The sequence below is a fragment of the Xiphophorus couchianus genome, chromosome 11, assembly GCF_001444195.1.
Source record: "Xiphophorus couchianus chromosome 11, X_couchianus-1.0, whole genome shotgun sequence".
Taxonomy (NCBI): domain Eukaryota; kingdom Metazoa; phylum Chordata; class Actinopteri; order Cyprinodontiformes; family Poeciliidae; genus Xiphophorus; species Xiphophorus couchianus.
In genome coordinates, this window is record NC_040238.1 from 9,805,121 (window position 1) to 9,949,299 (window position 144,179).

The window sequence follows — 144,179 nt, forward strand, 5'->3', positions numbered from 1 at the left end:
CAACCAGCAAATCAAAATACTGCATTAACTGGAAGAAATGGCAAAACAAGGCACTTGTCCAGGGAAAACTCCAGATGAACATAATAATATCAACACTTGAGTTTTATTCATTAAGATTATGGGGTAAAGCATTCAAATATGCTTCATTTGCATTTTTGCATTTTATCAATCAATCAATCAAATTTTATTTGTATAGCACATTTCAGCAGCAAGACATTTCAAAGTGCTTTACATCATTACAAACACAGAAACACAATGCAATATAGAATCAATAATCAAAACAAAGCATTAAGTCAAGTTCCATAATTGATTACATTTCAAATACAATTCTAAACAGGTGGGTTTTTAGTTGAGATTTAAAAGAAGTCAGTGTTTCAGCTGTTTTACAGTTTTCTGGAAGTTTGTTCCAAATTTGTGGTGCATAGATGCTGAAAGCTGCTTCTCCTCGTTTGGTTCTGATTCTGGGGATGCAGAGCAGAACCAGAACCGGAAGACCTGAGAGGTCTAGAGGGTTGATACAACAACATCTTTAATGTATTGTGGTGCTGAGCCGTTCAGTGATTTATAAACTAACAACAGTATTTTAAAGTCTATTCTTTGAGCTACAGGGAGCCAGTGTAGGGACTTTAAAACTGGTGTTATGTGCTCTATCTTCCTGGTTTTAGTGAGAACGCGAGCAGCAGCATTCTGGATCAGCTGCAGCTGTTTGATTGATTTGTTGGACAGACCTGTGAAGACGCTGTTGCAATAATCAATACGACTGAAGATGAATGCATGGATGAGCTTCTCTAGATCTGGCTGAGACATTAGTCCTTTAATCCTGGAAATGTTCTTCAGGTGATAGAAGGCCGACTTTGTAACTGTCTTTATGTGGCTCTGGAGGTTCAGGTCAGAGTCCATCACTACTCCCAGGTTTCGGGCCTGATAGCTGGTTTTCAGTTGTAATAACTGAAGCTGTGCATTGACTCTAGATCGTTCCTCTTTAGGTCCAAAAATAATAACTTCAGTTTTGTTTCTGTTCAACTGGAGAAAGTTTTGGCACATCCACACATTTATCTGTTCTAAGCATCTGTTCAGTGATTGGATGGGCTCTGAGTCACCTGGTGACATCGTAATGTAGAGCTGTGTGTCATCTGCATAGTTATGGTAGCTAATATTATTTCCTGTTATAACCTGAGCTAGTGGGAGCATATAAATATTGAATAAAAGGGGTCCTAGGATTGAACCTTGGGGTACCCCACATGTGACCTTTGACCTCTTTGATGAAAAGTTTTCAATTGAAACAAAGAAATCCCTGTTCTTTATGTAGGATTTAAACCAGTTAAGCACTGGACCGGAGAGTCCGACCCAACTCTCCAGTCGATTCAGTAATATATCATGATCAACAGTGTCAAAAGCTGCACTGAGGTCCAACAGAACCAGCACTGTGGTTCTGCCACAGTCCGTATTTATATGGATGTCATTGAACACTTTTACGAGGGCGGTCTCTGTGCTGTGGTAACCATGGAAACCAGACTGGAAGGAGTCAAAGAGGTTGGTTATAGTTAGGAAGCTAGTTAATTGTTTACACACAGCTTTTTCAATAACTTTGCTGATGAATGGGAGGTTGGAGATCGGCCTGTAATTCTGCATTAGTGATTTGTCCAGATTGTTCTTTTTTATAAGTGGTTTGATTACTGCTGTTTTCAGAGCCTGGGGGAAAACGCCTGATGAGAGTGATGAGTTTACTATTTGGATCAGATCAGCAGCAATAACAGGCAGGACTTTCTTAAAGAAATGTGAGGGTAAAACATCCAGGCAGCAGGAACTGGAGCTTAGTTGACTTATAATTTCCTCTAAGGTTTTAAAATTAAGTAGTTGAAATTGGGTCATTTTTCCTGTATTTGTTTTGTTTGGGCACAGCATTGGTACTGACTTTATAGTGGATGTACAGATTAATCCTCTGATTTTTTGAATTTTCTCTGAAAAGAAGCTGGAAAACTGGTTGCAGGCGGCAATACATTGGAATTCAGGCGGTAACATCACAGGAGGGTTTGTGATTCTGTCAACTGTTGCAAATAGAGCTCGAGCATTGTTAATGTTTTTGTTTATGACATCTGCAAAGAAAGCCTCTCTTGCATGTTTTAGTGTTAAATGATAGTTACGTAGTCTTTCCTTATATATGTCACAATGAACGTGGAGTTGAGTTTTACGCCATTTTCGTTCTGCCCTACGGCAGAGTTGTCTTGCAGATCTAACTGTTTGTGCATTTCTCCATGGAGATTTCTTTTTACCAGACACAACCTTCATTTTAACTGGGGCAATGGAATCAATAATATCTGAAACTTTAGACTGAAAATCATTTACCAACTTATCTACATCATTACAACTTAAGGGTGAGGAAGAAGAGTAGATTTGATTAAAAGTTTCTGCTGTGTTTTCAGTGAGAGAACGTTTTGTGATGGTTGCTGTTTGTCCAAGTGGGTTAAAAGATAAAGAACTTTCAAAAATAACAGCGAAGTGATCCGACAGGGCGACATCAGTTACAGAGACATTGGAAATATTCACACCCTTACTGATAACCAGGTCCAGTGTGTGTCCTTGTGTGTGTGTTGCTTGTTTGATTTTATGTAGTATTTAGAAGTTTCTCAAGCCTCACTTTTGAAAAGCTTCCTATGTTACTGCTCTCTTAGGTCCATAACTTACATGGTAGCATTTATGGAGTCTTTTTTTAGCACCCTGCAGTCTGCTTTCACCGTGAGACCTGGTCATGTTGGCAGTTTTGTTGAAGGTCCTCAACTTTGAATATTAGATCATTTGCCACAACTTGGAATTGCTTATTTCAAATCATTTTGAGAACTCCTCAAATCTCTTATCAGACTCACAACATTGAACATCCATATGTCAACGTCTGTTAGGCTTTTTTACCACACTCCACCATGAACTATTGCACTACTATACTGAGAAGGAAGGTTCTCGACTGTCCTGATGGACTTTATCTTCATTTGCAAATTAGAAATCATATCAGCAGAATAAATGATAAATCCCTCCTTCTTTTAGTGCCTTAGAGGGCCCAAGAAAGCAGAAAAAACTAAATCCCTCATGCACTTCATTATTTCCATCCTGTAAGGCACTTGTCCAAGATCATCTAATATATAATCCGCTCCGTTAATGTATTCCTTGTCCTGAGAGATGCTGTGACACGTTGAGCATTATAGCATCCTATAAGGCCGAAGAAAATGGGCCATGCAGCAGAAACGTTATTGCTCTTGTTTCAACGAGACCACTAAAAGCTGCAGTCGGCCACAGCTTATTGCATATCGAGGGACCTGCTCACAGGATTTGTCTGAAACCGTGAGAAGGATGACAACCACAGACAACAAAGAGTGACAAGGAAAGGAGTTTGCTGCAAAAGGAATTATTAAACAAAGACAAAAATAATGGAGAGAAACAAGAATAACATTTGTTCTGTTAGAAGAATTTTTGTAGCAGTTGCATTCCAGCATTACTACAGTGAGTCGTTCAGCAAAGGTTTGTGAAGAAAACTATTCAGCCTTCCTGATAGTCTACTGATGTTCCTTTGGGTGACTAGAAATTCATTGGTTCTGCTCTGCATCACCAGATCCAGAACCAAACATGGAGAAGCAGCATTCAGCTTCTATGCTCCACTAACCTGGAACAAACCTCCAGAAAACTGTAAACTAACCGAAACAATGAGTTCCTTTATATCAAGGCCAAAACTCACCTGTTGCCTTTGGTTCATAATGGCTGGAAAATGAATCAAGATTTTTGATGTGCATTTGCTTGGTGATTTTAATGAAAACATTTGACAAAATGGAAAATGTTTATTGCTGGTACAAAATATATTTACTGTATCAGGTTTTTATGATGTACTTTGAACTGCTCTGTTGATGATATGTTCTATACAAAAAAGCTAGACTCTCACTGATTATTGTTCAGGTAATGTGTTACCATAGAGATGGGCTGAGCTGACCATCTATATTTCTACTGGTTACTGTGCGAAACTGTGTGCCAACTTGAAAATATGGAAACAGTTCAGTTTATATTGATTTTGACTCAGTTGAATATGTTGAAAAAAATCTATGAAATTAAAATATTATTCACTACTTTGAGCAGCTAAGCCCTCAAAACTGCTTAATGCAACTACTGCAAAGTTCCTGGTGACACAGTTATTAAGGGAGGAGGGTGAGTTGATTCAAAATACAACACCTACCTAATTGCAGCCAGATTTGTCACATTTGTTATGTCTACATTTTGGTTGTAAGCAGTCGGTGCTTCAGGTGCTGACAGAGTTCAAGGCTCTGTAGTCCTGGGCAGGGTGCTGACCAGTTTGATCTCCATAGACATTTATCCTGTCTTCCCAAAAATGACCAGTTATTAAAAACCTCCCTTAAAAGTTTGATTTTATGATAACATCAGCATGTTTTGAAGTCATTTTAAAGGGCTCGTGCATCAGTACTGGAAGGTGAATATTTCATATTAACCAAAAGGTTCTAACTGTCACAGTTTTGTTTTTCTGCAGATCAAATTGTCACAAGAAGACAAACAACCAGGAGTTTGTTGAGCTTTTCTGGCAGTGTGGATCAATGTCTGTTAATGTTTTAACAACAGCTAATGGGACATATCTGGGTACCGCAGGCGAAACTGAAAAATCCTCCACAAACTCTTTACCTGCATATCAAGTCTTCTTCTTGGAGTGTGTAAATACACACAAAATATGCAACAACATTTTGATCAGCTGTGATTACAACATGGGTCCCGGTTCTCCTGCTGAAAAATCATCATGTTTCAAAGCAAGATGCCTGACCGTCAGAGGACCTTTGACAGTCTTCAATTTTATCTGGACACAAAGTGTTTGAAGAAGAATCATCCCAGCAGGGAAATTATTTCGCAGTTACAGCAAGAATTTTTTTATACACACACGACAGGAGCTGCGTCTGCAGGCGCCATTTTTGAAGGAGGACATGCGGCAAAGGTCGTCAGGACCAGGAGTCGAACCCGCGACGTCTGCGGGTCTAAGGCCTGCTAACCCGTGCTAACCCCCTGCACCACCACAGCACGCCCCACTAGTAGTAATAGTTGTTACCGGGTCTCACATGTATATGCAAGGTTAAGCATATACATGTGAGATTTGAACACAGGAGAGATCTGGAGAGTTTTGCACGCAAGATGAAAACTGTTAGTTTAACATTTCAGTGAGCGTGCTTCACAACGCTGCCCTACTAATGAGGGTACATCCATTCCTAAATTAATCTGTCACTGATTTTTTTTTCATTCATTTACAGCTTAAGATAAACTTGATCTAAAACTAGATAAGTATGGTCTAATTTAACTTCAGACTGAGAAAAGATATTCATGTATATTTTTATCCTGTGTATATAAACTTTTACATGTCATCTCTATTTTTTTATTTGAGTGCACAGACAAATTGTTCACTTTTTTCCTCACTTTCTCCCTCCCACTGCAGAGATCAACATCTGAGATAAAACAAACAGTAAAGTTGGATAACAGCAACTAATGCAAATTGTAGAGTAGTAGATCGAGAAAGTGAGGAGAGTGGACAGTTTGTCTACGCACTCAAATAAAATAAAGAGAAATGACATTTATACACAGAAAATACAAATATACATGAACAGTTGTCTACCTCAGACGTCTGAGATACTTTCACACTGGCTGTTTGGTTAACAGTGCATGTTATTTCAGACATGTCTCACAATTGCACATTGGACTCCAATGTGGCTAAATCAGCCGTTTGTTGTTTGACTTTTACTTGCACAGTCCAAAGATCAGAACATATCTGAAAAAATAGGTAAATCCTTCACAAGTTCAGGACAGTGTTGCTTGTACTGCAGCAGGTGAAGTTTGCCTAAAGCAAAGATGAGGTCCTTCTTTTTTCTTGGGGCATTGTTGGTTTGCGGTCTGGTTGGATCCCAGGATACCATACAAAACCAAATCCAGCAGGTCATGGCCAGACTGGAGAAAATTGAGAGGGAGAACGAAGAGAGAGGTTAGTTAGCTGAATTCCTCATCTCTTTCAGTCATGTTTATGTAGTGAGTCCAAGCTTGAGGTCGTTAGTGGAAATTATTTGTGCTTCCAAAGCTAACAGGGCTCAAGTGGCATTCTCTGCTGCACTCGTCGAATCGAAGAATTGGACCTCCATAGGGCCTTTTGATCGTTGTCACACACTGGAGTTCAAGAAAGTGATAACGAACATTGGCAATGCGTATAATCCAGAGACAGGTACCTTCAACTATTACTACTAGTGATGATTTTACCTTGTATTGCATTGGTCTGCAATTAAAGATGTTAAACATTGGACAACAATGGGAGTTTGGAAGTTGTCGGTCATTGTACATTGTCCAGGTGTCGGCATCTCTGTCTCTAACACTGATGAGATGTTTGGACCTCGTTCTTTGTTCCTATCTGCCTGCAGGAATTTTCACAGCCCCAGTGAAAGGACTCTACTACTTCCGGTTCACCGGAATAGTTGGAGAGACAGGGAAACTGAACGCAGGACTGAAGAAAAACGGTGAGAACATTGTCGCAATCTACCACAAAGCAGGGAGACAAGCCAGCGCTTCCAACGGAGTGGCGCTGGAGCTGGAGGAGGGGAACCAGGTCTACGTCCAGCTCTTCGAGAACGAACTGACCATTGCAGATCAAAACCGGCTCAGCACCTTCAGCGGGTTCCTTGTCTTCCCTCTTTGAGGGAAACCTCTGACCACCAAAACGCAAAATGCATGATGTCATTTCTTGAATGTTTTGTGTAACTGAGCTGAAAACTACAAACATAACTAAATAAAAACATAACACTCTAACAAGAGGTGCTGTAATTTTTTTCTTCATTTAGTAGTTGCTTTAGTAGTAGCCCTATAACCTCATTATTGCACTTATAAGTTGTTTCTAAGGAGGTTATATACTGTATATATGTATATATATATATATATATATATATATATATATATATATATATATATATATATATATATACTGTATATATAAAACATAACAGATTCACTGTCAAATCCTAAACTATGCCAACCAGTTCCCTATGACTTTTTTCAAATATTGTATGAAGATCTTCTGATTTCCTGCAGTTTTTTAACAGCTAGATGTGGAGATTACTTTCCTAAGCACTCTCCTCCCAATATGTTGTGGAAAGACAGATAAAGCTCCTCATCCAGCATAGAGGTCAATAGTTGGAAGCAATGAGTTTGTGTGTCCTGTCATATTTATAATCCAGGGCAATAGAATTAACCAATTAGCTAAATATACAGACCCATTCAATAAATTACAATATGAGAATACATTGAGAAGTGCAATTATTTCAGTAAACCAATTCACTAATTGAAATGCATTATATTGATTAATTACACAAAGAGTGATGTTTTCAAGCCTTTATTTCGGTTAATTATGATCATTTCCACTTACAGATAATGAAGACACAACTTTTAAGATTAGAATATTACATCAGATCAATAAAATCAATTAAGTTTATTTGTATAGCACATTTTGGCAACGCGTCAGTTACTGTATTAATAAAACATTTTTAATACAGAAATGTGGGCCTAATGAAAAGCGTGGTTAATACCTGCTCAAAGATTATTTACAGAAGGTATTTTTAATCTGACAAATGAGCGTCATCTGAACCCATGTTCTAACTGTAAATAATAATAATAAAAAATATTCAGCTCCACTTTTTAGGAGATCGTTAGGGGTTCTACTAATAATATTAACACCAATGATTTTGTTGGGTAAATATTATAAATCTCAATTCTTCTCCATTTTCACTCATCATCTCATGTATTTATTTAATTCTTTCTGAAGTTTACTTTACTTTATTTGCTGTATGTTTATATGAATTTTGATTTTAAATAATAATAAAAAAACATTTAAAAACGTTTCTTAAAGGGCCATATTTGCAAGATGTAGTGGCATCTGGTGGCTAAGAGATAAAAGTACATATAAAAGAGAAAAAAATAACTTGGAGCACTATTTCTCAAGACTACTTAAATAAATACAACCTGAATGTTCTGCTGCTTTAAAACAAAATTAACAAGAATAAACGCTATTTCAGAACATTTGCCCAGAACAAACATCTTTATTTAGTCACACTGAAAGTTAAAAAGTTTTCACACTTTCCTTTAGCGCTCACCAAGTTCCTGTGAAGTCAGCAGAGATTACTGATTCCCTTGCAGTCATGTTGCAGCTTCCAGGAACATGCTTGACATGCTGAGTCAGTGAGGAGCTTTGCATTTTACTGCACTGCAGCTGTCAGTCATGAGGTTATCATTGATTGGTTCCTCAGCAAGACAAAATCATGCTCCACATGAGGGGATTAAAATAAAACTGTGTTCGGTCACCCGTGCAGCACAGAGCACAACCTCCACGTGTCAGATGTGTGTTTTACATGCATCAGTGTTTATATGGGTTTCGATTGGCAAGCAAGTCCACACACACACACGCACACACACCCCAACACAATATCTACAAACACAACGTGCAAGCCTTCAGAGAGAGCTGAAGGAATTTAATAGGATTAAAAGCAGATGACTGGGAATTTTATAGACACATGTTAGTTGGAGAGCTCAATAAGACTGGATTAAATCAGATTTTTTGGGAATCCTCTTTTTTTTCTATTGTGATTTGTTTATTTTAAAGTAAAACAAAATCAGGTTCCACCTTCACATGTTCTGTCTCAGGTAGCTCATATGGACCTTAGAAGATAAGCAGATACTTACCTCCATACAACTTATCAGACATATGATTGACAAGGTAGCAGCCAAGATCTCTTCAACTTCCTCCTCCAGCTGTGAGATATTTTTCTAATGAGGCCCGTGTCTCTCCTAAAGCATCCTCCAAAGTGGATGGATCCAAACTCCCTCCGTTGGAATGCCACGAGAATGCACCGAAGTGTATGAAGATATAACAGCGTTCAAAATATTTTTCAAGCCTTCCTGGTGGTCATGAATTATTTATGTTAGGAGAGTTGATGTAATGCTGCATGTGTGAGAAAACAATCATTGAAGAACAGGGATGTTCTTCAGCAGCGTGCGTCAGCGGTTGCTACGGTGAGCGCAGCTGGCATAACCTAAATCCACAGTACCTGACTGCATATCCTAGAGATTAAATCCTCTCCTGGCACCGAGATTCCTTAAAGGTTGTCAACATTTAAAAAGCGCGTTTCAAAACTGTGTCAAAAGTATTGAAAAGTATTCCATTTTCTTTTGCCATTGTCAATGATTGGAAAGAGAAGAAATAAAATTATATATGGAAATAAAGTCTCCCAAAAATGTATTTGTGCCTAATAAATAAATAAATTTATTTATTTATTTATTAAATAAAAAGCGGCAGTTTTGACATTATACACTGCAAAGACACAAAATTATACCACGTATAAGTATAGTTTCTAGTTCGAATTTCACTTGAAATAAAAACTACCTTAAAAATAACTTTTCAGCAAGATAAAGGAGCTTGTTTTAAGTCAATAATTTCTTACAATTTTTTTTATTATTTCAAGTCTATTAAGATATTTAGACTAAAAACCAAAAATACTCTGTAAAATTCTGTGTTTTGCAGTGTATTCAAATTGATTTGCAACATCAAATCCTTTTTATATTCTGGATGGCTTTCATTTCAGGTTTGAAATCCTTATCAAAGCACTAAAATTGAGATTTTGTTGAATTTTTGAAAACAGACTAGAGGCACCGATGTTCAAAAACTGTGCTGTAAAGAAATGCTCATTTTTGGTACTCCTGTCCTTACCGTTTACGTGCTAGAAGCCAACATTGGGAGGTTTTCTAATCCTGCTCTTGTTTTGAAGTGAGTGAAGACTGTTTACCCTGAGTGTGTTTTATTTAACTCTAATCTTAGAACGACTAAACCAAAGATATTGACCTCTCTAACTATAGGCACTCAGGTGAGGGTTGCTGAGGTGAAAGACTAAAACCCTGAACAAACTAAGTTGATGTCAGGATGTAGAAATCTTTGGTTTCTTGGTTCCTGGTCAGCACTCAGACTCAGTCCTGTTCATTTCTTCCGTCTGTATCAGCCTGAGTTGTGACAAGTCAATCTATTCCGCGTCTTTCAACATGAATTATGGATGAACCCTAAACTTCAGAGTGTGCAGGGGATTTATGTTGATTGAGTAGCATCCCATTTTAAAACTTCTCCTGTTCGTATCACAGGTTTAGTGTGGATTTGAAAGAGGTTGCACAAAAAAGGGGTAAAATATCCGTATAATTTGCAGGGCATCCAAATGGAGCATCCTGTTAGCATGCTGGTATTCCCTCAGTGGCAGACCGATGATTATCTGTCGAGCTGAAACCTATTACCGGCATTCACTGTGGCATTGAGCTCCCTCTGATGAGCAATTAGTTAGCATCAGTCCATTCTGGCAGACAATGTCTTGACGGTCCCACACAAATCAGATAAACAAAAGCCACTGATTTGTGAAAAACAGGCTCATTTACTAGCTGTGCTAATACATTTCTAAAGGTTATGAGTCTGGAAAGTGTTGTTTATAAAGCCACAAATGGAAGGTAAAGCAAGTTTATATTCCATTTTACAAACAGCTGTACTGCTCTACAACAGAAAATATTTGTGCAGAAAAATCGTGTAACCACTTAATTTGGTGATCTTTATATTTTTCTGTTTGCAAGAACAGCGTGTAATTTTAACAGTTAGGGAGAATTGTTATAAAGAACAAGGTTGACTCCCATCAGTTGTAAAATCGTTAGATGCGTTTCCATTACATATGTGAGCAAATTGTTGCCGATATACTGATGTTGAAAAAACACCATTTTGCAATTATAGTTTTTCCATTAAATAAGAAATTAAATTAAATCACACCAGAATAAGGTTGTTCACAGATAAGTCATTAAAAATTATGGCAGCTTCAGATATGAACAGTTACATGAGAAATATTCATATTTCAGCCATGGTAGAGCTCATCGTCAGCCATCAGTGGAGATCTTGGCGTTGGCAAGACAAGCCCCTTGTAATTGGGAGCAGTTATGTGTGTCTATCATTTTGGGGAAATTGTAGTTGGTGATGCTGTGAGAGCTGTGGTGGAATCAGCTGCACATTGTCAAAAAAAAAAGTCATCCTCCTACTACTTGGGGTAGTCGGCTTCGGTTGCGGATCATGTGATTCGTTTGATGCGAAAGAGATGTATTTTGCAAAATACATCTATTTCAATACGGCTAAAAAAATCACCTCAGCCCAGCACATAAACTTTAAACAAAAAAACATCCGTTTTTTTCAAAATTGCTGTCTTTCCGTTAAGCAATTTGATTTTTGTCATTTCTAGTTTGTGCAATTTTGTGCGTTTCCATCCACCATAAAATTGCACAAAATTTTGTCCAATTTTGTGCAATGACAGAGCAAAGTAGAGCTCACTGCAGTAATGAGTGTAAGAATGAAACTTTTCTCTTCCAACATTTATAAAAAGGGTCTGTAAGTGTAGGAAGTCAAACGGAATGTATGTTGGTTACAAAATGAGCCCTTTGCTTATTACCTGCGGTGGCTTTGTTTCAGTTCAGTATTCATGGATTATTCTGTGGAACATAAATAGAAATTATTCCTGCAAAGTTTGCTTATTGGTAGATTCTTTTGTTGAGCAATTATATTATATAAGAAAGATGGCCTTACACCCGGTCATTGTCCCAACAACCTTGTATTCTCCAGTTTTCAAAGAGATGCTCACTCTCTAATTTACATTTTACTCTAGTTGTGACCTTAATTTAACGCGACAGGTAGCCACAAACACTAAAAGGAAAACTAAACGGGGAAAAAAGTCTAAATCTTGGACTCCATGATGGATGTACGGCCTCACAGTCTAGCACACACAACACAGGCTGACGCAACCACGATTCTCAGAAGGCAGACAAAAGCAGTAAAATGAATCAATAGGTCTGATAACAACAGCAGCCGCAGCTAAAAGATTGAATGTTTAAACGCTTGCAGAAGCAGCAACATTTAGTCTTTTTATGTCCACTGAAACAGCAGCTGTGTGTGTAATAGACAGTTATTTAAATCACCATTAGGAAAGAGATGTAATAAACACACTTGTGATGGCGGCACATCATTTATTTCCTTTGAATAGTTCAGATGAAGCCCAAAAGCTCCCACTGATGAGAAGATGGTGGATTTGATTTGATTTTCATCCTTCACTCAGATACAAGAGTTCTAAGACGTTTAAATACCATTCCAAAATTCCATTATTTTCCATATTTAGTTTTTCAGAGTCCACAGTCTTAAATTTCAATTTTACATTAAATAACGATGCTAAATTTCTGAATTTAGGGCATTAGGAAGGATAGGACGAATGGAAAGAAGGACAGGAAATGGAGAAGGAATGATGGAAAGACTCAAAGTTTATAACAAAGAATGAAAACAAAGAATAGACACTAACGAGAATGTTTGGATAGTTGTGTGGGACTAACCTCTCCCTTACTCATCTTCTTTTATCATGCCAATTTAGATTCATAAAATATGGAAATAAAATTTCATGTTTTCCAGACTTTTCCAAAATGTGTAGGGATACTGACACAAGCTCAAGGTAAAAATATTTCTTGTGTCTTCAGAAAACTTCTGCAAGAAATGTTCATTTTCCCCATTTTTGATTCCCTATTTATTTGATGGAAGATTGTTCTTTGGATCAACAAAACTGTCTGGTTATAGGATAACTTGTCTCCACATTCTGTTGGTTGATGACTAGCTGTATTTAGCAAAGTTTCTTCTTTAGTTTCTTCCACTTGCCTTGGTTTGTTTGCTCATATTTCACAATGTCTCAATGTTTCGAGGCATTAAGAACTCAGCATAATATCATAGATTACAAGATGGCATTAGCCAAATCCTTGTTTGAGTTTGGTGTTTGGTTATCTCAGTTGTACTTTATTTCTGCAATGCAGTTTTTGGGGGATTTATGTGAATGAACATCCAGCCTAAAAAAAGCTAAAAGTCTTTTAAAGTTTTTAGGCTATTTAATAAACACAGATAAAGCCACAATAAGAACCTTGTGAGTAATACAGGATGCAGCACTCTATTATTCAAAAGTTTTTGAGTTTTTTTCAGAAATAACTCTCAATAGCCATCTCATGTCTGACTTTATGTCTCACAAATTCATGGAGAAATTTTGGCCCACTCTTCTTAAATCATTTTGTGGTGTTTTCCTGAAATTCATTAAGCAAAGTCCAACAGCAAACTGAATTTTTAAGAGTATAGTACAAGCATCCATGATCTTTTTTTTAATTTCCTTTACTTAACCAGTTAAAACCCCTTTGAGATCCAGATCTTATTTTCAAGATGGACCTAGGCAGAGATCTGAAACACACAAAAGTAAAACAAATTAAAGCATAAGCAAAATTTTATACAAATTGTAAAAAACAGTTTAAAAGCAACGCACTGGTTGATTGAATTGAGTTGCATGTTTTTAAGAACCTCTCGGGGGGAAAAAAAGTCCAATGAAATAAGAACCGACATCTTTAGTTCAGACTAGAGCTGATTCCATGTTATAGGAGCCATCACACTGCACGCTTGCTTCCCTTTTTCTGTTCGAACACGTGGAACATGCGAGAGAAAAATGTTGCTGGAACGTAAAACCTGAGGCTCTGGAGCTGCGAGTGGCACAAAGTCTTTTAATAATTTTGGCTAAAAATGATAAAGAATCAACAAATGGTTTTAAATGTAGATGCAATAACAAATGCAGGAGTTATCTTTTTTTTAATTGAATAATTGCTTTGAGCTAAACACCAAAACTGAATTTGAACACTAATTTTTCCATAGAGCTATTTTACTTTCCATTAGATCAGAAACAATTGGAAGTGAAAATAGAAATGGCCAGCAATTTCGTATAGAGGTACTCTGGAGTTTTAATTAGGCAGATTGACGGGAAAAGTGACTCTGGATTGTAGACATTAAAGATCTACTGCAAAACCTTATTATTATTTTTTGTTTGTTTTTCACCCTTTCTGTGGTAGTTTTGCTATTGTTTATGGGATCATTATTTGATGACCAGTGTTTGGAAAAAGTTCGGCTGCCATATGATGACCTCACATTTTATTCTAGAATGCTTTAATTAATATACAGAGGTTGCTCAGTGGCTGAAGTTTTTCTAAACAAGCTAAAGTCACAAAACCCCTCCTCTATGTTGAAGGTTTCTTTGAAAGGTCTGGGTTGATATACCATATTAGGGAAGATTAAATGTTTCCCACTTTTAAATAATCATACTCTTAGGAAAACGATGGACTTCACATAGTTTGGAAATGGCCTTATTGTCTTTTTCTGTTTGAAGGGTAGAAATTGCTACCCTTCAAAGGTCCTTGGCTATTTCTTTAGACCCTGGCATTGTGTTAACACACATAGTCATATTCAATAAATTAGAATGTATGTTCCAATTAGGCTCATTTGTCAGATTAAAATTATTTTTGGAAAACGAGAAACCTTTAAACACATATTAAAAACACTTTTCATTGAGGTCACATTTCTGTATTTAAAATGCTTTTTTTTAGTTCTTATTTTAATCTTAAATGTTTTACTTTCTTTAGCAGTATGTGGAAAATCATCATAGCTAACAGAAGTTAACACTTTCAAACATCCACTTGTGTAATTTGTATAATGTGTTTCACTAAAAGTTCCAAAATATAGGATTGTTCAAGAATATTCTACTTTATTGAATGGGCCTGAAGATATCAAAATGTTCAGAAATGCAAATTTTAATAAGTCTTAAACAAATTCACAAATGGAAAAAAAATGGAATCAAATAATTGTATGCTAAAATCCACATTTAATTCAAACAGGATAATTAATTGTGACTATAAAACTGAAAGGAGGTGACTGCTGATGTATTTCCATCTTGGCACTGGGCTAAAACACAATAAACCAGAGCAGTAAACGACATAATCTCTTGATTTTATAGCGGTGGTCACTTGCTGGTGATCAGTTAATACAAAGCATTGGATAAAACAGCATCACACTGGCTTCATTTTAGTTTAATAGACAATGGCAGGGTGGAATCTATAGTGCATTCTTGTACTAAAAAAGTTGGATTGAAATGATTAAACCTGGTAAATGATCAATTTTATTACGCTCATATTTACAGCTGCTGTGAAGATAGATATAGAAAATAAAATTTCCAAATGTAAATTGGTTTGCTATTGTGATTATAATTGCGTAACATAAAGTTTTCCCAATCAAGTTCCAGAACAACCTTAAGTAAACATTAGTCGTATTCGGTTTTTGCTTCCTCCTCCCAGTTTTGCTTCAAAAAGCTGAGCGCCCCCTGCCGGCGGAGTTCTGAGATTCAACAGCGTCACACAAGCCGGTGTCCGTTCCAACACTCGGAGTAAAACTTGTCTGCGCTTCGGGAAAAGAAGCGAGGTTTTGGGGGCTCGTCGCTTCAGACGCTTGTTGTTTTTTTCCTTCTCCCAGAAGAGACATGAGGCGAAAGGAAAAGAGGCTGCTGCAGTTCTCCGGGCTGCTCATAGCGGCTCTCTTATTCCTCCCTAACGTCGGTCTATGGTCGCTGTACAGGGACCGAGTGTTCGACAACTCGCCCGACACAGTGGACGGTCCGGGCGGCATCCCTGCGATTCAGGTACGGCACCGTTCGGCTTCGGCTGCCTACTGTTCTCTCGCCCGTTTGTGTAAAGGCGTGAACGGTTGACCGTTTTAACACTTCAGATGTGTGAGTTTGGCTGCACTCCTTCAGTGTGGAGGCAGAGGTTCAGCGCAACACAATCCCCCCTGGTACTCCTTCCCTTGCTGCTGTTAGCGGTCTGAACTGCAGGAACTTTTACTTCATTCCTCCACTGTGACTATTGTTTTGTTAAAGAAAAACACGAAGCGTGTTTTTATCCGTGTTTAAACGTCAGTTTTACGTCCAGGGTTAAGCAGCGGAGCCACGTAGTTCACACGGAGCCAGACGTCACAGAAGTTACAATAACAGTGACTTCAGGAAGTTGTCAAAAACGTAAACCAGTATGGTGCGTTTACAGGTTATAGGAAATAGCATACTTTCATTCACCGAAGAACTGTAAGAAAGATGTAAAAACATAACCGTTGAATATTAAAATTAATTATCCTCTATCAGGTGCAGTGGGAGTATATGCAACAGGCATATACTTGGAATTCATGGCACTTAGAAAATGATAACCAATAATTGTTGAATTCTAAGAAGTCCTTTGGGATATTAATATTGCACATAGTGATATTGTAATGAATTGGTCTCTCTAAATTGTCCTTAGGTGTGTGTGTGCTCCAGTGACGTGCGGTGAGGTTCATAGCTGGTGAGGCACTGACGTCATCAGAATCAGATTTGCAAATAGATGGATAGATTGACAGCAGTTTACAGGTTATGTTTCACTTCTGCATCCTTACACATACATTCTATTGGACAAGCCGGAAAATACAGTGGATGTCTCCAAATGTCTAGCTAGTCTGTCATCTTTCTCAGCAAGGACATGCAAGAGTTCAACATAGTTGCCACAATTAGCAGAGCCCATGCTCTCATCATTTCCACGAAATGCTAGCTGCTGTCTAGCGAGAAAGCAGGTCGCATTGATGAGATCTTTTAAAATCTCTCGGTTCTCCTTTACCTTAGCATTGTGGATGCTGATGTTGAGTCTCTGCTGTTCATCCAAAGCCAAATCTATCCTGGACAGGCCGAAGGTTTTTAGCGCAATTTGGCTTTGAATATGAGTGGTGGACCGCTCATGTTTGGTGAGGGATCTTTGCAAGTTCTTCAAGTCACCAAATCCCATCTGAGTCCACACAGTGCCACAAGTTGAAAAAAGAAGCAGAAAAGGCGGTTTCGAGCAGGACATCCACAAAGCCAGTCTTTTCGTGAATACCACTCGGTTTGAAAAGAGCGGTTAACCTTCTGTCCCGTAGTCTGAAACAAACCTTTCAGCTCCGGCATTGGTCTTCCTTTGGTTATTATCTCCTGCTTCGATTGAAAGTCCACTTGAGAAAACCTTTTTAGTGTTGTAATGTAGTCATCCATGTCGAAAGTCGGGATAAGCGAGAGGAAAAAAATCACTATCTCTATTATAATCTATTGCTGCACTTGACTTGCTTCCCGAATCGTTTAGCCTAGCTCGCTGTCACTTACTCGGCAGTTGAGGAGTGAACAAGACGAACGTCTGGGATCTTGAGCACCCCCTGCCATGAGGCAAGAGAACTGCCTGCCCCACCTCGAACCTGTTCTCTGCCGTTTATAATCGCTCATTACACGAAACACGTTACACAAACACAGTTGGTGACAAAAAGCACTGTACATTATATACATAAGCTAAGTTATTGGAAATAAGTTCACATATTAAATTTGTTTAAACCATTTTATTGACGCCGTACAGCAACATGCTCTCTCCGCTTAGCAGCCAGTGCAGAGCCAAGGTGAGGCAGAGCTCGCTGCTGCCTCACCGGCATCGCTTCCAAGCATTTGAATGGGAAAATAAGAAAATTCAGCGATTTTGAACAAATAAAAATCGAAATTGGTGAAGCTACATGAAAAATAAATATTTTTTAGTACAAACCACCGGATGAATATAACAATTTAAATTACTTTATGATTATATATTTTCTTTCTTTCCATGATGGCAGGTGAGGCACTGCCTCACCTGCCTCCCCTGACCGCACGTCACTGGTGTGTTCATGGATGTCGGTGCTGGGTCTCTATGCTGGCCTGTGATGGACAAGGAGTACAGAGGATGGGTGGATAACAGTTGAAAGGCAACATGCTTTCGAACAAAAGTTAAGATCTTTACCCTTACAGAGTTGCTAAGAGGAGAGGCTCATGGACTTTTACTTGACTGATCCATGTGTTTTGTGTGGATCTAGAGACAGCTGATGATCACATCTGAGATATTTGTGGAAGTGGTGGAATGCTGGGAATACTCTTAAGGAGCATTCAGTCATTGTAAGGTCTGTTCTCCCCATTCTGCTTTGCAAAAGGAAGAGTTGACATATTCAGATTATTATATCCAGCCACACATGTTACTCTGATAGGTCTTTTATTTTCTACACACAATCCGTAAGGACACTTGAACTGGAGTACTTCAGAAAGAAGTCCTAAATTTCTGCCCTCCACAAGCCTCAACCAAACCTGAATGTTCTGCTTTAGTGTTATGAATGTGACTGAACCGTTGACTTGTGTCTGAATCTCTTGTTTCCAAATTGTCGTTTGCTGGAAAGGATCTGAACAGAATCAAAATTCTGAGATTTTTTTGTCACTCTATACTGTATGTTTCACATACAAAACTCAACAGGGATGATTACTGTCATATGAAGCTCTGATGTATAAAGCTGCAGGTCATTCATCATAATGGGCACTGACTGTTTAGTGGCTCAGTTTTTTTTAATATTTTATATCATAAATGTTATGGTGCAGGGTGTGATTGCGTTAATGTCCTTCAGGGTGACAGTTGCTGCCCAACAAGCCAGTAGTCAAATGTTTATAACCTTATCAGACTTAAGTTAAAATGAAATGTTTCCAAATTCTTCACAAAAACCTGATGTATGGCACTCATTTGCATCTAGCCACCCTGAATCAAAACTTTGTGGGATAATCTTTCACTACAAGTCTTTTGAAGTAAGTCTTTACCAACTTTGAACAGTTGGAAACTATTTTTTTTTTTTTTTGCCATTTGTTCTTTGTGAAAATAGTTGAAGCTCAGTTAGACTGGATCAAAAGCATCTGTGAGCATAAGCCTTAGGGCAGATTCTGAATTGGATTTAGGTCTGGACTTTGACTGGGCCAGTTTCACACGGGCATTTTCTTGTAGCTCTGGCTGCATGGCTGAGCTGTTCTCCTTTTCAACAGTTGACCTCCTGCCTTGTCTCAGGTCTTTTGTAGCATCTACAAGAATTTAAAAAAAATTTCAGAGGACTTCCTGTTTCTATGGCTGTACAATGCTGACTGAGCATGTAATGCCAATATAATTATTAAATGTATAACATTTTTCTCTCTGCTCTTTTTCAAGTATTTGCACATTTTAGCTATTTGCAGGCAGCCATGGTCTCTAATTCCTGTGAATACTGTATTATTTTCTGGGCACCTTTCTTTCTTTGCCATTATTCACTGGCCCCCACAACAGCATCTCTGCTACTGAATATATTCTTTGTGGGCACTGATCCAAATGGCCAAATATATCATCAATGTGCAGTTTAAATGCCTAGTACTTGAAATATAATACCTACCAAATATTCCATCCAAAACTATCCTTTACGATTACATTGCACTCAATGATATTGTGAGGAAAATTCCAAATCAATATATTGAGGAGCTCTGCTTGCTATATTACGAGCCACAAACATTTCTCTCTAAGCAGTACTTTTGCTTGATTAATGTTGCATATATTGATGTTGTGATAATGACTTATTTGTGATATTGTGCAGCCCTACCTTAGCTCCATCTTCTTTCCCTGTCTTTGCAAAGAAAAATGTCTCCTCACATTTTCTCCTTTACGTTTTCGATCTTGGTTTTTGTTCTTGACTTGAACGTAATTTATTAAAAGTTTTCAACAGCGGAAAAATATTATGAGACAATGTTGGTTAGTTGTTACTCTAAACTATAAAAATCTTGTTTTTCCCTTTCCTTTTTTGGTGAGGGGGAGGGTTGTTTGGGAGTTAGAGCTCCCAAATAAACAGAAGCCCTTTGGCAGAGAAGAACAGCTTCTCCAATTCAAATGAGGCTAAATGTGCTGAATGGAGGCTTTCATGAATGGTATGTGTGTCTAATTTAGTTCTGCAACAAATTCAGCAACTTCAGTGACCTGAGAACTGGAGTAAAAGTGACCCAATTCGGATTAGAGTTCAGTTTTTGTGTTTAAACCTGTTTAGGTAGAGTAACTGTGAAACTGACCTTCTGTAAATACTAACATTCATTATCAGCACATTTCAGACCTGAAAAACACTTTCTACTGAAATTCCAAAATGGTTTCTTTGATGTCTTATCAGCAGATAAAAAGCAATTGTGGGGATAAGACAACCAGCTGACCCAGCAAAACGTTCCTACCTGGTTACGTTATTCTCGCTTCATACTTGACATCTTAAATGACAGCAGGATGCCATAAATAGAGATTAAAAAAAACTTTGCTGCAGCAGGAAAGCCTAGTACATATTAGCAAGCGGAGAGATAACTGCTGTCAGCCTCCAGAACCATTTGATAAGGGAGCGATGGGCTGATATGTGAAAAATAAAATAGAATGAGGGCAATTGTTGCCAGCAGCACAGAAGAATTTAAAGATTTAATGAATTCAACAAAACTTGTTTCAGACATCAGAAATGACTATGCAGCTATTTGGTCAAAGTCTCCTGATGCAAAAGCTTAGATGCAGACAATGTGTCACATCAAATCAGTTGTAGAAATAATAAGTTATGCATTTCATTTATGCATTGTAAAGCTTGTAAAACTCTAAAGGTCACTGTTTGGTAAAGTTATGTCCAAATAGCTGGCAGCGTATGTTTAAAAGTGAATAGCTTTTATTTTCTCACTTGCAAATGCATTCCTATGACTAGTCGAAGCATAATTTTTTTTTTTTATTTGGTGTACATGCAAGCATTTTTGCTACTCTATTAACAGTGGTACTTTTCAAAAGAATAAATTTTTTTTCTACCAACCCACACACAAAGTTTGACTTCCCTTTGAGTCAGGTATTGCTGCTTCTGCATGGAGTTCACCAACTTTTGGCAATACAATTTTTGATACATTTTGACAACAAAGTTCTTGCAATCATTGGGTGTTTCGGATTATCATCATACTGAGGTGACGAGGACAGGGTTAATGGACCTTACCAGAGGGGCGGCTTTTCATTGGCTGATGCCCATTCTACGTGGTCACGTTCGTGGCCGTCTCACAAACACACGCTTCCCGTTAGCTAAGTACAGCATAAAGGCAGAACTGATACAACTATTACACCTTGGAGCCTGTCTGCTACACAGTCTTACGTTAGCTAAACAGATCAATATGCAATGTGTCTGTATCTGATATACACTAAAGATTTTATTTTAGCAGAAAAGGCTTTGGACTAAACTGTTACTCGTGTTAGCCACGCTAGCACCAAGTACAGATAGTCAATCAACCATCGCTGTGTTCAGGGAAGCGCTGATTAATAATCGAGAAATAAATATCAAGCCTGGAAACTTGATATCGTAACGGACTGAATGTTATGTTTTTAACATAATCTTTGCTTGTCTTGCGGGGCACAGGTGGTTGCCACGGTAACAGGTGTGCTTAAACTACAGAGAGAGAGAGAGAGAGAGTAAAAAGGTAGGAGTGGTTTAGAGTTGATCACCTGTTCGGGTTATTTTACCTTTGTTTACCTTTGCTGTGGCGCGTAGTTTCTAAACGTTGGACTAATTACCTCGTTCGTTTGTGAGTTTACGTCATTCACAACAAACATCAAATAGAACAAATACATTTCATAAAATTTTAACAAACAAATGGCTTCTACCGTGGTAATTATGTGAAATTAAATTAATTATATCCCAGCTTCAGAAGATTTGCCTTTACCTTTACAGAGCTCTTTGGTTCCTATCAGTCTGTAGCTTCTCATATTGAGGTCATCAAGCCAAATTTCAGATCTACCATAACTGACTGACACCTGCTGGCCTCAGGTTTGCAACCAGCTTGTGACTGAGAAACCAGTAACCTCCTCCCAGATGATGACATGAACTTGTTAGTTCCTCTGTCCATTGTAGTAGCTGATATATTGTGAAAATCCATTAGAAATGATGCACTAATGGAGTCATGTTTACATAGAAACAACGGGCTGCGAGGCTTTGGTTGTGAGACTTGCGGTCACGTGGGTCGGTTGTGGGCGGAGCTTGGTAAGGTCCATAAGCTTGTGCCTAGATGGTTAGCTTGCTACCATATGACTCAACAATTGTCATCTCTTGAGCCACAGCCAAGGGTTGAGGTCCTCTCTGCTGCTTTGGTGATACTGTGGATGGTTAAACCCTTATGCCTAAAGTCTTCAAGGCCCTGGTCAAGAAACGGGCTTGCCCACTAAAGTCCCTTGCCGGTGTCTTCAGTGATGGTCTTAAGGTGTTGGTCATGGCTCCACTGACATCGTCCTTCTCCAAGTGCAGGTAATTCAGTGATTCCCTGTGTGCAAGGTATCTGAACTTGGATGCACATCATAATCACCTGGATGAGGAATTTAATGTTGTGTGGCTCGGCATTCTAAATCTTAGTTCTGGTCTTTCAGTTCAACCATGTTTTCCCATCTTGTCATCCTGTTTCCTCATTCCCACTGCCTTGCATGATCTCCTCCACAATTGCTTTCATGTCTGCTTGGACAAGGAATTCAGGTAGTCCAGCCAAGGACGTGACTGGACTACATTTCTCAATTCCCCTTCTTTGTTTTGTTTCAGAAACGGCATGCATGGATTCACCCCATAGGTTTTCTATCGCTTTAGTGTCAGAGGATTTGACTGGCAGCAATAATCTTGTTGGTCTGGAACCAAGATGCTGCTCACTTTTTGGTGTGTTTGAGGTCATTGTTTAGACACTCATTTCAACAGCTTTCTCTTCAGCAGTATTGTTATATATAACAGAAAATATGCCTATTATTTTCTGTACAGTAATTTTTACAATGCTTACAGAGACTGTAGAAACTTCTTTGATTGAAGATGGTCATTGGCTGATTTTTTTTTATTTTATTTTTAATTTTACTTTTTTTGATTATTCCATTGAAATGGGAAGTTTTGTCTTCTTCCATGTCTGTCTGGTTTGGGTTTTTATTTTAAAGCAATTAAGATCATTTCAGGTGAACAGCGTATCATTTTATCCACTTTGTACACTTCCCTATAAACTTTTTAATCAAAGAACGCTGTTCTCCTGAGCAACGTTCGGAACAGCTGACTTTATTCAGATTTTTGGAGGAATGCACTATAACAGCATGTGCAACATTTGCTGCCTTCATCCTTAAATAAGGGCCCCTTGCTTGACACATTTTCACAAAATAAATGGCTTCACTGATTGAACTCCACACAGCTATTATTTTTGAAAAGGCTCTTTTCTATTGATGATTAATTTCCTCAGAATCATTAGCCTGCATGTTATGACCGCTAGGGTTGTTGGTTTTATGCTACTCTGCTTCATCTATTAAATTATTTGTCTTGTAGAAATATAATTTCCATTAAAAATGGTGTTGGAGCTCTATTATTTTGAACACAACTGTATGGTGTGGAATAAAAAATAGGCATAAACATTGAAGGAAGGTCAATGATAGAAAAAGTTGGCGAAACATGCAATGCATAAATAGATGGATTTGTAGATAGGATTTGAAAATGATCCAGTGACAAAAGTAGAGTTCCAAAAGTTGGGGACAGAGTAACATATGGCTCTAAACTCCATGGTCTAACACAGCAAGTCAGTGTAAAAGAAAGATATAGCGGTTTGAAAGGACAATTAGAAGAATTAGGAGTTCCTCTAATTGTTGAGGGTTTTAGTTGTTTTTTTTTTGTCACTGTAAAATTGAAAGAAATTGTCTTCAAAAACATCACTTTAGCTGGAAATTGCTGCAGTCCTTGATTGTTGTGTGCTGTAATTTGTGGCCATACCTTCAGTTGTATTATTATATACAAGAATGATAATCTAGCTACACAGTGGAGCTGTTGGTAGCATTGTTGCCTAGCAGTAAGAAGATCTTTGATTCCTGGCCTGCGTGGAGTTTGCAGGACCTCTGCTAAATTGTAAATATTCCTACCTTGTATTCAGATTTTCTAGTCTTTTTTCATTTCCAAATTCTTTATGCTGCATCGGTATATTTTTCCTTATTGTAGCCACTTCAGGTGAAGTTTCGCTTCTCTAAATGTTTGCGCACTTCATCTGTGTTCTCCTTTGCAACACAAAACACAGTTGATGCCAAGGAGCCACATACTTATTCTGCAGACAGGAAACTGTTAATGATGGAAGACTTACTTAAAAAGACCTCGCTGTGTTTAATTTGATTTGAACCAGCCAAAATAATGCAATTATACAAATTTATTATTTAAAGTCCAATGTGAAAATGATCAAGATATGATGTGTCATCATGGAAAATAATTTTGAAGTTATGAAAAATGGCCATGCCTTGTGATGGTACTGACGACCTGTCCAGGGTGTAGCCCGCCTCTCGTCCGTTGACCGCTGGAGATAGGCACCAGCACCCGTCCTGACCCCACTGGCGATAAGGATATATGGATGGGTGAAAAATGGCAGGAGATGGATGATAAATACTTCAGAGGCCTGGGACAGAACCTTTGGGAGCACCTTAAGTAATGAGCATAAACAGGGTTTGAAGGATCTCAGTTAAAATGAAGTGAACTGTTGCTCAGGAGGATGTTTAGTGATCAACAGCCAGGCTCAACTCTAGAGGACTGAGGATAATTAACCAGTCCAGAATAAGGAATACTGGATGCCAGATTATTCTTCAGAGATTGTTTTCAAGATGAACATGGACAATGCATGCAACTATTTTTAAATGGATTTTTTTAAGTGAAATTAAATGTTCAAGATGGCATGAGTTGTTGCAGTTGTTGGCCTCTGTCCTGTAGGATGTAAAAACCTAAATGCTATATCTCAAACCCAAAGTCAATGTAAACTGGTTGAAATTCTCTCATGCATATGGTTGTTGAGCGAGTGCTCCATGGTGCTCCGGGAAACAAGACCTGTCTCAAAGCATCCCCGCTGTGACAGTGACGGAAAGGTCATTTGCACATTCCATTGTCTCCCTCATTATGAGGCAGGCCGTGGAAGCGGAGGAGGCTTGGCTTCAGCCTCGTCCTGACTGCTCCACACGCTCGGGTTAAGTGCAGGTTTGAAAAGATGAGAGCAGAGAGTAGAAGTGAAAGGAGGCTGCCTGTTTTGACCTGCTACCTGCTGTGATGCTCAGCTAGCTGTCTGATTGACTCAACAAGCTTTTCCCATCCTGCAGGTGGAGAGAGTCTGAAAATTTCAGGTAGTCCAAGAGTGTTCTTAATAAATCCTTCGCTGCATGACATGCTTAAGAAAAATACCTCAGTAATAAAATATAAATGTCAAATTGTTAAAAAATTAAATGGCATTTATTTAGAAAAAATGAGTGTGTAGTCTCTGCTGCTGTTGAAATATTACCAGAAATTATTTGCATTCATTACAGTAGCCAGTGATAATTATTTTTGGGTCATTTGCACAGGGAGTGAGAGAACAGGAGTGAGTTTGTCGACTCTGACTTTCTTTAAAATCAGTACCCATTTTTGTTGGTATGAACAGGGCCTTGAAGCGCCACAACATCTCCTGTGTCAGTGTGAGTTAATCTGTATTTACAGTTCTCACAAGAAACGCTCAATACAATCGATTACAAAAGCGGTTTGGAAGAACATTAAACTGAATTCCAGAGAGAGCTCATCCCTGATTCCTCCTGGAAAGTTCTGGCTTTGGCCCTTGGCACTGTCAAGCTGGCAAGATAGAATCAATCACAACCAATTTGTCCTCATTTCCCATGGAATTGGATTGGATCATATTTTTACATTTGATCCTTTTTACAGTTCATCTCCAGACAAATGTTTTAAGTATTTTGTAGAGATTTTGTGTGTCAGACTAGTGTGGAAACGTGGAAGAAGTTGTACTGGTTAAACTTTGAATCTACTTGCTAAAATGCTCTGTGTAACGTGTTTTAATAATTGTAAAACATTTCAGTCTTTAGATGTGCAAAACTGATAAAGGCATGCCTGAAATGGATAAAAAAATATTGACTCAGTGGAGGTGAAAACACACAAAACAGTTTTCAGATTTGGATTAGTAAAAAATGTAAAACATTGTTGTTTTTTTTCCCAGATTGCTACCTTATGTTTGTTCATATAAAATTCAAATAAAATACACTTCAGATTTTTGGTTGTAATAAAATATATGTATAAAAAGCTATAAAAATAAAGTTTCATAGCTTGAGTTACTGAACCAATTTTAGCTGCTGCTGTTTAAAGGGAATTAAATTACAGGAAACCGATTAAAAACAAAAAAAGAGAAGAAATAAAAATGATTAAATTTAACTCCATGCATTTTCTGAGCTCTAGGGGAGCTCGCAACATGTTGGTCCATCTTGCTGGAGGATGTTCTTCTTGAGCAGATGTGATCAGCCCTGACAAAAGCCCACAAGATAAAGCGTACTCTTGAGAAACAAATTGGCTGAGATTCAGAGGCCAGTCGTGGAGACGTAGGAATCCTACCAGCTTCAGTTCATGGGAGGCTGCAGTTATGAGCAACACACAAACACTAAGATTACTGTTCATTTATCACTGCAGGACACACACATTAAAATCTTGGACTCATGCACTGAGATGCATGTCTGCATGTTGTAGAAGGTCAGCCAGTGGCAACTTTGGTCTTATTAATGAGCAAACCCTCGGGAGGTTTATGTGCAGCAAACATTAGGAAAAGGGAAACTCCTAATGCAGTGGATTTGTAATACTAACCATTATGGAATCCCGCTGCATAAAATGTAAGATTTTTTAGCCACTTCGTTTTATTCAGGGTTTTTTTTTAGCCGTAGTGGTATCAACCAGCCTTAGTTGGAAATGTCAAATATTGTTTGTTTGCATCAGTTATTTTATTTTATTGAGAAATATTTCTCTGGTTTGATTAAGTGAGCATTTTCATTTGCTAAAGTGGTTGAAGTTTTTTCATGACTTCAACCACTCTCATGCTGTTAGAGGAGTCGAGTCTTACCTGTACTAAGTTGCACATGCCCTCCAACTTAATAGGTAAAGCTTCCAGTGTGTTGAGTTTTAAATATACTTTTCAGTGAGTCCCAGACTTGGATTTAACAGAATGGTCTTTATGGACTATTGTTGCTGTTACAGTTAAACCTAGCTAACTACAAGACAGTTTGACAGAGGCGACATTATGACTGCACAATAAATCGCAAATCTTCATCAGTATGTGCAGGACTGTTTGGAGTGCAATAATTGTTGGCTAAAGTACTCCAAGTGTTATGAACTTGCCTTTTTCATGCTAATGTAATATTTAACCAGGTGGACAGAGGCTTGTGGCAGGAGATGACATCGGTCATAGATGACGTCAGATTTGCATGAGGTCGGGTGGTCTTGTAGTGCAGGGGCAGCACAAACAACATTAGCTACTGGGGTTGGAACCCCTTTGCAAACTAACAGAAAATGCTATAAAATGTTACTTTTAGAACAGTTATTCTCTATTTTATCTGCTATTCATTATATTTGTTTACCGTAAATTATATTTATTGCTCTATAGCAAACAAGCAAAGACAACACATCAAGGCAGATGTTCAGGAGGTGGTTGTTAAATGTAGCACTGGGGTTAAATATCTCAGTTGGATGATAGGGACATGAAAAAACATCTTCCTTTCCTATTATCCTGTCAGTTCAACTTCAATCTAAAAGTTATAAATGAGAATGGTACAATAAGCCGATGAGCTAAAACATCCTCTAATGTCTGTCGTCTTCTGACTGACTCACTATCTCTGACATTAAAACAGATTTACAATGTCAAGGCCTGCTGTGGATTGCCAGCAGACTAATCATTGAGCTCATAAGGTCCTGATACAGTTATTTGTCTAACACAGCAGAATAACTTAATAGGTTAAAAACCTTTTTTCACTGAACACTTGAAATTCCAAGTGATTACTTTATACACAGACTATTAGAAGGGTTAGGAGAGTTTCATATATTATGGAAATCTTTCCTCATGCATTTCTTCATGAAGTTGGTCAGCAACATTTCATTAAAACCAAATCAGGATTCTGAGTATTGTGACTTTTACCTCAGGATAGGGTTGATTTTATGCGTTTTCTCTTGTAATTATTCAACCATGGGGCCAGAACTTGTTGTTTGAGTGAGTGGGTTTGTAGAGTAGAAGTTGAATCAATAAGAAATGTGTGAAACAGGAGGTGATATTTTTCACATCTCTACAGCTAAACTCCAGGAACTGGGCCAACTCAACATAGTCATCTGAATGTCCTAGATACTGACGACTTGGTACAACTGCCTTAAAAAGCGCTCTCTGCTTTTCCTCAGCAGTGTCAGAGCATTTGACCTGCAGCTAACTGTTTCCTGTCTGTTGCTATTCTGATAAACATTAAAGTTGAATAAGATTTTAGCCTGGAGTCCTCTGAAAAATCTCTCCTTTCCGCTCTATTGACATCATATAGCAGAAAGTGAGTGATATTTCAAGCAAATAGCAAGCGGTGATTTCAGAACACCGAGGGACCTCGAGGCTGCGCCTACAGGAAATATGAATCCAAATTGAAATTGAATGGATTCAGGCTGCCCTAGCAAAATGCTTCTTGCGGATTGCACCACACATGTGCTCTACAAAATTGGTGTCCTTAAGGCACATTGTGGAATTGGTTGCAGTTTCAACCTGCTATGAATTTCTTCATATGGCAGCAAACAACTGTGGGGAAAGGGAGGATGTCTGCAATTAAGGAAAGCACATCGGCACTTTATATCCTGAGGGTTTAAGAGCAATTAGGGCTGCCGAGACAGGAGGATTAAGACAGTTTAACCATGGTTTACGAGAACTGTTGCAGGAGTTCATTACACAACACATGACTGCATATGATTTCCTAGTAAAATGATCATTTATTTGTGCTTTAGCAGTGTGCACAAGCCAATTGTGATCTTGAATGTGGCAACATAGTGATTTCTTTTCTTTAATTCTCACATGAGGATTGGTTTTCAACATATAAAAGCAGGTATAATTTTAATTTTTAAGTAAGGATAATTCTTTCACAAGAAAGTCAATGGTTCAATAATTTATTGATTTATGGTATGTATTCCTAATATTAGTCTTTAGTCCTCTTTATTGAGCACATCATGCAGATTTGTGCATTCTGTTCAAATGAGTAAATGTTGGGTATGTGCCATCTTAAAAGCTGAACTTGAACGTAGTTACATTTGCTCTTGCCCCAGAATGGAACCATTTACAACAATGGACTATAAAATAGAGCAGACTCAAGAAAAACATTATCACATAGACTTTTGGCCAGGCAGTTCCTAGAGCATCTGACAGTTTTCCAAACTGCCAAAGTGATTTATGAACTATAATTTAAGCCAGTAAAGGTCACCCGTTGGGAATATTGCGAAATTTTACGACATGAGATCTTGCCATCTTAAAATGCCACCATATTTCTCATCAAATTGAAGTTCATCTGGTGATGCTATTATGATAAGCCTGGAATATGAAGATGAATATTTTACACTTTGAAAAACCTCCAGCACTTTTGAATAATTCATGGGTCATCATTTCAGCAGGAAAAGGAAACATTGATAGAGCAACAGCAATGATTCTTCAACAATTTGAGGAGACGTTGGCTAGATACAAAGTTGGCATCTTTTAAGCAGCTTCTGATTGACTTTTTAGATGTTGGAAATTTCTACACTGAAAACAGGTTTATCTTTATTATTTTTATAAAAACAGAAAACATTTTTTGCAATTAGAACGACCTGGGTCAAGCAAAACAAACATCACAACATAAACTAGTCAAACCTTGAGTAGATTTATTACTGAACTGATTCTTTAAAACTAGAAAGTTTAGAATTCCTAAAAATTTTGTTCCATTTGTGAAAACAACAAATAGAAAATATTCTTTATTTAACCCCTGAAATATTTTTTTTTTCAAATATTGCTTTGTCTCATTCTCTAAAACTCAATTATTTCTCATTTTAATGTGCTGGATATTTAGCTCCACCTTAAGTCACCAGATAGAGGAAGCCTTGCAGATGATTTAGACATTATAACCAGCACATAATATTGCTGTCTGAAGCTGTACAGAATACAACATTTACATAAGTTACTGGACTTTTTATAGTAAACAATGTGTACATGAGGGCACCAGCACATAAGTTGTATCTAGATGACAGTTGCAATATGGCATTATGTCATTATGTTCTGCAAGGTTTTTTAAATTTTTTTTGGATCCATCTGTCCATTGCCCCATTGTGTTTTCAGTTTTGCGTAATCTTCACAACAGAGTGTGGACATCCTCAGATATCTATTAATTCTTCTTGAATCCAGACATAATTATTTCTTCAGTACACCCTAAGCACGTGCCTTACCTTTACTGTGTTTGCCAGAGATGGTGAAACATGAAGATTTTGAGAGAAAGACGCAAAAGACATCAGGTTAACGTGCTCCTATGTGGTTTTGTTTGAGCACCAAGGCATTTCAGGATATCTTTAAAGTCTGAAAAATAATTTCTCAGACTACAGAGCAGCTTAAACCTAAACCCTGTACCTCCCAGTCATAGTAGTTTGAGTCATTGCACCATTGTCTGCTTGCTAATAAAGCCTCTGCCTTTCTCAATACTTCTCACAAAGCTTGATTTGCTCTTTCACACACCTAGCCAGAAGCTTCAGAAGCTCAATACCCTCCCTGTAATCATTGTGAAAAAACTCCCATTCAGTTATCTTGCGGCTCTCGCCGAAGGCCGCCTCAGATTGCTGCATAGCATTGTCGGTCTGTTCTCTTACATCAAAATGCGAATACATCATGTGAATGACGGAATTGTCATTATTAGCTGATGATCTGATGTTTGTGTTCTTGGTTCTTAAATCCTGGCATCAGATTGTTTCAAGGTTGGGTTGAGAAACAAGTGATAAGCATATGCCTTGCAGTCTGAAATCCTAAGTACATAAAGGAGACAAAAATTTACAGAGTTTAGTGTGAGATTTTGTTAGATTTGTCAGAGGCAATAATCAGCACAGCTTCAGGAATTTGTGAGCAGGAGAAAAGCTGTTAATGTCAGCACCTGATGCAGCCTCACTAAGCGAAGAGCCAGTGATGCTGCTAGACTAGGAAATGAGATTTTATCTTTAATGCGTTAAGCCTCTGGAAACGAGGGAGGCTGAGGGGTGAAAGTCATTTGCAAAGACAAGTGGAGTTACTCGCTGCAGACTTGAGTCGTTGAGTTTTATCACTCAGAGCGACTGAATAAAAGGAGGAAGGGAGCACCTCTGGAGGAGCAGGCAGCTAGAGAGGGTAAAAGAGGTGTTTGTTCCTGGGTTGACTTTGTTAGAGAGTGTTTCCTCCCCAGGTTCCCCATACAAGGCGCACGTTGACTTGCTGCTGGCTGCGGCTCAGGCTGAGCGTGTGCAGAAGCTGTTCTGTATGCCTGTCAGGGATCTGCTGCCCCAGATCAGCGCGAGGAGCCAAATGAGGGACAGGTGCAGCAGACAGCCTGAGGATACAGAGCGAGAAGTCAGGCTTTTAATTACAGCCACATGGGTTATGAGGATCCTTCTTTTTTTAAATAATTTTTTATGATTAAGCTTATCCCAGGATCTTAATTTAAGGCCGACTCTGTTTTTCACTGTGCTAAGGCTCCCAGAAAAGACACAAGGCAGACTTCATCATTTTATTCTAAAAATTGCTTTTATATTTGAATAAAGTGGTTTGAACAGTCTTTTTAAACACCATCTTTCAAATCTTCTGTGGTGTGCCTCATAATACAAATGATCTTTATTAGTTTCTCAAATTCTTTTCATCTAACCTCACCTGTACATTACTCAACAGATTCCACACTGTTGGTGTTTGTTGAACACAAACAAATTTGTTGGGATGCACTGATCCACTTTTTTCACTTCCAATACCAATATAGATATCTGAGGCTTAGTATCGGCTAGTTTGATCTGATACAGAAAAACAGTGCTGAGTTGACTTAAAGTGTTTCTTTAAACAGAGACGTACATATACTGAATTACAAATTTATGTGTTACCAATAGTTACACAAGCTTGGTCAAACATGTTAAAACAACACAATTTGTTTAGTCAGTTCAACAAGGAGTGTAACAGCCAATGAAAAATAACTGCACTGAAACTGACATAACCAATAGGTTGATTATCTTGGTCAAACATGTAAATATAAACTGCAAGAAATCTTCTTTCAAATGGTTCAGAAAGTGAAATTGGGAATTCCAAATATAACGTAAAATAAAGCGTGACATCACACAGAGTACATAGCATAGACTTGGACTGAATAGATCTTCCCTTATGGATCAGGCTCATTGTCCCCGATACCCAAACTAGAATTTTTTCAATATCAGGACTGATACATATATAAATATTGGGTCAATGCATCTCTAATTATTTGCTGCTTCCATTGAATTTAAGAAGGAAAGTATCAGCTCAGAGCTTCAAATCAAAATGGATTAACTGATCTTAAAACATCTAAATTGTGGTGCATTGGAGTTGGATAACTTCAGGGATATATGTATGTATATATATATATATATATATATATATATATATATATATATATATATACAGATAATATGTTATTGATTTTCAGAGTATAGGACGTCAAGAACTAATCATAGCTCCAATCTCATGCTTACCTTCAAGTGGTGTTTCTGTGCGTGGTGCTTTGTTTTGTCCTTAAATTTGTTGCTCTTTGTGATTTAATCATCCATAATTGGTCCAGGTATTAAGCTGTAATAGTCCTCTTTTTTCAATGCTGTGATTTGAACTGTCACTCCACCATTAACAGTCCTCATTTTCAGGTTTTGAGGAATTGTAACGTTAGCTGCTGTACCCATTATAGTTACTGCAGTATGCTACTGATGAACTCTCTGCATCAAGACTCTTATTAGCTGCTGGATGGTGAATTGACCCCAGCTTTTTTTCACATCGACTTCTCTTTGTCGCAGCAGGTTATCGTATACAGGCAGGAGGAGAGTTTTACCTCAGGCACTTGACCACCTGACCTGTGATGAGTTTACCTTCCACAAGGGAAATGCACCAGCTCTTTTTTTCTGGATATTTTTTCCCCCTTCTCCTCCAGCGATCTGCTCTTGATATGAGAAACTCAAGTCTTTTTTTTTGGCATTTTTGTCTCTGAGTCTGTGGCTTTTGAATACAATCTGCTGTGGGCTTGGCACATGTGAGATAAAAGCTCTTTCTGTGTGTATGAGGGACAACACTGTAGCTTTTCCACATCAACCGCCTGGCTGCACAGCAGTAAAGATCAGTTGATAAGCCAAACGACAGGGTTGGCAGTTAAATCAGCCGAGCATCATGGGAAAGGAGAATAAGTGTCCATCGCAGATGAACCATTTTACCCGAGGCAGGTTGATACTGCAGTATGCTCCCCTTACTCTGCTGTGTCATTAACAACTGAGCAGCAACATGAGCAGTGCAGGGAGTTTCTACATTCGTTTACTAAATGGCGAGCTTGTTCTTCATTTATTTAATGCTGAATTTAAGGTTTACTAGGTTCATAAACATTTTACTCATCTGCATTTTACCCATCTAAATCCCAGACGAAATCCAAAGATCTGAAAAAAAAAATACCCTGCAGTTTATGGAGAGAGGCAATATTTTCAGTGCAAATTCTTTGTATTATTTTTATGAACTATTACACTCAGTGGCACCCTATTAGTTACAACTATTATCTCTAATAGTTACTATAGTTATATAAACATCCTGTGAAGTGTATGTAGTAGTTAAGACTATATAATTATAGCCATGTAGTTATGGATACAGTTGTAACTATGTAGTTAAGACTATAGTTAGCTGTATAGTTATAGTTAAGTCTATATATACTATATTAACCTACTTGAGTTTAAATTGTTTTTCAACTGATGCTAGCGGATATTTCATGCAAGTTCTGTTTCAGTCCAAATGTTCACAGTCCTTTGTAGAATTAGTTTCTATTTTTCACCATTCTACCACTCCCATTCTGTTTCCTGTGGGGAACGGTGACTTTCTTTTAATTTCCTGCAGATTGCTGCTTGTGTTTTTGAGGTTTAGATGTCTTCACAGGAAAGGTGTGAAAGGGATTTTGTGGAGAAAGGCCACAGACCCATTAGTGATGCTGAGCAGCTGTTTGAAGACGGACGCTCTGCCTCTTGAAGAAATTGCTGGATTTTTTGCTCTGCTAGGCCGTGTCTTTGCTTCTTGAGGGACTTCCATAAACAGCAGGTGGTATTAATGTCAGAATTTATGAGGCTTGAATTTGTTTTTCTGCTCTTGTTAAATATTTTCATTGACATTGATGAGAGGTACAAAATGATTCATGAAAACACAAGCTGTGAGGAGCTGAAAGAAGAAGAAAGAAATACCTGAAAACCAAATTAGGGACGGATTATATGGAATTAAAAACACATGACTATTTTGCGGTATTTATTGTGGAAGTGTTCTAAAAAGTATTCAAAAATCTATTGAAGCATTTTTTTTGGCTTTCTGCAGTCAAAACATTGACACTGTTCTTAAAAAAAAAGCTAAACTAAATTTCTCTGGGGCAACTTGTCGACTGCACTGGAAATAGCCACAAAATAAATGGTTGATAAAAATCATTCCTATGTACCAACAGTAACAACTTTCTGTGTAGCTCAAATTAAAATTTGTTTCCACATCTAGTGGGAATATCCTGACCCTGTCTCAATCACAAGATTAGGATATTAGTCCAGGGAATTTTAACCAATCAGTGTTGGAGATGTTGACTACTTCTGAACTTTGTGGCCTACTGTTTTAGGTTTTACATCAATTCTACTGTATTACAGTTTTGTGGAAAGATCTGAAACTTGTATGATGTAGTTAACAGATTAGTTAGCAGACCTTTGCCTTTTTTATGCCTCAACATGCATATGGATATTTGTACCTAAACATCAGCACATATAGCTTTTTGTGGATTTCTTGATTAAAATTTTTACTTGAGATAAAAACTGCATTACAAAACACCCCCCCCCAAAACAAAACCCTCTGATTTTGATGCTTTGGAAGAAATTGATTTTGAATCTGGCTGTCCATTGGAAACTTTCAGGATGTTATTTATCTTTGTAACTATGTACCAAAGTCAATAATTAGATATTTTGCAAAAATAATCAGTTGAATTTTTTTTCAAGAGAAGTTATGAAAGAGCTGACCAGCATCATTTCCAACTGTTTCCAACTTCTTGTTTTGTTTAGGAGTTTCCTGTTTGTCATTAATCTCCATACCCCTCGCTGATGTGTGCACATGGCCTGAACAAAATGGTAGGAAATCTATCAATCTATAGACTGATAGATTTTTCTGTATCTGTATTTTTCTGTTATGAAGCAGCCAATGAACAGAGTCCTTTCCAATGGTTTGTGAACTGATCTGTTTCACATTCTGCACCCATATTGGGCTGTTGTCTGTTCAGTTATGATCTGGTTGTTCACATATTGAAAAATGATGGTAATTGTCTTCAAGGGCAGCTGTAAAGTTGTTCCCATCAAGTCCATTGGTTCAGTCATTACAGCCAGTGTTGGGAAGAAGCAGCAAGCCTTGGGCCATTTGGTTCAGCACAATGTGGCAAAACTTGGCGCAGTGAGACGAGGCCGCCGTGGGGAGATGTGTGGAGCAATGCTTGCAGGATTAGGGCCACTGAGATAAGTGATTTGCTGATCATTTATGTAAGCCACATCTGTCCTCTGTCCCCTCAGTGGCACCCGGCCTCCCACGCTGAGCGGGATGCAGTTCTGAGTTCTGCTTACAAAAGGGAAAATCAGGGGATGGCGTGAGGGTGGTGGGAGTAGAACATATTCTTGGCTGCTGGTACCAGAAACATGAATATGGTGATGCTGGTAAACAAAAAAAATAAATAAAAGAACAAAAAAACATGGCTGAGAGACTGACAAGCCAAATGCTTTTAAATCCAGCACAAAAGACTACAGAAAAATACAGTTAATCTCATTTGTTTTGGCCCCACAGCTTCAAGACAATTGTTTCCTGCAGGGATTAGTCTAGAATTGTCATGAATTAGTCACACATGTGTGTCAGAGTTTTCTCAGAATCCAAGGCTTGACTTTGAAAATTAGTCTGATTGGCATATTTGGCAACACAGCTTGACATAACACTCATATAAGTATGTTTTATGCTATGCAGAACATAGTACATGTACTTTTTCACTTTATTTTTCTTTCCTCATTAGTTTGAAAGGTTGATAACATAAAGAAAACCTTCCCTTTGATCATAAAATCTGCCCTTTGCAGAATTAGTTCTGACATGAAGTTAGATATATTTAACACCGGAACACTAAATTCATCAAGGTCAGTGGTTCAGTACTATCTGTGAATACCAAGTTTTCAAAGTTTAATACCACCATCTTCAGACAGCGTTTAGGAGTATTTTAAAACAGGGCATGGACTTCTGCAGTTAGCTGTGTCTTGTGATTAAAAATATAATTTTTTACTATGCACTCTGACTGGTTGGTTGAAGGTTGCAGTCCTTTGAACCTTTACTGGAAGAAGCTGGAATTTTGCATGGGAAAACTGGAGTAAGCGTACTCTCAAATAAAAACAAGTTCCTTATAGATTGTGAATGCAAATGGTGTAGATTTGTTTTCCTGCTATGCAAAAACACCCTGACTATTAACAGTCTGCATATTGTGGATGTGTGGTAGGCTAAATGCCCTGACCTCAATATCTTGTATATTTACCTTAAAACACAGTTACTGCCACAGCAAGAGGTCTTTTTTAAACTTCCGATGAGTTTGTTCATATTAACGTTGCCAAATAAAATTCTAAATATCTCTGCATGCCACTCTGCATGTGGAAATGACTTTTTTCAATTGAGGTGGCAAAAAAAATAACATTCTACATTTCAAATGAACAATATGTGGGAGCTCCCACATATTCGAGCATACTGAGCAGACTCCATACACTCCAACTGGATGGTTGGAATTAGTCAAACATACCAAATGCATAGATTTTTCATAATGATTTTACTTCATTTCCCACTGTCTGAATGGATGCTACCTAGTTTTATGTCCTACCTACACCAGAGTAGCCATCGCACAGCTGTCAGCACAGCACAAAGTGGCAGTCAGCCTACTGTGCGCCCTTACAACTATTTACGCCGACTCTCTCCTCGGTGTTGTATACTAAACATTTCTTTGTGAACGCTGCTTCACACTCAGCACTTTACTGTACGACACAGAGACATGGATCGTAAATATGTACCGTCCGGTGGATGTCCGCATTGGGTCGGTTTTGAGCATGCGAGGACCTGAGTATGTTGGAGCCTTAAGTACCAAACACACTCACTTCAGCAAGTCTCAGTGTAATAACTATGTCCACTTCAAATTTCTGACCAACTACAAAAAGTTCTGCCCAGATGATGTGTGAACAACAAGGTGCAAGATCAGAATGATAATGTTTTGCTGATCGGTTCTGGGAGAGAGAACTAATTTCCTGTTCCTGTGGAGCATGTATAGACGTTAAAGGCAGCCCAAGTACCACCAGTGACACTTTCATCACAGTTTGAGATCTATGGTAAACCAAACTGTGTCAGATAAATGATTCCCATCATGATAGATACTACATCAGTGCAACAGTATAATTTGATGTTCAGTGGCCTGAAGGAAAGCCAGCTCCATTGGTATTTGCCTCAGCAATGAAAGTACATCAACACTGCACAAACCATCTAGTTGTCATACTGTTTGATAAGCAGTATTTCCCTTCTTCCTGCCCCAATGTGAATGAAACTTTTTCTCAGAAGGGTTTGGAAACATGTCATCATGACCACGCTTAAGCCTCTAAAACATCCATCACAGTGCTGCATCTCTTAATATTCTGCTTCATCCTGAGTGGCATGAGGTAATCTCTCTTGCGTAATGCTGGCTGCGTTGCCAGCATTGGAACATATGTTCTGTCGGTCACATTTTACTGAGTTCTGGGTCTGATAGTGTTACTCTTCCCACGAGATCCTCAGGATTTTTTTTTTTTTTTTGGTTTACACTCACTCAGTTTTCCCGCACACCTTCTGCAATGAGTCCAAAAGAATTCAAGTAATTTTTTGTACCTCTTCATCTTTAATCTAATAATTTAGCATTTTGCAAAAGGCAGAAAAGCATCTACTGTTCCTGCCCTTTGTCCAATCCTATTCTTGGCATTTCTGGGTGTAGCAGAGCTGTGGATAATGACTCCTGTTGGGAGACGAGAGATACTTTGTGGCAAAAGTTGCAGGGGTCTCTCTTCCAGGGAGGTCTCAGTGACTTGATCTCTGCTCAGAGAGCATCATTGCTCTTTGGAAAAGCAGCAACAAGCAATGGAGCTTGAATGAGAGTAGAGAGTTGAAGAGAGCAAGACTGAAAACTCCCGAGCAACTTTTCAGTGTCCTTTCTTTTTATGATGAGAAACTTCAAGTAACAACGGCAGTAAAATTACTGGCAGTACAAGGAATCTTTATTGTCTTAAATTTTTAATGTGTACATTTATTTCTTGTTTCTCAATTAATTCAACTTTAAAAAGTACACCAACATTTTCATCATACCTGAAGACAAGCGATTCCTATTGACCTTTTCCGATTGTAGTATTGAGGACAAGGAAAGATAAAATTATGTAATCTTCCTGTGCAAAGGCAGTCCTTGCAAAAAAGCAAATAGCCAACCTCAGCATGGCAGAAATAAGTAAAATCAATGCTATATTATTTACATATTAAAAAAACAATAAAAGCCTAAAGGTGATTTCAGTCATGACTGCAAACAAAGGGAAAACACTTTATTTTATATATTTTGCTTAAAATGCAATAATGGCTATAATATTCATATATTGGTTGCATTAACACTGCTATCTATGAGGTTGTGTAGTTTAAATGTTGTTCATTCAGATCATTATACTATTTATACAGGTTATTGAACTTAAAGGCAGAAGCAAAACAGATATGGTTTGCTTGGTTACATCTTCAAAAATACACACTTGACACAGAGTTAATCAATCAGCCAAGAGCCCAAATTCTTTTAACATTTCCTCAAACACGCATTCAATGGCAAGAGTAGCTGACTGTATCTTAACAGAGTGCATTTTGAAACTAAAATAATGTTGAATAACATAAAACCATTCCCTCTTATTTTTGCAGATTTGTCTGACATTCATGCATCACAGTTCACTTGTTCGTCAAATCAATAAACCTTGAAAAGCCTCCAAACCCCTGTTTATTGCCTCCTAGCTTGAAATATATCTATACTGGAGATTCCCTTGGTGTTCAAAAACCAAACTAAGATAAGTAAGTAAAATAATAACCTAGCAAATCTGTTATTGAAGCAGGTTCCTTATTCAGTATGATTGTTTTCAAAATATGTTTTGGACAGAACTGACCAACCACTGGCTTCATACTCTATTTATATGCTCAGCGACCCAGCAGCCCATGCACACACACAGGGCACAGGACTTAAAAAGTTCAAGACATGAAATGATAATTTCATAAAAAATGATGCGTAGACTAAAGGTATTGGTGTGGATAGAATACTATGACCAACATTATTGATTAGTCACATCATTCCTACTCTTTATAAAATATGTCTTTGTATCAAAATTTAATTAAGATACACTATATAGCTACACTATGTTGGGAAGTTTATTGGGTCACCCCTTCTAGTCATAAAACAAACTTGTGCTTGTTCAGAAAGCGGTAGGCTGAGCAAAATCACAAATGGGACTCAACTGAGGATGAGGCAGAGAGGTTGGCAGTTTTCTCCAGGATCAGCAGCAACAGACCACAAGCTTCAAGTGACCTTCAGGTTTGGACAAGAAGAGTGTGCAAGAGATTCATGGAATGGGTTTCCATGGCAGCTGGTTCCAAGATGTACATCACATAGTGCAGTACAAAGTGTTGGATGCAGTGATGTAAAGAACACTGCACTGTTCTTTACACAACAGCAATTTCTAGAACAAATGAGACTTTACCAGACTTTGTTCTATGGAAGAACTTGATTGGCTGGCACATAGTCCTAACTTCAACCTAATAGAACATCTTTGTTACATAATAGAGCATAGACTTAAAAATCAAACCTTTTTGTCCAACATCAGTCTCTCACCTCACAAATGAGCATCTGGGGAACCGATCAGAAAGTCTCATTAACACATTCATAAACTTTGTAGACATCCTTTTTAGAATAATGATTAAGACTGTTGTAATAAGCTATTAAATAATTAATCACACGATAACTCAAAGTGAGCTTGATCATTTTCATTCAGATTAATATTTTTTAAAGGGCAATTCTTCTTAGAGACATCATAATACATTTTATTTATGGCTTTGGTAGTGTGTGGTTTTTGCTTGTGATTTTTATGTATTGATTTTGGTTGTTTGATTTTGGATACTTAAAATATTTTCCGGTTCCAGTGTTAAGTGTTGTTTACAAACTTGCATTATCATGCCATTGTTCATATTGTACTTGAGAATGGTCTCAAAACAATGTTATTGTTTATTGCAATAATTGTACAGCAAACTTTGTCACCACGGCAGGCCTAGTTATTGTTGCTACAAATGGTGAGCTGACATCAATCAAACCCTATATATTAGTAATGAGATGTTATTCAACTTCATACGTGTGTGAGGTCAGACATATGCCTTCTGGAAGTAAGATGTTTATTATTTATCAGCAGTGATTTAGAATATTTCAGAAAAAACAAATAGGTCCTGAGATAGATTCTATATTTTTGTGTTCAGCTAATTTAATGCTAAAGGTTGAATCTATTATCTGTAGTAATAATCAGTTTTTATCCTACTAATCAAATAATGCACTATTTAACTTGCACCAGATAACATGTTACCACATTGTTTGTATTCATAAAATGCTGAGTAATACATTGTTATATTGCTGTGAACTGCTGCTAATAATCTGACCATGGGAGATACTGTATTTCCCACATTTTATTACATCATAATCCCTATATTGTTACTTGAGACCTTTTGTCAAGTATGATCCACCTGTCTCCCTGTGTCATAAACAGCTTTTTGGAGTTGTTTCCTGGAGGACGTGTAGGTTGCTGGTTGGTTGCAGTGGTGTGATGTACTATTTTAGGAAAATGTGGGCACTTTACATGCGTGTTTGTCTGCGGCGAAGCAGGAAAGCTGGAGCTAATTGTCTTGCCTGTGATGCTGCCGAAGAGAGAATGAGATGGAGAAAAAGCAGCAGATGGTGAGGCGAAACACAGAAGACAGGTACAATAATTGTGTCTCGTGGGGTTGACGTGGATCTGCTTGTGATCTGACAGAACAGAAAGGGGAAAAAAAGAGGAGTACAAAAGTTGCCTCTTCCTCTCACTCCAGGCTCCTGTTTGCTCTCAGCAGGAACACAGGAAACTGAAAAAGGGAGGTATTGACCCAAGGTGGTCTGATTTGCCCTTCTGTTTCTATCAGACAGGCTGAACTGCTAGGAGTAACAACCTTTCTTTTTCTTCAAACAAAGGCAGCACTGAATTAAAAAGAAAAGAAGAATATGACTTTATTTATTCATGATTTGCCTGGGACACGAAGTGCCCTAAAGCAGATGGAGCTACAGTGAGATGGATTTTCTTTTATTTAAGCAGGATATGTTTATCTAATTGAAGTTTTTTGTACCACTTTAACTCAGAATATTTCTCAACCCTTTAGCTAAAGAAACGTGATGTCAGTATTTAGAATTTAAGTTGCTTTTCTTGTAGAGTGCTTTAGATTTAATTATTGAAATGTTAAATAAATCATGTAATATTAGGTGCAATTAAATGTTCCACTATTTTAAAAAAATATTCAAAGTTAAAACCTGTTTCAATGCAAAACACAAGAGATGCACCTTTTTCACTTCTGATACCGGTGCACAGATATGAGGTTCAGATCATCGATCTGATTCAGAGAAACGTTTCTGAATTGACTGAGGTGTTTCTTTTTTTCAAACACAGACAAAAATGTAATGAATTACAAATTTATTTGACAACTCTGAACCAGTACAGCGCACTCAAATACACTAATAGTGCTTGGTCAAACATGCAAAACACAACGTTACTTTGTTCAGTCAGTGCAATTAGAAGTATAACAACTAATGTAAAGTAAATAATAAAGAAACTGACAAAAACAATAAGTTGAGACACATGGTCAAACATGTAAAAATAAGCTGCAGCAAACCTTTGAAGTGGTTTAGAAAGTACAATTAGGAATTCTAAATATACCCAATCTAGAATTTTTGTTCAATGTCGGTAGATATGTTAATGTCAGATGGGAGCATATCCACAAAACACAGCAGAATGAAATCCTTGATGATCTTCTAACAAACTTTCACTCTTTTGCTGCCGTTCTTTAAAAAGTTGCTTCTTTTGTTGCTGTTGTTTCTTGTTGACTTGACCATCTCTCTTCCTTCTAAGATCTTGTATGCTTCTTTAATCAAGTGAACCAAATACATTGGGAGCACTTAACATGGCAAATGGTGCTTAAATAATTAGCTAACACTTATTGCACTCATATGCATACTGTGAACTGTGGTACTGTCATAGCAATAAATATGTCATGTGCTGCACTGCCCTAATTAAGAGCGACATCTTGCTTGCTTGTCCATTTAGGAGACCTGTTATTCCACCAACTGCCTACAGTTCATCTTCAAAATTAAAAAAGAAAAACAAGTTATCTATCAGAAGCAAGCTTTTAGATGTTGCTTTATTTTTCTATGTCTTACTTGGATCTTTCAGATCATTAAGTATAAAACCACAGTAAACAAACCTCTAAAATGCTGCTTCTCCTTGTCTCTTGTGAAAGGTCCTTCAACTGCAGATCAAGTTCTTTGTACAAATTGATTAGAAGATGAGAAAAAATTAAAAACAAAATGTTTATCTATTGAAACCACATTTTGCACTTGAAACGTTTTATTTTGTTAATATAGGAAGTTTTACATTTCATACAATGGAAACAGACACAGCTAGTGAAAGAAAATCATCTGTTAACAATAAAATATGACGTTAGTGAAAACTTCCCAACAGCATATATTGTTATTCATTGTTCCAGTTGTTGAATGTTTTATTTTCTTTCATGCTGTTTGTCTCCTGGAGTGTTTTGCATTGTTTGCTTTATTCAATTGAATTCTTCAAGATATGAAACTATTAATCCCCGACTTTAGTCAGGTGAATCTGAATGGAGTTAGAATAAAGCCAAACATTTTCTTTATTCATAATATATATGATATTTAACCCAGAAACATTAGATTAAGTAGGGACTTCATGAAGAACTCTGAGCCATGTCAGCGCTGGTACTGTGCAGCATCCTCTTGCAGCTGCTGAGGGTTTAAAGGCTGCCACAGCATCAGGCTCTCTATCTGACCATAAAGCAGACATAATCTGCTGTTGGCCAGATTAACAGAAGACTACTGCAGCATGGAAACTAGGTTAGGCAGCCAGCATTTTAGAAAAACTCAACATAATCTGGAAATCCCTCAATCGAGGTCATTGGGAGGAAAACCAGTCACTTTGATTCTACTGCTCACCATAAAGTCTTAACTCGGCTGGTTGGACCAGGTACGTTTGCTTTTGATGGAAGATGTTCCTTTTTTCTTATTTCTGAAATTATTGTTTTAAAATGTATAAAAACCTTATTTATTTATTTTTGTCTAAAAAGCACAGAACACTTAAATACACTAATAGCTTCACAAGCTTGGTCAAGCTTGTAAACTCAACATAAATTTAATTTGTGAAATTAGGATTATAATTGCCAATGTGAGATAAATCACAAAGAAACTGAAACTGACAGAAACAGGTTGACTGCCTTGGTCAAACATGCAAAAAAGAAACTGCAATAAGCATTTTTTTTTCCAAACGGTTCAGTAAGTGCAATTAGGAATGCTAAATTTAATGTAGATAAATATCCAATCTAGAATAGTTTTTAATATTGGATTTGATAGTAATTGTATCTGTACTGTGAGTACAGATACAATTATTGTATCTGCCAAAATACCATTTTGGCCGGTCTTCCAAAATGGGGGGTGGTTTATTGGTGCCCCATATTTAAAATCTGATAGGGAAAGAGAGCTTGTTTTAGTTTGTGATACAGGGATTAAAACAACTGTACAAATAGTTTATGCAGCTATATCCAAAATCTATAACTGTATTTAAAATTTAATTGGGATCATTTTCACATTGAACGTCAGGAACATCTTCATCTGATTAAAACAATAAAAATCACTCCCTGAAATAATTTTGTTCAAATATATTTTCCTAAGTTGTAAACTGTGTGAAAGCGAATGGGATTTAGTATCAGACGTTGCATCCATTTAACACCATGTTTGTGTGGTTCCAGCTGGCTGCTGGTGGCTGCAGCGCCGCTTCTTCTACAGCGAAATGGCAGATGAGTCTCCCAGGCACAGAGTACATTTAGAGCCATCTGGTGTACACAAATGAAAGAGTATGCTGCGAGAGACACAAGAAAAATGCTGTGACCTTAACATAAAGCTGCAGAATTAAGAGATTTGGTGAAACGCAGCTGTTTTCCAACGTTGAAGATTATTGGGGAATATGCGCTATTAATTAAGGCAGGATTTCTGACTGCTCTGGAGTTTGAGATTGGGCTGCTGTAATTGCTCTGCTCTCTGTGAAATAAATAGTAAAATAGATTTGAACTCTTGGGTTTCTTGAGAAATTGATGGGAGATTGCTAAGAAAAACATCTGATCCTTTTCTTATGGTAGCTCCTTAAAAGTTTAAAGCTGAATTGATCCAAGTCTGTTAAAACAGGAGAAAAATTAAAGCAGCTTCAGGTTGGGTGATGACTAAATGTATCTGGCTCAGACAGAAAATTCACTGATTTCTTTTTTTTTCTGAAACCTTTGCTGCAGTTGATTTTCTCCTGTCTTTTCTATGTTTCTTGTTCAAAGAGTCTGCTGACTCAGCGCTTTTATTGTTTGTAAGAAGGAAAAAGTGGCCTGTTTTGATGTTAAAATGATTCCAGTAGAGTTACATCTATATACACTTTACTCAATATTTTTACAGCTCATCATTTTGGCAGAATGAAAGCTTTTGAAGGCAGGCCTTTATAAAGTCCATTTAGCTTATCCTATGGGATCACTTTATGTTATGTTTACCGTCAAAGATCCACCAATCAGAATTTTGTGGCCATTTTCCAATCTTTTGTATCTTTAAAGCTTTGACTTGCTGATTTTATACCAAATGGATGTGCAACCACTTGTATCCTCAAGGCTACACCAATAAGGGCCAAAACAGACTTCTTTTACAGAAATCGTAGTTTTGAAAGCAGTTCCCAAAAATTCCCCCCAAAAAATGTAAATTTGAAATATACCATTGTAGAATGTTTTTTGGTCAACAAACTTACTTATTGTTCTACAACATAGTATGAATCAGTGCTTGTGCAGCTGTCCTACCAGATGATTAGCCCTGTAGAAAAACATTTTAAAAGTCATTTTAAGGTAAGAACTCCGGTCTGCCTAAAAACCCAGGTCTCTCTTTGGTTAATTTGAACTCTGGAACGATTCAAATGCATATGTGGATAGAAATAGACCACAGACCACTCCGAAAGCAAGACACAGACTATAGCGCTGGGGATTCTGGGTAAATGCAAAAAAAACAAACGCTCAAGTCAAGGGCTAGTGGGAGAAATGACTACTGGTCTTTCATCAAAGATGAGCAATTCCTACAACTGCTAAAATGTGACGCTACTACATTTTTTTAACATTTTGTTCTCATGTCTTCTTCAGAGGTTTTCATGTCATTTCCTTCAGTAGACTTTGATTCAGCGTCACCACAGGCAACGGGGGGAACAGGTTTTTCAATAGTTCGGTTCGTTTGACACAGTGTCGTGTGAAAGTGTAAATGTAACAATTGTTGCAATTTTGGTCCCCATAGTTCAACACGTTTATTTTGTACAACTGTACAGCTAGAGGACTCTTAAATCTTAAAATCGCTAAATACCATTCTCTGATAAATATTCAACATTTTGAGGATCAAAGTTAAAATAAAAAAATGCTTGCACTGAAGCTGACTATTTTCTTGGTATGACCACCACCTCACAGTTTGACCAGACAGATTGAAAAGCATTCCATATACTTTCCCACTTTTTTTCAGAGCAGCCTCATGGTGACTAAACCCTGGGAAATGTTAGACTTCACTTGCTGAACAAGACAACCTGAATGCTCCTTTCACCATTCTGTCAATGAAGGGAGGAAACCATCAGCATGGCTTGTGTTGAGCCGTCCGGTGTGAGACGTTCATGTGCTGAGTGGCAGTTTGGACAGAACTAATGTTATCTCAGATTGACAATGTGTGTGTCCATATCCTGTGCAAATATGCTCAGAAATGTGTGGACTGAAACTATAAGTCTCTTTTTATGAAACTATATGCAAACACTGACCACTAAAAGGCTACATTAAATTTAATGAGGCCTCATGCTGCCTGCTGACAGGAGATATGCTCCTATACTTTTGGGCTCTCTGAGCTTCCGTTCCAACCTGCAGTGTGTGCATTATTGTATTCTTTTTTGTGTGTCACTTTAAAGACTTTACATTCCCATCAGTTGCTCTGAGAATGTTGAATGGAGACAACACAGCCACTGAGGATCGCGTTGTCACTCCTTCAGTGTCCTATCAGTGTTTTTCTGCTGCGTCTTGAATATTAACAGAGCGGAAAAGTGCCCACAGTGGAATGAGTCTGTGTCAGCCTGGAGCCTTAGCTTTGTGATGATAGCGACTTGCAGAGTAGGGGAAGGCAATTCTCCGTTGTGTGGTGCAGCAGAGAAACAGATGATTGTGCTTGGCCTTGTTTTCAGCTCAGTTTCAGAGGCTCATCTGGGCTGGTGGGGCTTTGTGAGTCTGTTGGCAGTGAGGCTATATTACTTAGATCTGGATGAGATGAATTTAACTCCATCTTCCAAAAGTTTATCACATTCACATTGTTAATAACTCATAGCTAGAGTCAAAAAAACATGTAGTAAAACTATGTTTTAAACGCAATTTATTTGTATTGGTGGGGGAAATGTCCATCTTCCATTAAAAAAAAAAACATAAATAAACAAATGTGTGGCGGAGCGCATTGTGACGGCACGTAGCTGGTAGATGAGTTTCTGTGTGCGACGAAAGAAGGAGTCAAATCCTATTGCTAACATGAACACAAGACCTATAAAATGGAGAGTTCATCTATTAAACTGACTGGAGATGAATACATAAACGAAAAGCTGGAGTATAGACATTTTTTTTATAAGCGTATTTGTGAGCCTGCCTCTTTATTATTGAATTGAATATAATTTCTGATTTTTGTATAACTTTTCTTCAGGTTAACTTAGAAAGTGAGCTATTATTGTTTCAGGTTGATTTTCTAAACTACAGAAAAGTTGTTGTTGGGGAAGCTCAAATGTGAAAAATTGGATTGATGTTGATATCTGATATTAACTCTACTGTTATGTGAGATTTACCAATGTTTTATTTAATCTTCTTATTTTATCCGATTACTCGATTAATCGTAAGAATAATCAATAGATTACTCGATTACTAACATATTTGTTTACAGCAGCCCTACTGCCATATGATTAGACACTATTTTTTACATTTTCAGAAATGAAACCTTTCAGTCGTTGATAAAGAGAGAAGTTTATGGTCAAAGTAATTTAAATAAAGTTGGGTTAAGATTGGAATCTGTACTAAACTAGTGATGTTCCAGATTATGTGTTTCATCCATGATTCATGCAAAGTTTCTCTTTCTGACCCGAGTGTTCTAATGTTTAAATGGATTTTAGAAAGTCTTCCTGTTTGACTGTTTTATGGTGGCATTATTGAGTTTGCAATTGTTTTTCTATGTGATTCTTTTTCACGCTCAACCTTTCACTGTCTGTCTCAATTTCTGTCTTTGGTCTCAGTACCCACCCACATTCTACTTCCACAAAACCAAACATGTGCACGCATTAGCTGAGAAGTCCACCCCCCCCTCTCCTTGTCTTGTTTTTCAAGGTCTTGTCGAGCAGCGCAAAACGCCCCGGAGGAATATCATGGCGACGTGCGATGAAATTTTAATCAGGAGGAAATGGGGCGGCACGCTCTTGCTTCTCTTTAGTATAAATTTGCTCAGATGGACTCCTGCTGCTTGTCAGACCCTTATGTGACACACCGAGGGTGTCTGCTTGCGATGGAGTAAGAAAATGCGAGGTCAAATTAAGGGAGGGTTGGATAGAAAGAAGGAAATTGGGAGTAGAGTAGCAGGGGTTTCTATATGAAGCTCCTTCACACCATCATTCTATATTAGGAAGCTTTTTGTTCATTGTGCAAGCAGCCTGGAGCTTTTTAATATGTCCTTTCGACTTAGACAGTTGGATATTGCATAAAGGGAGGATTGAGCGAGTGCACGTCAAAGCTTTCATTGGAAGAGTCAGAATAATGTGGGCTAATAAGCTACTTTTAATGTCAGCAGTAGCATAAATCACAATGCCAGAGGAAAGAAGTCGCCACCTGCATTTTGCCAAGCAGACGGCACAAGCTTTACTTTGGAAGAAAACTGCAGCGATTACAGATACATTATAGGTATCCACATCGTACTTAACCCAAACTGGCTCTGTAACCCTTTAAAAACTGATAGAAGGCTCTTGAAAAACCCATCATGTCTACTGTACAAGCCTGCAGAGGTACCAGCATGATCCAATGTTTTTTTCTGGTTTGCAGTAATCAGCAATCAATCAGGTCCACTGGGTGCCTGATCAGGTTTCATAACAAAACCAACCTATAGTGACATGGATAAATTTCCATAGGTGAGTGCCATTTTTTATCAGACTTCATTCACTTGTTGCACTAAACAGAAATAAATGGTCATGATACATTTTAATTACATTTTTGCTGCAGTGAACTCTTGCCAAACTTCAAATTAAAGATTGTCCAGCAAGGTGAAGAAAGTTTATTTATATAACTCGAGTGACACACAAGGCATTCATAAAATGAAGAAAAGAACATTTTAAAGTATGTGAGCTGTGTATGTACGTATGTATGTACAAATTTTCACTGGGGTGACCTGGAAAACGTTTAGGTTGGCACAAAATCATTTTACACATCAATAAATATGTTGACATCAGCATGCAAACTGTGTGAGATGTTAAATAAAAGAAGACCGAGAACAGAGCCCTGAGGAACCCCACAGTGATTTTTTTTTTGTTCTCCCAAATTAATTTTTACTAAATGACATAATGTAATAAGTAGGAACAAAATATAACTGTCTAATTTTTACTACGTTTTTTTTATGCTTAGATAGATTTGTCCTGATGTTCTACAAAAAAAACAATAGTCATACATAAAGTCTGTCTAAAAACCTTGCAAGCTCTCAGTTATATCATTACTTTGCTATTCAGTGTCCTGTTCCACCAATTCTGCGTTTGGATTATTAATTCACTGTATGTCATGCACTCCGTGATGTCACATGCACTTAAAGTGTTCGACTAATTGCTGCCCCCCTCCTTTTCGAGCTAATTATTTCTCCATTGTCTTGTGATCCGGTAATCATGACACAGAATCACTGAAAAGCGCTCTGCGTGTGGAACGAGCGAGTGAAAGAAGTACCAGCTTTCGTCTTTGTGTGCCGAGCTGCGACGTATCTCTGTATGTGTGTGGTTGTGTATAGAAAGCCTCAACAGAGTTGATTGTCGCAGCATTGATATTCCCCTCACAGGGTTGTCAAGCATGAAATAGAAGAGTGTGCTTTCTGTGGATGAACTCTCAGCAGAGCACTGTTAGATAGTGAGTGCTGAAGCCTTGGAGAAATAACGTAGCTGAAACAGATAGTGACTTAGGATCAAGGGAAGATAAATCTCATTGAGTGTATGGCGTGGTTGTAAAACCAGAGAACATTTAGTTCATTTTAAAACCCCGTCCCTCAAACTCCATTTTGATGATTTTTTTAAAAAAAAGTTTTTTGTGATTAATTTGGAACAGACTATTGCTTTGGTTGAACTTTGTTGGGAAATAATAAAAAAAAAATCTTCATTTCAAAACCACGTGTGTTAATAACCCTGTCATGTTAAATTAAAGCTCAAGATTTATTTTGCAAGATCTCAATATCATGAAAGCAGGATTCAGTATTCTTTCAAACATGCTGAGTCGCATTACTGTTTTGTTGACATTGTTATAACCAAATAACCAAAGCAAGAGTGATTAATTGAGATGCTCGGTTGGCTTGTTCTGAAGACTGATTATGTCCACAAGAACTTCTTTTTCAGTCAGAAATGCTTTGGTTTTCTGGCTGCAGAAACATTCTCCCAACATTCAACTTCTTCTTCAATATCTTCGTTCATAATTCATTGCATTTAATTTTCAAGTAACATACATTGTGATCGTATTTCCTCCCTGTGAAACTTGTTGCTACAACTGTAACCAAGTTACATTGATTAAATGCAAAGTATTGAATCGAATAGATTCCCTCCAGACATTTTACAGCCAAGTTCTCTATCAGCCCTAATTGTGAGTATTTTTCTTTGCAGGGGGTGAACAGGGTGGGGAAGGACGCCAGAGTGGGACGCGATGGTGTACGACGGAAAGACTGGCATGACTATGAGACGATCAGAAGAGATGCCACTCGATCTGGTTGGTTCAAACCATCTCTTGGTCCCTCCTCATGTTTCTCTTATGCACACCAGGTCCTGTTTTTTCTGTGATGTAAATCTAATGTCAAAATATAGTTTACACCATTAACCACAATCATCAACTGGGTGTAATTTACTACTCCAGGGATATCAGTTTGTGAATGAGCTGAGATGACTTGGCTTGATTAAGGTCTCTGGGGATCCAGAATCTCTGATTATTGTTTTTGTCTGAAAAGTCATACGTTTGGATGTATTTGTCAGCCTCTCTAATGGCAGGGAAAAATGTGACACTAAACGATTTTTAGACCTTTGTAGTGGTAGACAAAATCAGTTTCCCACGCAAGTATCTTTACTCCTGACTCCAAAAGTATTTAATTTAATGCTGTTACCTTTTTTGCATTTCTTTGCTATCCTGTAGGTTTTAAATGGTCCCTAAATATAGGAACCTGTCTTCGTCTTTGGGGAAACCTCCTTTTATAAAGCTCTTTTTCATCAACACAGTCACACAAGACATACTATTTGACCTTATCTTTGTTTACCCTTTGAGGAACAAAAAAGTAGCTACAATAACTTTTGAGAATAATAAAACGGCCCTTTTTGTCTTGATGTTCAATTTCTTTTCTGCCTAAAGGAAAGAAAACAGCAACAACTGCAGTTTGAGGGTTTTATCTGACATTGTGTTCATGACGTGATGGTGTGTGCACATGTTTTAGGAAACGGTGAGCAGGGAAAGCCGTTCCCACTGACAGATGCTGACAGGGTGGACCAGGCCTACAGGGAGAACGGCTTCAACATCTACGTTAGCGACAGGATCTCCCTGAATCGCTCTGTTCCCGACATACGGCATCCCAAGTGAGTTGAGCACCAGCGTAGTCAAAAGAAAGTTTAAAACTTTTCTTGTGCAAAAAGCTGTGAACAAATGTTGCTTCCAAACAGATTTTCTTATCATAATTTGCAAGGCACTGGGGTTTCAAAGAGCTGGGTTGATTAGTTTGTCTGCTGAGCTCAATTAAAGGAAATCTACTTAAGAAGGATGTTCCACATTATTAAGCAGGCCACAGGTTTCAAGCAATATGGGAAAGAGAAAGAATCTCTCTGCTGATGAAAATCATCAGATAGTGTAGAGCCGTATGACAAGGTATAAAAACATTAGATATATAACGAAAACTGAAGCGTTATCATCGTACTGTGAAGAGATTTGTGGCTGATTCAGAACAAAGATGGGTTTGTACAGATAAAGGCAAAATGAGGAAGGTTTCTGTTAGACAAATTCATCAGATTAAGAGAGCAGCTGTTAAAATACCTTTACAAAGCAGCAAACAGTTATTTGAAGCTGCTGGTGCCTCTGGAACCTCAAGGTGGAGGATCCTCCAGAGGCTTGTGGTGCATCAACCTACTATTCAGCCACTGCTAACCAGAGCTGACAAGCAGAAACGGTGGCAGTGGGTCCAGCCGTACATGAAGATTAATTTTCAAACAGACTTGTTCACTGATGACTACTGTGCAACCCTGGATGGTCCAGATAGACGCAGTAGTGGATTGGTGGTGGATGGTCACCACGGCCCAAAACAGCTGTGACGTCAGTAAGGAGGTGGTGGAGTCATTTTTTGGGCCGAAGTCATGAGGAGAGAGCTGGTCAGCCCCTTCAGAGTCCATGAAGGTGTGAAAATGACCTCAGCAAAGTACATGGACTTTCTGACTGATCACTTTCTTTCATGTTTCAAAAAGAAGAGCCGCACCTTCTGTAGCAAAACCATCTTCATGCATGACAATGCACCATCTCATGCTGCAAGGAATACCACTGTGTCATTGGCTGCTATGGGCATGAAAGGGGAGAAACTCATGGTGTGGTCACCATCCTCCTCTGACCTCAACCCTATTGAGAACCTTTGGAGTTTCCTCAAGCAGAAGATCTGAGGGTGGAATGCAGTTCATATCAAACCAGCAGCTCTGGGAAGATATTCTGACAACCTGCAAAAAAATTCAAGCAAAAACTCCAAAAAACTCACAAGTTCAATGGATGCAAGAATTGTGCTGTGATATCAAAGAAGGTCCTATGTTAACATGGAACTCGGTCTGTTAAGATGTTTTTGATTGAAAATAGAAAATCTGCTGTGCATAATAATTTGGAACAGTGCATTTTTTATTTTTGAAATAAAGTACTGTTCTCATGGGGAGCTTTGTTCAGTAAAATTTGAGTTATACTGTAATAGTTCATGACTTGAAAATTATACTGACCATCATTTGCATTGACCATTTAAGAAAATGTGAGTAAATGTCACTTGCATAATAATTTGGAATATGGTGTCGATTCAAACCTACTACTACTAATAAATAACCTACAACACATTTTATTTCACTCTCTGTGTTCATTACATTTAATAGGGTAGTTTGAATAAAACTAATCAGATGACTTTGTATGTGTGACAGAGGTTAGAATGAATTTTGAAATTGGTCAAAATCTTAACAGCAGGTTAGACTTTAAAGTGGAAAAGAAAATGTTTCTATCATATATTTAAAGCTTGATAAGTACAGGCTTTAACTTGTATCTATGACGTTGTAGGTTAAAACCTGTAAGCTGTTAATTTTACCGGCAGACATAGTAACTTGTGCAGCTTGTAATTTTTCCAGTTTTGCTCCTTTTTGTAGTGAAGACATTAGTCTGTTTGGCCTTTAAGAAAATGGGTATTTTTGTCCTACAATGAGAAGTGTTTAGTAGAATTTGCCTCCTTTATTTGTTATTCAATAGGGGTGGAAGCTGTGCAGAACTCCACACAACTGGAGGTAATGATGCATTAAATTGATAAACAAAATTTTAGCATCTTGAAACTTTAGATATATTTTTTAAATATTTATTGGCACTAGTGGCAAAAACTCTGAAGTGTGTGAAGAGAACCCATTCATACATTAACCTCTGTCACTTTTGCAAAAGGTAGCAATTGTACAACTATTTATGTTACAAATACCAGACGATTTAGCACACATTATTTCAAAGGAAACATGTCTTGGTTTGAACTGGAGTGAGCTTCTGTTCCAGACCATAATAAATTACTGTAGGCAATATAATGAAATTTCACTTGTGTAAACCGAGCATTGCTGTAGCATTAGATTAAGTAGCGTTATTTTGGATCAGTGTCATAGCACTTTGTCTATGAGCTGTGAAATTTGTCCCAAAATATCTGGAGCCTGACTTGGTGCTGCAGTGTGACTTCTAGCTATTAGATGTTTGCAGATGTAAATTAATCTTGGATGTTTGGACTTTTGTGAAACTCTGAATTGAATTTTTCTGAAAGAACTATTACAGATCTTTTTATTCAACCTGAAATTTAAATTTAAAATTAACATTTTTCATTAAACATTTACAGTGAAAATCAAACACAAACCATTAAATGTTGCCCCAAATAACAAAGCTTCCTCTCTTTCTGGATAAAAAGAAACCAATTTTCAGAAGTTTTCCATTTTTTTTTAACCAATGTTTTTGTTCACATTTAATTTTGCTGAAGATGTAAAAATTCAGCTCTCCAACAGATGTGGTCTTGTTAATGATTTCCACCTTATCTTAGTCTGCCATATCAGCCTGTAAAATGGTGACAGCACAAAAGAACCCACCTCTTTTTAAGATGCACACCTCACTTTACCCCAGGCACACAAAAAAATAGTCATTTCTCAACAAAAATAATTACACCTTGGGCCGGTGTGTGCAGTTTTATCTGAATCAGGGCTGAAATGGGCCACGGAGGGCCAAACGTCTGCAGGTTTTCATTCCACCCAAAGACCACAGCAGTTTATTTTACAGATTGGCACTCCATCTACCAGAGAGGGGAGAAATTAATCACCTGCTGAAGTTATCCGTTGTATTGAAAACATAAACACTCTTAGTTCAGTTAGTGCAGGTTGTTGTTGATTTTCTAAAAAAAAAAAAAAAGGTATGCTATTAAACACAAGTGTCTGAGCGTAAAATACATTTATTGTAAAAGAGCAACAAGGGCAGGCAGTCAGAAAAGAGATGCATCTATTGGAAATATAGAAGTTTTATAATTCCAGTCTTGGTTGAAGGTAGTGCATGTCTTATTTATTTGTTTTCCTTATAACGCCATGCCGTTACTGTAAATAAGAAAATGTCCTTAATAACTCACCTGGTTAAATAAAAACAAATGAATGAGTAAAAAATATTGTGCTGCTCACACATGAGGCAATTATTTTCCCTGATTAGGCAGAAGATAAAGGATGGATTAATATATGAACATTAGTGCTTACTCAGTGTCTGTGTGTTTTAACTGTGGTTAGTAGATCAGTTCCATAACTTTTAGATTTCCACATGACTTTAAACATTAGCCAATCCACCATCTTCCACGACCAATAACATTAACCTGAAAACATATAACTGATCACCTTGTTGTGATACGTTTGGCTGAATGTTTAGACAGCACTTTATGCCTCCATAAAACATATATTTTTGTAAATGTTCACTAGCTTTCCCTTACTTTGTTTTTAAACATCTTAATGTGGCTAAGTTTGAGGCTTCCTCCTTCAACACAGAGTTGTTGAAGGACAACATTTACTGTCAGTGTGACCTGCTGACATTTCTATAAGGTACGTTTACTAATCAGAAAAAAATATTTATTTTACCGACAGGCAATCACTGATCAGGGCCTGTCAGGATACAATCAGTCCAGATAAATTAGCAGTTCCAAATGAAAAGTGGCAGATTGTTGCCGGCAGCCCATTTTAACTGCAGCTCTCATTCACAGTAAGCTCTTCCAAACCCCAGCAGGGTGATGCATTTAAAAACCGATCCTGCTTAGAGACCATATGGACATCTGATTGCAGTGCAGACAGGTGAGTTTGTTCCCACAGACCTGTGACTTATCAGAAGAGAAGTCCTAAAAAAATAGACCAGAAATATTATAAATACAGCCGTCTAAACGTCTCCTGACCCACTTCGTCTCAGATCAGCCTTCAGCGCCTTCCTCTGCCTGACAGGTGCTTCTTTCTGACCTCCACTGTCACTTTCATGTGGAAAGCAGTTTTAAACGCTTTCACTCTCAAGGTCCCCTCTTTACGTTTTATGCTCTCTCTCATTTTTATCCCTCAGACTTATAAATCTCCCACATCCTGTGACCTTATGTGGATCCTTTTTTACATCAAACATGCTTTCCATCCCACGTGCCGCAGTCTCCACCAGGGTGGCGTCACTGAAGTGCACTCTATCAAACAGATCCCGTTATTGCTCCCACGGTGCAGCTGTCAAAAAATTGCAGTTCAACTTTGCAAACTCAAGGTGGACTAAGTGGTTTTTATTTTTTAATTTATTTTACTGCAGTAAAACTCTGAAAAGCATGACTGAAAGATATTCAGTAAATGCTTAAACATCTTGGCAAAACATATGCCTTCATTTTGGTGGAATTTTAATATTTTCACTTTGTGAAACCGTCTTGTGCCACGACATGTCATCACTCTCTAAAGAATGGTTTTTGCTTTGTCTGTCCTGGCAAGATCTAAATGACAATCAGGCTCAACAGAAATGGTTTGGGGCTTAAATCTTTTCAACAGAACCACGTATTGTCAGGTTGTTGGGCCGACAATCTGGATGTTGGCATCAGTTAGACCAGTCGAAGCGACAGGAGAGTGACAGGTGTCTGACAACCGTGTGCCACCTGGGTTCTCTGCGGGCCAGGGTCCTTCCTGCAGCTTTCATTCACTTGTCTCGCTCGCGCTCGCTACAAGAATGATGCGATGGGGAGACGCAGTGAGAGCCAGTCGGGCCTGAGAGCCTCAGAGGTAATTACAGTCTCTGCAGATTCCCCTTCTGATCTCACAGAGAGCGTACAGAGAGGGAAGAGAAAAGAGAAAGCAACTGAAGGGCAAAGCAGCAGGTGGTATGCTTCATTACATCCTATTAAAAGAGCAACACATTGTTCAGGTTGGACTGCTGCAGAGCACAGCTATACAATTAGGTAAAGGCCAGTGTCACGGGAAGGAGAAGGCTTCTTTTTCTCTGTCAATTAGCATTTCAAATATGGCAATAATGACCTAAAAAATAATATAAAAAGTAGTAATGACATGGAAATGTTGTGTCCAACACGTTTATTATAGTCTGGCCATTGCCTTCCTATGCAATTCCACTCTATTGTCATCTCCCTTCAGTGCTCTGTCTGGGATTTCTCCCATTGAGCTGGATTTCTCTGGCTGAGTATCAGCCAGAGCAATTAGCAAACAGAAGTTTTGGAATGGCAGTGGAGGAAATACCAGTCATATAGTTTGTGTTGACCACACGTCCAAGTATTTAGCTGAAGTCAAAGCAAGAAAAGTGTGTAAGACATTTTTTTGCTGGAAAAGATGTTGTGGCTCTACTTCATTGCGTTGGAGCATTAGATGTTACGGCCAAATGTGAGTTCTTGTTTCTTTGCTAATCTTGAAGCTCGGATGTTTTTTGCTTTGGTTTCAAATCAAATTGTCAAAAAGTGAAAAACGACCTCTGGAGTTTTAAATATGGCCATTCAAATGAGCCCTCCTTCTGAAGTGATGCTATGTAATACTACAAATGGATATAATATTATCACCAAATAAATGTGTTTAATTTATTTCAACAATGAAGCTCATGGATTTATTACACAAAGCATGATTTATTTCAAGCATTTCTACCTGAATTTTGTTTACAACTAATAAACACCGATATTGACCATCTCAGGCTTAAAGCTCTGCACACAGTCAACTCTTTTCCCTGTGGAGAAGCACTAGCTTAGGTTCTGTCATCCAAGAGTAGCTCGGTCATCCTCTCTGTAAAGCTGAGATCAGCCACTTTTTGGAGGAAGCCGATTGTATCTGGCATCTTGTTTTTCTGCTAATTACCCATATCTCATAATCCAGAGGTTGGAGTCAGAATATGGACTGGTAAATCACCAGCTAGCTTTGTGCCTCAACTTTTTCTTTGCTATGACAGACTGCAGCGGTGCCCCACAAGTCTACCCATCACTCGCTCTATCCTTTCACCACTCATGAACTAGATATTGAGATATTTGAACTCTTTTCCTTGAAGCACATACTGACCCTCAACGTAGAGGAAACCTTTGCTATTGGAGAATTTTGTCCTCAAACTTACTAACTCTCACCCTGGCTGCTTCAAACCTAGCTGCACACCTCTCCAGTCCTGAGAACAAGCTTAAACTACTGCCTAGAATGTGGACACAACGTTTGCTTTGCGTATACATGGACTGGAAAGACCTTAAACAAACCCAGGCACTTGGTACATACATGCCACACCCCACAAGATGCCTTGAAGGAAACGGACATACATCTTCTCAGAAAAATGTGACTCCCTTAGCAATTCTGCAAGGGTGAAAATATGGTTTGCTGTTCTAGAACTCAGGACTAAACCCACGTTTCAAAAGCCATGCTGAATCGGAGATTCTGAAATCAGTCACAGATGTGATGTTAAACACTCTTAAATAGGTAAGTAGAGGCAGGACTGAGAAATGGGATCCCTTGGTAGTTAGAACAGTTTCTGATGTGGACCACATCCATCCATGTCGGTCACTCTACAGATATGTTCCCAGGCCTGTTTGACATTGAAGCGCCATGTCAACCATGACAGCAACACAACGTTCAGAACATTCTGCATCTTCGTATGAATCTTGTCAACTGCCGTCTACATGTCCTTAAAAACCAAGAATTTGTACAAAATGTCTTGATACATGCCGACATCTTTAACACATCTTTGTCTATATTTTGTGTGTGTTTGCAGCTGCAAGAAGAAGTTGTACTCAGAGAAGCTGCCCAACACCAGCATCATCATCCCGTTTCATAACGAGGGCTGGTCGTCTCTGCTGAGGACCGTTCACAGCATACTCAACCGCTCTCCTCCAGAGCTGATTGCAGAAATCATCCTGGTTGATGACTTCAGCGACAAAGGTACACATGGAATTCAAAACACCCAGACATGCCCACACAGACTCTCATTAGCACAGCTGCCATTGTTGGGATCTGACGCTAATGTTTGTATTTTTACTGGACCATGTCTTCTTTTTTCATATCTCTTACTTTGCATACAGACATCTGCTCATGCTCACAACACAAACCACTGAGTCATTTGTTTGCCAAGTCTGTTGACTGTTAGACAAATAATGATCTGCTCAGAAATAAAAGCACCAGCTTGTTTCTGCAGGGGACCAAATGGATTCTCTAGACACTTGTGTGTGTACTTCATAAACTAAACAGGAACAGACAGACGTGCCGGTGAGTCACAGCTTTTGAGACTCGTCCTGCAGGTCTCGTTTAGGATACACAGAATATTTACAACATCAGATATATGAGACATTTATTTATCTTCCCTCAAAATGAAAATGAATGTCCATGTCAGCCTTTCTTGTTTCATTTGCTGGAAAACTACTTGTTTTCAGGATTTGTGATGTGTAGAAGTGCATTATTGACTACAAAAATGTTTGAAAAGTCTTCAGATTTTGGTTTTGAATACAAAAGTATGTTTTCAGTGAGGCTATTTCCAACCTCAAAGAAATGTCAAGCTTTTGAAAACATTTTACAGTGCAGTTAAAGCTTGATAAATACTGTCCGCTATATATACTGTATTGATTCCACTGCTGGACATTTCAGCAGTTCATCTATGCATTTTGCTTCCCCGTGCTGCCTTTTAGTTTGAATGTTTTAGAAGTGCTCAACAAACAAATCCACAAATAAGCAATGTTTCCTAGAATGAATCGGAGACCCCTCTACAGAGATTGGATAGTCAGGAGAACAAGTTGGCAGTGCCAGTTCTTTACCACACCTACTGATGAAACCTCCACTAGGTGAAGTATTGGATTAGTGCCCAACCTCAACATGTGCACAAAGTGCACTGAGAAGAGCTTTGACCTGCTAATATCTTAGCTATTTTCTGATAACAGTCAAATCATTTCTTTAAGTACTAAACTTTATTTGAACCTGCTCCTAATGCACCATCTACTTTTTTCTTTGAACTGATATGATCTGTCAGTTTTTTAAATATGCTAACCTTTTCTAACTTTCATTTTTTAAACAAACTATCAGCGTGGAACCTGGGAGCGTACAGTGACGATGTGACCCTGCTGCTGTTGGCGAGGTTACTGCAGAATAATAATACAGTTTGTCTCACGACAGCAGCTTAATCGGTTTGAACTCTGGAGTTAAGCTCCAGCTTTGAACTCTTGCATAATAAATCTAGGAACAAGTGTGGCGTTATCAGAGTAGATGTGAGAACAAGATATTCATCATGGGCCCGTTTCATGGAGACTGCAGGATGCATAATTTCCTGTCCTCTTTCCTATTACCTTAGATATTAAATAATGTACTGGGGTTATACAGGGAGAGGGTGGGAAAGGGCTTTTTATTATGAGTTCAGCAGCTAGCTGCTGTTTCGTTTTTCCAGTGCTGTCACTTCCATCATCATGGTGTGAAAATCTGTTAGCTCATCGTACCCTGGCCCATGTCTTTAATTGACACATTCGTTTTGTCGCCTCACCAGTGACACATGGATAACAACAATGTTTTTCAAAGTTTTATTTTCTGACTGGCTAATTAGTAACCTCTTCCCGCATTATGTTGTGTAATTATAACCTTGCTGCAGAGCTGTGTTTCAGAACATTAATATCATAATTATTGCATCTGTTTAGATTTGACTCTGAGGATACCTGATGGTTCATATTTGTTTGTGTTCTTACTTAGCTCAGCTGTAGCTCTCCTTATGGGGAAGGAAACACTCAGCATCAGTGACTCATGCCTGGGGCATAACATAATGAAGTAGACCAACATTGGCTTTATGTTTGCCATGACACAACATTCACATCAGATCCTATACATTTTATTTCTCATTTCTTTGCACTTTTCTTCCAGACAGACATTCTTTTTATTATTTTAAAGTGGTTTTGATCAATAGTTCTTCTGGCTTTATCACATTCTATCAGTTTTTTGTCCAACTTCGGCTGCTTTTTTATGTTATTGTGGTGAATTACAGTGCATTTCCATTCCAGAGTATGAGACAGACCAAAACAAAGCAAACTTTGCTTTGCCTAAAAAGTGGGTCTCAGTTTGGCTGAAGTGAACTCTGGTACCATTCAAATATATATGTGAACTACCAAGTGGACCGGAGACCGCTCCAAAAGCAGGAAGGGAACTATTGCACAGTGCATTCTGGGTAAATATAGCCAAAACAAACGCACAAGTCTGGCTCTAGCGAGATAAATGGCTCTTGGTGTTTTGCCAAAGACAAAAGAGAAATCTTGCAGCCTCTAAAATCTGATGCCATTTTATTTCTGTATGCATTTTGTGAAGAAGGTTTTCGTGTCATTTTCTTCAGTGGCTCTTGGTGCAGCGCCACCACAGGTGAGGGGATGAACAGGTTTTTCAAAGAGTTTGGTTTATTTGACACAGTGAAAGCGAACTTCAGCATCTGAAAATGTTACAAAATTTTGCAATTTTTGTCCCCAATTGAACCGATAAACTGTATTTAGAGCTTATATGTATTTTAGCATTAGTTTATTGTAAAATAAGTAGCTTCACAAAGCATAAGCTCCTTCCTTCTCTCCTCTTTTGTTTCATCATCTTACTTCTTCACTTGAGACGAAATGGTCCTCGTCTTTTCCATCACACCTGCTGAGTTGTTGCCCTGCAGCTGAAGCAGCATGAAATGGATGAGAACAAATATAAAATCAGTGAATTTAAAGAAAATCATATTGGAGCAAAAGCTTTTTTTTTCATTTGTATTGCTCATTTATCCGTGTTGGACTGAGCTGTTAACAAGTAGTCAGAAATGCTGCAGAAGTTTCAATCCTTGCTGTAGAGCACGTAACATAAAAGATTAATCGATGCGGATCAATCTGTGTTTCTAGGTTGAAGATGTACTTGAATTGGTTTGGAAACACTGGATTGAATAAAGCATACCATGAAGTGGTTGATGGGCAGAGTGAAGGTGAAAGTGGGTGGACTAAGTTCTCAAGTGGATGAGAGTTTCCAGCATTACTGTGGGAGTGATATGCAGGAGCAGATACACATCATTATTAAGCTGAGTGGGCAGATCCTACACACGAATTAAACACCAGGCGCCTCAGTCAGTGCTCCTACAGCTAAAACACCATATGCATTCACTATTGTTGGCCTTTGGAATTTGGGCAATAAGTTGAGAAAATTAAGCTCCATTTTACTGAACTGGATTGAAATCATTTCCTTGAAAATGACATAAAATTCAGTGTTTTTCCTCCTCTGTTTTGCAGACAGATATCAGCTCACACCATGGAAATTATGTGAACTAACTGTAAGAAAAAAATTACCCATCAGTTCAAGATTTGTATATGTTCATATGCAGTTCTTCTTTCAGCAATATTTATAAGTTAAATTAGCTATAAATGCAGCCATTTTAATGTTTTTTTACACCTTACAGGCTTAACGTGATGTCGTCCTGCTCTCTCTTTACCTCATGCTACCTTCCTCACTCCTGCTCGCCCACGCTCACCTCCGCGTTGCCGTTCATTCAGGCAGAAAACTGAGTCACAGATATAAAACCAGCACCAGAACCTGTAGTTTTGATCTCCTCCTTATGCCTCCTAAGAAGGATATGAGTCTTACCCCGTTGCTGAACTCTGAACATGCATCAGCTAATAGATGCTGTAAAGTTCCCCAGTTTAGATCTGCTCTTGTTCTCTGAGAGTACTGCGTTATTTAAGACACAACTTCTTAAAGCTGGACATGACGAGAGCTGGTATTTACAAAAAGAAGATTAAGAAAAAAAAAAACATACAAATGGATTTTAAGTCATTTAGTATAAATACATCTGCTTTCAATTTCTGGACACAATAAAAATGATCTGGTCTTAGTAACTAAAACCCAACTTCAAGTCCTCACAATAGATTCCACCCTGTCATTAATTACTAAATGAAGACTCAGCAAAAGGGACAATCTGTGGGTGAAAGCTACAAACACCCCATAATTCAACAGCTTGTAGTGCCACCTTTCTTTCTCACTTCATCAGTTTTTCACATTGTTTTAAAGAATTCTGCTCCACTCTTCTTTTCAAATATTTGTTTTTGCAAATTTCTCTAAAAAGTCTTCCATGTCAGACTTTGACTGGCACCTTCATCATTATCTGTTGCAAACTTTGTGTTATAATAACATTATAACTTAATCAAAAAAGTGAATTTTACATATCACTGCCCCTTTAAGCCATTCTCTTTCCATTTTGTAATTGTGTTTTCTCCAGAGCTTTTTGATAAAGTGCATTTTAAGCAGCACTTGTACTGCTTAAAATGTTTAGTTTATGAAGAATGTGGGTCTACCTCCTTTTACGAATTCTGTTGAAATGGATGATTACTTAGTTTTATAACTTTTTGTTATAATTACAGTATGTATCTTTTTAGTGTATTTGATAAGGTTTCTAAAATTGTTTCAAAGAGTCGCTACTTGCATCCTGATCTATACGATCATTGAATGGGAAATTTGTGTGCTTTAATTTTAGCAGGAATGTTCATGTTTTATGCACTGAAGAGTTGTAAGAGTCTTTGTCCGTACCGTAGGTTTTCTTTTTTTTTGGTTGACTTCTGCTGTGACTGTGATGTTCTTCTGTGCGGATCAGATCACAAAACCTCCTAAATCCGAAGCTAGTTCATCCATTCAGCCTCCGACACTTCAGCCTGTCTTGTTACTGACCTTTCTCTCTGCTAAGCTTTGACGCTGCACACTTGGAAAACTTTACTCAATGGAAAATGGTGCCCAGCAGTAAATGTCAGCTTTCAGTGTTTGTCTCTCAATCAAAGAGCAAGTAGGTATCTTTTGTTTTATTTTTTCATCTCTGCTGACATTCAGCAGTCATGCAGCAAGAAATCAATCACAGGAAACAGCAGCAAGACCTTTTATTTATTTTATTTTTTTCTCAACAACCGGCACAATAAAATGATACGATGGTAGCCATAGCACCAGCTGGGTTTTGATTAAAGGATGAGAACAGGGAACAATGATTTCTGTGGCTTAAAAATGAATCTTCTGCTTCCAAATATATCTTTTTTCGTTTCTTAAAGCACATATCATCAAATCATCCATCACAGTATGTCTGAGCTGTACTGCTAAGTAGAGTCGTATGCACACCCAGCTGGAAACATATTAGAATGTCAGACAGAGTATTTTTATTCTTTATTAAGCTGAAATTACAGCATACACTCAGTTGAGGTTGCTAGGAGGGTAAAAACTACCAGTGAGAGCAATAAGTGGTTTATACATAAAAAATAAAGGAAGTAAAAAAGACCATTATCTCTTAACTGCTTTGTTTTGTTGTAAGTACTCTAAATTATTAACATAAAAATGAGCCTTTTTACATGCATAGACATGCACTAATCAATATGTCTTTATTAAAAATGGATGACATGCCGGCATGATGTAGAAGATGCTGCTTACAGCGAGGAACCCACATTTTATTATTTGCAGACTTTGCAGTTTCCTTGAGATAAAAAGATCAACGCGAGGAACAGTGGCTTTGTGGTTGACTGTTGTCTACAACATTTAGTTGGACTTTCTTTTCTTTTCTTTCTTTTTTTTCATCACCAACCTCCAACTGTGTGTTCTAGATTCCCAGACACATGTTTTCAATTTTAAAAGGGAAGTCATGATTTCTGCTGATTTGGAGCGAACCAGATTTTTACAAATCTGCTTCCTGGGGATGCTAAGTACTAAGGCGATGCTATTTTATTTTGTGTGAATGGAATATTTCAAAATAAATGACCTTATTAGTGGAATGTATAGATCTGATTTTACTTTAATGAAATTCATAGTCCTACACACAATTTGTCATGTCAGATTCTTTTGTGATATCTTTTCGATATTTCTTAATCTAGAAATAATGAAAATTATTTTAAAATTAAAATAATTTCTGTGGATTGTATTCTATTGTAAAAGAAGGAACATAATTTCCCCTATTAAATGTACCAAGCCCGGTTGTAAGGGGCACTAGCAGCCACCATGTTTTTGTATTAAAAAGTGTTTTAAAAAAAAAAGTGTTACAAAAATTCAGAGGTGCACAAGCAGTCATCATAATTTGGAAATAATAGCATGTGAAGCCAATGGGCATAAGCAGGAACGGCACAGTTAGTCTGTATCCACTTGCACCAGTTCAATGGGTTAAATACAAACATAGTTCATATTTAAAATAAAAGATGCTTAACCTGGTGGGGGGAAAAGTAAAACCTGGTGGCCCACCAGTCTTATACACCGTGTTCCAAATTATTATGCAAATGATATTTACTCACATTTTCTTAAATGGTCAATGCAAATGATGGTCAGTATAATTTTCAAGTCATGAACTATTACAGTATAACTCAAATTTTACTGAACAAAGCTCCCCATGAAAACAGTACTTTTTTCAAAAATAAACTCAAAATGCACTGTTCCAAATTATTATGCACAGCAGATTTTCTATTTTCAATCAAAAACATCTTAACAGACCGAGTTCCATGTTAACATAGGACCTTCTTTGATATCACCTGCACAATTCTTGCATCCATTGAACTTGTGAGTTTGTGGAAAGTTTTTGCTTGAATTTTTTTGCAGGTTGTCAGAATATCTTCCCAGAGCTGCTGGTTTGATATGAACTGCATTCCACCCTCAGATCTTCTGCTTGAGGAAACTCCAAAGGTTCTCAATAGGGTTGAGGTCAGAGGAGGATGGTGACCACACCATGAGTTTCTCCCCTTTCATGCCCATAGCAGCCAATGACACAGTGGTATTCCTTGCAGCATGAGATGGTGCATTGTCATGCATGAAGATGGTTTTGCTACAGAAGGTGCGGCTCTTCTTTTTGAAACATGAAAGAAAGTGATCAGTCAGAAAGTCCATGTACTTTGCTGAGGTCATTTTCACACCTTCATGGACTCTGAAGGGGTCGGCCAGCTCTCTCTCTCTCTCTCTCTCTCTCTCTCTCTCTCTCTCTCTCTCTCCATGATTTTGGCCCATAAAATGACTCCACCACCTCCTTACTGACGTCACAGCCTGTTGGGACGTGGTGACCATCCACCACCAATCCACTACTGCGTCTATCTCAGGGGTGGGCAAACTTTTTGACTTGCGGGCCAGAATGGGTTCTAAAATTTGACAGAGGGGCCGGGCCAGGAGCATTTGGACAAGCAATGTAATTGATTAAACCTGGGGATTGAAATGTATTAAAAAAAATTTAAAGAAATCAACATTTAGTGGGAAAAAAAATCAATGGAATCACTTTCAACATTCAGAACATATTATTACCCAACGAAAGGAAGGGGTCTTTAAAATGAGAGCGATGTGCGGCATGTTAATTAAGCTACTGTATACCGCTGCTGTGCGTAAATGCGCAAGTTGCTATTTTTTTCATAACAGTAGAAAAACTCACATTTCAGTGGGAACAGTGTTGTTGTTCTCCTTTTTTTGCCAGTGCATCAAAGTCTGGAGTTAGTTTTGTTGTGGCAATTCTCAGAATAGATCTGAGGTGTTGGTCAGTTAACCGGGATCTGTATCGGGCTTTGTTGATGTTCATGACGCTGAAAGTCTGCTCACACACGTAGGTCGAGCCAAACAATGCCAGCATCTTCTGTGCCGTCCTCCGGAGGTTTGGAAATGTGGCTTCGTTAAGTGAAGCGTAAAAGTCATTCAGTTTAAGAGATCGGAACTTCTCTTTTGAGACGGAGTCAGACTGAAGATCGATCAGCTCCAATTGCAGCTCATGCGGTGCTGTTTCGGGGTCTTGTGACAGGGGACAGGACACCAGCTGAAGTGACTTTTCAATTTTTTCAAAATCAGTGAACCGACGGCAGAATTCTCTGTGCATGTCGTCCAGTGATTTGCAGTATTTCTTCACGTTTCGGGTGGCCTTCTGAATGGCCAGTGTGGGAAAATGAGCGAAAGATTTGTTTGACATTTGCCTGGAGAATAAAATCAGCTTGGATTTGAAGGCTCTCACATTTGTGTACATATCGTGCACAAACTGATCTTTCCCCTGCAGCTTAACGTTCAGCTCATTCATGTGTGACAATATGTCCACAGCAAACGCAAAGTCACAAAGCCAGTCCTCATCGCTCAGCTCAGGGAATTCGTCGGATTTCCCCATTAGCTCCAAAAACGAACGAATCTCCTCTTTGAGCTCCCACACTCGTTGGCAGACTTTCCCCAAACTTAACCAGCGGACACGAGAGTGGTAAAGTAAGTCGTGGTGATCCGCATCGGTTTCCTCTAGGAACGCAATGAACTGACAGTGATTAAGTCCCCTTGCTCGTATGAAGTTAACAAGTTTTACAACTGGATCCACAACATGATTAAGCTGCAATACAGACTTACACAGAGATTCTTGATGAATGATGCAGTGAAGAAAAATAACATCCTGGTCAGGGTTTTCTTCTTTCACTTTATCTTGGATTCTCTTCAGCAACCCAACGTTTTTTCCAGTTAAATTTGGCGATCCATCCGTGGTGACACCGGCAAGTTTACTCCAAGGCAGCTTCATTCTCTCGATGACAGCAGACACCTGTTCATATAAGTCCTCTCCTCGCGTTTTCCCCTTCAGCGATTCCATGCTCAAAAGCTCCTCCGTTATCTCAAAACTGTCATTTATCCCTCGGATAAAAATTAGGAGCTGAGCAGTGTCTTTCATGTCGTTGCTTTCATCCAGTGCTAGTGAATATAAATTAAAGGACTCCGCTTTTTTGTTTAACTCGCTGACTAGATCTTCGTCAATCAGTTCCACACGCCGAGTCACTGTCCTGCGTGACAAGCTGATTTTTTCAAACTTGCCTTTGCTTTCCGGACACAAGAGATCTGCTGTGTCTACTATGCATTCTTTCAAAAACTCGCCTTCGGATAAAGGCTTGCTAGCCTTTGCTAACTTGAATGCCAGCAAAAAACTTGCCTTGGTACTTGACTCCTGGATCGCAGTTTGTCGGTGAAAAAAATTCTGCTGAGTCTGTAAATTAGCTGCCAACCTCTGAGCAGTAGCCGCCCGTTCCTGTGCTGACTGCTTGCTAGCATAGTTAGCATGCTTTGTGGCAAAGTGACGGCTGATATTGTACTCTTTGAAAACTGCAACCGTTTCTTGGCATATCAAACATACAGCCGTTGATCGGACATCAGTAAAAAAATATTTTGTTGTCCACTCCTTTTTAAACACTCGGCACTCAGTGTCCACTTTTCTTTTCTTTGGTCCGCTCATTTTTACCGAAGGGGGGAAATGTCAGCTGGAAAGTGTGTCTAGACTAGTGCGCCGTCTATCGGGGAAACGAGGGTATTGCAGGGGAAAGGGAAATGAAACAGGATTTTACACATCCATGGGTTTTTACGATAATTTGGACAAGTTCGGCGGGCCGGATTAAAAAGCCTAACGGGCCGTATACGGCCCGGGGGCCGTAGTTTGCCCATGTCTGGTCTATCTGGACCATCCAGGGTTACACAGTAGTCATCAGTGAACAAGTCTGTTTGAAAATTAATCTTCATGTACGGCTGGACCCACTGCCACCGGTTCTGCTTGTCAGCTCTGGTTAGCAGTGGCTGAATAGTAGGTTGATGCACCACAAGCCTCTGGAGGATCCTCCACCTTGAGGTTCCAGAGGCTCCAGCAGCTTCAAATAACTGTTTGCTGCTTTGTAAAGGTATTTTAACAGCTGCTCTCTTAATCCTATGAATTTGTCTAACAGAAACCTTCCTCATTTTGCCTTTATCTGTACAAACCCATCATTGTTCTGAATCAGCCACAAATCTCTTCACAGTACGATGATAACGCTTCAGTTTTCGTTATATATCTAATGTTTTTATACCTTGTCATACGGCTCTACACTATCTGATGATTTTCATCAGCAGAGAGATTCTTTCTCTTTCCCATATTGCTTGAAACCTGTGGCCTGCTTAATAATGTGGAACATCCTTCTGAAGTAGATTTCCTTTAATTGAGCTCACCAGACAAACTAATCAACCAGCTCTCTGAAATTAATTATAGTGATTCAAAGAGCCCTGACACACAATACCATCTATAAATTTAATAATACAACAAAAAATTTTCTTTATGACTCTTAAATCCAATTTGCATAGTAATTTGGAACACGGTGTAATATACTGTGGGAAACACTGGAACAAAACAACTTAAAAACCAAAGTTTTAGCATTTTCAAAAAGTCTTGAAATTGTTCCAATTAGTCCTGGGTGTTTGTATGAGTATGCTAACACTTCCATTAGCATGCTGTGACTGCTTCTGGTCTGAAGACTTAGTAGATTTCGGTTTTGCTTGGTGTTTGTAGTCTATAATCTCTCTGCATTACTTTTACTGTACAATTTGAGAACAGTTTCATTTCATTTTCAGTGGTTTCATTTAATTTTAAGACAAAAAAAAAACTTCTGTTGGGAGTCAATAAATGATTGGCTGACATTACCAGAAAGGGCTTAAATATTATGCTTCAATGATACCTGCTTGGCAGGTACCTATGACACTTCTAATTATAACACTATAAAATAACTAATGTGAAAATTTGACAATTCAAGATTTTTGCTTCTTAGATGCACAGAAAAGTGTGTGTAGTCTTGTATGTAATATTTCTGAGGGTCACCTGAGGCTGCTGTTATGATGCACATAAAGCATTCTTCACTGACTCTGAACATTGACTTCAACTTATTTTTCAAAACCTTTCCCTTCAGGGAAAAATACAGTAAAAGCCTTTGTGTTTTTTTAACATGTACACTCTGAAGTAGATGTTTAAAAATGTTTCAAGACTTTTCTTTGCGGAATATTAAATATATATTGGGAAATTGTATCTCAATTTCTACAGTTTTGCTGAAGCAGATGTTCTTACTTTCACATGTAAAGCAATAACATTTCAAACAGCCAAGTTTCTGGTCTTTTTTTAAATAAAAAACAGAATGTCTAAGACAATCTGTGACTGAACAAAAACAAGTGAGGCAGAGCGGCGACTCTTTTCCAAATACACTGGAACTGTGTCTTCCATTGTATTGAAATGCCTGTTACCTGTTGAACATGCGGAACAGAACATTTAACCTGTAGCCAGATTTTGATTTCAAAATATGTACCTCATATTTCTTGGTCAGTGTACGCTTTATGCTTTCTTTCTTTTATTTTAACAACATGTTACAATTTTGGGGCAAACTATGAGCAGAGCTCTGAAGTTCAGAGAAAAGCATTGATGAATTTTTCAGGCTTCCTCGTTTGTTGAGCTTCAGTTAGAATACAATTGAGTTTTTATTTACCAAACATATTCACACAAACTAGTCTCCTGTTGGGTGTTTGAAAGACTTCAATCCGCATCTAGATTATTAGGTTTGCTTGTTACCGCTATCCCATCAAATGTTCGGTGCCTTTGGGAAAGTCACAGATCATGCATTTTCTTTGAATGTGTTTCTCTTCTGGTTATGCTGTCTTTTCTGAGCACTATAGATTTTTACTAGTCTTTTATTGTCTTTTTGCCTCTTAGCAAAAAATACAAAACCCGGCCATATCATGAACATGCTGTCAGTAATTTCTGCTTTGGGTGATTAAAACAACTTTTGATGCAGTAGATAAAAAAAGAAACAACTAGGGCTATTGTCAGCCAAACGGCAGCTTCAAATATTTTGTTCACATCTTCTCTCTGGCTTATTATTGTGCTCAGACGGCTTTAATGTAGGGTTTCATTAAAACGAGAAGAATGTGGGTCCAGATTTCTACATCACGGTTAACTGTGTTCTGTGACAGTGGCGCTCAGCAGGACCGCTGAGCCACACCGCAGCAGGAAACAGAAACCTGTTTTTGACTTCTGATGGATTCCTTCTTTATCCCAATGGGATTAATTAGATACCCGTCTGAGACACAATAGCATTAAATATGAGGGAATAAAATGAGTATATGAGAAATTAAGCATTACAGTGTTTTAGTGTGTAATTGTACTAGTTTTTAACACTTAATCAAATGTAGTTGTGATCATGTTTTAGCTGTATTGCGGTGAGGAGGTTAAAGATGATTAATTTGCTCTTATCAGAAGTACAAAATATTCAAAAAGCTTCAGAAGTATGAGAACTTCGACACAGATGCAAAGTGGATGGGTTTTAAATGGAATAAAACAATTTAAATGAAACAATTAGCTTCACCACCTATTAGTCAGTTCAGTTTAATGTAGTCAGTGAGAGCAAAGTGGAGCCAACATCAAATTCCTTGTTTTTGTGCACAAGCTTGATGAGTAAAGCTGATTAAGATGCTATTAGAAAAACAGGTTGATGTTTTGGTAAGGGGTAAAATATACGACTGTATGAAGAAGTCTTATTTCAGTTTAAATATTTGGGGGGTTTTTGAAGGACTCTCTTCTGTTTTGTTGACTGAACCTTTTCGGTTAACAACCGGCTAGCGAATAATTTATTATTGTGGTAAAATAAAAGCAAGCAGAAACTTTTACTCTTATATTCATCCTGTGGACAACTTTACTTTTTTAGGGTAAACTTTTCCTTTTTCAAACTTGAGTTTGATATCCCTTATCAGCAACTAGCTGCTAAAAAAGCAAAATGTTAATTCAGGTTGTGAGAGAGAACAAGATTAAGTTGCTTAAACTGTAGACAAAACTTAGGTACAGTTCCTTATCCTCTGTTATTAAAATATTTGGGTTTGAAAATGTTGGCAGTATTTTGGAAATCTCAGGCCTTGATGCACAAGTATACATTCTCTGAGAAGTATAAATATATTTTTAGCAATGCCACTTTACTTGCATTGGGATGGCTCAGTGTAAACCTTTATCCTAGCAATCATTTTGTTTGGCAATTTTTGTCTTTTGCTAGTATAAAAAGTTCACCACTGGCTTCAGAAAAGCCATAAAATATATTTTAGTTCTACTCCATCTTATTAAACAGAAAATTTTAAATGGTTAAATTAAAATGGGCAGGCTAAAACTTAATGTAACCTGCAGAATAGCTACAAAATTCTAATCTGTGCATAGGCCTGTCACGATAGCAAGTTTTGCTCAACGATTAATTGTCTCAAAAATTATTGCGATAAACGATAACATTGTTTGAAGACCTTTTTACACTGATTTAATGGAAATGACGTAATAATGCATGCGATTTCCTGCCAAAGATAGATACACTTTATTTTCAAAAGAATACTTAACACTGGAACTGATAAACAAAACAACCAAAAACAAAAATAAAATGGATTCTCAGTCTCCATTAACAAAAAACGCACTTGAAAAAGAAAACTAAACAACATAAAGCCAAAGTGGAAATAAATACTGCATTCAACCAAAAGACTACAGATTATGAAGTCTGTATATTATGTTGCCCTTCAGTAATAATTGGATTTAAATAGAGAAAATGGGCACATCAACTACCTGATGCAATAGTTCACACTACATGACTTTTTGCTCTTATTTTTCCCCTTACAACAATCTTAGCACGTTGGTCTTTCTAAGGTTGTGTGGTGTGTTACGGTAGATCATCGTGGCCGCTCAGATCTAAATCAAGGTTTTCCCGACTGAGATCTTAACGCAGCCTGTTGAATGTGACAGGTAGCCAATCAGAAAGCGCGGATTCTCCTCCGTGTTTTCTGAGGGGAAATTACGGAGGGAAATCCCAAACAGCTGACACGGGGCAACCCGAAGCGCAACCGGACATTGGAGATGATATGTGGAAACAACATTAATGTTTATTCAACATGCAAAGAATATAGAAATGACAAGAGGAGGAGTTGGAGCAAAATTGCTACCGATAAACCCGGTAACTTTTCAGCTGTTCTTCGTTAATGTGACGTAAATTATAATGTTATAATGATTTTCATTCAGTCAGGACTGACACTAGTCACATGCATTGCAGGTAGATTGTAGTAAAACATTGATTAATGCCTGGTTTTAAAATTAGTTCACTGACCTTGTAGCCATTATTTTGTGCCCATTGTTGGACACCACACGGCAGGACCGAACCCGATCGAACCGTTATACAATGGATTTCTGTCGGCTAATGTGTGATCAGTCAGGTTTTGAAAATGGGCCGACAATCGGCAGACAGCTCTAAGATCGTGTAGTGTGCGCTGGGCTTTACACTAAGGAAATGAGGAAGGGAGGGTCAGTGGAGAGCACCGGAGTTGAGCCTTTTTTCATTCGGTGTCATCAACAGAAAGAAAAGAAGGCAGGAAAAGACGATAATGCCGATAATTAAAATGACGTCGATAGTTTTAATTTATCGTACGATTAATTGATTTACCGTTTATGGCGACAGGCCTATCTGTGCATCTCAAATTTCAACTATTTTTGCACATATTGGCTCATGTTTGTAATATGCTGTTTAATACTAGACTTGACCATCTATTTAAGGCTCAGACTAAGTTCATGGTTGCAAATCGTTAAGCTAGCTCACTGTATCTATAACAAATAACAATAATTAGCTGTACACCGCAGAGAAAAAAATCTCAAGTATTTTTGGTCCAGTTTCTAGACGTTTTCCCATGTTACAAGTGAAATAATCTGCCAGTGTAACTAATACTTTTTCAAAGAATTATTGACTTAAAATTTACTCAAAATTTACTTTTAAGTTATTTTTGTCTTATTTGAAGTGCAGTAAGATATTTGCATATTTCAAAAATACCTGGGTATGTATATATATTTTTTTCTTTCTTTGGATTTTAAGGAAATACAACAGAGAAAAAAACAGTGAGAGAGATAATTTCACGGAGCTCTGTCACTGTTTTAGATTTTGCTGTTTTAGAGCGTTGTCTAAGCTTGAAATTTCTTAGTTTAAGCTTTCCAGAACAAGTTAAATAAAAAAATAAAAAAATCTGATATACAAAGTAACCAAAATTAATCACTAATTTAAAAAGAATATTTGAACATTTTAGTCTAGTTCATTTATTTTTTTATTTATTTACTTCATGTGATCTTTGAATCTATGTTTTTATGGTTTGTCAGAAATGAACAACGTCCCACTGCACAGTGGGGGAAACTGCTGTGTTTGCCAGGTCCATGTGAAAGTGCTCTTTTTGTTGATGTAGCATGTGTCTCTGTGTGACCACTGGACGCAGCTGCGTGCCGTCACTGGACATGTCTGGAAATGCTCTGCACGAATGTAGTGGCACAGAAATCTCCAGTGCACAGCAAAATAAGCTGAAACATGGGAATTACCTGTCTCTGTAGAGAAATTGAGTTAGACTCTTTGGGAATTAAAGAGTGACGGAGAGTTATTGCTTTGGTACGGGTCTATATGTGTTATTTATTTTTAGGAATATATTGTATTCCTAGAAATAAATAATATACAGTCTAAACGAGGGCAGAAAACAACTATTTTTCAGCAACGTCTAGGGAGAGTCACAAGATGTGAGGGTGAACTTATTCAAGGTTCTGTTAGAACATCATCCTGTTTCCTTCACATGGATGCAGGTCAGTGTCTGCACTGCCGCCTTGGCCTTTTCACTGCCACTCATCAAGACCTGGGACAAATTTTCCATGTGACATATTCAGTTATGCAGCCTTGCTTTGTCTATTCAGGGTCGGGGGTTGACACTGGAGTCTGATCCAGCTGCCAGAAGGACCTGAAGGACATAATGAGATAAAAAAAAATCTACAAATTTTATTCATAGTGCTGCTTTTTAAGTTTCAAAGAGGATCCGCTGCTGCTAAGACGTTCATAGTGGTTATGAGTTGGTGGTTTGCTGTCGGATAATTCAGGTCATTTAAATTAAATGTCATTATTCAGAACTAAAATGACGCTGTGTGCTTATAGGGAGGATTGAAATAAATTTATTTTATGCACCCTAGTAGCTTTCTGAGGTTAACTCACTTATAATGTACTAAATTAGTAGTGTATTAAAAGTATATGGGATGGAAATATGCATATAATATTTTAAATGCATTTTGGTTTGATTAAAGCTTGACTATGCTGGAGTTTATTGGAATGAAGTTGAACAAATTGAATTGGATGGAATGATTTTATTTATTTTTTTACTTTATTGCAGTCATCCATTACTCCACAGCTGCATCAATGTTTTGCTTATTAATTTTTTTATTAATGAAATGAATAATAAATGTAGTTTCTTTAGTTGAATCGTGGCACCGCCAGTCTACCCAGAATCATAAACCAAAGATCCCAGTGTCTGAATGAATTCAAACCTAATAGACACACTTGTCTCCAATTAAGTATGGTAATTTATTCATAAATTATTGAATGTGTTAATAAAATACCCTGAATGAAATTGACGAGTGAGATATTTGATTTTTTTTTCTTTTTTTTGTATTAGTAATACTTGGACATGAATTGGTCTGAACTGTTTTGAGATAAAACAAGTTCAAGCAAAAGGATGTTGGTAAATCTGTGCTTTTTTATTCTAAAGTAATCAAATTGCATTATATTTGGAATAAATTGGAAGTTATTGACCTGAATTAAACTGGATCTTAATGGATGAAAACCAAAATATATTGGACTTTGTGTCATTGATTTTAAATCTGAACATATTTTCCTATATTGAATTAAACCGAAAAAAAGCTGTCGGCTTTTTTTTTTTTTTTTTTTTTATAAGTGACAGGTCTAACAATAATTTTGGCCTCTATCTGTTAAAATGAAAGAACAAAGTTGGTCACACATAATAAGAAGGACTAAAATAAAACTGAATAAGATGAATGTGGTCCAACACAAATGGGGTTAGGTCACGGGACACAGATGCTCTGCGGACAGATCTGGCTCCAGTGAAATCAGGTTGCCATGCTAACCTGCCCAGCTACAGTAAATAATGAGCTTCAGCTGGGTGAGAGGGATGAGAGGAGGGAGGCTGCAGGGTGGTGGTGATGGTGCAGGGAGGTCAGCTCACTCTTCATTAGGCTGTAATTGAATTTCCGCAGCCCGTGCAGGGAGGATGTTCAGCTCTCACTCTCCCTGCAGGGGAGAACTGGCTCGCTCTGGCTTCCCAACCTCCCCGATACTTTCAAGGTTAGCTCGGCTAATGGACTACTTTCTCCACGGATTTCTCCGCTCGCCATCTGTCATCTGCATGTCCGACCATGTAGGTGAGCAAGTACACGCTCCATTATGTGACGGCGCCGAAATGGAATACAGCCGGGCGGACACACTTCAGAACAGCAGAAGGCCGTGTCTGGGCCGCACAGCAGCTGAAACGCAGTCAGGTGGCGACTCAACAAGGGACCTCCAGTGTCCCAGTGAAGGATGCAAACACCAAGATGTGGTGAAGGACGACCATTTAAAACCTGACAAAAAGAAATGCAAAGTAGATTAACGTTCCTGAATTGATTTTAAAAGAAAGAGATGGAAGAAACATTACAAAATTTTGTTTTTTATCAAAATGGTTATGGCTGGCCAGGCCAGTTATTTTAGTAATTGATTATTCTGATGATTAATCGATTGATTGGATTAAAACAAAACTGTCACGTTCTGCAGATATTTCATCTAACCATTCAAGCTTTTTTATGCAGTATTAGAAATATATGAAAATATACAAATAAATCAATTCTTTTTTTACATTTTTAGATTTTATTGCCTAAAATGCAGTCATACAACAATCGTCAAATCATTTACCGTTAAAAAATACTTCTTAGAAGTAAAGATCTGTAATCTGCTATTACAGACCTTTAAAAAGTCTAACATTTTTTGGGTTTTTTTGTTTGGGTTTTTCTTGGCAACAGTGGGACTATTGTTAACTTCAAACATGCAAACATGCAGAAGGGGACAGTGGTTGATTTTAGACCTTTGCTGAAGTAGATAAGATCGGTGGATAAGATCTGCTTCACATTTTAAGTATCAGCCAGTAACGGATCCCAAATTAAAGGAAATCTGTCTGTAAATCATCTGGCTGATAAATCGGTTCATCCCTACATCTAACATCATCATGTAAAAAGCTGATCCCTTTCTCCTTGGCTTACAATTTTAAGCAAAGGTTGCTTAAAATGAGTTTGCTTTTTTCTTTTCTTTTTATTGTTTATTTGTTTTTAACAGATTTTAAACCTCGTGAAGCTAAAACTGTGGAGTTATTTAACTGTGGAGAAACTTGATGAGTTCTGGGTTAAACAGATTTACACACAAAGAAGGTTTTCTTCTATCTTAAATGTAAAATGTATATATTTTGTATATATTCCTGCTCTGAGGAATTAAGACAATTGGTTATTAAATTAGCTGATGATTACTTTAACAATTGCATATCCCGATAAAGCCGTTTAATTGTTTCAGCCCTAGTCGTGGTACAGCAGTCAGGTCTGTAGCCAATGACATTACTATTATGATTTGTAATTACAACACTGAAAATCTATAAATAGGCCATATTGATTCTCCAAGATGTTTTCTCCTTAGACATTCTTTGGTGTCTAAGACTTCAAATCATTCAGGTCAGTGTCCAACTAAATGGTTTGAAATTTGATTGAATTCCTTTTGGAATTTTGATTAAAATCACATTTATTAACGGTTTGCTTCATCTGTGCTGTCCTCCTTTAACTTTCCCATACAAAGTCCTGCTTAATCTGTTGTTTTAATTGCAGATGAATTTAATCACATTAGAAAATAATTGTGTTTAAATTAGTTTATTTACTCTAATTAGGCTTGAACTGAATGCGTTCAGTTCTCGGTAAATTGCTTTCAGTCGACTGATTGTGAGTTGGTGCTACATATACAAGCTGAGGGAGATTAAATCTGTTGTGCTGCTTTGCATAATGTGGTCGGAAACTTCCCCTCTGACTTTCTTAAAACTGTTTAATGAAAAAAAAAGAATACTTCCCAGTTGTGAGCTTGTTTTTTTGGGTTGTTTTTTTACCCCATTTTTCCATTAAGTTTCACATCTTTGGGTCATTCATCACAACTCGCTTGTGGTGCCTCACAAATGTTTGAGGCAGCCTCTACTATACTAACTATACTCACTTATTGAACGTTTATGGTCAGTTATTTTCTCCTTTTTTCTTTAACTTCTCACATTTAGGTTTTTGTCTTTACGTTTAAATCATTAAAATAGATTAATGTGATTAACTAGACAAAGTATTGATAATCTAAGTTCCAAAATAATTATTTCATTTATTTCAACTGAAGTTTAAATGTAGTAATTCTCAAAATAAATACATTTCATGATATATATTTCAGCATACACCATGATATGCCTTCCCGTCATAAAAAAATACTTATCGGTCTCAAACTTAAAATTTCAGACTGATAGTTAGGTTAGGTGGTACTTTTTTAATCCTGAGGAAATTACATGGTAGTTTGAATAATATTTTCTTAAAATATTAATATTAATATTATTGGGCTGCAGAGTGGTGCAGTTGGTAGCACTTCTGCCTTTCAACAAGAAGGTAGTGGGTTTAAATACCAACCTTAGGTCTTTCTGAATGGAGTTTATATCTCTATGCATGCATGAGTTAATTGGTTTGTCTAACTTGTTCTTTGGTAGGAGTGTATGCATGGCTGTTTTTCTGGTGTGTCTCTGTTTTCTGCAATGGACTGGTGACCTGTCCAACCCATTATGTGGGCAATACCATGGTCATTAAAACAGGGATTGTTACTTTTAGCAATGTGGGCTGGTACCAAATCCTGCTGGAAAATGAAAACAGCATCTAAAGCTTATCAGCAGAGTGAAGCATGAAGTGGTTTAAAATTTCCTGGTAGACACTTAAGCTGTTTTGCACTTCGTTAGTCAGTGGAGCAACACCAGCAGATGACATGGGCCCGCAAATCTGTGGAAACATCATACTGGAGTTCAAGCAACATTCTTCCTACAAACCGCAAATGATTTTACCTTCATCTGAAAAGAGGATGTAGGATCACTGACTGACAGTCTAGTTCTTTTTATCCCAGGGAAGATGCTTCTGACATAAACTTGTGTTCAGGTGCATCTTGACACAAGGGGTATTACACTTGTAGGTCATTCCCTGGGGTCAGCTGTGTGAGATGACTCTTGAATCTCTGACTCCAGCTGCAGTCCACTGCCTATGGATCTCTAAGATCTCAGGATGGCTTTGCTTCACAATCCTATCAAGGCAGTTATAGTCCCTGTTTATCATCCTTCCACTAACTTTTCATTTATATGGATTCAGCATTCATCAAACTGCCAAAGCCTTAAGAATGACCTTCTGTAGCTTTTCGTCATGTCAGCAGTCTTCCCTTGACTGTGTCAGCTACATAATATCATATAGCAATTTATAAAGCACTTAATGTTTTACCCAGGCTGACCAAAGTGCTGAACAAAAGCATAAAAATGTGATGCAAACAAAGTATAAAAACAGTGGTTGATGTCTCCCACTGGGTTGAAGGCCAAGCAGTATAACTGGGTTTTTAAAGCAGATTTAAAACAGCCATTAAAGGAAGAATGTCTGATCTAGGTTGGTGACGTGTCCCAAAGTTGAGGACCTCCAAGGTCAAAAGCTGTCATAGCTCAGTTTGAAAAATTATTCATTGTTTTTTGTAAATGTTTTTAATGAGAAAAGTGATGTGTAGGTTTTTATTAGCTATAAGCCATAATCAGCAAAACTGTTAGAAATAAATGTTTAAAGTATATACATCGGTATCTGGTGAATCTATGTAACATGAATTTCACAATTTAAAGTTGCAATTTTTTTAAAATTGTTCAAACTGTCACTATGTAATGACAGTGTAATAAAGACAAGTAAACCTCTTCACAGAGCCAAGGGGAGTGTCTTAGTGCTGTCAATCAATCTAGTGTATGCACATATCTTTTTTTTTTTAGATGAAAGTTACAAACTGCAGCTTCAAACAGAAGTTTTGAAATAAAGTTTCCAATGACATTCTAATTTATTGAGGTACATCTGTAATCAGAGCGTTGGTGGCTTCTGTTCTATTTTTGTTACTACATCATCGATGCTGTTTCGGACCTGTCCACTGTCCTGTCCTGTCCCCTCATCCTGTAGCTGTGTTTCCACTGACCATACACTTGCGCAATTTAGAATTGTGAAAATAAATTTGCTTAATGGAAACACCACAATTTCTAAAAACATCGTTGCCCTAGTAGAATGAGGTGAATTTCCGGCCGTATAAGAATTAATTAATTTCACAAAACTGCAATGGAAACGCTTTTCAAATTACACGAGTCACATGATCAACAACGGAATACTACGAGTGGCAGAAAAGACAAAGGAGATGACAGGAAGTGGTAGGAGGATGACGGCGCAGCATGTTTTTTGATGACAACTTATTCACATGTAATTTTAATTGTGTTTCTTATTACTATACTAGGACATATGGATCATCTTCAGACAAATTGTGATTTAATTGTGTTTCCTGAGTTGATTTTTCTCATCCAAAGCCATATTTTCAGCACCAAAGTGAAAGCCAGTAGTCTACATGAGAAAACATGTTAACATGTTTAACAAGTTAATTTTTTTTCACCCTTTTAATTAAAGTGCACTTTGGAGATCAGAGCTGCTCCACTCTGTGGAGGATCTGACTTTAGCAACTGTAAGTGTCCAAACACGCAATCAGAGATTAACAGAGGGATGGAGGACGCCTGTCATATTACAGTGTTCTGTTTTGGTTGCATAAAAATAATTGGTAGTATTGTTTCTAGTTATATCGAAAGTGGAGCTGCTCTCTGAGGTGTGCCACTAGCATTTTACAACAAAAACAAGTGACCTTCTTCATGCTTAATTGGAGCAATCGTAATACCAAAACCGTAAATATACGTTCATGAAAATAAGATAGGAGAATTATAAGATGGATGACTGTAGAGATGGGGAGGATGTCTGGGCTGTTCTTTTTAAATAGCTTTCCCTGGAGAACACAGGGGCCACTTTAGCTGTTTGGTAAATTGGAAATGGGAAGAATCATTAGAAAATAGTTGCATGTCAGCTGAATGCACCGATTTGAGTCAAATGGAAACTGGTGTTTTATTATTCAGGATGGATGTTGGGGTTGTGCTTGCTGCATGAGCCGTCTACTGATCTGCAGACAGCGGATGGCCTTGATGAATGAAAATTGGTGTTAATGATCACCAAGCCTCCGTGTTCCTTGTTTCTGCGGCCGCTTTTCTCTTTCTTTAATGCGCCTTCTGCACTCTGCTTTAGCTTCCCTGCTTTGTTTTGCTTTATTTACAGCTTCCCTGATCTTGGGCTCAACAATAAAAATGTCCCAGTTTCCAAAATGCTGTGTGGATCTTAAACTACAATTACCTATTGATTCCAGGACACCAAGATGAGATGGGAACGGGGGGGAATGAGTGGGTGAACAAAAAAAAAAAAACACCTCCTACAGAGAATCAATAGACAGGAGAATCAAAGTTTTAAAGCTTGCAGCAATTACAACTAAGCATAAAAATTTTACCCAAAGCAAATTAAAAGTTGGCATTTGTTTTCCTTGTGAATCCCTCAATAGTCGGTATATATGTTCGGTCATTACGATGTGGGTGGATTCAGAGAACAACTAAACGCTTAAACATAAATGAAAAGCATCTTCCTGTAGACGAGACCTATCCTGAACCCTGGTTTTGTTTTGGTTGCTTATTTCCACCGGTTTTCACACGCTTCCTCTGCCTTTGAAGATCAGAAACTACAGCGACATGTTTGAGGGATCAAAAGTAGCAAGAGCGAAGTCTGTGTTATGCATTTCTGTTTCGACTTACCCAGTCGGCTTCACCTTGGGGAGAAATCTGGGAGACGAGCAACTGATGCTGTGTGTGAAGACAAAGGAATCTGCCCTAGCATTAATATGTAGTGTCATGTTTTCTACGTCTGGAAAAGTCTAGGATTTAAATGATTTCCAAGTCTGAATAAAAAAAAAAGCAACTTATAAAAATAAATAAACCATGGAACATTTTTCAAATTCCTTCCTATTTATGCAATTTGTCTACCTAGTTGCATAAATAGGTAGACAAACTGCCTATTTGTCTACCTAGTTGCATAAATAGGTAGACAAACTGCCTATTTGTCTACCTAGTTGCATAAATAGGTAGACAAACTGCCTATTTGTCTACCTAGTTGTCAGATCGTTTGTCATCATTTGTCTGTTCAGTCAGTCTATCATCCATCCATCCACTCCACTTTCTGGTTTACATTAAGACAATATTTAGAAATGCCTGTCATGAATTGATCATATCTGTCATATCTATCATTTTAAGTTGGCCAGAGAATTTGGTTGTAAGAATTTGTAATTTTGACCTGAAAAAAAGTGTAGGTACCTGTAGTTTGCATTAATGAGCAGTAAAGTGATGCTTATTACTTTTGCTCACCTGCATGTTGCTTTCTGACTCTACATCCATTTTTAGCTGTGCATTGAGCTGCCCTGCCCTACTGTAAGTTATATAAAAAAACTGAATTACTAGTTTGAAAGCTGTCATCTCTGCCCTCTTTTTATTATATTTAGAAAAGTTAGCATTATGGTACCAGATTTTATATGGACAGTTTCCCCCATTTGTTGAAGCTGAAAATCTTGGAAACAATATCATATAAGTTTGTTTAAACCTGTTAAGATATATATTTTCTTCATCTACAAAACTTTAGAAAAACTTTGCATCTGAATGAGAAAAGTGATTTTAGTGGCCGTATTCTCGCTACTGCAGAATCTGAAGGTGACCGACTAAACTACAAAGAATTGCACTAAATAATAAAAAGGGAATCATGCAAGTCTGGTGTAGTTGACTTTCAGAACAAAATAAAACCTGCTGTGAAAAATGATTTGCAGATCTGGTTGCTTTCAATTAGGTCCTCTTTCAGCAGTGGTTTCCAGCAGTATCAATAAGAAAACTTGAACTCTCGGGTATAACTTGGCAGACGGCTGTTCACACTGAAAATGACTCTCCAGGACTAACAATACCCTAAGGGATATTTTTACAGCTGGCGACAGCAGCGGCTGCTTGACTGGATGTTTTCTGTTGATTTTGACTGAACACAATATCAGTGCTGTCATGTTAGCGGTGACTAACAGTCACTATGTCTCTTGTTACTGGTTTTATGAAGGCAGTTTAGTTGCTTTTCCCTCTGTCATGTCACTTTTACCACCTCGTGTAGCCCTTGCTTTGCTCCATTGTCAGACTCCCTAGATGTAATTTTTCTTTTTCCAGTTCTGTTCTTTTATTTAACTTTGTATTGCTTGTAGTTTTGGTCAAACCATACTGTCTAGATAGAGCACCGTAGTGGTCCCCCAAACATCCAAACCATTAAACTGCTGTCAGAATAAGAGCTTCTTCCTAAATGTATAAATTCACATATATTTATCATGTTTTACCCATGAGGGCAATTAAATTTAACACAAACAGAGAAGAGAGAGGCTTTCCTGGGATAAACATATTGACGCACAGATCTAAGACCATATAGTGGATACATTCTTCATTAGATTGATAAGTGCACAATGGATTCCTAGTCAGATATACATTACACATATAGAAAAGGGGCTTGTAAAGGCTTGATGTAACTGGTTAAAATAAATAAAAGTATATAAATTCTGAAGTTCAGTCAAATCTGATTAGTCCAAAGTCTAAAAACGGACAATTAGGTTTGAAGAACAGTACTCCTTTCCTGCTGGTGTTGAATGCACGCAGAGACATGAAACCTCCTGCCCTCTTTTCTTGCTTATCAGATTAATCATTTTGTGATGTGACGGTGAGGCTCACGTATGCAATATATTACTCTGGACAGGGTTGGTAGCTGCATAAGGGATGTGCTTTTGGTGTAATGCCGGAAGTGTTTGTCTGTATCTAGGGAAATAAAGGTCATCAAACTGCCTGGCATCCCTTTTTCTTCTTTTTAATGACAATTGTTAAAAAGCAGCTCCACATGCTTGGAGCCTGGCATTCAGCAGAATAGGAGGATGTGTGATGGAGTGTGCAGGAGCAGCTGAATGTTTTGGAGCAATAAACTGGAAGCTTGGCTTCTCGCATACCTTGCCAAAGCTTCTGGGAAGCAATCCAGGCACCTTGGAAAGGTGATTTGGATAGAGTATTGGTTCCACTGTAATTTCAGCTTAATTGAATCTAAATCCCCCTTCGCACCTCCTTGCATCCACCAAGAAGGGCTAAAAAATATCCTGCAGGGCATGATGATTGCATCTATAAATGAAAAGTCTAAGTGAACTTGTTGCAGGTGCAATAATTTTTCAATATATGCATGGTAAAATTATGACTGTGACTACACTTTTCAATAAATGGATCCTTGCTAGAGAAGCTGAGGGATAATAGTGGATATTTGGGTGTTGGTAAATGGGACCTGTGGCAGTGACCAGGATGTCACTGATGTCCGATTCCTCCTTGTGTCCTCGATTCTGCATTCTAACACTGACTGATATGCATGCCAAAATCAGCCGCTTCTCATTAAAGTGATTTATTGCCTCAACAGTTTTTTTGTAAACCAGACAAGCCTTATTCCAATTTATTCCAGTCAAATTAACCGTTCATAATTAGACACCGCAACCTTTCGTGCTCCCCAATCATTTCCTGAATGGGCTTTACATGCAACGCAAATGTTCGCTGTTTAATCTCCCCGCCTGTCATTAGGAAATGTTTCGTAAGAATCTACCCAAGGAGGGTAAAAGTTGAGCTTGAATCAATTTCCTAATGGTTAATAGCTAATGGGCTGATTTATTGCCATGTTATGAAGGTGGAGGCCCATCTTGGTGTGACACTGACCCTGTGGAGCCCTTTAGACATTATTTCAATGTCATAATAGCAGCCAGCCCATTCTCACTCCCAACTCGTCATATATTAACGCATGGGACGGTCCGTCCTCGTCACATGTTGACGCGCAGGGTACCCCTTTCGCGTCAATATGTGACGCGAGGTGTTTTACACTATGCCTTACCGTAATTTTTGCCCTAAACCTAACCAAATCGTTGGGTTTTGAAGGTTCGGCAGCGTTTACGAGAACCCTTCGCGTAAAAAATCCACGTAAAACATGTGACCTGCCCAAATCGTCAACATGTGACGCTGAAGGACCCTGCCCAAGTCGTCAACATATTGACGCAAAAGGGGTACCCTTCGCGTCAATATGTGACGCATGGTCAGAAATTGTCCTAAGTCGTCAAAATATGACGAGTTGGGAGTGAGAATGTGTTGTAGCAGCACATTAAAGCTGCAATGAGTCGATGGGATGTTAGATATGTGAAGTTGAAGGTTTTTTTAAGGTGATATTATTGAACTTTCACTGTATCTGGGTAGACTTTGGATACAACCACTTTTAAAATTAAGTTCAGTCGGGTCACAGTTTTAGTTTTATTCATGAAATGTGTAAAATAAGATGACTGACTGACAACAAAGGTTCAACAAGATGTTACTCACTCAGCAGAAACAGTTTTATTTAGATTTGGCTTAGTTTGGATGGTTGTATCCGGCCGTTGTCTTGCATATGAAGCATACTTCTTTCAGCACAATGTACCTGATTTTCGAAAAACTGTGATGAAAAACCATGATGTCTACATACTGGACAGGTGGACGATATGATCACCCAACCTCATGCCAACCCAAAATGCCAATGCTAATTTCCTATAAAAATGCCTTGTCATAAAGCATCTTGGAGACTGGTGACCTTAACTGAGTATGTTGCTCTTCTAACACATTATTTGACTCTTACCAACACTTAAGCTCCTCCTCAATGTGTGTTCTCCTATTAAATCATTCAGTATCTGTAATGTTTGTGTGCATGTGCACCAAATTTTTCCCTAACTGGACAATTTACTCTTGTTACAAAACTTGCCGCATAATTATTCTATAGTTATTTTGCAATTAGGTACTTACAAAATATTCTGTCACTTTTCAGTAATACAAGTTTAATGGATAGAGTTATCATTCACCCGACATGTAGCAAATGCAGTTTAAGTTGTTATAAAGTTTTGAATATTTTAATTTTAAACCAAATAAAATTGGCTAAAACCAAAGGTTTTGCTATTTTTGCAACAATTCGGTACAGGCACAAAAGTTTGCCTTAGTTTACCTGTCAAATCCTTTTTATTCCCTTTAGAGTAGTTGTAGGTTGAGTGCCCCCTTCTGCCCCAACTGCCAAAATACCTTGTTCAGAAGGAACAACTTGGACCAAAACGTGTCAGTTTGTTATTTTCAATGGCAGAAAATAGGGAAAACAACTCTTTTTCAATTTTTGGTACCAATTAAAGTTTTAATTTGAGCGACATTCTCAAAAATTACTTTGAATTTTGTTTAAAAATGCTGACAAAGTGTTTGAAGATAATCAAATTAAGGTTTTTTTTTATATATAGTGCCATGGTGTTTCAGAAACTAACTGGTTCAAAAGTATTCTTGCACATTTCCAGTTTGTTCATATTACAACCACTGACCTCAATGTGTTTCTTTGGAATTTCATGAGATGGCGCTACACAAAGTGGAGAGTGTCTGAAGAGCCTATCCTCTGACTCAATAATTTGTGAAACCACTCACAGCTAACCCATGCTTTATTTTCCTCCACTTCACAAAAATGCACTGCTTTTTCTGGTTCAGTCACATAAAATACAAATAAAATACATTTGTTTGTGACATAAAAAAATATGTAACGGTTGAAGAATTCAGTATATTTTTGCCAATTTGCTCAAAGCTGCTTTTAGGGATGCACAATGTAAGGCAAACTGAATGCTTCTTACTGAAAGAAGTAGCCAATATTAATTGTTCTCCAAGTGATATTGCAGTGAAAACAAATGTGCAATATGTTGTGCAGCCTTACCTGATTCCATTAAAGAGACCACAGCTGACAGCTGATCAAAGCTGAAAAAAGATGTTATTGCAAACCATTCTTCAACCACTTTTCAGTGTTATCGAGTCAAATTGCTAGAAACAGAACCCTTCTCCTATACTTTGTAACAGTACTTGAATATGGCCACATAACACATCTTAGGTCCAAGGAGAGTTACTCAAAGTACTCTTTAATATAGCTGTACAAATTCTAAGTAAGCTATTATCTGCTGTTTCTCATTACATTATAATCCTGTAGAACTGGACGCTCTGTTTTCAACATTAACAAGCATTTAATGATAGTTGAACAGCCTAAAGCTGAAACCTTGATGTCATAAACAGGTTTTATAATCACTGTGATAATGAATGTTTCTCAGTTTTCAAGCAAATCTGTTTATATTGCTCATGTAATTGGTTTTAATTAAATACCTGTCAGGACAGGCCAAATCCCATAAGAGACCATCAAGCATAACCAGTAGAGGTATTTGTGACAGTGTGGTAGTGTGATGGACAGTATCCCTCAGTCAGGTCCTGATTACTGTTCTCTTCTAATTCACTTTGCTAAGCTTTAATAACATCTGACTGGACCAACTCTGGTCTGAACGCTTTTGATCTGCGGCTTGTTTGACTCGAGGAGAAGGGTTGTCATTTCCTGAGGGTCATTAAATAATTTTCAGGAGACAGAAGAGAAAGAAGAATGGAGGTTAGCCAGAATGGATCCGTGTGGGTTTTGGCTGCTCTTCTTCCTGCTTTTGTCTGTCAGCCTTGGGATCCAGTTCAGGCTTTTTAGCTGTCTCATTCTTGGCAAGCATATGGTGATCGTGGAAAGGAACTGTTCATTTTTGAAAAGATTAAACCCTTATATGAGCCAGGCATCAGTATGGGTAACCAGGATGAAGACCTTAAACTTAAAGGAACACCTTAGCTCTTAGCCATTGGTAGTTTCTGAAAAGAAATACAACCCCTCCCCCCCCAAAAAAAACAAAAAAACAGAGCTAGTAACAGTTAGGGAAGAAATTAGCAGCCCAGGAAAAGGACACAGCAAAACCCAGATGCACAGAATCAGAAGTGTTTGTTTTTTTTTTTTGCTTTGTTTTTTTTCTCTTGAGGGAGAAAAGGAAGTCACACCAAAACACTGAAGTACTTTATATGGGAAATTGTCAATGTGATGGATGCTAATGCTCATTTCCTGGCTCTATCCATGCCATCGAGCCACGAGTTGAACAGTTTACAAATCAACAATTAATCATAAGTCTGTTAATTGTTTGCATCCCTACTCTGGGGTCTTTCTTTATGAAGTTTGAATGTTTTGTCTGTAATTGTGTGGGTTCTCTCTGTACTTTCTGCCACAGTTTGTGGCAGAAAGTTTAATTGTCCTTAGGTGTGTGTATGTGTGTGTGCATGGATGTTTGTTCTGTCTCCCTTGATGTTGTCCTGTGATAGACTGCCAACCTGTTCAGGGTTTATACCGCCTTGCCTGTGACCACTCGAGATTGGCACATAAACTCTTAACGGACCTGTCTCCAATGACACAAAATAAGAAAACTCTATTTTATGTGTCATATGTGTTAAACCATCAAGCAACAAAGTGTCTAATTTAATAAGATTATAAGGTTTTATACGATTATTTGTAAAGTTTTGAAACATGTCAGTTCAGATAATTGATTCAATCAAATTAGATTTTGTCAGACCAGAACTTAAAAAAACAAAAAAAAACTGATACATTGGATTTGACTTTAGAAACTCTGGTTGCAAATTAGAGTAGGTAGGGAAGAAGATAAAAAAGAATTATTACCAACACATTTTTCCTTTAGGGTTAGATGATCAAAACTCATAAATAAAGCAGCATTACCAGTGTATATTTCAAAGATGTTTTTTATAGGCAGTTTAACTGTTTGAAGGCAATGAATGTTTACTCCCTCTGAGTAACTGTCCAGAGCAGCCTTAGATGCAGTTAAACAGCTTATTTTCCAAGAGACAGATGGATTATAAGACGCTGCTGACACATAATTATTTTTCAGGTGGAGAAAAGTATTTTTTTTTCAGATGCATCTGATTTGTGTTTACCCATGATAAACAGACTTGTGTGTGTATGAAAGCTTTCTTGGCTGGTTGGTTTGTACCATATGGTGTCTCATCAAGACTTTTGCCAACAAAGATGGAATTAAAGGCACATTAATTTCAGCAAGATGTTGAGGATTGAAACGGAGGCTGCGAAAGCAGATGATGGATGGAATCACATGGGTTCAGACAATGTATGTTATGGACGGGTTGATGGAGTTCCAAATAGTTACAATTGGTTTGATGAGTATGGACAGCTTTGGAACGGCCGTGACTGCAGTTGCACTGTGAATAAAAGCTCACTCTCAGATTTCACTTCATCTTTCTTTTGACTTGTCAGAATGTGCTTGACATTCACGCAGAAAGATTTACAAGCTCCATTTGCCACCGAATTGATCTGTCAAAGGCAGCGTTGATGGAATATTGAGGAAAGTAAACATACATTTATAGTTTTCATTTGACTGATTGATGTATTTTTTCATCCTTTATCTACTGTTAGATTTTTGCAGACTTTCTGTTTCAGCAAAAGAAGCTCTTCCTTTGCTCTTGGTCTTGTTCTCCAAGCTGTTGGTTGGACTTAAATAAACTTTCTGATTCTGTGGACTTGAGTAATCTTCCCTCTGACAAAGAAAAGTGAGGAGATTATCTGAGGACATAGCAGCTCATAATTCCCTTGTGGTGCATTATGACTTTTGGTAAAATGATGAGCATCATAATTTTTAGAGGAAGCGGTAGTTTTTGCCAAGAGCTTTATGGCTCGCACATGTTAGGAGGGGCTGATTTAATCCTTTCTTTCATCACTCACAGTTGGACTCTGACTCTTGAGGCTAACATTCTGTCTAATGACTGCAGTAAAGATAGAAAAAGTGTTGAAAAGTAAACGAAGTAAGAAGTTTTTCTCAGTTAGGGTGAGTGTGTTATGATATAGAGGCCTAAAGGGGAAGGGTTCAGTCTGCAGCATGTGGCACAGGCAGATGTCTTGCTTCACAGTGATGCCTAATGGCTTCCTTTTGATCTTGCTTTGTGAGGACATGTTCGAGGACAGCTTTTAAAAGCGTCTCTCGTTTTGTGTCAGTAGATATTAATTTACTGGAATTAATCTGATGATTCTGTCCTCATGTTTTCTCTTCCAGAGCACCTCAAACTGGCGCTAGAGGAGTACATGGTACGCCTGCCGAAGGTTCGCATCCTGAGGACGAAGAAGAGGGAGGGTCTGATCAGGACTCGGCTGCTGGGAGCCGCCGCCGCCACAGGGGAGGTCATCACCTTCCTGGACTCTCACTGCGAATCCAACGTCAACTGGCTGCCGCCTCTGCTGGGTGAGCAAAGCTTCTCAGCTTCACCACCATCACATTAACTGTAATTCAATGTACAGAAATCAAGACCCAAAGATTGCTGGTCAGCAAGGGTGCCGGAAAACTAACCTGAATGACTAAACAAGGATTTAGCTTTTTAATTAGTACAGAACCTCATAGGGGACATGGGGGGATATTTTTGTTTGCGTTACATCACAGAAGTATTGCATTCCTTTGCTATAATGTATTTTTTATTTGTGTGACATCTTGAATGTCACATAAATAAAAAATAAAACTAAAATAAAATGACATTTATGCAGAACGTTTCTGCTGCAAAAGCTTTTTGTAAGGTTGTTATCTTGTTTGTGAGATAGCTAAAGTTTTATATATTTTTTCTTTTGGATACAAATGTACAGTATGTGCAAAATGCCAGAGGGAAAACAGGCCAAACATGGACTTTTCATCCCCACTTTAAAACACAACAGAAACTTTCTGTAAGAAAAGAAATAAAGAAAAAATACAACCAAACTATTTGAACTTTTTTGAGTTATTTCCATAGGGTAATATCGCCATCTGACAGGTTAGGTTGTTCCTTTTTGTGTTGGAAGTCTGAATGGCTAATAAAGGCCTGGTTTCATGTGCAGTCCCATCTCTACTACAAGATTATACAAACAAAATTGAACACACAGTTAATAGATCAATTTACACCCAGTTTTCATCCAAATAATTAAGAATATGTTATGTTTTCACTGGGGATCTTTAGGTGTATATTTATGTAATTTTAAATTAACATTTGTTATCACTGTGACTGTATACAAAATAGACCAGGGTGTATTTGCAGATTTATTGTGAGGGAACGCAATATTTATTGGGAGGGAATGCAACTCTTTTGCGAAGTTTCGCAAATGAAAAAAACTCCTCCATGTCCTTTATAGGGCTCTGTGTGTCAGGAACACAAGCTGTGTGTGTTTATTAGCTTTCATCTTGTTTAGAGATGAACTGACCAGGTTTTTTGGTTATCCATGTCTGGTTTTCTTCGAGGATGGAGCCAGACTACCTCCATTCATTAATCAAAGCATAACTTCTATCTGCTTAATATTATACTCAGAAAAGTGCATGACACCTATTACCTAGTACCTATTCTTTGCTGATTCATTTATAATTATGGTAGAATATCTTTGTTTTTATGGTTTTAATCATTAGGCATAAGAAATATTGGTATTTCTCAAAGTAACTTGCTGTCTCTCTATTAGAGCTGATCAACTGGCAAACTGCAGATCTCAGGCTGATTAATTGGTGGATTTCTAACATTTTTGCAGCATTTATGTTGACTAAGATTCACAAAATGTTAATTTTCTTCAGTTATTTTATGGTAAAAGAATTGCTGTTTTAGGATTTAATCAGCTACCAGGTGTTTTCTATTGACTCAAATTAAATACTAGTAATACTGTAAACATTTGGTTTTTGGCACTTTGATGGTTTGTAACAGACAGGGTTGTGTTAGCATCATACCAGAAAGGAGAGACATCAACATTCACCTAAGAGAAGCAATTGTAGCTTGTCATTAATTCAAAATGGATTAATATTCATGAGTTTGACAAGATCTTCATGTCAGACTCTACTGACCTCAGCTAACATGTTAGAGGTCAAGGTTCATGGTGTGCATTTCAAAATTAACTTTACTCTCATGATTTCGGTTCAACTTGATCGAAATACCTGGATCAGATCATCTACTTATTGCTTCAAAGATGTTGACTTAAAATGATAAAAAAATACAACATTATAACTGCTCAAAGCATAACATTTCATACTCCGAGCTTCTCATATTTGTATTATTCCATCACACTCGTGTTTTACGCACTAATGTCAACAACTGCAGTTTGCTGAAATTTGTGCCTTTTGATCTGAGTTTATTAAAACGTGTTTTGTTCATTTCTCTAATCAAAATCAGTTTTTTTCTTTGAACATTAGTCACTTTTCAAGCTGATTGTTTTGAACTAATTGTTTTTATATGGTCTGTAAAAATCTTTTGTTGTGTTAAAAAGATGTGAAAAGAGTGAGAGCCTAAACTTTCTGAGAAAGCGCTGAAGGATTCAGGGTTTTCTCGGGAAAAAGAATCAAAGTTTAAGGCCCTGTCACATTGAATACACATTTCATACCTCAAGGCTTCATCTATTTTTTATTTTGCCAAGAATTCAGATTTTTCCAGGCCATGGTAATCCTAAGTGCTTCATTAGAAAGTGAATGGACCTACTTTCTGGTTTCTAGATGCTTTTTTTCTTTTTTCTTTTTGATCTAAAAACACTGAAAGAAAAGCAGTTGCACTCTGATCTGTGGTATACCATTTACAATAAATGAACCAAATGGTGTTTTTCTTTCTGAAAGTATTGATTCTTTTAAGATTTACTTATTTATTCTCATAGCATTCATTGTGTTTGGGTGTTTGAATCAGCAGAGAGATGGCTCTCTCAGCTCCCAGACATCTGCAGTCAGTGAAAAGGAGCGGAGAGCCAGCATGTTTTTGTTCCTTAAAGCTCTGAAAGCAAAAAGCCAGTCTGTTGCTATTAACTGTCTGCTAACATGTCTGCATTGTCCTCTGACCCCTTCAGACCGAATCGCCCAGAACAGGAAGACCATCGTTTGCCCGATGATAGACGTCATCGACCACGACAATTTCGGCTATGAAACGCAGGCGGGCGACGCCATGCGAGGGGCTTTCGACTGGGAAATGTACTACAAACGGATCCCCATCCCTCCGCAGCTGCAGAAGCACGACCAAAGTGAGCCCTTCGAGTGAGTGGAGTTATTTTAGACACATCTCACTATGTTTTTTTCATGGAAATATTCTTCACAATTATCCGATTATGTCACGAATGGATACATCTGTGGGACAAGTGGAGGTGGCGGCCTTTCATCTGGGCTTTTTGTCAGCTTTTCTCTGTTCAAGTACACAGTTACACCTGCATCGTGCACGGCTGCTCCAGAAGCTCACGTCACAAGATGAATCCTTTTACATTTATCCTTTTCAAAAGTGCATTGAGCTTTTTTTAGGCTTTTGGAAAAGGATAAGTGCCAAAATGCAGTTTTTTCTTTTTTTGTTTAAAGAAATAAAGAGGTAAAAAATCCCTGCTGCTTATTAATGTAATTTGCTGCAGCTTGTCAGTAAATCAGCTGAAAGCTCAGTACACAGAACATGGATGTATGGGGAGGTTTCTGCTTTCTTTACATCTTTGCACTCAAAGTTGTTCAAACTAACAACTTCAAGCTCCTTATTTCATGTACTTTAATATATTATGAAGTACTGTTCTAGCTTGGAGTCAGACTAATCAGAAATATGTAAATTTGTTTTGATCACTACTGAGTGCAGTTTGGGATTTCTCAGAAGTTTTAGAAGGAGTTTGCCGAAGTTTTTGTAGGTCACCACAGCTACACTTTACAGGTCTAAAAACAGCACAGATGTTATCTTGGTCTATTTATGAAAGCCATCCGTCCGTACGTACATACAAACATAGAGTTTTAGGTCTTCTAAAGTAAAGAGTGGATGAAAAACCACTATCTTCATCAGATACTTGCAAAGATTGCTTTAAATGCAGAAGAGCAGCAACTCCATGTAGAGCATTAACCCTCATATAACCCTTTAATCAGTAAAACTTAGACAAATAGCTGGAGCTTGAGAGTCAGCTCATGTTATTCCAAAGCCTACCCTTGCTTTAAACTGGTGCCATACTAATTCATATCTTGTAGACTCCAGTGTTCTACCCTGTCAGGATAGAGGATTTATTCATATATAATCAATATGTAAGGTTCACCTGACCATCTGGGAGTGAACGTTCATTGCCCTACTCACCGTTTATATGCACCTTTAAGTAGTCAGAATTATTGTAGTTGACCAGATTCTCCTGCGTATGAAACCCATGCTGCATGTTTTCTCCACTTGTGGATTGTGTCTCTCACTTTGGTTTGCTACATCCTTAAGTTTTAGAAATGGCTTTGTAACCCTTTCCTTTCAATTGATCTGTTGTTCTACTTTTTTTGAGTTATTTGCTTTTTGATATTTTTCACCCATTCAAGTGGTTATTTTCTAAGTATTTATTAGAAGTGCAGGTCAGGTAATCCTGGGATTGTAATCCCAGATCCGGATGTGGAAGTCAGGTGTCGGCAGCTGGGTTTTACTTGTACATGTTTAGTTTAATTTATTCATTCACGATTCAAGGGGTGGCAATGATTTATTATTTGAAACATTTAAGTGTGACAGAAAAGCAAAAACAGAATAAAATCTGTAAGGGGACAAACAAATCATCACCTGAATTGACAGAAAATATACTGCCTTTTAAGACTTACTTCCCAAAAAGTTCTATATATTTTTAATTTGTCATGTATTTCTCAGTGAAAACGTTTTGCTGTAGTGTCATTCTTCGGAGTCACCCTTTGAACAACGGCGACCAGAGCAAATAAGCTCAACGTTGCAGTTTTTCCAGGCCAAATAAGTGCATGTGATGCCAGACACTCTATTTGAGTGACCATTTGTCTGTTTGGATGCCAGAGACTATTTAAAACTACTGTAGGTATCATCAGGCAGAGGGGTCTGTGCAGGAAGATAAGAAACCAAAGAAGAAATAAGCTGCAGAACAATCAGAATCAATCCTCATTTCTTGAATTAGTCTGCTCTTCTTGCTCAATGAAATGACCTTCATCAGTGCAAATTCAATTTGAGTCACAAAGATTTCATTTTCTTTCTGATTGACATTGCTGCTGCAGAAAATGAGGCTCAGTGGGATGGCAAATCCATCAAGAAGGTGTGTGCTTGCGAGGGTGTGTGTGTGCGTGTTAAAATGCTTGTGAGGATGATTTTATCCATCTTCTTGTCATTGACTATTTAGTCAATGTAAGCACCTGTTGTTTCCATTTTCTGCCTTCCTCTCTTTTTCTCATCTGTTCCTTAGCAGTGAATTTAAGCTTCTAGTCTTCCTTCAAGGTCAGCAGACTGAAATAAAGAACAAAAGCCAGAGCATTTCTAATTAATCCTAAATTGTGAGCAGCAATATTAATAGCCAATTGACTTGGATTTTTCCTCCATCTAAAGAAACTGATACTCTGTCCCAGACAATAGTTCTGACACCAGAAGGGTTTTAGACCAGCAGACCTTTAATTAAACCAGTGAGAATTGGTCCAAATGTAGCCAGAAACCAAGCGTCAGTTTCATTTTCTGTTCCCATCTTCACTGCAGGTTCAGTCAGTTTTAAAATATTCAGGTGTTTCTTTCCTTTTTTTATATATATATTTTTTGTTTTATTTCATTTCTTTACATTTTTTAATTTTTATGACCTTTTATTTAGCTTTTTTAATCACCGAGGATTAAAACTGCAATTTTATTATATTCCAGCTACATAGTGACAATTAAGCAATTCTATGTCTTATTTTTTTCCAGCAACTGTTGAAATTTTAGGGATATTTTGAATTTTAATTAGCTATAATCCATAATGATTAAAATAAAATATAAATATTTCAAACATATCACTGTTTGTAGTCAATCTGTATCACATATCTGTCTCACTTCTTGATCACAGTAGTGGGATAATATAACTTAGTGATATTCCTATTTATTTGGATGCATCTGCAGGTGTTTTTTTAAAAGAATATAAACACAATTCTCAGATATTTCATCGAAATCCACAGTTATCATGGTTTTATATACTTAAGTTAGGCAATATAAAACCATTTTTTAACCTTAATATTGTTTTTCTGATGTAATGAACTGTTGAGGTCTGTTAATCCTCTACTGGCTGACCTTTCAGGCCAGCCAATAGTCATTTACTGGAATTTTGCTACCAGCTTAGTTTCAATTATAACAATATTTTTAAAGAAATTACAATTGTTCTGAGTGTAATGATTCATTCACCCAACAAGACAAGCACTGATTTAATTTTTTTCGAAAATGGGATGAATTATTATTATCCATCCATCCATCCATCCATCCATTTTCTGTTCACCCTTGTCCCTAATGGGGTCGGGAGGGTTGCTGGTGCCTATCTCCAGCTACGTTCCGGGCGAGAGGCGGGGTACACACTGGACAGGTCGCCAGTCTGTCGCAGGGCGAATTATTATTATTATTATTATTATTATTATTATTATTATTATAGAGTAAATGTTTCATAAACTGTTTAAAAATATATATGCATTCATACTGGGAGAAGAACTTCCCCAAGTACTACAGTGTCTAAACAGAATCCCATGAACTGCACTTATATTTCCCTTATTTTCCCTTCAGTTGGTCTTTTACCGGAGTATAGACCTGCCCAGGAAATGTCAGCTGAACCTTATTAAAGAAATAATGTTTATCTAAAATATTTTATGAACAATGTCCTTGTGGATATTTTAGCTTGAACAAATATTGCTTGTCTTCTTTCCGTATAATTTTTGACCACTAGTTTCCATTCAGCTTTACACAATGCAGTCACTTAGCAACACACGATCAGCGCTGAGAGTGGTGACAGGAGGTCGACTCATTAGCATTTTAGATGAAGGGAAATACAGTTACGGGCATTTTGTGTGGTTTTGAGAAGTGGCTTGTTGTTTTCTAACAGATTGAAATTGTGTTGTTATCAGGTGTTTATGTAGTCGACTGCTATATTTACATAAATGTGCTAAAACTTTTTTTTTTACAAAGGGCACTTGAAGTTGTTTTTGTGAAAAGTGGCACAAAAAGAAGTAACAACTATGTTTACTGTGCATGTAAAATACACTGTGAGCTTAATTAAATCATGTTTTGTATGGTTCATGGTAATGTTCATTTATATGTACGAACTATGTTCCATATAAGGCAATGTATATGCAAGCATGTATGTCAAGTTTAAATGCATAAACCTTAATGCAAAGTTGTGCCTAAATTAACTACAATAAAAAATTTTCTGTACATTGACACTGAAAAACGTGAAATATAATAGTTTGGTAGGAAAAACACAATCTAGTTCGGCAGAGGCCTCCATAGTGTGTAAACCATCACAGTTTTGAGCAAAAATGACTCTTTTGAGCTTTATATCATGCTGTTTTTATTTCACCCCTTTTAAGATTTTACAGTAATGAATAAAACTTTCAAACTAACCTAAATTGTCCTGTCAGCTTTTAAAATAAGTGTTCAATTTATTAAATGTAATATTTAACAAATGGGAGCAGTCGCACAAGAACCACCCAGCAACTACGATTCTTCTTTTGTTTTAACATATTTGCTTCTGGTTTGTGTTTGAGTGCAGCAGGAACATCTAGTTTGCTTATGTATTTGCTTTTGTTTCATCGTCATTATTATTAGTACTAAGTCGGGATGTTTTTACTCATTATTTCTGTTTTGCCACATTTGTTTTTGTGTCCTTGGTTCCTCTCCACTCTTTCCGTCTTTCCCCTCTGTTCTGCCAGAACAGAACACTTAAAAAAAACTCGAAGCGACTTACTGTTTATTCAAACAAACTAACATTCCTATGTGAATAAAAAGGTGTTTTTTTTTTTACAGTTGAATATTGTGTCTGTTAAAATGTTGTTAAAGTATATTTTAAATGAAAATTCTTTTATTTTAATAATTAATAATAATAATTTAAGAATTAAAAAGCCCCCAGATTTCCTTTACTTCACCCTAGATTTTATCTATTTGTCTCTTCAGTAAATATGTTTGATCCTTAAATGCATTTCCATCATTCTTTTTATTTTGGTTTGAAAATAAAAATGCGCTGGTGACATTCATTGATAGTATTTACCAGATTTAGTTTAAGCATAAGGATTGTGTTTAACCTACTGAGATTTGAAGTAGAATAAATGTAGGTTATTAACTGAATAATTAAATCTTTTCTTAAAAATCTGCACTAAAAGTCTCAAACTTAACATAGAGAAACTTGTAGGAATTCTGGTCACAACAAAAAACAATTGTGAAATTACATGTTTAGTTTCATTGGTTGCCAGTGTGGCCGTGGGCTTTTCTACATTCACATAATTATTCAGCATGATTAACAATCCCCATTATAGTACCAAATATTGGGTCCTAAACTTATGAATGCAATATTATGTAATGTGATTCTCCTTTTATTAAGAGAAGTAACACGTTACCCCTGTTACTTCTTTTAGTAAAAGAATTAACATATTATTTTAGTGTACATAAAGGAAAAACAAGAGTGAATTTTAATGACACAACATAAATATCAAAGTTGAAACATGCTTTTCAGACTCGAAGTTTCAGCTGGGTGAGATTTTCTCATTTTTATTAAGACTTGTTAATTTCCTGAAGCTAATATACCATAGGGATTTTCTATTTATTTACAGTGCAGCTAAACATGTTCATGTTAGTCATCATGTTGCACACAGTTAAAATATACTGCCTTGTGAAAAGTAATCTCCCTGAAAGAAACTGTGTTTGCTTTTGCAAAACTCTTGGGAGGTAAAGTGTGTTTGTGTTCGTGTTTTGTTTTTTTTTGTCTTTTTTTTTTCCCTCCGGTGAGCAAGAGCTAACGATCTCCACCCCACAAATCAGTGCCCACACAGTGTCTCTGCAATGCCTCTGCTAGGCTCACACACTCCACTGAACATGACCACACAGTTCACACACAACGCACCACTCCTCCTTGTTTCCCCTTGCAGCCAGCGTTGTTTACCCTTTGTCGCCCGATGATGAGGAAAGTGTCTGGTTGTGTTTCAGTCTCGAGGGACGATGTGTGTCTCTGACACCATCATGTTTGATTTAGGTTTCTTTCATTGGACAAACGAAAACTGGCTGACTGTACTCTCTGTTATGCTGCCTTTAAATTAATGGGGAAAATATGTAAGGATTCGTAGAAAGATGAGAGAAAATATGCAATTTGGGCCTAACAGTGAGGGGTCTGTAACATGTATACAGATGTTTTGTTCAAAACGCAGGGAGGGAGGAGAGGACGGATAAATTGAAAAATAAACAGCGTTTCGGAAATAACCTCAGACATGTAGGCGAGACCGATGTAACAGATCGTGGCCTTGGTAAAGGCAGATCTCATCAGTCTTCAGCTTCTGTCTCATTTTTCAAAGAGCAGACTCATCTCTGCAGAAAATTAGCTCTCCTGAATGGCACCACTGGTCAAATGTGAAGATTTTTAGAACATTCTGTACCTGGAAAAAAAGAGACTGTTCCCACCGTGCGTACATCTGAAGAACATTGTTTGACTAAATTCTTATTGGTTCCAGGTTTTTTTTTTAATTGGGTGTTACTGAGTCAGACCTAATGGTCTTAGCTTCTGAACATGAGCAGCACTTCTTTAAAGTTCTAATTAGCAGTTAGCAAACCCTAATAAATATTTTTTAATTACATATAATATCATTTAAGAGCCTCAATTTCTACTTAAATGATTGCACTACATAATACCTCCTATTTAAATGTGCATAGTTTTAGGATTTTATGAATATCCTGGGATGCTAAGAGTGTTTTCCTTTCCATTTGCCACATATGTCGTGTATGTATATAGGATGTATACATATACTGTATATACACAAGTATATTAGGGAGCTGAAATCTGCCAATACTTCAGATGCCCTCTGAAAATGCTGTAAACTAATATAATTGTTCAAACACCGAATATACCTCAAAATGCATTAATATGATCAGTGGAAACTGTGTGAGCAGAAGCTAGCACAGTTTTCCTCATCTCCCGCTCTTGATGTTATAACCAATCAGCACCAAGGAAAATGGTGCAAATCAGGTAGTATTGCATCTAGTTATTTCAGCTTCCCAAGCTGCGTTTTCTTTCAAATATTTTAGATTCACCTCACTTTCAACAACACTTTAAATTTCCCAGATAGACCCTAAAATCAAGAATCTATGCTCTTACTTCACTTCTACTCATGGCAAAATTAACCACTACTTTTTCTATCAAGGAGAGGAATGTCTCTATTGATCAAAACCAGTGACATGATCCATATCACCATTATACAAGTAATGAAAACTGTGGGATTACTTAAAAAATCTCTCCAGTTTAGGGTAAAAGTAGAAAATAAGAAAAGACCTTATAGATTTTTTTTTCTTCTGTTCCATTTTGTAATAGAAAAGATAACAAGATACACTGCTCAGACAAGCAGAAAGCTTTTAAAATTTCTCATCAAAGAAACCACAATTTATTTCCAATGACTGCACTTTGGATAGGAGCTGTGCTATTAAGAAAACACATTCTGAAGCACTACATTGGATGAGCTGAGTTTTAAAGAAACATTTTAGAGTACACAATTTCTCATACATCACATAAACTCTAAAAATAAGAGAGATGCATTAGTCTGACTTGGTGTCCTATGGAAACCTTGAAAGCTTCATCAACAATCAGGAAACATGTCTCATACATCCATAACATTCTTTTTTTTATTATTTTCAGTTGCATTTTACTGATAGGAAACTCCAGGGCAAACATACTGCTCATTTAAATGTGTCCCAAATCTGCTTTTATGCCCAAATGCGACCTATGTTAGACTTTTTTTAAACTTTTTTCTCTGAATGGCCCAATTCCGAGTTTTTTCACCCAGAGAAAAGCTGATCTTTGCCACTTCCATATGTGGTACAAATGTATGTGCATGTCTGATTGTTTTTAAAGCCTCTGCAGTCTGAACAGTCGTGCCACATTTTATCCAACTCTCATGTCATTGATGTTAGACATGCGTCACAATTATGAAATATTGAAAGAAGTCCCACCACTCTTGGTTCCGACTACACATCCAAACAGATTTCTCTACAGTTGTTTCAGTCAAAGACAGTAGGTCTTTGCTATAGTTTTACTTCCTTTTATTAGCTTCCTTCGACTTATGATTTTGTGACAATAAAGTCAGCTCCCATTAATGAATAAGCTTTAAAAGCGATCTATAGACAGCGGCATCCGTCATTACTTCCATAAGCAGTGCGCTGCTGTGTGACGTCAACATTCTTCTTCTTCACTTTGGGGATGTAAACCATTCACAAGGTTGGGTTTAATTAGCAGCATAAATGCAAGAAAAAAATATTGGATTTCAGCAAAAAAATAAATAAATGGGAATTGAGCATCTAGACCTGTTGTGTGACCGTAGCCTTTGTGTCCCTTGAGGCCTGGGACCTTTTAACCACATTCCCCAGTGTTGGATGAAGTCAATACAGGACTGGTGAATCACTGATAGAAATTTGACAAAATGGTGTTATTGTGCTATTGAAGGGGACTAGGAACATATATCTTATGGGAAAATATTAAAGCAGGTTTGTTTTTCTTTCTCCACTGGTGGCATTTACTCCTATCCCAATTTATTTTAGTATTTCTCTTGGCATAGTAACAACAAATCATCCCTACATTCAATAATCTACTCAGTTTAGAGTAATTATTTATACTTGAATGCAAAAAATGCTAAAAAATGTAAAAGGAAATAGCTATTACCTTTTTTTTTTTTTTTAAGTATTTCTTTTGCTTTCTTTTTGTATTTGTATTGTTTTATCTGACTGTCAGCTGTCTTCATCTTCCAGGTCTCCGGTGATGGCAGGTGGACTGTTCGCTGTGGACAGGAAGTGGTTCTGGGAGCTGGGAGGATACGACACCGGCCTGGAGATCTGGGGAGGAGAACAGTATGAGATCTCCTTCAAGGTAAATAGAAATATAGTTCCAAAGAGCCGCTTTAGCGGTGTGGACAAATACTGAATATATTTTATGTTGAGAAGCAGTGACAGTGTACTTATGCCTGTCACAATTTACATAATTACCTTTTTCCTATTATCTGGGCTGTGAGCGTCTGTTCTGTGTAATGGTTTCTTTTCAGTCATCTAAAAATGAGTCAATGATAATGGTAAAAACGTGAAACATCTATCAGTTTTCATGTCATGTTCCACCATTTGTGGGCCCTGAATTAGCTTAAATGGCATCAAGTGTTTATCTCAAGGCACTTAACTTATATCCTTGGACTGACTGAATTTTAATGAATGTCTACAGACATAAACATCAGGAAATTAGTGGTGAAGCCAAAGCTCGCAGCATTACTTTGGAGCTATTTTGGTTGCATGCCAAATTGAAAAGGAAAGCCAATAATTCGAAGGAAGCTTTAAGCTTGATTTGCAACTCGGTGGCGGTTAAAGGTGCCAGTACCACAAATTTGAGGAAAATAGGGGCATTAGGAAGTGTCCCCTCTCTTTCTCCCTCTCTTTCTCTTAATGAAAGTATGTTTTTGGAATGGCTTCCCATCCAGTCTGAGAAGCATTTATAGCATCGTTTATGTTTAGCTGTTATTGGTTTAATCTTTTCACACAAGTTTTGCTAAACAGCTCTACGAAGTGAATCTCTTTTGTAGAATATTTAAGCATTTCATCCACATCTCATAAAAAACCTTTAAGACTTGTTGAGCAGCACGCAGCGTTCCTTGTTGTGATTTCTGCTCTTGACTGGAGTACAAAGCATCGCATGGACGAGCTTCCACATTAATCATGCTCTGAGTTCCATATTAGATTATGTTTTTGTCTGGCGCTTCAGCATGAATTATTCTGTAACTGCTTGCGACTCATCTTGGCTGCCTCTGTCAGTGAGCTCCGGACAAACAGACACAACGGCCCGTCACAATAATTCAATTATACTTCGAGCGAGTAAGGACTTTTGTCGTCTCACTCAATTAAGCACAAAGGCCACGGCTGAGAAGGTGGATTTGATTGGACATATGCCGCAGTGTGATGCTGTTGTGGTTGTTCTTTAAACTACATTGTGCATTTATGGAGTAGAAACCTTTTGTCAAAAATGTAATTTGCTGTCAGACGTCTTTGAATTTCTGTTGCTTCTTCATTCTAATGTTTGCCTCTTTGATGATTTGCTGCTTATTGGAATTGAATGAAATTGACTCAACATGCACAAAACTTACATTACTGCAAATGATTTACTTTTGAATGAAATTTGTGTAATCCACTCAAGCACAATCTCAAAGAAACATGACTAAGCTAGGCTTTTTCCTTCCGTTCAATCCACTTTTAAGATGTAAGTGAGATTGAGAAGAGAATAGAGATTTTTCTTTTAAAAAAATAGATTCATTTGTGAGGTTCTACATTTGATATGTTGTCCTAAGTAAGAATCTAAGCTTCAAGAGAGTATTGCATTTGCCAATGACCGGTCATTTTGTGCTGTTTTATTGTTATTTTTCCATTAACTTTTGGCTCTGCAGCCTAAACTGCTTGCTCATTTGTGAAATGTAATAAGATTATATATAGATTTTTAACCCTACTTTATTGGATTAAAGATGCAACACTTGCTTTTTTTATTGCAAGTTCAACATAAAAAAGACAATTTAAGCAATACTGATGGGCTTGGACAAGGTTCACAATATTACATTGTTACAGAATCTCTAAGGGTTTAAGTTATTAGAAATGATCATGTCAGCATGTTGGCTTCAGATCTGAAGTGGCTGCAACATGTCCTAATAAAGACCTGCTCCAAAGGTGTGTTTATAATGCACCACATACACACAATGGCTTTTAATGTTAAAACACCATCACACTAAAGTGGACCCCTGGTGTTCACAGATGTTAAAAACCACAACCATCCTGAGATGGTTAAAAGCCACAAATATTTGAGACCATTTCTAAAAATTCTTAAAGCCACCTGTTAACATATCTTAATATACATTAATAAACTCAGTGGTTAACTATCTTGGTATTACCAACGAAGCTAATATACAGTTTCCTTATCTCCATTCTTGGGGTACTGTCACAATCTACGGAAAATCCACGAATCGATCAATCAGCGAATACCGAACCTGTGTTGTGCAAAGATATGCTGCCATGGGTAAAAAATGCTCCAGCAATTCCTTTACGGTTTTGGAATTCTGGTAGCATCGTAGCTTTGAGATACTCAAAGTGTTACATTTGTACATTTGTTGGCAAAAATTGTAAAGGGCAACCTAATAAATAATCCCTACAGATTCACAGACTGAGCTGATTTTGATTTGTGCCAACTGGGACCCTGTAGTTCTGTGGCCCAGTGAAGCATCTTCTTTGATCACCCAGTGTTAGCAAAGGGCTTGAAATGAACAGTTTAGAAAAAAAAGATGAGAAGTATCCTATATTGAGTTTAAACATTATTGCAGAGCTGAGAAACACATGTTGCTATTCCAGTGTATAAACAGCACTTTAAGAAGTAAAGCTGGGATGCAATTAAAAACTAAGAAATGCATGGCTTTCTATGTAATGAATCATGAGTTAATAATTTTTTAGCAAATTTTGGTTGAATTTTAATCTTCATATGAATGAAAGAAGCCCTTTTTATAAAACACAGTTATTAAAGTCACAGCATTTTCATTCAAATGTTACGTTACATCCTGTAGGAGAAATGCATTATCTTGAACGCCACCAAAAGGTAGAATTGAAGAATAAACAGAAAAATGCCTGTATACAGACATTTGTAGTTACTGTAACGTTTTTGTTTTTTTCCTGTCTGATGGTTTTCACATGGTTTGACAGTTTACAGTTTTTTTAAACTAATTCATCAGCCAGTCCCTGCTGCTGAAATTCATATTTCCCTCAGTGTGCATTTCAAGGCTGCCTCTTTTTCTCTCAATTAGTGTTCCATTTCTAGACTCCAATTCTTCTAAGCACAAGTAACTTTTCTTCATAAGCTGTGTGTGTAATTGGAGGGTTCCCTTACAATAACACCGGAATCACACATTGAGATTCGTAGAAATCTCATGCTGCCAACATTCTGCTCCATCACACCATGCAGTCACCTTCTGGTCCTGCTAATCTATTCTTTTGAATTTGACCCCAGTTAACTTTTCTTTTTGTTCTGCGGTGCTGTTTAGTCTTTCATCTCTGATCTGTTCACCTTTTCTAATCTGATGCACAAATAAAGCCGAGTCCAAAACAACATTTTCTGATACGGATCTCTGCTGACTCCCCCTCTCGTCATGTCACTGTAGGTGTGGATGTGTGGCGGTCGGATGGAGGACATCCCCTGCTCCCGGGTGGGACATATCTACAGGAAATACGTCCCATATAAGGTTCCAGGAGGCGTCAGCCTGGCCAGGGTAAGATCTACATCATTTAATGACACGTTGATGTCAACAGATAAACAGAGAGCTCTGTTTAGACAGTGTGTTTTTAATCTTCAGCTGTGTGTTTAGGCTTTGTTTATGTCGATATCATAATCCAATGTTGGACATAAAGTCCAGCAGTGGAATGTTTGTCTACAAATGCTGCCCTTTGAAAATTTAAAGAAAATAAATGTTATTATTTTGTGCATTCTGCTTTTGCAGCAACCAAAGCTGCTTCGGTTAAAGAACACTAATATAAACATATATACATATATTTTCAAATGGATAAAAATGAAAAGTTAAACTCTACAGAGGTTCAAAAGGTGTAGGAGGATGTAGGAGGGATTTAGTTTTAGATTTCCCGTGGCAAAAACGTTTTGAGACTTGGTGCCATTTTTATGGTAAAGGTTTAAAGTTTTAAACTCAGAAACATGGTACTTTTCTAAATTCTGCTACCTGTGGAGTTTTAGTTAATAATGCTTCACATACATTAAAATGGATGGATTGCAAAAAGTAGAAAAATAGCTTTTATGTTGTTAATTGTAGTTTTCAGACCAGAGTTTTACAAATGGAAAACTTTAAGAACTTTTGCAGTTGTTAAAAAAATGCAATTTGTCACAGTTTTTGGTAGAAATAAAGAGAACATAAAAAAAAAAAGACAAATCGTGCAAAAGGAAATTATCCACCCCATTTTAATATATGATTTATTGATTTATTGCTTATTGAGAGAGGCCAGGGCAGTTTGTTCATTTCTGATTTATGCTAAACCTTGAAACATAGTAGGAAATGTATATTGGGATTGGGTATTTTGTAACAGCGATGTGCTTCAGCTTTTAGCTCTAAAATGCGTCAAAACCTCTCCGTTTATAATCTGCAACCTAATATTTTCTAATAATTAGCTCACATGACGCTGACTGCAGTGTGTTGAGAAATGTTCATCTGGCCTGAATTGGAATATTCTTCACTATGCATGACTCATTCAGACACTTTTTTGTGTTGTGCTCTGCTGAATGCATGACTGAACCTCTGCTGTGTCTGGATGGAACAGCCTGAATGCTGATCAAACAGAGCCGACATCTGGAGCTGCAGCAAGGTGTAAAAAGTTCATTCGTGCAGAAATTTGTGTAAACGGTGCAAATGTTACTTGTCCATAATGGCACAAGAGAATTGATTTAAAGTATTTAATTCTTTGTGTTATTAGCTCAAGTTTTCGTTTGCAAATAACAAAATAAACGCGAGTCAAAAATGATCCCTGGCTAGAGACGGTTTAAGAGAGATTTTCAAAATTTGTCTCAAAAGCAGTGAAAGTATTTTGTGTGCTTTTAAAAACAAGTCAAGATTCAGAAAACTGTGCCTCAAAAACAGATTGATGGGATAACAACTTTGTTAAATAAAAGAACATGATGAAGTTTGAGTATTTTTAAAGGCCAAGGTTTCAAACCAGTCACTGACACGACTCTGCAGCAAGTCTAATTAATTATTAATAGTTAAGGAAAACACATCAACATGGAATTAAATGTGTTAAGCCATTATCCAACACTGTAATATAGATTTATATTCATTCCAGAGACACTTCAGATTTCGTCATGCATAAAAAGCGTTTATGTTGACTTGATGAAACTATTGATGGAAAAACATAATTTCTGTAAGTAAAGTGATGCCATGTGTTCCAGTCCAAGGAGGAAAAAGGTTGTCCAGCCTGTTGTCAGTCCCAGTGCCAGGCTCTGTGATGGCCAGGCAGATTTCCACTTCTGCAAGGGCAGCATTAGAGAAGAGACGTCCAGCAGATATTTTAGAGGACACATCAAGGACACATCTGGCTCATGCGTTTCCCATCAAGACAATGAAAAACCACATTCGGCATACTTTAGAAACACAGTGGAGAGCTGCTGGGTTAGTCTCCCTTCAGTCGCTCAGCGTGTGAGAATTTATTTAGTATTCATGAAATAAAAACCTAATGATTTTGTGGTAAATAAAAAGCATATTCAAGAACAATGGGACACAACAGCATCTGAAACAACTGGTGTCTAACAAGCATTGCGAGAAAAAGTAACAGTTATGAACTCTACCAGTCGCACTTAAAATGTTACTGAATAGAAGATGAAACATATTAGAGATGCATAAACAACTTCACAATGTCTTTCAAGTTTTCCTCTTAGATCATTTTAGAAAGTGTGTTTACACACTCTTTCTGTTTAGTTTTTGCTTGACTTGATGTATGTTCTGGTAATTTTAAAGACACATTCAAGTAATAATAGCATTACAAAAGAAAGAAAAAGTGTTTTAGGCCCAGATTGTCTTAATTTTGGGAGATCTTACTTGGTCGATATTTACATGTGAAGCTGATCTTATTTTCATCGGCAAAAATCTAAAAGTCAATCACTGTCTTCTTTTGCTCTGCGGTGAAAAAGGTTGGACTGACAGATCCACGTACCGGGATTATCTGCGGGTTTTTAGTTGTCACCCCACTGTTGCCAATTCAGCAACTTTCTTGCTACATTTCAGAGAAGAAAATCAGCATCGACCAGAAACAGAATCGGTAGGTCAGACTTTTCTGATCAGCTGGGAAACTGCAATCAGGGCACCGCTAATATTTGTGTCTTCCCCCTCCTGGAGCATCTTTTAATGAAATGTTTGGAGGTGGGGGGGTTTTCATCCTATTTCACTATAAAGCTTTCTCAGCATTTCTCGGAGAGGAATCGTCTTTCTCCTGTAATTCTCTCATAACCTGCTTGCCAGGGAGAAGCAGGAAGTCCCTTCAGCAGGTGCTGTGGTTCTGAATAAAAAGACAACTTCCCTGGCAGTCTGGGTCCTGTGTGGATCAGAGGATCCCAGGACTCTCTGAATGCACTCAGCCTGCCGGGAAAACCAGCCGCTGCACTCAAATTCACCTGAAGAAGCTCGGAGCTTTAGTTTCGCTGCAGGCAATGAGCCGTGCTGAGGGGCTTTGTGTGTGGCTGGAAGCGCTTTCCCAAAACATCTGTACCTCTGAAGGCTGAAGGAGATGCGCTTTTTCCTCCCTGGGAGCCGCGCTGAACCCAGATTATTCTTCCTTTCATCATTCGTAGCTCTAACGTTCCAGCGTGTTCTCCCAGACCTGCAAACACACTTCAGGAGCCGCTCGTCTCAATAAGCTTTTACACCCACAAGGCTTCAAATGCTTGGATTTCCTATTGTGCAAGAGATTTATTCTCACCTGTGCATTTACGGCTCATTTTAAAAATGTGTCAAACGTGCAACAGCTGTAGTTGTTCGGTTTGTTTAATACTAATTTTAGGGCTGAAAGGATGATCGATTAATTAAACTAATCATTTGGGCTCAAATGCGTATTTCACTGAATGACAAATTAGTTTAATCTCTAATTTATCTATGGAACAATTACTGCATACAGATTAAAAACTGAAAATTACCTTTAGCTGTAGTTCTTACTTTACAAAAGTTTCCGAATGAAACCACATTGGAAGAGGCATGCATGGAAGTTTCCATTGTATTTATGTATTTTTGCTAGTAATTTTGGTACCTCTGCCTGCAGGTGCTCGGTGTGTTATGGAGAACTGAGACTAACCTTTAGAGGATTTTAAAAGTTTTGTTTCATGCAAAAAAAAAAGTGAAATATAAATGGTACTATAAAAATATAAACATTTGTTTTATTGACCACAAATGATTTCCTTGTTGAATTTGACACAACAAGAACAATAATCTGACCTATACCAAGATCCCCAGAATAATATTACACTGTTTTTAATTCCAGAACCTGAAGCGTGTAGCAGAGGTGTGGATGGACGAGTATGCCGAGTACATCTACCAGCGCCGGCCCGAGTACCGCCACCTGTCGGCCGGAGACGTCACAACACAAAAGGAGCTGCGCAACAAACTCAACTGCAAGAACTTCAAGTGGTTCATGAATGAGGTGGCCTGGGATCTGCCTAAACACTACCCGCCGGTGGAGCCCCCTGCTGCCGCGTGGGGAGAGGTACAGTTTATCCCACTCATGGATTTGTTGACTAAAGGACGAAGAAATCTACACTGAATTATAAGCTAGTTTGCCTGACTTACCAGAATGTTATCCTTCCTTACCAGAATGATGTATTTCTCATTCTGTTCACTACTTCTAACACCACTAATAATCTAATATTGAGTACATGTGATTGGGCATTTTGAACTGTTGCAGATTAAAGTCTTGCTTGTGACAGTTTTTGTTTCATTATTACTGCAGGTCCGTAACGTGGCCAGTGGACTGTGCATGGAGAGCAAACACTTTATTTCCGGAAGTCCAATACGACTGGAGAACTGTGTGAAGGGCCGAGTTGATGTTAGCTGGAGTCACGGACAGGTAAGAATTAGCCGACATATTTTACTGGTTTATATTTTCTATGTGTTTATATGGCTCATTGAATCATTTAAAATAGTTCCTAAACAGTTTTATTTGCAAATCTGTCCAATGTAGTCAGGTTAATCAATGTTTCCAATCATTTTACCTTATCTGTGTCAAGCTGGATGGTAGTGAATTTTACCTCCTGCACCCAGTTCTAGCTATCCTTGTCCTGTTAGAATGTGGGATTGATCAGTTTGTAACTCTTGTTTCTTCACCTTAAAAATCTGGCCAAATATTTATATTTTCTTGATTATTGGAAGACATTGCTATGGGCGTAGAAGATGTTCTAACACCCGTAATGCCAATATTGAACAAGCTCTGCACGGCTGGCAGCAATATCCTGCAGTGCTTTCAGTCCTGAAGCCTGAAGGAAAACTTTTAAACAGCCACGCATTTTTGGTGGTGGAACTTTTTTCACTGCTGACACAAAAAGACACTGCAAATATGCAGATACACATTTCTGTACAACTGTACAACCTGTACAACTTTCAGTTTGTGGATTAGACCAGGTAATATCAGCTGGACTCTCACAGCTTCACCCGTAATAAAACATTGAGAGAAAGTTTTTAGTTTTTAAAAAAAATAAAAAACATTATGCGAAGAGATAATTTTGCAAAAAATAAAACTGCATCTGATCACTCCATATAATACGTAGTCTCATTAGAATGGGAGGTTTTGACCAGGTTTGTATTTATACCCCATATTTATAATATGGTAAAATAAGAAAATGTTTGCTGTTTATTTTTTTTAATCAGGATAAAATTAAACTGATTATCTCTGATAATTACTGAATATCTTATTTTGGGTCTTTATCAGTGGATTTGATATGATATCTCTAGTTCATATGGTGTAATATATTTGTTATAATAACAAAAAAGTAGTCTACTTCTTATTGGTCAGCATTTATATCAGACTTCTTGATCATTTCTGTCTAACAGTGACTAAGTATATTTAAGTTATTTCAAGGGAACTTTAAGCTGCCTCTGCTCTCTCATCCCATTTGCTGCAGGTAATTAATTTTCTTATCTCTGCCATGTTCGCCTCCCTGCGACTGTACCTCAACAGCTTAAGACTTCCTTATCACTGTAGTTCAATTAGTTAATTGACCAAACATTCATTTGGATAAAGACAGAGAACATCTGCTTCAGATGTCTCTATATATGCAGCTGTTATTCTATTGTGACCTTTATCCTCCTCATAAAGTGATTTTTATCAGTCAGGCAGCAGATCTTCTTGGTTTGCTGAGTTGAACAAATCAGGATTCCTGATTGCATTACAAATTATCATATTTTTCTGATGGCCAGTTCAAAATGCACCTTTTTATATCTCACATAATGAACAAATCTGTTGGGACATATTGCAAGTTGTACTCATGGATCTATAATTCTTTCAGCTTTATTTATATCATGGTGTTATTGAGTTGCATTAATCTGACCAGATCCTTATAATAAACCTTACTGTCACTCTCACCTCAAATGTTTTTATTTCAAAGTGGCATTACAGAGGATTGAAGGTTTGTCCCCATAGATTGCACCACTGTTTTTGTCTCTATTAATCATCATCCTTGGCTAAACACACATGAATGCCACATACAGGCAAAGACTTCATTACCTTCCCATGTCCCAGAAGGCTTGCGTTTGTACTCGCGTGTCACACCAAGGCTCTTTAAACTGAGCTCATAATACAACCTTAATGGATTGAACGTCCCCTTTTGTTTCCTGGACGACTTCATGGCTTCGACAGTTTAATTGCTTTTGTCCAAAGACGTATTGTAGTTTAATTTGTGACATGGTTGCGAGTCGGTTTTGGCGCTAAAGAGAAATGGATTTGCTGCAAATCACAGGAGGTCCGTTTAGTGGATGTCCTTGTCAGATCTTTTTTGGTTCACTACAAAAGAAGCGAGGAAGCGGTCAGAGAGCCGGAATGGCTGAACCAAAGCAATACTTTCTGGTGTGATTGAGACTCTGTTATTGAACTTTCCGACTTTTACAGATTCCCACTGATTTGTCTCTTTTGATCCAACATGAAGTCTGTGTTCCCTGCAGGTGTTCACGTTTGGCTGGAGGGAAGACATTCGGGTGGGTGACCCCATGCACACCAAAAAGGTCTGCTTCGATGCCATTTCCCACCACAGTCCTGTCACGCTGTACGACTGCCACGGCATGAGGGGGAACCAGCTGTGGCGCTATAGGAAGGTACTTTACTGTCTTTCTTGAGCTGGAAAAATGAAGCTGACTATTTTCTGTTGAATGCTGTAAGACAGCAGCATATTTTATTTCGATTAGTCTGAGTCCTAAATTAACAACAGTTATGGTATAAAGGAAAGTACAACCATCTTTAGATGGAAAGGGTTAGTGCAGTGGTTCCCAAAGTGTGGGGCCTGCCCCCTGGAGGGGGGCGCAGTGCTATTGCAGGGGGGGGGACGTGGGAAGCGGCATGAATGAATGAAAAAAAAAAAAAAACAGTTACACAAAAGTGTTTTACTGTAAAGACGGTTTGTAGTGTCTTTTGTTGCAACCTGAAGTGTAAAATAAACTTCAGTGTAGTTTGAAAACAAAATATGTGTATAGGTTAATGTCTGATTTGAACGATGTGTGTGCCCAGTTCATTTTTGTTTTCTTTTTTGGGGGAGATTTTATTGTAATATATAGGGGAGCCCAGAAAATCTTTGGGAACCACTGGGTTAGTGCTTCAATGTATAATAAAAATGATTTGCTCCTTTAACAGGTTCAAAAATCACATACACCACAGAGTTCATTCTATCCAGTAGTTACTTATTAAAGGGGACATATTATGCAAAATTCATATTCTACACATTTTTGTATTTCCACTTGGGTCTCTACTGCTTCTGAAACCAGTCCAAGCACCTAAACAAAACAGCCCGCTCTTTTCTGGCGGTAAGTTGATGCTTTCTGGTGTCCGTAAAATGAGCCGTTTCTAAAATTTCCAGAATGTATCATCACAAATCAGCAACCACTGCCTTTCACCTAGCAACCTGAGTTGAGTCCATCTCATCACCTAGCAATGTCAGTGGTGCCCTTCTAGTCACCTAGCAACCCAAGCAAAGCTCCAGCTCATTTGGTCAGCAGGTTTTACTGCTGTATGCGTTGTACAACGGCTGCTGGAAAAAGCAAGTGTTTTGTTGTTCACTTTCCACCCAGAAACCACTTGATGCATTCTTGTTGGTTGTGCAGGAGGCTCCACTTCTGCTTTTCAAAGATGTACGGTTGTATCTGTTTGCAGTAATTTTTACGGGCGAGTTTAGATGTGTAGATGTTGAGTTGGGGGCGTGGCCAGCAGCAGATTAGCTGGGTTTAAAGTGACCGAGTCCTCAAACGGCTCATTCTGAACTGACCAGATTAAAATTTAATTATCTAAGAATGATTTTGTGCAAAAAATGTAATGAACATGTTTTTTATAGTCATAGTTGCTAGCAGACTATTGCTAGCAACAGTTGCTTCTGTTATCTCAATGCTGAAGTCTTTTAATCTCATCTACAAACACACACTTGTATGCTAAAGACTGGTCATTTTTACATCGTCCTGATATGTCAGACTGTAGAATTGAAGAACATTTTAAATAGTCATTACAGACGTGAGACCTGGATTCTAGTGTTAAACCCATCAGTTGTTTCCATCCTTCCTTTCTGTGATCTGTCTGTCTTCTCGTTCTCCAGGACAAAAGCCTCTATCACCCCGTCAGCAACAGCTGCGTGGACAGCAATGCCAACGAGTGGCGGGTCTTCATGAACACGTGTGACCCCTCGTCCCCCAGCCAACAGTGGCTGTTTGAGAGAACCAACAGCACAGTTTTGGAGAACTTTAACCGCGGGACGAACTGAGTCTGTGCAGGTCAGAGACTCTGGACTCGTGCAGCCGTGGAATCGGCCGCCAACGTTGCTGCTACTGCTGTGAACGGGATCGTTCCCTGTTGTCCTAGAGCTTGGGGGTGGAAGGGTGTTATTTTTTTCTTGCAAAGGTGCCAGAAGTAAATCAAGTTGGGATATTGTAGAGAAAAGTTAAAGGAGAGAATTTATTCTGATTAATGGTGTAAGACTGACTTAAGGGTGTTGTGCTTTGGCAGCGGGTCTGTCTCACTTCCTGGTTTTGCTTTTGAGTTATTACCCGAAATTCCTCATCATTCCCTCTCCCTTTTATCCCTTATTTCTTGTTTCGCCCTGCCTCCTGGTCCTCACGATGTGCCTCTGCCCTTCCGTCCGTCTCAATCTCCCTGCTTGACTGCACCTTTGCCCACCCTTTCCATTCTCTCCCTTTTTAAATCCCCTTATGTCTCTCCGGCTCTGACAACCTCCCTGGGGGAGCTTGTGGGAGGGGAGGGAGACGGCTTCGCGCTGAGCCAAAGTCATCCTGACACCCGGTGAAGCCAGGCAGAACCACTCCGAGAATCAGCCAGCAAATGGGTTCTCCTCTACGTCTGCAGGCAGAGACGCCATGAGCGGAGCTGACAGAGACTGAGGGGAGGAGACTGCCACCTTCTGCACACGCTCAGCTCGTTTCCCCCCTTTATTCTCTGCCCTCCCAACGTTTACCCATGAGTCACTCTCAGATTTGTCTCCGTGCCGCGTTGGCCTTCTATTTTCTTCAAACACGACTGCCGTCTGATGTTGGGATCTGTCCTGCTTGGTACAGAAGAACGTTGCATATTTGTTTTTTTTTGTTCTGCCCCTCGCCGAGTTCAAACCCAATGTTGAAACTTGGGATGTATTCCCCATGCTCTGTCATCTCCCCCACATGTAAACGTTTCCAAGCTGTCCTCTGCTGCTTCCCAGTTCAGTCACTGGAACGACCTCGTCACAGACGGCCGAGCGGCGGGTCTTGTTCTCCGGCTGTGTGATGGGCAGGCCCGCTGATTCATGGCAGACCGGGGCCCGATTGGCCGCCAGCCAAGCTGATTCATCACTTTGGCTGAATTACTCCGGATGGCCTCACTGAGCTAGCGCTGGGATTCAGACAAACTTGAATAGAAATCTTAGTGCCTTTCGTTGGAATCCAGAAGGTTTTGTGTGTTCACAGCGACAGAGAGCGTTTCAGGCAGTCACAGTGGAGCTTCGGTAACTTTAAAATGAAGCTAAAATGACCTGCGGTGTAGTGAAGGCAGCGCTGTTTATTCTTGACTCCTGTGAAGCTTTCGAAGTTAGCGCGCTCCGAAAGCACAAACCTAGAGAGATTGTTTTTCCTACCATAGTTTCTCCTGCCTTCAAAGGTTAACTGCAGCCTTTCTTAGACCTTAATCATGGCACGTTGCTGTGTTTCTGGTCCTTTATTCTCTCCTGTGTTCAATCCAAAGTACTTTAATGGTAAAGAGAAAGACCTGGTGGTGGTTATTAACCCTTCTAATTTTAGATGGTTTTGTCTGTTAATTTATTTTTCTTTATTTTCTGAGATTCACCTTAATTCTTTTCTTTGTTCTCGATACAGTTTGTGTTTTCCTTTTGGGTTTTTCTGGGATGCTCCACTCTTCCTAACTCAGTTTGCCAAGATCCAGTAAATCAGAGGAAAAACAATTCATGATTTTGCTTCATTACAGTTTTTTTTTCTTCACATCAAGTGGTTTATTGTCTGTGTGTGTACAAACTAGAGATGCATCAATTAGCTAAACAGAATCATTTTTTTGTTGTTGCTGGATTTGTTCTGATCAGATGCTGAAAAATAAATATTTATTCTTGATTTTCCTTTGAAGTGAATTACAAATAAAAACTCACACAATTTTTAGTGTGTGAACACATCAACCAACCTGGAAAAAAAGCTTTTACAGATATATATAAGAAAAAAGTGCTTCATGCAGGAAAATGCATCTGCACTATTTCATACTTTTATTCAATCAGCAACACTCAAGAAAAGGCTTTTAATTCCTCTAAAAGACTCGTTGTGCTTCGCCAGCAGTTTTCACAGCAAACGTTCAAAAGACGCCGTTTCATATCAGAGCCCTTTGCACACGGTGGGCAGTCAGGCTTTGCTTCTAGGCTGCAGGAAGTGGCTCACTTTCATATCATTTACAATTTGTCATCCTTTCTTTGCTCATCTACTCTGTATCCAGTTCACTGATATTATTTAACAACAATAAACTTTAATTATTTAAAACTGAAACCCAACAAACATAACCATGCTAGCATGGAAGTCTTTGTTCGCTGTTGGCTGTTGTAACTTATTGCTAGCATTTTTTTTAAATAGCAACACTGTAAAATAATTAGAATTAGAGCTTCTGCAAGCTACTATATGCTCAGCACTTCTTCTTTAATACAACTGAATTTTAAACAAAGCAAAACAAAAAAAAAAGATGGAAATTTATTCTGTTAAATTAGCAACTATAGAACCACAATGACAACTGAAACGGCGTCCATATATATCATTCATCTGAACTACAAAATACAACGTGTTCCAAATTATTATGCAAGTGATATTTTCTCACATTTTCTTAAATGGTCATTGCAAATGGTCAGAATAATTTTCAAGTCATGAACTATTACAGTATAAATCAAATTTTACTGAACAAAGCTCCCCATGAGAACAGTATTTTTTTCAAAAATAAATAAACTCAAAATGCATTGTTCCAAATTATTATGCATAGCAGATTTTCTAAACATTTTATGGATTATGCAAACAGTCATTCTTTGAATGTGCAGCATTAAGTGGTCACATGTACTAAAATCAAAAGATATTTCAATCAAAAACATCTTAACAGACCAAGTTCCATGTTAACATAGAACCTTCTTTGATATCACAGCACAATTCTTGATCCATTGAACTTGTGAGTTTGTGGAAAGTTTCTGCTTGAATTTTTTTGCAGGATGTCAGAATATCTTCCCAGAGCTGCTGGTTTGATATGAACTGCATTCCACCCTCAGATCTTCTGCTTGAGGAAACTCCAAAGGTTCTCAATAGGGTTGAGGTCAGAGGAGGATGGTGACCACACCATGAGTTTCTCCCCTTTCATGCCCATAGCAGCCAATGACACAGTGGTATTCCAGTGGTATTGCATAATAATTTGGAACACAGTGTAAAACATATACTTTACACCTTGATGCATTAGTATTCATGAGGTTAAAAAGTAGTTAAAATACAAAGTAGCATTAGCTCACCCATTGTCTGACATGTTAGTACTAACTTAGTGTCTTACTTATAACCATATTAATATCCATTAAAGAATCCACCGTAGGCAAAAATGTTAGTTTTAGAGACGATCTTTACTGTTTTTGTCATCCAGTGTGTTGATGAATATGGAAGAGTTTTAATGCCACAGGGGAAAAAACTGAATTCTAACTTTAATGTTGGAATCCTGAGAAGTTAGAATTATGAGTAAAAGGTTGAAAGTCTTAAAATTAACATCAGTTCTTTTTTTTTTTTCTTTCAGTGGTGCTAATCTTCTGTAAAGGAACCATCAGTTTTAGCAGAATGTTCTCACATTGAATATTTTGATCTATGGACTAAACACAGGAATCGGGTTGACAGTACAGACCTTCCCACAAAAAGCACAAAGAAAATGTTGAAATCAAATATGTACATTTAAATAAAAAAGACACGAACAAGTTTTGCTAAATACCAGAAAACATGGTGAGAAGATTTTTTAGAATTCTTTTCTGTAACGTTCCTCAAATTCAAAAGTTTACATACGTTTGGTCAGCATCAGACCGCTGTGTTTTAAAATGTATGACTTGTGTCAATTTCTTACAAAAAAAATAATTTCTAAAAAAATTGTTCTCACCAAGTTTTCTAGCATTTATGAAATAGAAATAATTTTGGCAATTCTAACTTAAGCTAACACAACAAAAGTTTGGTCATGTTTAACTTCAGAGAAAAATGAGAAGAAAACAGAGAAAAATGTTTGAGTATTCTTAAATTCTAGTTTCTAATGTTTCAGAAACTTAATGTTTTACTTAATTTATCTGGAGCGTTGAAATCTGGTGGAAATGCTGAGTCTGTTCAGAAGTTGCCCCTGACCTTCCAGCGGCATGTCTGGACATATCCGTGCATCATCAGATGTTTAGGGTGCGACATGTGATTCACTGAGTCACTGCAGAAGCTCGGTTACCAACTCACAACCCAGTGGGACCAAACTCCTGCAGGCGTCTGACCTTTTCTCAGCCTGACGCCACATGACTCTGTCCTGTTCTCTAACTAATGTTCACTTGGACAGATCAGGACAGAGGTGAATGATTGGTAGAGTGGTGGATACTCGAGGCAAAATATTTTAGTTTGAAAAGGAAAAAGTGTTAAGTACTCAACTAGACTATCATTGATTTACTGAAAAAGAATCTGGATAGGGATCATCAGCTGTTGGTTTGGTGTCTGACAATATGAAATCAGACAGATAGTTCAGCTGCCTGACATACTGAGCAAAGGAGCCTCGATTTGTATCCTTTTTGTTTTTGTTACTTTTTCAATGAAAACTTTCAGAGGATCACAATCAAGCAGTAAGTTTAGTTTAAAAATCTCAGACTCACTTTGTGAAGTTTTAAAGGCTGAAAAGCAGAGACAGACTCTTCTGTACATGGTTTGAGTTTCTTTACTGCAGCTGATATGGGGCCGACGTTTGGAAATAACACTCCATTGTCAATGATTTACCTTGGGGAAAAGAAATACTGAAAATATATATTTTTTATTTTTTCCAATACTTGATGTTTACCTTTGAATCACCTCAGCACTTTTCTGATAATACACACTTTCCACCATTGGTCAGGTTTTCTGCATGTCATAAATTAGTTTTCTGCTAGTATTTGCATCCTATAAATTCTCCTGTTCCACATTTCTGCACAGTAGTAATCAGTTAATTTTTTTTTTATTATTTATTTATTTTTTGGGGTCTTTTGAACACTCACACGTGTAAATCCCTTTTCATCTTTCCCCCTTGCCCATCACTCCCTCTGTCCCATGTTATGATTTTAATTTTCTCCAGTACTTGACCCGTCCTGTGGTCTTTGAATTAGTGCAACAAAATACATGCTTATGTTCACTTATATTAGCTTCATCTTGTGTGCAACATCTTCTTTTGCAAAGCTGTGCACATTATTTTTAATGTTTGTTTTATTTTGTTAGGTCTGTTATGTCCCCATTTTAACTATTCCATACCTTCAAACAAGCTGCAACTGTTTCTAAGATATTTGATCCTTTTTTCACTTTCTGTAGCCTCATTTTTGCAATGACTTGACTGCAGTTTTGCCTTTTAGTTCCATGACTGCTTTATGCAGCGTTCTAACCTGTTTTGTCCATCAACAAACTTTTGTTTTGTGTTTGTGAATTTTTCCAATCAGATTTAAGGCATGAGACAGTCAAGGAGGGTTTTTTTTCTTGTCTTACTCAAATCATTGATTTGATCTAGCAATGTGGCTCATTACCCAGGGTGCCAATTTGTAAGGGATGGCACAAGTATTTAAAAAACTTAAACGATCAGTTGAACCAGATAAGGTTTTTATTGCAACTTGCAGAACCAGTTGAATCAGCCTGGCCATCCTCCAAACATTGTATGAAAATGTGGCTGTCTACTTGAAGAGGCTACTGATAATAAAGTTTGTATTTTAATTGCATATTTCTATTTATTCTGTTTGTAAAAGGAATATGGTGTGAACTAAATCATCTCTGGTTCAAAGTGTAATCTGCATTGTCAAACCTCAGTTAGATGTGTTATGTTTCTCTATATAATCCTCATTTTATGTGTGAAATGGAGAATAGCATTTTCATGCTTTTTCTTGTAATTGAGTCGTCCATGAAAACAACAGGTAAATAACAAAGCATATCCTAGATTATGTAAAATCTCAGTTTTCATTTGGAAAATCTGAAATGTATTTGTCAAAAGAAAAAGAATGAGTATGTGTAAGGAGGAGGACTCACCCAGGGCACCATTAGTTCAAGAACCACAGCTGGAGAGATGATTTAACTTTGAGTCATTTGACATTCAAGTGATATTCCTTGAGGATTTATTCCCTTTTCTTTCATATCTTAAAAACATATAATTAAGTGATTTGCTCTTGCTGTTAGAACTTCACACCCAGTCTTAAGCTGCAGGCAGACAAACTTAAATAAATGCAGTGTGAGCAGCACAGCTTGACTGAAAACTCAGACAGTGAAGGATTTATAAGCTTAGGAGCTGGACGCTTAGTCTCAGGTTTTGGTGCAGACACCATAGTAACTCATTTAAGGATAAAAGTTGGACAAATTTGTTGACTTCCTCCTTCTAAACATGCCCCAATCCCCTTTATCCCTGCAGCTTTAAGGAAAGGCTCGCTGAGTAATTCTCTATTGGTCAAGCTCTGATTAACCACCAACTCTCATGCAAACCTCATGCTAACAGCTACTGTCTGTGTTTCATTACTAAGAGTGTATGACGATTTGAGTTCTTTGAAACCAGGTTCAGAGGATTCCTGAGGTTCAGTCCGAGACCAAAGCTGCAGCTTCCATGAACATTAGTTCCTGGAAATGAAACTGCTGCATCCTTTTATGTTTACAGGAGGTTTTATTTGAGCCCCGAACTCTTTCTTTACACTTGTGATGTGCATTTTAAACACGAAACGGATTCTTTTGGACCTTCACGTCTCTATTGACTTCCACTTTATTTTTATTTTTCATGTATTTAGGTGAAACACTTCAAACTAATATAATGCAACTGCAGAAATTCGCCATGACTCAGAATGACAGGATAAAAGCAGTCTAACTACACAAAATATTTCCTGGCACTTACTCAGTAATTTCCAAACATTAGAGGGTAAACTCTGTTGTGAATGTGCCATTCATCTGTACTGTAACATCAAATTATTATTTTGATTTTTGATTTTTTTTCTCCCGGGATGTCAAGTTTAGAGGAAATTGGCGGAACAGCTTGTTTTCTAAGAGTTTTTAATGTGTCAGCATGTCACCTACATGGGGGAATTATGTTGTGTACATTTTGTAACTGGAAAAAAAAATCCCATATTTTTTCTACTGAGATTAAAACTGTAAAACTGTATTTAGATATTTAACAAACTGTGCAGAGCAACTGGAGATGTAGAATATTTTGCTGAAACTGTAAAATAAAAAGGTTTATATATTTGGAGGAAACGTCTCTCGTGTGTGTTTTACAAAATGAAATCCAACACATCATTTAAAGGGTTATTTTAGATTATTTCAAAGTGGGGTTCTGTTGGCCTGGGAGTCATCAGTATCTTATCTTTGCTGAGATTAGTTTTCCTGTTAAAAGAAAATAAGAGCCAAGACGAAACCAGTCAATGCACAACACTTTAGAAAAAAGTATATCTGTGGATAGGGATACACCAGATCCTTTCAATCTGCTAGATATATTTTCAACACCACAGCAACACGGCTCATTGTCTGCATGATAAATGGGATGATAACCAAAAGCAGGCCTGTTCTGTATCGGCTTGTTTGCCACAAGTGCAATAAAGTAAGATGTCAGTAATTTAACAGTAATTTCTCATTAGCAGATGCAGAAAATGTGTGGATAATCATGATAATCGTATATTTTGTCACTTTTCTGACAACAGTAAGCATCAATTTCTCATACATTTAAATAACTATTAAAGCAACATTTTAAATTCACAAAAAAATTTAAGTAAAATGAAAATAATGGAAATGTTGTTTCCCAATGTCACTAGATAGATGCCTTAGATGACATTGTAATGAATTTTCTCCTTCATTGTGCAGATCTGATTTGCCTTCAGTCTGACAGAGGCTGTGACATCTCAACAGCAGAGACCAGAGCAGCAGGTGGACGAAGCGGCTGCTCATTCCTGCTGCGTTCGTGTCTCCTAAATAACTCTGCCGGCGACGTCTGGTGCCCACAGCTTCCTAATTTCCTCCTCTTGTCGCTTCTTGTTGCTGGCTTTGTATCATTTTAACCGCTTCTGCAACCGATGGTGCAAAAATGCACTTTCCACCGACGTTCATCCCATAATCATATTTCCCTCTGCAGGCCTGGTAACTGATAGTTTTCCAGTTTTCTGTGACTCATTCTTTGCCTGACCATTATTGCTTTTTGCAATTCGTTTCTCGCTCAGCTCGCCATGGTGACTCTGACAGAGCGCGTTCAGAGTTTGGGTGAACATTTCATAGCTTCTGTCTTATTGGAGCTTTGACATGATTACACAATCTCAGTAAGCATGGTACTGGTGCTATAAAGTCCTAATTAAAATGTGTCTGGATTTCTTTTCCTTTTTTGCAATTGCAAATGTGAGTGCTCTAGACTTTAATCAGCAAAGGTTATGTTTCTCCATAGACCAGTGGTTTTTTTCCCCATTCATATTTATTCCCAGTTAATTACCAAATAATCAGCATTCCCTCAAACTCATGAGCTGTAACTAGGACAGAGATCAGGCTATTACATTAGCACAGTCTTCCATTAAAGATCTCCATTAAGTTTCTTTATTAGGCTCGGCACCATTATAAAAGAGAAAAGGGCAATTCAATTGTCTCTCATAATTCACTCCCTCTGTAGCTCTCTGCGGGTCGACACATCACTATGATTGGGCTGCATAAAAGGGAAGATGATCCAATGACACAGTTTGTTTATCCCGTTCTGAGGCGCTGGGCCGGTTGACCTTTTTTCTTTCTTTTTTTTTTGAGATTGTGACCATTTTGAAGTATTACTTTTGGATTCAGTTCCGTTGTCAGACAAGAGACTTGAGAAGGAAAAAATGAAGGTGTGTGAAAGAAATAATCATTTCCTTACAAACCCAACGACGGTAAAAGGAACTTAGCTTTCTTCGTTTGTCCATATTTCCCTTGCAAGCAGCCAAACTTTATTGTAATCTTTAAAAACCGGATCAGTAGTTCTCTGGTCTTTCAGAGTCTTTCAAAGTTTTTCCTTGGACTTTGGGTGACTGACATATTACCTACACAATTATGCTTGCTTTATGTTCATATGCGGGTTCTCTTCAGATACCCCAGATTATTTCCAAAGTCCAAAATCATGACTGCTGAGTTAAGTGGTCATTCTGTCCTGTGTGTGTCTGTATGGCCCAGTGGAGGTCTTCTATTGTCTTACAGCAACGGCCCTGTTACCCACAGTAAAACTCTACAAATTGCCCAGAGCAGTGGTCTCAAACTCCAGTCCTCAAGGGCTGTTGACCTGCAACTTTTAGATGTTTCTCTGCTTCAGCACACCTAGCTCCAATAGAAGCTCATTAGCAGAGTCTTTTAGATGTTGACTGTCTACAAGGGAGGCAGTTTCACAATTTAATTCAAAAACAAGAGACACGTCTAAAAGTTGCAGGACTACTGGTCTCCACTACTGTCAAATGACATGCCTTTTGTCACTGGACCACACCGGATTCCCGGGTCAATAAAGTTGCATCCATGGTGACTACAGTGGAACTTTGTCTCACTGCAGAATGCGGTTCCAACAGGAAGGGCCAGTTACTTGAATGCTTTCTTCTTAAAAGCCAGGGCATCTTCAAGGACTCTGACAAAGTTTTTGGTTTCTATGAAGAACCTACTCAAACACCACCATAATCTGTACCTTGTTATTACCATTGTAAATGTGGAAGTTGTCCACTAAAATGTTTGGCTAGTGAAGCTCAGACCAGGCTTTATTCTGTGTCACAAATGTCTTCCAGGGATGGCACTGCTCGCAAGTGTCTTTACACCAAACCAGTAAACTCAGAACTACATCAGACTTTATGAGGACAAAGAAAATATGTTTTCTCTGTCAGGAAAAAAATAAAAAATCTGCAGCCAAAGACTATTTTCTAGCCTTAGTCTGTTTCCTGCAGACTTTTGTGTGTTCAGTTGCTGCCATCACCCTACATCATTCTCGTTCTCCTGGATTCAAATATATTGGTGAAAAGGCAAATGTTAACCTTTGCTTCTAAAAGAGCAAGTCAAACTCATTCATATCATGTTTTTTTTTTTCTTATTATGTTGTCCGTAGGAGAGGTTGCTAGGGATTTCTGGGGTTTGTGCCATTTCAAAGACTCGCACTTCTCAACTTCACATTGAAAAAGGGAGATGTTTCACTCACAAGGACCTTTCAGGAATGTCAACCATAAAAGTGACAAAAGGCACCACTCCATAACAGGGAAGTTCAGAAGGTTCTTTGCATGGACAAAAGATCCAGTCAGACTCCTAACTTGCAAGTGTACACAATTAGAACTCTCCCACTTTTTCAAATTGAGTGAAAGAACTCCCCTAATGAGTTGGGAGAACACTCATTAGGATATCCTAATGAGTGTTCACATTAGGATTAGGGTATCCTAATGAGTGTCCTCATTAGAATACGCTATCGTAGGTCAATGAGGGTATCATAGGTCAAAGCTGACCTCATCAGCACAGTCAACTCTATATTTTACTTTCAATGTGCCTGATTTTCCCGTGATCTTGCCTAAGTGTCATAAACATTTTACAAGATTATTCCCAAGGTTGAACATTTTGTATGCATTTGCTTACAAAAGTCAGGATTTTCACATGCTATTCATCTGCTCCACATAGATTTGAGGCCCTGAAATGTCTCCTGACCTCCACTTCACTGGCAGGTATTACGATTCAGAAACGTCAGTAGATGTTATGGCCGAAAAGCCCCTGCGAATTTTGTTGGGGTCAACTCAAGAGATGAAGACTCAAGCTGAGTGATTTCACTAAGATGGCAGGGTTAAGCGATGGAGGAGTTGACTGAGGTTAGTGATCAGTTGGATAGATGAGCAATGAGGAATGTCAGGAGTTGAGGATGAAATACGGAAGAGTCAGTGATGGAGGGATGAAAGAGAGGGGCTGGGTGAAGAAATGAATGAGCATGAAGTGAGTGACGAAGGAACTTGTAATGAGAGATGAGGAGAACATAAAAGAAATGAAGATTGACAGTTGGATGAGAAATAAGTGGGATGAAGAGAGAGGGGTTGAGATCAATCAATCAATCAATCAAATTTTATTTGTATGGCACATTTCAGCAGCAAGACATTTCAAAGTGCTTTACAACATTACAAACACAGAAACACAATGCAACATAGAATCAATAATCAAAACAAAGCATTAAGTCAAATTCCATCCATAAATTTGTAATTGATTACATTTCAAATACAATTCTAAACAGGTGGGTTTTTAGTTGAGATTTAAAAGAAGTCAGTGTTTCAGCTGTTTTACAGTTTTCTGGAAGTTTGTTCCAAATTTGTGGTGCATAGATGCTGAAAGCTGCTTCTCCTCGTTTGGTTCTGATTCTGGGGATGCAGAGCAGAACCAGAACCGGAAGACCTCAGAGGTCTGGAAGGTTGATACAACAACAGCAGATCTTTAATGTATTGTGGTGCTAAGCCGTTCAGTGATTTATAAACTAACAGTATTTTAAAGTCTATTCTTTGAGCTACAGGGAGCCAGTGGAGGGACTTTAAAACTGGTGTTATGAGTGTTTGAGATGAGGGACACGGGAGGAAGAGTTGAGAGGGACCAATGGGATGAAGATGAATAATGAGAGGGGTGAAGAGGTAGGGAGGAACCAAATTTAACTGAACAGGCAGCTACAGTGAAAAAGACCCTGAAGATTTCAAGTCCACGTAAAGATTGTAAAGTGTTGCTGCTTCTAAGGTAAATGTGAACATTTCTAATCACCCTGCAGTCCCAGTACATTGTTTTCTTTTGCTTTAATCTTTACTAAAGGAGTAAAGTCTGATCCACTTGTCAGAATCATTCTACACATCTGGTTCTGTTTAACCAGGAACTGAGGAATGTTGAGACAAATTGTTAAAACAGTTGTAGTGAATAAGTAATTGAACTTTGTTTATATGGCACCTTTCAAGATAAAAAACACAACGTGCTTCAATAAACAAAACATCTGTGATATTTTTATTGTCTGGTCAACTGAGGTCTGAATACAGTTCTGATGTCTGCTGGTTAATGGGATCCAGTAAGTAAAAGCAGCTGTTCCAGTGTGTGAGTCACACATTCAGCTTCGCTCAGACTGACATGTGCTCTTGAATGTATGTAAACGGCTTAAAAAGAACTCAACAAAAAGTACTTTAATAACCAAGCTATTATTTTTTTGCCTAATACTTTGCTAACTTTGAAAACAGTTAGCATACTTAGCTTCCTTTAAATAAATTCTTCTGGATAAAGTCTCAAGCGCTAATTACTTGACTGTTTTGTAAACTTTCAGTTGAACAAAGTTCAACATCTGTGTTAACGTTTTGGTTTTTGACTTATTAATAATCCTTCAAGTAGTTCGACTTTTATATTCATGCTTTTATTTTGAGGAGAGAGAAGACTACTTATACAGTTCCTTTTCCTCATCCTTTGATGAAAGTCTCTCTTTCTTCCCCAATAACTTTATTTCAAAGAGGAAATGTGAGGAAACACTGACAGGAGAGAACATGAAATAAATATAAATAAAATATCTAAAGGCATTATAGAACATGGAAGTTATAATGTTAAAATTAAATTGGGCCTCGATGATTCAAGTCTTTCAAAAGAAGAATTTGAGTTGAAGTTAATGCTTTAGCATTAGCTTCTGCTAAATACCTTGTTGCTGTAGAGCTTTAGCATTAGCATAAATGTTAAAAATGAGTGCTTTAGAGTCAGTGTCGCTAACTTTTTTGTTTTTGGCTGTGTGTGACCTCACTCTGGATACTTTCAGCTGGGTTCAAAGTTTGGCTTTTTTTAACTGTTTCTCAACTTCAGACATGCAGATTAATTTCACCGTTTGTGATCTACACGTCTGAAAACAATTGAAATAAAAAATGAGTTAGCTCATAATATCATCTCCTTTGTTTCATATGAGTTTTTCATTTAGTTCTCACTACCAGCTTTTCAGAGATTCTCAATGCAGTTTGAAGAAATCCTTGCCACACTAATTTGTACACAAGGATTTTTACGGTGGCCGACAGGTGCAAATGCGCAGCAAAAGAGAGACATGCAAACAAAAACAAAAAACGCGCGCAAATTAAATGCGGCAAGCAAAAAGTGAATAAAATGCAGCAAACAAAAAGTGAGACGCAAACAAAAAAGAAGACACCCCCGAATGAAATGCAGCAAACAAAAAGAGAGACGCAAACAAAAAAGAAGACACCCCCGAATGAAATGCAGCAAACAAAAAGAGAGACGCAAACAAAAAAGAAGACACCCCCGAATGAAATGCAGCAAACAAAAAGAGAGACGCAAACAAAAAAGAAGACACCCCCGAATGAAATGCAGCAAACAAAAAGTGTTGAAAACGGAAGTGCTCCAGACCACTAGGGGGAGTCAAAGAAAATAGTATTCATTTCTATGGGACCAGATGCAAGATTCAGAGAGATACCTTTACTTTCTTTCAAATTTCTTTCTCTGAATCTTGCATCTGGTCCCATAGAAATGAATACTATTTTCTTTGACTCCCCCTAGTGGTCTGGAGCACTTCCGTTTTCAACACTTTTTGTTTGCTGCATTTCATTCGGGGGTGTCTTCTTTTTTGTTTGCGTCTCTCTTTTTGTTTGCTGCATTTTATTCGCTTTTTGCTTGCCGCATTTAATTTGTGCGCGTGTTTTTTTTTTGTTTGCATGTTCTCTCTTTTGCTGCGCATTTGCACCTGTCGGCCACCGTAGATTTTACTTCCCCAAGCAAACACCATAGAGAACTAGTGGCAAAGCCTTTACAAATCTCAACATAAAAAGGGACGTTAACCTTACAGTTACTGAAAAAAAATAAATCTAATCCTAAAGTCCAAGAATATCAAATCAGCTCCAGAGATTTTTACTGATTTCCACTGCTGGTGTTGGATAGCTCAACGCCAAGGTGAGACTTACAAGAAAAGTGAGTTTTATCTCTTGGCATTGATTTAACAAAGGTCAGAGCATTTATTTATAGAATCATTATACTCTCTGAAATAGTGATGCAGAATTGATTTTATTCTTTCTGCAGCCTCTGATTGATGAATGGGGCCCATTGTGGATCTCATGCTCTGGCCGGAGCGTCCGTGCTCGGTCAGGGATACAAAGAGCAGCCTCCTCTGATTCCACATCGATTATTCCACAGCTTTGGAGAGAGAAATGACAACAACATTCATCACCGTCTCTGCGACTAAGAAACAACTGAGTTGAAAACATTCTCTGGTGGAAGTTGTGAAGGCATTATTGAGTCTTAGCATAATAAAAAGTTGGGAAACTGGCTTTATGTGAAGCTTTTTAGTCTTCACAGGAGACTTGTGCTTTTTCCTAACATAAGAAAGGATAAGTATTCTTCTTTATGATGCGTACATAAAAAAAAAAAAATGAGACTATACTGTTTTTCTAGTTTTTGTCTAAGCTTATTTTAAAACCTGAATTTGGTGAATTTTGACTTTAGTGTTGGCTAATTCTCTGTGAAGTCATCAATCCTCAAGTCTATAGTATGTTTTGTTGTTGTTGTTGTTGCTACAATGAGTATTTTATGACTGAATGATTGCATGATTTTGGGGCAATACATACCAGCAGGATATTTCTCATTCACTCCACCCAACAAACTCCAGAAATTTAAGCAAAGCATTGATGGCACAAGTACATTCTCGAACTTTATTTTTTGGGGTACTTCTTGAGGAAATGAGGTGATCGTAGTTTCTGTTGACCGTGTTGTCGTATCATTGATCGTTGGTACTTGTGCATTGTTTGCCTGGTCAGTCTGTATCGCAGTCCTTGTAAAGTTTGAAGCATGATAATCAAAATGGAATAAATCAATAATTGTGACAGAACAAAAAAGTGGCCTTGAGATGATTGACAGACGCGTCGGACAGATGAGATTCCCTGAGTTAACCCAGTGTGGCCCTTCACCACTATTTGCTGCACATTTAGGCTCTTTAAATATGTATATATTCGAAATGTTAAACTGACATTTGTGACTGTATACAAAACAGACAAATAGATAGGAGGATCTTACTGGATAATTACTGCATGGGTGATTATCTTTCAGGTTATTTAATTCCAGTTGATGCAAAGAGTAGCTTCTTATTTATTAAATAACTACTGTATGTGTAAAGACACTTCCTGTGTGTGTGGAAAAGCTGTTAGTCTGTGTAAGAAAGGTCAAATCATTGGCTTCAAGCAGAAAGACCATATAAGGAGATTCTGACAGTAGAATTAGGATAGGAACTTTGCCACTCAATTAAAAAACCGAAAGGAACTGTTGATTTTGTGAAACCTAGGAGGTTACAATAAAACACTTATTGGTGATCACTGATTGTGATTTTTTAAAATGTTTTCTTTTATTTCACAATTTTGCACTTCTATAATAATCAATGGCATAAAATCTTGACAAAATACATGTTGGTGGATGGAATGCACAAAATGTGAAAAAGTTGAAACGGCATCATTACTTTATGCAATGCTCCGTGAACCAGTCTGATTTCCTGTCTGGGATATTAAACTAATCCATAAGATTTACCTAGAAGGCAGCGCGGCTTAAAGATAAGTGTTGTTTTGCTCGTCTCGGCCTTTAGGAGAGTTGTGACGTCCTGTACAAGAAATATATGAAGCAATACTTTTAAAGCTGTTCTTAAACACAAAGATATAAACTCCCCAAGTTAACCCGGAGCAAAATTCAAATCCCAGTGAGCGTGATCAGGCAAATGGAGACAAATGTTTTAGTAGAAGGTTAACATAAGGTATGCAGAAAATTGTTGAAGTGGTAGAAAGCAACTGAAAACGTCAATACAAACAAACATGACCTAGTCAAGAAAAAAAGAAATAAATAGCAGGCCTGACATGTTCAATCTTCATCTGAAGCCAATGTCATTTTCTGAAATGGGAGCAGTCTGTTGCCACATGAGAGAAACCCTCACAGACACATCTGGCAGCGGTGTTGGCAACAGCAACAACAACACTGTCCCCCTGGCAAAACATGGCGAACATGCCCAGACGGCCACAGATGTCTTTGTCTTTTAATCTGCCAGGATGCGAGCCTTCATGTATCATATTTGTCAACAGCAGCACAGCACTTAAAGTGACGAAATCCTAGGAATGAATGTGGACAGATTCTACAAACCATGATGAAAAGTTTTGCTGCTGGAAGCGTGACGATGGAGCGTTCACGTGGAAATGATTTCAAGGTGACGAGAGGTAAGATTCAGAATGTGGTTTTCTTAAAAATACAGCCAATGATGCTAAAGTGGCTCATAATATTTTTTAGGTTTCTTTCTCAAGGTGTCTTCCAAAACCACTGAAGAAGCAGGTCAAGGAATCCTGTTATCAACGGCGCATCTGTTCATCTCTTATTTTAATTTGTCTTACACTTACCCCAGACAAACACACTTACATTGTGCTGCACTAGGATTGTATACACAGAAGATTGACAATTAAGCTCGACTTGGTTTAATTTTCTTGTATCCATTCCTTGACCTGTACACATCAGTACACATCTACATTATTTAAATGACATACCCTCTTCCCGGTTTTAAAAATATGTGTACCATCAGATTTGTGCCCCAAATGAACAAAACACATTTGATTCCTAATGAAAAGATGTATGTCACTCTCTATCAAACAGCATTTAATCAATCTAATCAATGCTTTGCATTTCACTTGATAGTCTTCCCCACTTATTGGCATAAGTGGGCAAACCTTATGCCAATAAGTTTAGACTTACTGGCATAAGTCAAAACTGAATTTAGGGTGAAGTAAACATTTAACCCAATAATTTCACAAATTTGTGGCAAAGTCATTTAGAAGCTATTGGCAGTAATAAATTCATAAGAGCCTAAACTGGCAGACGTTGTGTGAACACAGAGTGAGCAATAAGGCCTGACTGAGCCGAGGTGATGAGAGGAAAAATAAGACATGAGAAAAAAACTGATGTGAGGAAGTGAAGGGTGGATTTAAACATGGAGGGAAGCAGCATGACAATCTGCACAGTCTGTCCAAAGAGGTGAAATCCTTAAGTCTTAAGAAATGATTTTATATTAAAAACTAAACTTTTATCAGCTAATGAGGTCATTTAACAAAAAGTACAAGGAATTTTTGGCATATCTTACATGTACGTATGTTTGTTTGTTTTGTTTTTTTGTTTTTATACAGCTACTTTAACGTTTTTAAGTTTGGGAAAAGTTTGCGTTTTATGAGTCATGCACTTTGATTTATTTATTTTTGTTGTTTTTGGAGAAAAACAAAGTGATACATGAAATTAAATTGAATTATCTTGGTGAAATTAAAGATCTTTCATAAGCTTTTCATAATGTTGTTCACAACCCAAAACATAATCCTATCCTAGTAAAAGGTGAAATGTGCCAGGTTGGGTGGAGTCTCTCCCCCTTTAGGGAGCAGTTTCAGGATCTTGTTGTTTTCGTCATAAGGCTGTAGACTGACTGATTGATCGACAGACTGAGGCTTCTTCTGTGGTAATGAAGGTGTTGTTTTGATCTGCCTGGTGAAGAAAGAGTCCAAAGGCAATGCTTTTGATTTGTCACTCTGTCTACATTCTGACCATGTCCACTGATCATTAGATATGAATCCTGACTGAAAGAATGAGATCTTGAACATAGGCAACTGAAAATAACTTCCTCCGTATGTTGGCTGAGCTCCGCATTACAGATAAAACTCCATTATCCAAGAGCAGCTCATCTCAGAGCTGCTTTCTTCCCTGAATTGAAAGAAATCAGCTGAGATAAGGTCTGAACATCCGATTATGTCCTGGGTGCCCACCTCTGGAGTTTTTCCAGTCGCATCCCACTTGGAGGATGACCCAGAAAGCAGGAAATTATACGCCTTGAGATCCCCAAGCATGATTATTCATTTGCTCTTTGACTTTTTAGTCATATTTGAAATTAATTATGTTTTACTGCTTATAGCATAACTGTGAAACACTGAGATTTTTCAGTGAAAGGTCTTATATTTATAAATGTATTAATTTTTCTATCTTACCCTGAGAGAGATGGGTTTGAACCACTATGAATTAAAATAAGACAATAAATAGATGAATAGATGAAAAATCTTGTTTTGGTACTCTTTAAAACATAAGGATTTATGGAAATTATTTGTATGTAAGAGACAAGTATGCAGTTATTAATAGGAATATTTCTTTGTCACACCAAATTTACTCATGACGTTCATCAAACTGTTTTATGAACCCTCGTTATTTTCGGTCAACATAAACGATCTACTACAAATATTGTAACTATTTCATTTGCGAATGATGACATCTTTTTCAGCTGCAGGAATGAGAAACAGCGAATGCTTTCATGCCTTGAGAAAAATAGTTACTATAAATCTGCACTCTGGTTGGTTGACATTTAGAACATCTGCTGCAATTCAATTGCATATCAGTTGCAAGGTCAGTAAAATTTCACAATTATTGTCTTTAATGGTCAATTTAACTGTTAGCGCCACTAAAAGCTGATGATGACATTTCATCCTGCTATCTCTGCTTCGATCCTTGTTTCTTCATGATCATAAATGGAGCATTTGCATCCCAAGTGCATTTGATATTATAAAATATAAACAGCAGCTTGCGCTAAAAGTTTCTGAAAATGTTAACACAATTTAGCCATCAGGCAGACATGTTTGGCTTGAAGGTCGGGACTGATGGGAAGTCTAGTCGCTAAAACTTGGGTTAAAGTCGAGTTGTTTTCATGTTCTTACCGATATTTCACTTGGTAAGTTAAATGAAGGTATAAAATTGAATGGACTATACAGTATATGTCCTAATTTTAGAATTGTAAAAATAGAAAGTGCTTTTTTTTTCTTAACCTGTTCAATGACAAGATTGAACTTTGCGGTTTATGTTAAAATAAAACAGAATAAATAAGCCATCCTATATGCTTAGAAAGTTTTTGTTCCATAGACATCTACAGTGATTAGTTATCTGATCATGGTTAAATTAACTTTTGAAGGCTAAACCAGCAGTAAAACAAACATGTAAAAATATCAGGGGTTACCAGCCACATTCAATAAAACATACAAAGGCAACAAATAACATTTCATTTTGAAATAAATTACTTTGAAACTACTAGTGTTGCATTTTTTAGAAATAAAATATGTTCTCAGGAGCACAATTCATGTTCTCTTTCAATTCATTACTTCCATTAAACTGTGAGGCAGGGCCATAGGAACACAGTAAGATTTCAGGTAAAAAGAGCATAAAGGCAACAAGACAGTTGAAATATTCTCCAGATAAGGAGACATATGGCTTCCATTTGCTGCCCATCGGTTTCAATTCAGCATTCCCGCTCATATCTTATTTCTGCAGTCTGTTTCTGGCACCAGGATGAGCTGACACCGACACATGTGGGTACAACAACAATCACTGAAGATGTCACTTCTGTTTCCATGCCTTCGCTTCCCTTGAATTGTGTTCAAATTCATCCCAGTTCTGGTATCTGCCTCCAGATTCTGATGGGATTCAGGAGGCTCCTTTGAATACCAAGCAAGCCGTCTTTGCTTGTTTGTGGCATGTTTCCTACAGCGCATGTCGGCTTAAAAAAAGATGCTAAATGTCTGGCATTGTACTTGAGGGGAAATAATGTAGCACATAGCACTGTCTGTACCCCAATTTAAAGCAGTCAAAAACAAGTTGTTTGTTTTTAGCTTTAATATATTTGTCAGTAGAGTAGCTTGGTTTGGCGAAAGAAAGAAGCTTGGCTTACACTGCGTTTTCCACCAATAACATGTGGAAAAGAATGGCATGTGAAGATGTTATGTGCAGTGCTGACATTTTGTAACAGTGGCTACAGAGTCTTGTTGATCAGTGATGGTAGGATGGACCACAAGAGAATTAGACAGATTTCAGCAATGAGCTTAGCTGAAAGATCCATCTACACACTAACCTCATCTGTGGTCATTCGATATGGATTGTGGAATAAGTCTTGGAAACAAAGAACTAAAGTGATCTTTGTCTGTAGGATGGCGTGTCTCCGCCTCAGAGAGAGAAAAAGTCGAGTTTGAAGTAGAGCTGATGCTGCTCTAACTAAAGTCAGCTGAAGTGGCTGAGGCCTTTAATTATGTGCCTTCTGTCAGCTCAGCTCCTTTCGGAGGTTTTCTTGGCTCTTCCTCGTGGGACAAAACCTCAGCACTGAGCCGTACCTCACTGGAGGGACTACAAATCCCTTCTGGACCGGAAATTTCTTGGAATATCCCATGAGGTACTGATGTGTGTCACTGGGGGGAGGGAGATTTCCCTCCTCAACCTCTTCCTTCTTTCCCTGGATCTTGAGAGTGGAAGAAAGATAAAAGCGGAAAATAATGGTGAATTTCTCCTTTTGAAGAGTTGCTTCAGTACAGAGCTCCACGTCTGGCTGCAGACTTAACGCTTTGCTGCTCAGCTGATGAGCTACATGATTAAAAATGAATCACTTATGTTGTATTTTCACCTCCAATGTGATGAAATGATTTCCAGTCTTGTTACCTTGGTGAAATGATGAGTAGCTAATGACATACTGAGATTCATTCCAGCGACTGATTCTCTTCGTCATCTGTCACGTCATATTTAGGGACATTAATCTAGTCGTGACTTCTCATCTCAGAATTACATGATTTCAAAACTGCCAGAAGCGTTTCACTGAAGATTTTGGAGTTTGAGTTGCTCTGCTTATGCATATGATGGATTGAAATGAGTGGGTTGGCAGTGAGTGGGTTAGATGAATTTCTGTGCCTGTTTGTTTCATTGTCTTGCATTTCAAAACATGCAATGAAAATATGAAAGGTAATTATTCTTCACGCGTCCTGAGGTGATGTGTTTACACGTTGTGGCTGGAAGGCAGCAGATAGATTCAATGTGACTTGTGCGTGTCGGGAATCAGCGTCAGCAGTTCGGCTGATGGGTTCAGACACATGCAGGCCGCGATGCGCTCGTCTGTGGGAGGAGAAGGAACAGTCAGGATGTTTGTGATGCTACAGCTAACTTCATTATCCGAGCGCAGCTGTGAGGTAAATAGGAAAATGTCTTGGATGTGGGATGTCGACAATAAAGACCCATTTGCGGCTAATTCGGTTCTCCACATCCTCTGTGAGTGCTCTCTGCTCCGCACTGTGCAGATAACAGCTGGCCTTCCTCTCATTTAATACCTTATTTTCTCCACAGTGCAGCCTTAATGCCTTCATCAACTTTTAAACAAATAACAGCATTAAAAGGTATGCAGTTTTTTTCTTTTTGAATGAAGGTTTTAGTGACCTGCTGTTTTTCCGTAGAGCTGAATTAAAGCTAGAGCACAAATGTGTGTCTGAACACACCTTAGTGTCTTTTCGCTGCATGCCCTCAAACATTATGAGCAAACATGAGGACATACTGATCACATTTTCTCGCTGTGCTTTTTCCACTGCTCTCCATTTAAGAATTATCTTCAATCTTTGCTGCTTTTAACATGTATGTCTGAAGGCGATGTCTGTTTTTTCTCTCCGGAGACGTTTCAGGTTTGTTCTTGTCTCTTTGTTCAACAGAGGTTTTGTAGGAGCTAATGCTGCCCCAGACTACATGGACTTTGTTTTCACTCTATAGATGGTACTGCTGATCAAGAAGTGGCTTTGAGTCAATATAAATGTCAAGACGTGTGGTGGTTCTTGCACCCAAATGCAAACGGGCTGAATTCAAAGAAAAAATGATAAAACAACAAAATAATAAGGATACAAAGAACTAACAGGAACTGGGTTCATGAAGATAGCAGAAGAATCCAATGAGGAGCAAATGAAAGAGAGGGGATTAAATACTTTTGGGTTCTGAATTTAAAAAGTCCGACTACCCAGACGGAAAAATCAACTGGGACGCCCTCCGAAATTAGATTTCCCACTGGGAAATTGGGAGCAATCATCTCTCCCCCCAGTTATGACCTGTAACACCAACTTCGAGTTTCAATATGGCCGCTCCTTGCATCAACAGTAATAAGCTGTGGCGGAAACGTGTCTATTTTACAAGACATGTGTAAGATCTAAATTCAGTAGCTACAAATGTGCTCAATGTGCCTTTATTCTGCTGATGTCGAAAAAACAGAATTTAGCAACTGTGATGTTTCAAATAAATAAGAAATGAAATAAAAATCACACTTGAATTAGCTTGTTCACGTATGATATAAATACAAATCATGGTGATGACGGATATAAACAGTATTATAAGATATATTTATAATTCAGCATTATAAGCACTCTTCATGTATGTTGTGTATTTCCACTGCAGTGGAAACACTTTTTGTAGCCTCAGACAAGTCATGTGATGAACAACCGGATGTTGCTACTGGTGGAAAAGACAAAGAAGAAGACAGGAAGTGGTAGGAAGATGATGGTGCAGCATGATTTTTAACGACATTGCATGAGAAACTTATTCACATGGGATTTCAATTCTGTTTCTTATTTAATGGCAACACAACAGTTATGAAATTGTGGTGTTTTCTCAACACTGATGGAATATTGATAAAGTTTTGCTCACATTTGTAATGGAAACAAAGTTATTGTCAGTTACCAGACATGCTTGACAGTGTTTACAATCACAGATTCTAAGTAAAATAAATGAAGAAAATCTGAAACTTTTTAAAACAGCATGGAAAAATATCTTTATGTTCTGCACCTGTCACACCACAATAAATTATTTTAATTTTAGTCTGAGCTCAACTTGATGCTACCTTTTGCAACGGATGAACATTCAGTTCAGGAACTGGATCCATTTGGTAACCAGTTACTGTGAATACGATTTCTTTGAATGCGTTCTTGTTTTTGATAAGAAGTAAAGTCATTGATGCTGGATTAAAAATAAACTGAATTAAACAGAAATGGCTGTGTTGCATATGTCCCCAAAGAAAAATAAATAGAATAAAAAAGAAACCAGCACCGTGGGAAGGATAAAAAAGAGAAAAACATTTGCTTCAAACACTCAGAGAGCAGAAGAAATAGAGGTAAGGAGGAGGCAGAAGGAGTGAAGAAAGACATGATAAACAATCACCTGGGATTGTATTGATTGACTCGAAATGTATTTTTTGCTCCACCCAGAACAAGACTTATGCTGTGGGAGAAACAAGGCAGAAGGTGAAGAAGTGCACGTAGAAAGCTGCAATATATTATTCATCTAAGTCAAGCGATGCAGGCCCACGTCTGACACTCCTCTGTGTGTGCCTGACCTTGTGAGTCAGAGGAATGACTTTGGATGATTTGTGCAGAAAGTGTTAAAACACAGAAGTGTTTCCCTCTGTGTCTCTTTCAGGCAAACTCCAGCCTCACTGGAAATAAACATTAGACTCAGATATCAGCTGTCACAGAAGGAACTTTGAATGAATTGTGATACTTTCTCCCCCATTTACTTCTGTTTATTAAAGTGAGCATTAATGTGGTTGGACTGGGAGTCTGGTTGGCTCAACATTCAGCTTTAATCACTGAAAACAGAATATCTGCTTTTATGCATCCTTTGCAGTTGTAGGTAAAGAAACACTGAACCTCTGGAGCTGTGTAATTAATAGAGTTCTCTGGTATGTTATGGATTTTCTATTGTGACCTCTGAGTGAACATGTGTGTGTGTGTGTGTGTGTGTGTGTGTGTGTGTGTGTGTGTGTGTGTGTGTGTGTGTGTGTGTGTGTGTGTGTGTGTGTGTGTGTGTGTGTGAGAGAGAGAAAGAAAAATCAAAGTCAAATGCCAAACTGAAAAAAAAGATTTTAAGGCTTTTGCTGAGAGTAGTTTATCGCTTTTTAACTAAATGAAGGTTCAAGATTTTAAAGAACACCAAAGAATCAAATGTTTAAAACACAGTAACTCAGTAACAGATTTTTTTCCGATGCGGTCAGAGAAGCAGCAGCTCTCCCCCAGCTGACAAAGCTCCTCACTTTATCTCTAACACTGAGTTTATCCTCAGTCTCATTTTTACGTCATGATTCATATTGTATGACTGGAGGTGAGTCAGAATGTAAACCTGCTGGCAAATCAAGAGCTTTGCTTTTTGGCTTAGCTCTTTCTTCACCACTACAAAGTGGAGCAGCGCAGATGAAGCCCCAGTCAATCAGTCCGTCCAGCTGTCCGTCCATCCATTCTAAATAGTAAAAATTAAAGCCACAGATCACTCATTCAGTAAGTGTCTTTTCTCCTTATATGGCAGATGACATATGAAACTGTTTTAAAATATAATGTCAGTCTTCTGAGAAGTGCTTTAATTGGTTGAACTTTTCCAGTAGCCTCTGGCTAGTTGTTTCACTTCGTAATAAAAAAACGGTTGAAAGTTCTCACCCTATGGAAGAACAGCTGACCGCATTGAGTTGTTGACTTTTCAAGAAGAACTTTTAAATCAGTCATCCAGACATGTGCATCATGTGATTTTACCTAAGATCATTTCAAACACGTAGATCCCAATGATCAGTCAGGGAAATAACCCTGTGATTGGATTGTTCCACCTGGAGCGAATCATCAGTTTTGAATCATCAAAACTACAGGATTTGTAATTGTAGGGTAATTACTGGTAATTCTTGGTTTTTCGCACTGTATTAAAGTGGTGATCAAAAATATTATCACCTTCTAACTATTGGGTAGATTGGAACAGAACACTGGAAAAGAAACCAAATCAGGGGAATCTATTTTAATTCTAGGCTGCAGGCCTGAACCTCATTAGAGACTTGAGGGTGGAGTCATGTTATTTGCTGATTCAGCACAGGTAGAACATTTTTTTAAAAAGAGCTGCAGTAAACTATGATCTGTTTGTCTCCCTAAGAAATGAATGTTTACTGAAACATGTTAGAGATTTCGAGGGTCTCCGTGACCACGCTACAATGAAGAGGCAATTTGAACAGTTTTAAAAAGGAAAGAGGAGTTTTTTTGACTTCTGACAGTCAAATTTATACAACATAGGACAATATGTATTTTGTCTAAAGCGTGTCGATACATTCAGGCCATTCTGACTGCCAGAACATTTTAATGGTGCAGCTTTTTAATCACTGATTCCTATTTTATGCCAAAGGCTTGTAGACCAACAATGTATCAATAAAACATCATTTTGAAACCAATAAGCTTCATTCAGCAGGAACACATTGATAAATATAACACTGCCCTATTTTTCTAAAATTCACTAGTATTTTGTTGATTGTATGTTCTGTGATGCTGCATTCATATTCTACATGAAAACTGGAGATTTTAATTGTTTCATATCATCTCTTGACCTCATTATTGGATGTGAAAGTGTTTATTTTGTGCCGATTCACACATCCAAAGGAGAAACATGTTTATATTTAGGCGACCTGTCCTTGGGGGAGGCTGAGCTGCTTATCCTGGCAGCTGTGGCGTCGCCATGATTGTCAGAGCTGCGGCTCAGCTCAGCGTGCCAGCGGCCGCTTAAATTGATGCCTAAGCCTCTGTCCATTACAAGGACAGTCATTACGCTTATTAAGGACTCTGTGTTTTCCATTGTGTTCCTGCAGACCCCTCACAGCTGTTGGTCAAGTCTGAACAAAGAGGGCCGGATGAGCCGGACTGTCCATTATCTTCTGTTGAGCTCCCACCATCGCTCACCACTAGCAGCTATTGTTTCTGTTGTGGCTCTTTTTGTCCCAAATTAGCATATCTAATAATCTCTTCTGTGATTAAAGAAATAAGCTGACATGCAGCTGGAGACATTTATGGCATCTATATGAAGCCTGCTCATGTAAAAGCAACATTGACTGAGAGCTGATTGACCGTCTGTGATATGAGAGACGTAAAGCCGGTGATCTTTCTGATTCTCAGAGCCATGGGAAACATCTGGGAGAAAATGGAGTAGAATTGTGTATATTCCTGTCCTGGAGGAAGGAAATGGTGTTTTTTTCCTCTTCCATTATTGTCTTAATTCTTGTACTTGTTTGTAAAGCTCTGCTTAATCTTAAAGTTTTACTAGCTGCATTTTTGTTGACCGTATAATTGCACAATGTGAAATTTTGAAAACACGTTTGCTCAAAATTGCAATGGAAAAACATTTTTTGCATCACACAAGTCATATGATCAAAATCCAAATGTTGCCATTGGCACAAATCACAAAGACAGGAAATGGAGGATATTTTCCTATTCCTGTTTTATGTATTTACTTATTTATTTTTTGTCAGAGGACAATGTTTTAAGGCATGTTTAATGACTTATTGCATGAAATAAGTCACGCAATAAGGTTTTTAGCAGAATATCAAAGTTTTGTGCACATTTGTAACACTACTGTCACACTAAAGGAATTTACTTTTTAATCAATCTGCAAATGCATAAAAAACAAACATTGCTGCTTCCATGAGATTTAGTGGGAACCAGATATGGTTTGTGCCAGTGACAACACACAGTTGCTGATTGTTAGAGATTTTTTGGTATTATCATTTTATTCTTATTTTAGTTTACATTCAGCCTATAGATCATTGTGATTTTCTGTTTAAAGTGTTCTCTTCCTTATGTGTGTATGGAGGTCACTGCTGTCGGTTCAACTTTACGCACCTCCTACTTTAGTAACCACCTGTGAACAGTCATATTTTGTTTTATTGACAGTACTGACCGAGATTTGAACCGGGCTCAAACCTTTGATCAGATATCACATCTGGAACTGGGTTGTTAGATGTTTGGGTTAGAAGCTTTACGACCTCTGTTGTTTTCCTGACTGCCCCCTTGCCTGTTCTTTGACAATAAAAACAGGAGCTCTTGTGAGAGCAGATCAGAACGCTCTGTAAAACTGCTTGGAGGAGAAGTTTGGCAGAGCCTTCCCTTTTGCAAAAGCTCCACGTAAAATTCATATACGTTGTCTGTGGTTCTTTCTTTTATTTAGGTGCGAAAGGAAAATACCTATCACTGATCATTTAACTTGTGATGTCAGAAAAGTTTTCCATTGCAGTTTTGCAAGATACATCAATTTTGATACGGCCCCAAAATCCCATCATCCTAGTGCCAAAACTTTACCCAAAATGCAATGTTTTTGGGGGGAGATCGGTGTGCTTCCATTAACCAAATTTACTTTTCATGGCACTTATATGATCCATTTGGGATTAGTGTTTAAACAATGACATTGACGTCTGTTTGTTTTGTTCATTTGTGGTTAGATCTGAATAATTTTACAACGTGAAGATCAGATCATCTTTTTGTCCTAATATAATAAAGCAGTAATTCTGAACAAAGTGTGCTTTAAAAACTTTAAAGGCACATATAAGTAAATTTAACTGCTACCCTCAGTATTTCTAAAAGTTGTTAAACTTGCATATATATATATATACATACAGTACTTTTGGTCTGTATTCAGTACAGACCAAAAGTTTGGACACACCTTCTCATTGAATTCAATTAGAAAGTGTGTCCAAACTTTTGGTCTGTACTGTAAATATACTGCTCAAAAAAATAAAGGGAACACTCAAATAACACATCCTAGATCTGAATGAAAGAAATATTCTCATTGAATACTTTGTTCTGTACAAAGTTGAATGTGCTGACAACAAAATCACACAAAAATCAATGGAAATCAAATTTATTAACCAATGGAGGCCTGGATTTGGAGCCACACACAAAATTAAAGTGAAATAACACTACACGCTGATCCAACTTTAATGTAATGTCCTTAAAACAAGTCAAAATGAGGCTCAGTATTGTGTGTGGCCTCCACGTGCCTGTATGACCTCCCTACAACGCCTGGGCATGCTCCTGATGAGGTGGCGGATGGTCTCCTGAGGGATCTCCTCCCAGACCTGGACTAAAGCATCCGCCAACTCCTGGACAGTCTGTGGTGCAACGTGACGTTGGTGGATGGAGCGAGACATGATGTCCCAGATGTGCTCAATCGGATTCAGGGCTGGGGAACGGGCTGGCCAGTCCATAGCTTCAATGCCTTCATCTTGCAGGAACTGCTGACACACTCCAGCCACATGAGGTCTAGCATTGTCCTGCATAGGAGGAACCCAGGGCCAACCGCAGCAGCATATGGTCTCACATGGGGTCTGAGGATCTCATCTCGGTACCTAATGGCAGCCAGGCTACCTCTGGTGAGCACATGGAGGGCTGTGTGGCCCTCCAAAGAAATGCCACCCCACACCATTACTGACCCACTGCCAAACCGGTCATGCTGAAGGATATTGCAGGCAGCAGACCGCTCTCCACGGCGTCTCCAGACTCTGTCATGTCTGTCACATGTGCTCAGTGTGAACCTGCTTTCATCTGTGAAGAGCACAAGGCGCCAGTGGCGAATTTGCCAATCCTGGTGTTCTCTGGCAAATGCCAAGCGTCCTGCACGGTGTTGGGCTGTGAGCACAACCCCCATCTGTGGACGTCGGGCCCTCATACCATGGAGTCGGTTTCTAACCGTTTGTGCAGACACATGCACATTTGTGGCCTGCTGGAGGTCATTTTGCAGGGCTCTGGCAGTGCTCCTCCTGTTCCTTCTTGCACAAAGGCGGAGGTAGCGGTCCTGCCGCTGGGTTGTTGCCCTCCTACGGCCTCCTCCACGTCTCCTGGTGTACTGGCCTGTCTCCTGGTAGCACCTCCAGCCTCTGGACACTACGCTGACAGACACAGCAAACCTTCTTGCCACAGCTCGCATTGATGTGCCATCCTGGATGAGCTGCACTACCTGAGCCACTTGTGTGGGTTGTGGAGTCCGTCTCATGCTACCACGAGTGTGAAAGCACCACCAACATTCAAAACTGACCAAAACATCAGCCAGACAGCATAGGTACTGAGAAGTGGTCTGTGGTCCCAACTGCAGAACCACTCCTTTATTGAGCGTGTCTTGCTAATTGCCAATAATTTCCACCTGTTGTCTATTCCATTTGCACAACAGCAGGTGAAATTGATTGTCAATCAGTGTTGCTTCCTAAGTGGACAGTTTGATTTCACAGAAGTTTGATTTACTTGGAGTTATATTGTGTTGTTTAAGTGTTCCCTTTATTTTTTTGAGCAGTGTATATACAGTATATATATATATATATATATATATATATATATATATATATATAACATCATCATCTAATTCTCTGAGATACTACATAACTGATTGAAAAGCTTGTTTCTGCTTGTGTCTGGCGATTGTTTGACAATGTTAAACATACACTATAAACTAATAAGAAGCTAATCATAATTTATTTTTGAGTGTTTGCTCTTGTTGCTATTTAAAATGTTCCTGCAGTGTTTTGATGTTGGGTTTTTTATGCACCTCCTGAGTCCTGAGGAAACGTCTCTGTCCATGGTTCTGAAGCAACAGTAACGGCAGCCGTTGCTGTTTCTGGTACCAAACCACACTGTGGAGAATTGAATGATTTACAAAGACCCCTAAGAGATCTCTTTCTTTATTTTTTGTGAACCATTGTCAGTAAAGATGGATGTCTGTGTCCTTTAGTCACATTCCTTGATGGTTTTTTCATTTTGTTGTGTTACCACAGCAAACTTCAATGTTTTCTTTACCAATATGTATGACAAACAAACACAAAAAAGTGGAAGGAAAAGGAACCATGCTTACAAAATCAGAATAAAATTAATTGAAAATTATGTTATGCCAAAAATATAGAAAAGATTCAATGTAAATAGTTTTTGACGGTACTGCATGCCTGTTAATCTTATGGGTACTTCTGAAATTGATGCCACGCTTTAAATGAGACACTGAAAACTGTCTGCAGATCCCTTCAAATGACGTATTTTCCTCAGTAACCTGAGCGGTGTTGATGCTTCTGATGCACTTTCCTGACCTTCATCAAACTGACAGCACAGTGGCTCATTGTTTTGCCTGCTGCCTGCGAGTCAGGGAAGATGAACTGTGAATCAGTCTGATCAACTGAGCAAGTTCCTTTTTGTTCTCAGCCTGCAGAGCTGAGTGCAGGTGTGTGTCTTAAAGTTTCCTTCAACAGGAGCCTGAACTTTACCTGAAGTTACAGGAGATTTCTCCACAGTTATGAAGCTGCTACCAACTCTGAACTTCATCCATTTCAGTTGTTATGAAAACCACTTCATTACTGAACACTTCCCAAAAAGCAAGACTTTTTTAAAGAAGAAAATGGATGTTGAGTGCTCTGACGTTTCAGTCTTCCAAGCTTTGATTCCATTCATGTTTCTGTGACCTTTGCTAGAGCAGGTGAGCGGCTCCCATACTGCTCTAATTAATTGAGCGTGTTTGGCCATGTGTGCCACGGTGGGCTTTGTTGTTTTGAGATGAGGTTTTTGTGCCGCCTGGAAAGACTCTGATAAAAACGGCCTTGCTGCCACTTTCAGTTCTGGCAAATACAGGCTAGCCAAGGCTGCTCCTGGACACAGAGACGAGGGAATGAACGGAATTAAATAAAGTTGAGGTAGAAAAAACAATGAGCCTTACAAGGAGAGCAGAGGATTGAACAATGACTGAAAGAGAAAAAAAAACAGACATAGGAAGCATTTAGGAGAAAAGAACAGGAAGAAGTGCTGCCATGGAAACAGTTTTAGATGAAAATGCCATCATAAGCCTTTCACTCATTGAAATAACAGGAAAGTAAAAGCTTGAACTTGGAGAAACTGATTATTTTAATTCTCCTCAGTGCACCTACAGAATGAAAGCAAGACGTAGTTTGCCTTTTGGTCAACCCAGGAGTATAAAACTTTTTCTCAAATCCTCAAGAATTCAATTTCACATAAATGGGAGCATGCATCTTCACACATTGGTAAAACATACAAAAATAAGAATAAAAAATGCAGTAAGGACAACTTCAAAATACAATAAAATCAAGCATTTGCAGTTTGAAGCAAGCATACTCAGATTAAAGATAACATGCAGCCAAGTCAGTTAATCTAGAGAAGAGGAATGCATGGACATGAATGTACATAAACCCCAACAGACTATTTACACAAACTGAATAAACTGTGCAAGCAGGGTTCTGCAAATAACAGCAGCATTCTTGTTTGAAATGAGAAAATCTCAAATAAGAGCAGTTCTAAAGACTCATTGAGTTTGTTGGAAGCAGTGATGCTCATAAAGTCTGACAGCTGCTGGGAAGAAGGATCTGCAGTAACAAATGGGGAAGAAAGAAAAGTGATGTGAGGAACTTTAAGTGGAGGGACCAGACTTGGGATTGAAAAAACACACTGATCTGCTGGGGTTTTCCCAGCAGATCAGTGTGTTTGAAAATAGAAAATGTTAAACAGATAAAAAATGTGCTGTTAAAGTCAGAGCTTCAGTCATTAGATTTCAATGCAATGCTGCTTCTGTGTGATGTGGTGCAATGGAAAATTGACAAATCTGTTAGTGCTAAGGATTCATTCACACCAGCTTTGTTTATTCTGCTTTTATCAAACTCTAGTTTGACTTTCTAAGTTTGGTTTGTTTGAGGAGGTGTGAATGCAAAAAGTGAAAAGGGGTTTAAAAAGAGTGAAATCATGGTAAAAACAGCACAAGGCACCAAACAACTTATGGTCATGTTGATGTGTTCAAATTGTTGGATTTTGCTCAGTCGCACTTTGTCCTTCCGACTCCTGTTGAGTCTCGTTATCAGTGATGAAAACGTGTGTATTTCACACACATAATGGAGCGACCGTGTACCTACTTAAAGTCAGCAGATCAGAGAACTGATGCAGAAGCAATTTTCAGTCTGATGCACACATAAAAGCCGAGCTGCGGCTGACCTTCACTTCCCCGAAAAACGCAGCTCACTCTGCCCATAACTCCCTGATGAGCCGTCGATGGTCATGATTGTGTGTCGGTGAGTAGCCTCATCTTTGCCTGAGTTGAATTTGTCACACAGTTCTCACTTTGTAGAAATGTCTCCTTTTTTTTTTTAGCTCCACAGGAATCAAACAAGTTCCCCAAAGATGCGGCTGCGTCTTCTTGCTTTATCGGTT

At 38.0% G+C, this 144,179-nt stretch overlaps 2 protein-coding genes across 2 annotated transcripts; both read left to right on the forward strand.

Moving 5' to 3' along the window:
* The first annotated feature begins 5,810 nt into the window (after positions 1-5,810).
* LOC114152655 (complement C1q-like protein 2) lies at positions 5,811-6,819 on the forward strand. The gene is made up of 3 exons (XM_028030599.1): positions 5,811-6,007; positions 6,101-6,241; positions 6,435-6,819. The coding sequence occupies exons 1-3, from the start codon at positions 5,878-5,880 to the stop codon at positions 6,707-6,709; spliced, it is 546 nt and encodes a 181-aa protein (XP_027886400.1). The 5' UTR covers positions 5,811-5,877; the 3' UTR covers positions 6,710-6,819.
* Positions 6,820-15,440: 8,621 nt separating this feature from the next.
* Positions 15,441-114,938, forward strand: LOC114153472 (polypeptide N-acetylgalactosaminyltransferase 10). The gene is made up of 12 exons (XM_028032045.1): positions 15,441-15,599; positions 50,159-50,261; positions 50,974-51,112; positions 58,005-58,171; positions 89,035-89,220; positions 91,806-91,989; positions 100,673-100,790; positions 104,092-104,199; positions 107,957-108,178; positions 108,422-108,538; positions 110,626-110,775; positions 112,257-114,938. The coding sequence occupies exons 1-12, from the start codon at positions 15,441-15,443 to the stop codon at positions 112,419-112,421; spliced, it is 1,818 nt and encodes a 605-aa protein (XP_027887846.1). The 3' UTR covers positions 112,422-114,938.
* The last annotated feature ends 29,241 nt before the right edge of the window (positions 114,939-144,179 follow it).

Bases quoted from the DNA above. Each gene is read 5' to 3' on its own strand.
- LOC114152655 (XM_028030599.1), top strand. From the start codon at position 5,878: ATGAGGTCCTTCTTTTTTCTTGGGGCATTGTTGGTTTGCGGTCTGGTT. The intron at 6,008-6,100 runs GTTAGTTAGCTG...GTGCTTCCAAAG, and splicing joins GAGGGAGAACGAAGAGAGAG to CTAACAGGGCTCAAGTGGCA. The intron at 6,242-6,434 runs GTACCTTCAACT...ATCTGCCTGCAG, and splicing joins TGCGTATAATCCAGAGACAG to GAATTTTCACAGCCCCAGTG.
- LOC114153472 (XM_028032045.1), top strand. From the start codon at position 15,441: ATGAGGCGAAAGGAAAAGAGGCTGCTGCAGTTCTCCGGGCTGCTCATA. The intron at 58,172-89,034 runs GTACACATGGAA...TTTCTCTTCCAG, and splicing joins TGATGACTTCAGCGACAAAG to AGCACCTCAAACTGGCGCTA. The intron at 108,179-108,421 runs GTACAGTTTATC...TTATTACTGCAG, and splicing joins CTGCTGCCGCGTGGGGAGAG to GTCCGTAACGTGGCCAGTGG.